At 40.0% G+C, this 144,179-nt stretch overlaps 3 protein-coding genes and 1 pseudogene across 14 annotated transcripts; 3 read left to right on the top strand and 1 right to left on the bottom strand.

Annotated features, from left to right (window-relative positions):
• The first annotated feature begins 2,385 nt into the window (after nt 1-2,385).
• LOC147177037 (uncharacterized) lies at nt 2,386-14,619 on the top strand (annotated as a pseudogene).
• A 5,338-nt stretch (nt 14,620-19,957) lies between these two features.
• Nucleotides 19,958-43,883, top strand: pax6b (paired box 6b). 11 transcript variants are annotated; one of them, XM_086070606.1, is made up of 15 exons: nt 19,958-20,102; nt 25,843-26,061; nt 27,940-28,014; nt 28,226-28,279; nt 28,755-28,778; nt 30,268-30,398; nt 30,644-30,679; nt 30,767-30,982; nt 31,190-31,355; nt 34,541-34,699; nt 35,739-35,821; nt 35,901-36,057; nt 39,845-39,957; nt 40,074-40,215; nt 42,519-43,883. In XM_086070606.1, the coding sequence occupies exons 4-15, from the start codon at nt 28,267-28,269 to the stop codon at nt 42,602-42,604; spliced, it is 1,326 nt and encodes a 441-aa protein (XP_085926732.1). In that variant the 5' UTR covers nt 19,958-20,102; nt 25,843-26,061; nt 27,940-28,014; nt 28,226-28,266; the 3' UTR covers nt 42,605-43,883. The 11 variants fall into 11 exon arrangements, with proteins under 11 accessions (XP_085926732.1, XP_085926727.1, XP_085926725.1 ...); XM_086070601.1 differs by lacking the exon at nt 27,940-28,014 and having other exon boundaries at nt 35,901-36,051; XM_086070599.1 differs by lacking the exon at nt 27,940-28,014.
• A 3,370-nt stretch (nt 43,884-47,253) lies between these two features.
• elp4 (elongator acetyltransferase complex subunit 4) lies at nt 47,254-109,366 on the bottom strand. Its single transcript, XM_086070611.1, has 10 exons — nt 109,171-109,366; nt 108,182-108,217; nt 99,836-99,957; nt 97,499-97,633; nt 95,292-95,428; nt 90,877-90,964; nt 87,790-87,978; nt 83,991-84,099; nt 81,943-82,049; nt 47,254-47,580 (listed from the first exon to the last, which is right to left on the bottom strand). Exons 1-10 carry the CDS (start codon nt 109,346-109,348, stop codon nt 47,461-47,463), a joined length of 1,221 nt encoding a protein of 406 aa, XP_085926737.1. The 5' UTR covers nt 109,349-109,366; the 3' UTR covers nt 47,254-47,460.
• A 52-nt stretch (nt 109,367-109,418) lies between these two features.
• On the top strand, nt 109,419-127,257 carry immp1l (inner mitochondrial membrane peptidase subunit 1). Of its 2 annotated transcripts, none has more exons than XM_086070612.1 (6): nt 109,419-109,515; nt 119,224-119,334; nt 119,429-119,517; nt 120,926-121,052; nt 125,346-125,456; nt 127,125-127,257. In XM_086070612.1, exons 2-6 carry the CDS (start codon nt 119,230-119,232, stop codon nt 127,209-127,211), a joined length of 519 nt encoding a protein of 172 aa, XP_085926738.1. In that variant the 5' UTR covers nt 109,419-109,515; nt 119,224-119,229; the 3' UTR covers nt 127,212-127,257. The 2 variants fall into 2 exon arrangements, with proteins under 2 accessions (XP_085926738.1, XP_085926739.1); XM_086070613.1 differs by having other exon boundaries at nt 109,461-109,539.
• The last annotated feature ends 16,922 nt before the right edge of the window (nt 127,258-144,179 follow it).

The following is a 144,179-nucleotide window of genomic DNA, read 5'->3' as shown; positions in this document are numbered from 1 at the left end:
ACCATGACATTACACACACACTCTGCACAAGGCATTTGGTTAATGTAATTAAGAAAACCCTATGGTGGGAGACACACAGCATTAGTGTCCAGGATGTACACTTCTGTTTTGGCCTTCTCCTGGCCCACGCTCACAACCACATATTGGAGATTCTATTAATTTAATTTACTAATCATTGTTTCCGCTTCACGAGCTGCAGAGTTTGTTTAAACACTGGGGATTTTATCCGAATATGCGATTATTATAGCTGCATTCATAACTGAGCTTTATGGCTGTGGATGTGATTGACGCCACAATACATTGTTCATTTGTGGTACGCAAATGTTTTAATTAGCTGCTTATGTGTTATTTCTTACGTTAATACACCTCTTGATAATTACTTGGAACCAATACAGTGCTGTTTTTAGTATATCATGAAGCCACAATTGTCTAGATTGTTCCCTTTAAAATGGAATTAATCAACTTCATCCCAATTACTATGGTTCATGATTTCATCCATTTGTTTAAAACTTGATAAACCTTCCTTGTTTTTAATCAAGCTATTGCCAATTTTATTAAATTACTAATTACAGTCACTCATTAGCGTTGTAGGACAGAAGAACATATAATGCAGGTACAACTTTTACTGCTAGCTAACATTAGTTAGCATTTTCCTAGCTACTTTAGCAGTTAAGTTATGTAACGGTAACTAAAACAAAATAGCTAAAGAACCAATAAGGATGGACAGAAGATACAATGCATGGACAATTTTGAAGTTTTACTGCTAGCTAACATTAGCGAACATTTTCCTAGCTACTTTAGCAGTTAAGTTATGTAACGGTAACTAAAACAAAATAGCTAAAGAACCAATAATGATGGACAGAAGATACAATGCATGGACAATTTTGAAGTTTTACTGCTAGCTAACATTAGCGAACATTTTCCTAGCTACCTTAGCAGTTAAGTTATGTAACGATAACTAAAACAAAATAGCTAAAGAACCAATAAGGATGGACAGAAGATACAATGCAGAGACAATTTTGAAGCTTTACTGCTAGCTAACATTAGCTAGCATTTTCCTAGCTACTTTAGCAGTTAAGTTATGTAACGATAACTAAAACAAAATAGCTAAAGAACCAATAATGATGGACAGGAGATACAATGCAGGGACAATTTTGAAGTTTTACTGCTAGTTAACGTTAGCTAGCATTTTCCTAGCTACTTTAGCAGTTAAGTTATGCAACGATAACTAAAACAAAATCGCTAAAGAACCAATAATGATGGACAGGAGATACAATGCAGGGACAATTTTGAAGTTTTACTGCTAGTTAACGTTAGCTAGCATTTCCCTAGATACTTTAGTAGTTGAGGTATGTAATTATGACAAAAGCAAGGTGGCTAAACAACCAGCAATGACTACAGCGGAAAGTCTAACAATCTTTTCAAGGACAGATGCTGATCAATCTCAGATTTGTTCGTATTCCAAGTAATAATTTATTCAACCGTTGGATTAAAGTTTAGATAGATGCGTTGAAATTTCATGAAATTTGCTAAGGTATAGCAAACAGATCAATCTCTGGGCTTTTGTGAGTTTTGAGCCCAAACTTTTCAAAACGGAAAATCATGCCATGGCATTCATTTCAGAGGTTCCACTGTACTTTCTATGCCTTTATTTGTGAAGATCTTATTTGCAACAACTGCGTTTTCTTTAGCCACTGTTCTGAGCATTTGGGTTATTTTCCAGCCTTCTCTACAAATTGGCAGTTGTGTTCTTTGGATGCATTCTCTTCCTGCAGGTCAGCCAAAGAATGTTTATTTGACTGAACAATAACAGCGAATATATGTCTCTCATCACACAATTACCCCTCCGCCATTTGCCCCCTCCCCACCGCTGGGACTTTTCACAGTTCTAATAACTCACCACCCCCACTATTCTAGATAGATTAATAAACTTCTCATTGCTGCCACGCAGGAGAAAAGAAACCTTTGCTCTGTTTAATGACAACTGTAAAGTGGAGGCAATCATGGGATGCCTCCCGTGACATTTCCCCCGGTTCCTGTTCGCTCCACTTATCTCAGACAAATGGCCGTGCCAGGCCGCTATCGAGATGAAGCGTTTTCCCCGAGTCATTACGTCTGTCACTGGGGCCATTTCCATATTGAAAAATCTAAAACAATAAATGACACCCAGGCCTTTAATAACTGTGAGGGAATCATATTTGGAAAATTGCATTGAAGCAATAACCTTTTCTCGCTGTAATTAGATGACAGAGGGGTCCTGGTTTTAATTAAGTCAGCAATTTATAGTCGCGCGGCCATACCTCAGTGTGCTGATTAGTATAGGAGGGATCACAGAACAGCGTTGGCTCAATTTGAGAAGATTTGATCAAGTAATTACTGCGTTATATGGCAAAGTCCCGCGCCGGGCCTCCGAGTCCAGGCCGGTGTGTCGACGCGGCGCTCCGTGAAGCGTGGCCCTTGCCGCCGTTACTCACGCTGCAAATACGTGGCCAGCAAGTGTCTGTCTGAATAGGTCTTCAAAGGAGGTCATCAATGGCGACATAATGTTTGAGGAGGTGTATTAAGGTGGAATTGTCATTGTCAGGCCCCCCGTTTGTCAAGCGGTGTGCATGGTTTTACGCCTCCTCTTAATTGATACCCCCCCTCCCCCGGTCAGTGTATTACGCTAACATTTGCACGAGGGGCCAGAACAGTTAAGGATGCTGTTTTAGTGCCGTGTTAATAAACGTGGCCATTTACTGTCAATTTATGTCCTGACAGGTCGTAATGAAGACCATGAAAAGAAGATTAGCTGGAGCTGTTGTGGTGGACCGTCTGGGGACGCGCCGTGATGAGACTGCTGGGACCGGCGCCTGTCGTGTGAGCTGGCAGTCCTCTGGCGGAATTCCGCCGCCGTGATCGACATTGATGTTGCGCTTTTCGGAGAGAACGGTGAATTTGTGCTGCATCTTTTGGGAATATGACATTTAGCACCTTGTGAGGACGCGTATCTGTAGCCGAAGATGACAATGGTGCACGGCAGTCCCCCCTTGACACATGATTACTGACATCAAACAGATGCTTGAGGTCCGTGTTTTCTAATTTCATTTGTTGGTCTTACTAAGCATGATAATGTCTTCACAAAAGTCCCCGTTTCATGCATGCACGGAAGAAAGAATTCCACTTGGAGAAAAGGTTAGGATCGCTATCTTAACTTAAAGTTCCTGAATATTTTGGGGGAAAAAATGGCCTGGAGCTGCCAATGTGGAGTAAATTGCAAAATATGCTCAACCTTATTACGTTTCAATGTACTTATATATATCATAATATGTTTGAACACACATGCTAAAAACTTAGCATTTTTATTATTTTTATGGGAAAAGATGTCGAACGCAAATCATGCACTGCAGACGTCATAAGAAATCATAAAAATTAACTCATTCACTGCCATTGACGGCTATATACGTCAAAAATTAATTTTAACTATTTCTATTAGTTAAACATTTTGTCCCACTTTTGTTAACAAGAGTATGAAAACCTAGAAAACTAATTTGATTGTACATTTAGAACAGATGTAAAATTTGTGATTAATCGTGAGTTAACTAGTGAAGTCATGCGATTAATTCTGATTAAGAAATTTAATCGCCTGATGCCCCTAATTTTTAATAAACTTTTATTTTTTTAAGAATAAGAAAAGATTATTAAAAATAATAATAATAATAATTAAAATTACTTCATTTTTTTTTTAAAGAAGTAGAAGAAAAGATTATTAAAAATTAGGGGTGTCAGGCGATAAAAAAAATTCATCACATGACTTCACTAGTTAACTCACGATTAATCACAAATTTTATATCTGTTCTAAATGTACAATATTTTTTTCCAGGTTTTCATACTCTTGTTAACAAAAGTGGAAAAAAAAATGTTAAAGTAATAGAAATAGTTCAAATGAATTTTTGACGTCTATAGCCGTCAATGGCAGTGAATGAATTAAAGATAAGCAATGTCTACTTATTACGCTGCAACGAATTGACTGTAGAATTTAAAAGAAATAACTGGTAAAAAAAAGTTGCCAGCTAATTCTTGTAAAATCTCATTTAATTACTGTGAAAGTCTATTACAGTATATTACTATATATATATATATATATATATATATATATATATATATATATATATATATATATATATATATTTTACAAGTGTTTACTGTATGTGTAATGTTCATTAAACCTAATATATTCACTTTGGATTAACTTAATTCAATCGTGTGTTACCAATTGAAGCAATTTTTTTAAAAAGTTGGTTCAACAATTCTCTTTATAGATATACCCGCCAAAATCCCACAGTCTTTACAGCAATTACATGTAATCTACATATATACATGGCAAAACATAGTTGCTGTAAAATTTACCGCTAATTGTACAGAAAATGACTATACTTTGTTTTCACCCATAATGCACTTTGCTTACCCATAATGCATTGCGGTATGCAGTTAAATACTGTAAAATAAAAAAACAAGATAATGCTATAATATTTTACTGTAGAGCTAAAAAAAAAACCTGTGTTTTTTATTATTATTATTTTGTATTTATACATGTGCAAGTCAATTGCCAATTCCGAATTTCGGTGAAAACAAACGGCGTATTTGTATTGCCTGTGACTAGCATACGAACCAGGCAGTTTGTTATAGTAGTCAAAATAAATAAAATAATCCTCACAAATCAAATTACAACGATCCAAAGTCCAATGCTTTTCAATGAGCTTCCTTTCACTGAGTCAATGCTGCATTCAAGGAATGTGGGAAGTCGGATTGCCCCACTCCCGACCTCAAAGCGTTCGAGGCAAATGTAAACAAAGATGGCTGATTGCAATAAATTGTTTGTTGTTTTGGTTAACGCAGTCAGTCCAAATTACTTTGAGTTACATGAAGTTGCTTACTTTGAATAACCAGGTTAATGTCATAATAAAAAAAGATAATAAATAATTCTGTAAATTATGATTTGCCATTCACGGTCTGTGTCGCTGTTGTCGACTTCCTTCCTCGTGTCCTTGAATGCAGCATTTGACCGCCATTTTGACTTGTGACGTAAGCTTGTTAATAGAGATGGGAATCTTTGAATGTCACACGATTCAATTCCGATTTTTGGGCCTGCGATTCGATTAAGAATCGATTTTCAATTAAGAAATATTTTTGATTCAAAATGATTTGATTGACAATGATTTTTGCTTCAATTTTAAAGATGTTCAATGAATCGTAATGATCTACTCCAGTCTGACTCGCTAATGCTAATTAGCGTGCTATTCGCGGCACTTTTATCACTCAAAAGAACGGCTCTACGCTGCAAAAAAACTACTTTTATTGGAATAACTTGATCGTGACTTTTTCCTTTTTATCTCTAATGTGGCTACAACTTGACAGTGTATTAGACTGCGTGGAACCACACTGCCCCTAAGTGGCCAAATCAGGTACAACATGAACAGTGCTCCCAATAAAGGCACACACAAACAAAGGGAAGACAGTATAAAATAATTTAAATAAAATCGATTTTGGGACATTTAAAATCGATTTTGAATTGTACTAAATGAGAATCGCGATTCTTATGAGAATCGATTTTTTGGCACACCCCTACTTGTCAATACCCTGTGGCGTTATGGGAAAAGATGCCCAACAAAAATCCGGCATCATAAAAATTAGGAATAAACAATGTTTACTTACTTATTTTTCAAATATATTGGTATAGTGTAGGCCAAATGCTAGGAAAATAGCTTTTTTTTTTTTTTTTTTTACTTGTGCATGCTGTGGCATTATGGGAAAAAAACGTTTTTAGCAATTACCCTCCAAGTAGCACCCTTGTTGTCTGTCCTGTATGAGTAGTCATGGTCAGCAAACTGCCAAACACAATGTCAAATATGTGTTGAAAAGCTTCCACCTGGTTGCGATCAGAGTGGAAACGCATGAAGGCCCCCCCGCAAGACTTCAATCTGAAATGTAAATCCCAGAGGCCTATTGGGAGAATGAGGTTAATTAATCCCAGAGGACAAATGAGTGAGCAAGGGGCTCCTCAGCCCCCAAGATCTCCCCTCCATAAAGGTCACACTTCACAGTAGGAACAGCGCATGTGTTGGCCCTCTGTGAACTTCTCATCTCTCCCCTCAAAACATCCAATTGGATCTCTTCTTTCAAACAGTGGGACCGCCTCGCCCCAGAACAAGCCCTGGGACGTGCTCGGACATTAAGTGCTAATACTAAACGTCGTACCAAAGGATGGGAATCAGGATCAGATTCCGTGACAAGATGCCCTCTGAGGCTAAAGAATCTGGTGCGAAATCTCCGCTGCTGGCTTTTCATCGTTTGTGTTCTGATGCTAGATTCTGTCGGTTTGACTTGTGTGTGCTGTCAAACGATTAAATTTTTTTAACTAACTCATTCGCTGCCATTGACGGCTATTGACGTCAAAAATTCATTTGAACTATTTCTATTAGTTTAACATTTTTTTCCACTTTTGTGAACAAAAGTATGAAAACCTAGATTTTTTATTTTTATTGTACATTTAGAACAGATATCAAATTTATGATTAATCGTGAGTTAACTATTGAAGTCATGCGCTTGATTACAATTACAAATTGGGAGCGTCAGGCAATTAAAATCGTAATTAATTGCATGACTTTACGAGTTAACTCATGATTAATCGCAAATGTTATATCTGTTCTAAATGTAGAATAAAAAATCTAGGTTTTCATACTCTTGTTAACAAAAGTGGAAAAAAATGTTAAACTAATCGAAATAGTTCAAATTAATGTTTGACGTCTTTAACCGTCAATGGCAGTGAATGAGTTAATTGATCTGTAATTAATCGCGATTATTTTTCATTAATTAATTGCAAAACTTTTTAATTAATCACGATGAATCCATTTTTTTAAACTTCTGCTTCTACTTTTGTTTTCAAAGATAGTAACATATATTTATTTATTTACTTTTTTTTTTTTTTAAACTTTATTTCAAACAAATGACAATACAACAAAAGAACATAATTTGACAATTGTGTCAAAAAACAAACAACAAACAGAGACATTTAACCAAGCTATTCCACAAGACAAGTAAGTGAAATATAACTATTTTCGTACTTCCTGAATAATAATAATGACTATACCAAAAAAACTAATTCACAAAAGAAAATAATTACTGTTCGAAATGGAATAGGATGAAGCAACTGCGTATCGAGTCCTATCCCCATTTACTTGAGTAAAATCGTAGAATTAATGTAAAATCATCAAATAGAAAGTATATTTATCATCAAAGACTGTTCTGATAGTTTTCTTTGGTCCTTGAATAGAATACTTCTGTAAAATACAGCTGTTAAAACAAAACGATCAAAGTGGACTCAGCTTCTTTTTTTTTTCTCATTGAAACGATTCTCAGAACTTCTCGCTTACAGGTTTAGTTTTGCTCATGAGCACTGCAAATAAGAAAGTAAAACTAGTCCATGTTCATCTCCTTGCAAATTTGGCTGCACACTGCTTTAACTGAGTTTTTTTCTTAAATCTCTTTATCCCCAGAGTTAACGCTTTCATTTTGACAGCCCTACCTAAAAAGGTGATCATCTTAGCTCTCGAGCTAAGTGTTGCTGAAGCCCTTTTCACACTGCATTTAGCAAACCCATTCATTGTGTATGTGGTGTGGGACAGGGACCACGGAATGGAGCATTGCTGGGCGAGTGCAGTGTGAAAAGGGCCAATTCCGTGACGCATCTGAAACCCCCCGGCTACCTGAGGTCCTTCCACCTCTCAAAGGCAATTTAACATGGAGAGTCTCTACCGAGATGCCATTGAGCAAGGCAGTTAAGCACACTGTAAAGTGGCCCTGTGTGTTACTATTAACTGTGATGCATTTCATAATACTCCTCGTGAAATATTGTTACATAATCATGACTGACAAGCGATGACACACGTTTCAAGATATAAACGTCAGCGTTAAATGCCTCCATGTAACATCTGATGCGCGATTCTGCCTCCATCCCGTAGACGGGACGCAGAGGCGGTTTTGGCTGCCGAGCGAGTTCCTCCCATGGGTTGCCACGCGGCTTCTGTCCGCCCCCCCACCTCCTCCTCTCCCTCTGCAGCTGGAGCTAGCAGGGCCAGATGCTACATGGCTGCACCACCCTCTGTCGCCCCTTCCCTCTTCCAGGAGGACGGCGCCCAGAGAGGAGGATGACAAACGCCTCTGCCTCCTCTTACTGACGGATTTGGACGACCTGACTCCAGCCCCGCTCTGTTCCAACCGCCAGCGCAAGATGTTGACTTAATGGAAAAGGGGTTTGGCTGTTGATGGGCCCATATGCGTTTGTGTTGGGGAAATATGGCAGGCCAGCGTGTCTGTGTATCACTGTGTATCCGGTGCGCCCAATAGCATCGCCAGTGTGTCTTGTGTGTGTTTTCACGTAGCCCCAGACTGCCTCCATCCATCACGCCGTGGCGCACTGGCAGAGAGCGGGACTCAGACAGCTTCACTAACACACGGTCAGTTAAATTGCCTGTTAAATTGTCTGGGTCTGTCGCTATCTTAGGTGTAGGTAAAAAAAAAAAAAACGCTGCACTTAACGGCGGGAATTGACAAGTAAATGTCAGTCAAAGAGGTGAGCGAGGGCAACATTACCATAGAAAATAATGCAAAAGGATGATGCCAAGGCTATTTGGAAGCATAATATTTAGCTTTATTTCATCTTGGTGATTTCGTCCTATTATAATGTCATTCCTCAAAAAGATATACACAAAGCTGAGGGCGAACTGCAGCGTATTCATCACCCGTCACTTTGCTCCCGTAATAATTAAAAAGATGATTTCAGTGCAGCCCGTGTGACATTTCTGCCTATGCAACCAGATGGAAAATTAAGACTCATTCTTTTAACATTACAGTTAATGGCCGGATTCCCCTCGTGTACCAGCGGAACCACGATTTGAAGGACAGTAACCCCTGGAAGGCGGGAAGTTAGTCAGCCTCATCTTATTATTAACACGAGTAATAATAAAAACAATCTTTAAAGAATTTGAGCCAACCTCACAATCAGTTTAATTATTCTAATAATTCTAATTACACTGGATAGAAGCGTTTAAATCCAATCCAAACATATGCAAAATTACCAGAAACAACTTTGAGATTTTTTTTTTCCCTCACACATATTTCTAAAGACAGCAGTCATGCATTATTAATAGTAATTTTTGTATAAATATTCCAAAATGACTTCATCTGGCTCGGTCGTGAATTAAAAACCTGTTCACAAGTTCATGTTTACGTCAAACTGATTAGAATTCACTCAAAGTGCAGAAAATCGAAGGCTGTCATTTATGTATTTATTTCATATTTATTTGTCAGAACATTTGTATGATACACAGCACACATTCACATTTATGCCCTCTCAAAGAGCCCTATTAAGACCTTGAATAAATTCTGCCTGCAACATAAACTCAGTCATCTTTTCCTCCTTTGACATGACAGGCAGCATAAAATTAAAACTTTGTAAATATGAAACCTTTTAACTATTAAATGTGACCTTTGGTCCAGAATGGGTTCGAATTTTTTTTTTCTCCAGATGAGACTTTCTAATGTTGATTTTTTTTTTAGGGTACATTTCCTAATTTCCAGTTCCTTTATAAAGTTAAGATTGTAGCTGTATGTAACAAAAAAAACTTGTAACTAATCCAGTAAAAACATTCAACCTTAATATGTCATCATTTAAATCAATACACATAAAATGCAAGGTAATTTTTCTTCTCCCGTTCATAGTGTTGGAGATATCCAGTTAGCCGCTAGGGGGCAGAAAAGCTCCATTGATCGCAACCGGCGCAGCTTGTGTTTGGACCAGACAATTGCTTTTCTCTCTCCCTAATGTCTGAGGATGATTTAGCAAAATTTAAGTACAGCACTATAAATTAATTCAGTTTTCTGCTTTTAACAACCTGTTAATTAATTAAACATGGCCTTCCAAATTATGATCTTAATTAATTACGTCGTCTTTTTGTTATAATAATTCAAGAAACGCAAATATCTAACACTGTAAAAAACGAACACTACAAATAACAGAAAGCCAGTTGCTCCGCATTATTTTCTCACTGGTTGTCAATTGAACCCGCATAAAATGTTTATTTTCAACATTACTTCATTCAACCTCCGTTTCTGTGCGGTTGTCTGTGACAGATAGTGAATATGTTTGGTGGATCTTTTCATGATGTGTCGAGGTTAAGAAGCCAAAGTGCAACCTCCTTGGTGGCTGAGCAGGAAGGAAACTTTGCGGGGGTTTCTGGCTTAAACGTCCCCCCATCTGCTCAACCATCTGAAGAAAATCTTTCAAAATGTTACAATGGGGCCAATGTTTTGTCACGGCGTTATAGTTTTAATGCATATGCTATTTGCATTTGGTACGCATTAGCACTATAGCATATATGGGGGGTGGGGGGTGGGGGGTCCCAAATATGGTTTGAAGTCATCCTCATGCCTACGGTGGAGTTTGCAACTATTAAGTGTTTCACCAAAGGTAAACAGACATGAAACTTTTCTGCCGCTATGGTCTGACAACGTCCTTATGGGGGCCTCATGTCGGACCAGTGCGCAGGAATTACATTAATGCGGGGTGACCGGGGCCCTTTCATGCGACAATACCCCCCCCCCCCCCAACAGCTGTCCCAAAATCAATACACGTCAGAGAAATATGAAAACAAACAAATCTACACTGCTCCCTTCCTCGACAAATGTACTTGAGGTTGGAAATGAAGGGTTAAGTCATCAACTTGAACTTGGCACCTCATCAATGTGTGGAATTTACGGGGGAGGATTAAGGTCACACTGGAAAGTGAAAGTTGGAATAAAACTTCAAGACAGATTGAAAAGCACAAGGATGAAGTCAAAATATCATGTGAATATGAAAGTTGCAATTTAACAAGGAAAGGGTCCTAAAGGATAAAGTTGTGCAAGTAATGATATAAATAAGATTTAACAACTTAGTTAATAGCATACCTTAATTACAAAAAAAAGTTGTGATTTAATGAGTTAGAAGTCATAATTCTACAATTAAATCATAATTTAACAAGACAAAAGTCGTAATTATTAATGAAGTGGTGAAACAATTGTAATTCTTGCAAGTATATTTGTATTTTATGCAACCAAAATTAAAATTGTATGATATTTAAGTTATAGTGTTCCAACAACAAGTTGTAATTAGTAGGGATATTTGAAATATAAAAATAAAGTGGTCATATGTCAGTAGTCGCAATTCTTACAAGTATGTTACAAAGTCGTAGAGTTATGAGAAAAAATGTTGCTGGATTTCAGCCGCTAACTTTATTCTTGAAGTTTTATCATAAAAACTTGGGAAAACAAAACATGGATAGCACATTATATTAACTATATTCTTGTAAAATTACATGATTTTTTTTTATATTTCAACTTTATTCTTGTAACATTATGACTGAAAACTTTTTTCTCGCTCATAGTTACAACTTTTTCATCACGTTACAATTTTAATCTTGTACCATATATACGACTCAATTATTGTAATATTATGACTTTATTGTCGTAACATTACATATTTTTCGTCGGACTTTACTGCACACTTTACAATTTTATTCTTGTAACATTACGTACAAATCAATTCTTGTAACGTAATGACTTCATTGTCATGACATGATACATTTCTCAGGACATTTTTTCGCTTATAGTTAGGACTTTTTCCTCATGTTACAATTTTATACTTGTAACATTACAACTTTGCCATGACATGACACATTTCTTACGATTTTTTTTCACTCATAGTTACGACTTTTCTGCACACGTTACAATTGTATTCTTGTAACATTACATGACTTTTTCTCGTACATTACAACTTTATTCTTGTAACATTGTGACTTTGCCGTAACATGACACTTTTCTTACGATTTTTTTCACTCATTGTTACAACTTTTCTTTACGTTACGATTTCATTCTTGTAACCTTACAACTTTGTCAAAACATGCCGACTTTCTAATGACTTTTTTTCACTCGCATTTACGAATTTTTCCTCACATGTTGCAATTTTATTCTTGCAAAATTACAACTTTGTTGTAACATTACACTTTTCTTATGACTTTTTTCCATTCGCCTTTTTCGTCATGCGTTAGGCTAGGCATATTACAATTTTAATATTACAAAAAACATGACAACTTTCTTACGACATTTTTCCACTTATAATTACGACTTTTTTCTCTTACGTTACAATTTTATTCTTGTAACATTACAACTTTGCTGTAACATGATGGCATTCTTACAACTTTTATCTACTGGTAATTATTTTATTTTTTGTACCCCTCAGGTTACAATTTTTCTCTTGTAACATTAGGACTTTGTCCTAACATGATTCCTTGCAATCTTTTTTACATTACAACTTTCTTCTTGTAACATTACAACTTTGTAGTAACATGACTTTCTCCTAACTTTTTTTTTTCCTCACCCACAATTTTACTTATTTTCATGGTTAATACAGGAATGAGCCTACTCATGATGCCTTTGTCTCATTTTGCATATGTCTATAAAATAAAACCTCACAGCATCATTATAGAATATTCCCATATGCATAAAAAGAGGATGAAGGGGGTGGGTGTAGGGGGAGGGGGGGGGGGGTTCTGTTCTGCACCGGCACAAGCAAGAGAGAGAAGCTCTGCATCTGTTGGCTCCAATGTTGGTCTTAATTACTGGCCTTCATGTTCTCCGTGGCCCTCAACCGTCTTTAATTAAAACCTTGATTAGGGGGGAGGAGGTCCCGGGCAAGACTATTGCCAGATGGGTTTCCAGCAATCATAATAAAGACTTTATCCGCTGATGCTGCCTGCCTGTGCGCGCCATATCAAAGCGCAGCGTAAAAGGGAAGCTGTTAATTACGACGGCAATTGCTTGTCTAATTAATGTTCGTCTGTGATTAGATTTAGAAGTATATACAGTCTGTGTGCACTTGCTATAGACTTTACGCTGTATATCGGCTGGGTGTGCGCACGGCGGGGTGCAGATCAATAGTGAGGCAATGACCCGGAAATGTATATCTTTTCAAGAAAAGTCCTCCGCACTAAGATCGAGGTGAACTACATCATGTTGGCCAACAGAAATGTGAGTGAGATTTTAGCACCCCCACCCCCAGACCCATTCCCCTTGGGATCGCCGTTTTTAAAGAGGTCAAACTTATGTCACATTTTACGACTAATAGTGTCCGAACCTCCGCAGCTTTCATTTATTCACAAACACAACAAGGCGACGCGCGCAGAAATAATGCGTCATGACGCGAGTCCGGATCGGCCACATTACGAATATGAACGTGGACAAATAGGACTGAGAAACACCGTGAATATTCAAGACATAGAAACTTGCAACTAACAATCAGTTCAATTATCCTCAAGATATTTACTTCACCATCGGCTTTGTCGTCCAATGGGAGGCGACGGGAGAGGGCGGGAGGAATGAGCGATTTCTTGCTGCATGCACTATGTGCGTCCATTTTCCACACGGTTTGTCGTCGTTATTGCCTGATTTAGTGTGGTGCTTTTACGCCGCCCAGTTTTTTTTCCCCCTCCCTGCGCGCGTAGCCGCGCTGCATTTATACGTATCACACAGATGTGTGCTCACGTTGTCACATTCTTTTAAAGACCGCCTGCAAGTAATCATTTGTACTTGTTTGTAGTGTTACGCACGAAAATAATAGCTGGCTGCGACGGCACATAATAAACGCCCCTTTTTGCGGTTTTGTGCGTGAAAATTGGTTTATTTTAACGTGACATAAACACGCACATGATTAAAAAAAAAATACACATCTAATCCTGCATTCCTCTTCTTTCTCTAGTTTATGCTGAAAATGACTGATTTGGCCCGTGCTGGAATTACCCAAACTTTTTTTTATATATATATATATATATATATATATATATATATATATATATATATATATATATATATATATATATATGAAATTGCCTGATAGCTTACAGTATGTCGTCCATATTCTTCAACTTTTGCAGTTTTTCTCACTAAAATGCGATTTTGAGTGACAGTACTCTTATAGAGTGCGCTTTAAGTCACAGAAAAGTGCCCAAGAATGTGCAGGTATACACATTAGTGGAATGATGACTATTTTCACGCCCCATCCAATCAGGGAGGGGGGGGGGGGAGTATAGAGTGAGATCTTTACAAATGCCATCTGGTCACCTGTCGCGCTGTGCTTGTTGAATCGTGTGGAATTGAACTACCATGCCTTTTATTTAACCATAATGCCCATCATAGTGTGCAACATGAAAGCCGCGCTGCAATATCCATATGCTCATAAATTTTCCTTTTGCAATTTGTACAAGATCAAATGCAAATTGTAATATATACATTTCAAGCCAGTATCGTGCAACCTGTGCCCGGGGGATAGTGCATCAGGAGCAACACTACCATAGCGCGTGTTGGCTATATCGCACACCATGAATTACACACAAGAATGAGCACCCTCAGCTTTATTCACTAAAGTCATCCAGCTCGAGTAATAGGGGGAAGCCCCTCCGTGCAGGGCAAGCTCCAAGCTTCTGACAGGTGACTTACACGTGGCTAAAAAAGACGCTAAAGGGGTCAAAACATTAAGTACATCTGTAGGATTTAATGAGATTTAAAAAAAAACAAAAAACAACAACAACAATGTTCTTGTTCGAGTCTCACATGTTTACATTATTTTATAAGAGTATTAAAATCGAAATAATAGAACATATCAGTATATGTCAAATATTATTTAATTGGCATTTTGGACTTGAATTAGTTCATTTGTTCATTGGAAAATTAGCTTGACAAAATTTGACTGGTCAACAGGTACTTGATTAAGAAGTCTGTTGGTATTTTCTGTCCAAATGAAGGTTGTATTTGAGTGCAGTTGTTATAGAGGCTCAATGTGACGGTGCCAACGCCCTTTAGCTGACGCGCAATTTAGCTCGCCGCGCGTAATTAAGCAGAGCGCAGTGCTGCGTAGCACTTTTGTTTTTTGAAAGGCTCAATACGCTTCCATTAAACGTTATTAAAGCGCGTTGAGTGACAAGCTCCCATTTGTCTTGTCAGGACATCTGACAAGCTCGTTAGCTCCCATTTTCCCCTGTCAAGTCACGGCGCAACACGGACACTGACTTCTTCAGCAACGAGTGGCCACCGAGAGTGGGAAAAAAAAGAAGAAAAAACAGGGGGTGGGGTTATCACAATCAGATGCAATCTGACGTGGCAGGTGTCACTCACGCTTTTGTTTAATCCAGATCTGTCAATCTTTAATCTCATTTCAAGGGTCAGGGATTTACTGTTTGAGCTCGTGCGCGCATCAGAGGCGTCGCCCATTTGGAATTGTTACGCATATAGCTTACATGTGAATAAAATAAGGAGATCTTGTTATTTTTAGGGGGTAAAAGAAATGAGGAGGTGGGGGTAACACTTAATGGCATGGCATCTTTCCGCTCGCTGCACTTTCAGATGCAATCGTAGATCGAAGTCAGCCTTGTCACGTTGAGCCAAAGTGAATTCCTAACATCCAGGACGTGGCTGTCGACTCCGGACAAATTGCATCCAATCACCCCGGGGGAATTCGGCTAATGTCTCCATCCAGGGCCGCGGGAGCGGGGAGGGGAAACAAATCAAACCGCACACTGCAGAGCGTGGAGGGGCTTATTAAAACATTTCACACACGGGTGGGGGTGGGGTGTGGGGGGGGGGGGTAGTCATGGTGTGTGTGTGTGTGTGCAGGAGGTAATTAGGTTATACACACTCTGGACACTGTCTTAAATTGAATATATTAGTGGAGCACATTATACTGTTGTTGTGCAGCAACAGGCCTGCAAAGCCAAAGACTACTTTTTATTTATTTATTTATTTTTTAGCGAATAACAGCACTCGAATGCAATTAAATGACCAGTTATATCGTTCACCTGCTAATGTGTTGTCAGTGTGTTCAGTAGAACTTTAAGATTGAATTCCAAGTTGTTCTAATTTCAAAGTCATTCCTAAATAAGAAGTCATTTCATAATTTGTTTCAGGCTCGAATTGTCGAAAACTTTAACTTTATAGGCAAGTTAACATAATTAATTAAAAAGTTAGATGCTCAACAGAAACTTGAGCATCTTAACTTCTGTCTTTTTAAATGGAGAAACAACACTCACTTAAATTAAATATGTTTTATAACCTAATGGGCTATTGTAATAAGTGGCATCTTGTTAAAATCAATATGACAATTGATATTGTGCTTATGGTAGCCAGAAATCTTTCTTGCACGTTCTATTTACATTTGTCATTGCTGCTGCTGCTACTGTGACAAACAAAAAACCCCAAAGAAGAAACAAAACACTCTTATAATCCGTGAGACGTTTGTTAGGCGAAGTCTCGCGAGATTTGCTGACGTTTCGGGGGACCGGGGCTTGTTGTATCACGGGTAAGTTGTCACATTGCAATTTTCTTCTCCACCAGAGGGCGCAAAAAAATGGAATACTAGTTTTCTTCGTATAAATGGTCAGGGGTTGTGTACTGTCTGAGAACATTGTGAGCTGAGATGAGGGCTAGTTATCTGTTTTGCACAACCCAAAGTAAAACATTTAAATTTCATATATTTTGAAACAGGTGTCGTACATTCTAGCAGCAAAACAGGTGGACTTGTTAACAGAGAGATTCAGGCATCTAGTCATGCATCAGTCACTGCTCTGTTTTAAGCTAACTTTAAACTAGAGCAAGTATTAGCCAACATGATAGTTTGGGGCAACTTGTCTCAGTCATTTTGGGGTTTGTTGTCACATACGCAAAGAATGGGCCAATGAAAAATGTTCCTCTGGCAACTCGGTTTAAGTATGCCAGAATTGTTCTCCAAATGATGAGTCTGAAGAGTGAGGAAATTAATTTGCCATGTTCTTTTTCATTCTTTACAAATTTATTTTCCAGTTGTTGGAACTACAGTATGCACACATGTCAGGACTGGTTTAAGTTTCATGATGAAACATCCATCCATTAACCAAAATGCTTTTTTATTTTTATTTTATTTTATTCAATTTAATCTCAAATTTCCAGTTTAAGCAAAACAGGCATTTGAGGATGAGAACTAAGACCTACATGCCAGCAGTTCCTAAAGACTTTATTCTATTTCATAATATTTTATGTTAAAGTTTGCTCAATGAGTGTGGTAAATTTTCAAGATCATTGATTTAAAAAAAATCTGGCTGTAAAAACAAACAAACAAATAAACAAACAAATCAGGAGGATAATGAAATGTTTGTCCTTATTAGTTGCAAAATCCAGTGTGACATCTTACCCATAGAGTGACAACTTACCCATTGTTTGGGCAACATGTCACATGTTCACACCCTCTATTTGATGGCTTATAACTCTGCACTTTCACAAAGTATGAAAATGACATGGATACGAAAAATATACCTAGGACCTTGGTCTTTCAACTGGTATACATTTTGTTTATATATGACGTATTGATTCCAAGAAATATATAGAAATATAAAAAGTGATACAACAAGACTAGCCCCGTCTCCCCTAATCATGCATTATGATTGTTTTAAACTTTTGAGGCTTTGCTTCCTCATGCAGAAAAATATGTTTGAACTCCATCATTTTAATTTGAAACATACGATCCATCGCTCGGCTTTTTTTTTCTTTTTTGAACGGAAGCAAAAATATGAGTCTTTTTTCTTCTTCTTCTTCTTCTTGTAGTTAACTTTTAGCTGATGTTTAAATAAGTTTATCGCCATTCCCACTTGAAGTTAATAAAACAAAGAGATGTCACGTTTACTTAGTGAAATTCAGCTATCTTAATGCTAACACACAATGCAAAATGCAGGATTTTTAAGACAAACATTTAGACAATACAAAAACACTGCAGGCATATATTCAGTATACGCTGTCCAAAAGTCAGCCTCCAAGTGGCCAAGGTGTGCACACCTGGAGCACACGAAATGCATGATGCAAAGTTCAATATACGTATTTTTATCAACTAAAATATGTTTTTTCCTGAATAAAAAAAACATATGTTACAAACATGTGGTTGTGCTTTTTTGATCTGGTACGGATTTCTATCCATTTCAATGGGGAAAGATGATGAGTTTTTACGGAACGGTTTAAACTCGTCAGTCAATCACTATCATATCAAATTAATATTAAATATAATAATAAAAAAACAGTGGTTTAGCGCAATTAATTGTAAGAATCAGCCTGCAGCGTCATGACATCATCTTTTTCAAAGTTGCATTTTTCTTTTAATGTGTTATATTTTGAGCTTTTATCATTACATACAGTGATCTTTTAAACTTGCGATTTTATTTCTTTATTTGAGTTATTAAATGTTCTTATTTGCACTATTGATGTTGCACTTTGGCACGGGGTAAGGGCATCCTAAACAAATCTCATTGTAACTTGTGTACATAAAGCTATTTGATTTGATCCGCCATGCACGCTAATCAAGAACGAGAGCGCGCACAGTCCAAAGTCCCCCCTGGTGCACGCGCGTGTAAGTGGTCACCGTGGAGACGGGGATGGACATGTGCTGTAGCTGTAAAATAGTAACCGTAAAGACCCGTTTCCCATAAAACAATCAGTACACGCGTGTTTTCGGGGAGGGGTGGCGGTGGACAGATTTGCGTTCACGCCTGATCAGCTCGTGGAGAGAGAGAGAGAGGGGGGGGGGTGCAGGGAAAGGCAGCACCTGGCTTCCACCGCTGCAGCCCGTCTCTGTTTATTGACAGCCTGATAAGCAAAGGACGGGGGAGGGGGGGGGGGGGGGGTTGGCCCGTGCGGTTTCCAGCGCGGATGTCGAGCACCCTGCTGCGTTGCACGGTACCGCCGCTCCTAATGGACGTCCCTCCAAATAATAATGGAGCGGCCAGACCAGACCTGACCGGCCCGTACCTGTCTGCGCGACGCCCCCGGTGTGTGTGTGCTTGTCCTCTTCCTGGGAGACGGACGCTCGTCACGGTTGTCCATTTACACGCAGCCTTGTTCAAATTGACACAAAACACATCAGCTTGTGGAAGAGGCACGCGCAAGCTTTTAAGTCTTCCTCGCTAAAAGCCAGAGCCCTGTTATAGGACCGTTTTATGGAGCTGCACGCCTAAAAGGCAAAAAAGAGGGGAAAGAAAACAACTGACTTACCTGTAATTCATGTTTATGATGACCTGACACCTACTGTCCACACCTGTTGCACACTGAGCATGCGCCAAAACATGATAGATAGATAGATAGATAGATAGATAGATAGATAGATAGATAGATAGATAGATAGATAGATAGATAGATAGATAGATAGATAGATAGATAGATAGATAGATAGATGTTTACTCACTTTTGCTGTATGGTTAATGCCTTTATGGGTTTATAAATGGCTGTATTATAGGTTATTGTGAGCAATAAATGTGCATTGTTGCAAGCTGCACACTGACTCTTTTTAATGTGTCAAAGTGCCATTTACTTCAATAATGTCCATGGAAAAAAAATATATCAATTATTATTTTAAACATAATATATATTTTGTGTTTACAATTCCCTTTGTGCCTCAACTTACTATTATTATTATTATTATTATTATTATTATTATTATTATTATTATTATTATTATTATTATTATTATTATCATTATTATTATTATTATTATTACAATCCTTTGCCCGTGTGCTCTGATCACTGATGTGTGCTGTTAAATAAATCCCAAATCCAACCTGCCTTCATTGCTATTTCGAAGGCGTCAACATGTGAGGTCACCGACCCGATCCAAACTTGTTCCATCAGCGTGATTCGCGCCGGGTCCCGCCCACGGACCACGCTCTTTCGGTGGAGCACTTCCCCATTCTATGCGCCCCGGCGTCCCGAACTATAGCCGTGACGTAGACGCGCCGCCGCAGCCAATCACAGGAGAGCTCGGCCTAAAGCTGACGAGAAAGTTGCCGTTCGAAGCGTACTTTTTCCCTCCCACCTCGCCACTCACTCTCATTGACATTTCCACTCGGCTACGGATCTAAAGCTTGGCCACGTTTGTTCTATCGGACGTCCACGCGTGAAACACGCCGGGAGGGTGGAAAAAGAAGACGCGACTTTACACGGACAGATCTGCTGCATGTCATCCGGTGAGTTTAATCTTCAGGTTGTTTTCAGGTTGTTGTTGTTTCACTTATCTCTCTCTCACTTATTTGTGATTTTTTTTCCTTCAACAAACCAAGATGATTGATGTTTTTATGTCTTTATGAACCGGGGTAAAAGGGTGTAATTATTTAAATTTCCCCCAGGAACGAGACACAAGCACGCAGGCGCTCGCCCACTTATAAGAATCTGGAGATGTAAACTTCAACAGCACTGCAGAAGTTTTATTTTATTTATTATTATTATTATTTTTGAAGCCATACTACTAAGTGACTGCAAGCATGTCCAGCCAGTATTAGTGTCAGAGTGTGAGAGTTTGTCAGGTTACTTCAGCGTTTGCTCCTGTCACGCGTGCATGGCGGCCCGGTGCTGTGACAACATTTGCCCCACTGGTGATCCCAATCCCAGACTGCCTTTTGCCACAAGAAGAGTGGAGACACGATATATTTGAATAATAATAATAATAATAATAATAATAATAATAATAATAATAATAATAATAATAATAATAATAATAATAATAATAATAATAATAATAATAATAATCGTTGACGTCTGGCCATGCACGCCAAAATTAATCAACATGAAGAGAAGTCTTCCTAACTAGCAGGTGATTTTGTTGCCATGTTTTTGTTAAAAAGCTAATTAATCCTCGTTAACGAGCAGATCCATAGGATTCACAATTGTATAACAATGCAATGATTGACAAGCCATTGTAGCAAACACATATTAAAATGGACATTTCCGAATTGGTGTTTATGTTGAATTTATTATAGTGTTTCATGGTTAGTAAAATCAATATTCATAATAATGATCATGTATATAAAGAAATGCGTAATTTAAAAATGTCTTCCCACTGAATTTGACCTTTTTTGTCAATTAGGCTACCTCAAAAAGCAACATATGTCATTGAATTGACAACCATAATAACGATACAATTATAATACATTGCACATCTATATTTTAAAATATTAACTTGAAAATAAAATAAAAAATATTGGTGAAATGTCGTTTGCTAGTTCGAATATGGCACATCTAAATAATTTCTCTTTTACAATATAAATTATAAAGTGTTCAAACATTCACTCGACATTACCCATGTTTTCCACTCCAATATTTGCTGTTCTGTTTTTCTTATTCCTTCGTTTTTTATTTTTTATATATATATATGTATATTTTATTATTTTATTTAAATAAAGCTTCCACATGGGGGCACAAAAAGCACATTGCGCGTGGGGGGGGGGGGGGGGGGTAGCGGCCAGATTAGGCTTTCTTTTCAATGCCTGACATTAGTTGCTGCTAATCCGAATTGGGCTAATTGCTTTCCCAACATCAGCCCATGCAAGCCACCCCCCCCCCCACACCTCTATTGGCTGGCCCCCCCTCCCCAATTTACCTCAGTACATGTAGGAAATATTATGCTCCCACTGTGCTAAGCAGGCGGAGGCCCTATTGGCATGCAAGATCTCTGGAGGCGCAGAGAGGAGACAAGGAATTAGCCAGTGGGGTGGATTTGCAGTTTAACCAGGAGAAATCAATAACATGAGCTATTGTTTCCAAAGAAAACTACTTGACACACTCACGTGGAATTGTGTGTGCGTGCGTCTTTGTCAGGGAGGAAGGTTAATAGACGGGTGAGTTTTTTGACAGCTGCAGCATGTGACCACTGAGCCGCAATAACACTTCGCACTGCAAAGGCAGACCGTGAGGATTGTTTTGGGATGACATCAGAAGATGAAATACAACGCGAGCTGGCTAGCGTCTTTAAGTGCATGTACCATCTAATATCATTATTTATCACAACCAATTGTCTTTAATGGTCACTTTTGAATGGGAACGGTTTCTTCTGGGGGTGTTTCTCATATTCAGCTCCTTCAAACACGCAAAAAGATATTGTAGAAATGCTATATGTGATATTAAGCTAGCAACCGTGTATGATGCAGTGCAAATATGTTGTTGAATCAATACCAAACGGTGCTCCAAACATTCCTATAGTGGAAAGAATAACAATATTAGAAACACGTCAATATGTGTTTTGTCACTTTCAACACAACAACAAAACGAAAGCAAAAGCAAAACAAAAACAAAAAAATAAAGAAGAGCAGTACCGATACCAGGTAGCCTATCGTGCCAAATACAAAGTAGCCGTGACTATTTAAGAGTTCAGTATTAAGACTGCAGGTATCTTCTGAAAAAAGTGGTATCGAACATCCATCCATTTTCCGAACCGCTTATTCCTCACAAGGGTGGTATCGAACATCCCAAGTAAAAACAAAACAAGGTTTTAGAATCAAATGTGTGTTGTTGTTGTTGTTGTTGTTTTTATTTGACTTTTTGTTAGTTTTTGTTAGCTTAGAGTCTAAACTAAGTTTCTAAGACTTAGACACGTCGTTCCTTCAGATATTTTTATTGTTCTGCTTTATTTTTATTTTTATTATTATTATTATTATTATTATTATTATTGTTGAAATGAAATACCGCAGACAAGTCTCCATGCACAGAAGCCCTCCCCTGGCAAAATTAGTCAGGCTGGGATCAAGTTTATCATCATCATCATCATCATCATCATCATCATCATCATCATCATTAAGCTCATTAAGGGTGTGTTCATTTGCTGCATAACGTTTTCCAAATTTCAGGGGGGTTTCTTTCTTCTTCTTCTTCTTCTTTTTCTTCTTTATTGTTTTTTTCAAGGTTCCCAGTTGTGATGTATAGTGTTACAGTAGAAGACAGTGGCGTTTCATGTGTGCACAGGTTTACATAATTGTGGTTCCTAATGACTGTATATTGTATGTGTATGTGTTGTGTGTGTGTGTGTGAGGGGGGGGGGGGGGGGTTGCTTGCTATATAATCTGCATGGGCCTAGTAGTCTTGAGCCACCAGTCCAAGTGAGGAGAAACAAGGCAGCAAAAGGAAAAGAAACACCATGAATGTGCTCGTTTAGTTTACGGCTTGTTTGATGAAGGAGAATTGGCCAAAGTGTTGTTCCTCGCTGCGGGACCCTCACAGTGACAGTTTGGAGCCGCTCCTCTCAGCTCATTATCTCGCCGGCCCACTGTGGCCCCATTCAAGCAAAACCTCTCTCTCTCTCTCTCTCTCTCTCTCTCTCTCTCTCTCTCTCTCTCTCTCTCTCTCTCTCTCTCTCTCTCTCTCTCTCTCTCTCTCTCTCTCTCTCTCTCTCTCTCTCTCTCGCTCGGGTCGTTTGTCTCCTCATTGAAGGCCCTGCAGTCCGGAATGTGATGGTTGTTAGGGAGCCCTCTTTCACTTCCAGAGTGTTTTATTGATGAGCTCTGACTTCTCCCACTTTTTCACATGTCAAAGAAAGTCAAGTGTAGGCCTCCATGACTTCATTTCATCATGGCATCCCCCCACCCTTATCCAAAGGAACATTTTCTCCCTTCCCCCAACCCTTTTAACGCATGCGCCCCCTTTTTTGCTGCATGCAACTCTTCCTTTTAGGGTCCCCCCCCCCCTCCCTTCCGCCATTTTGGGCGCAGAGGGGTTGCTTTTGGGGTGCGATGAGGTGTGCCCTAATAAGGCCGCCATTCACCCAGCGCCGTTTTATTATCAGGGAGCGTGTGGCCATGGCTACACACTCATTTGCTCCACTTTTATTTACGCGTGCTATTTGCTGCACGTCAGGCCGCCGGAGTGACGTCGGCCTTTTGCCGCGCAAATGCATCCATAAAAAGCAGCCGAGCTTGCCTAAAGGCTGCGCTCTTTACGCACGGGTCCTCTTGTTGACAGGAGGGGGGTGGGGTGGGATGGAGGTGGGTGGTGGGTGGTGAGAGAGTGTGAGACCCAAAAGAGTCAACAAAAGCACGTGGTTGGATATACATGTTTTGAATGCATTTTTTTGTTGTTGCACTGATAGGAATCTAAAAAATGCATCACATTCCAAGATGTGAGATAAAGAAATTTCCTCCTGCAGACAAAAATAATTCATTTTAGTTGTCTTTTCTTCTTTTTCTTCTTTTTTTTGAATTTGAATTATAACTGTGTTTGGGTATTTGGTATAGGCATGTTAATGAAGGAAGTAGTAAAGTATGTAAAACTGTTAAAAATAATAATAATACATAAATACATTTGTTTGGCGTGTGTTCAATAGCCGATAGCTTTAATACTGAGCATTGACTTTTTTTGTGGTACTATACCACCATTGTCCACTATTTCAGTGTTATGATTCAGTGCAGTAAATGATAGCAGTACCTCTGGACTTTTTTAAGTGTAAACATGAAAGTGTCATGATGTAAATAAAATATAACTAATTAAAATACGTAATACAATAAATTGAAATGTCAAATACATTGAATATATAGGCTATAATATTTATGAAATGATTCAATAAGCCAGTTGTCAAAATAGACTGCAGTAGTATAGCAATTAAGCAGATATTATTATATGACTAATCCAGGTGATTTGTAAAATAAAATAAGATAAAATAAAAAATAAATACCCTATTTCTGTCTTCGTCATATCCGCTCATATGAGTTGACAAGTGGAAAATAAATACTAAAATAGACAATAAAGTTTGAAATTTTAATATGGATTTTTTGCATTTCAACTGTGTTCACTTCTTTGCTGGTTGCTGAACTCACATTTTGCTCAAATAATAATAATAATAATAATAATAATAATAATAATAATAATAATAATAATAATAATAATAATAATAATATAAAGCAGGACTCTTCACCTTCTTCAAAGCAACAGGAAGTAGCGCTCCTAACTTGCAGGTTTACTCTTGAGCAAGGCACGAAACTCCTGCCCTCTAATGTCACTATATAAGTAGCCTATACTGATCGTGTATACGTGATGTTTATACAAAACATTTACAGAAAATGATAATTCATTTAAAAAATAATAACTTTTATTTTAAAAAAGAAATGCAAAAATGTCTCAATTGTTGGACTTAATAATCGATATCAACTTGCTTTGGCGTTATTTCCCGCATTGGTTCTGCATTGATCAACTTCCTTCTATTTAATCAGATCAATACTTTTCCTCAGTCTTATCTTTATAGTACTGCAATTCACATTTGTTATCTTCCTGCACAGGACGATGGTGTGATGCTTTGCCCCCCCCCCTTTCTTTTATTTATTTATTTTTTTGTATGGTAGACTTGTGCCGTGCCCTCTCGTGCACTTCCGGTTCCAAGGTGCACCACTTCCTTTTTTTCTTCTTCTTTTTTACTCCCCCCAAAACTCAGCAAAAGAACGCACGGTTCCATTTGCATGCACGAGTCTGATTAGAGGGGTTTGGGAAGGGGGGGTACCCCCCCCCCCTCTCTCTCTCGCTGTGACTCGGCCCAGTTTCCCGCTTTTGGCTGTGGCAGAGGTGGGGGTAGTGGTGGGGTGTATTTATGTGTGTGTGTGTGTGTGTGTGTATGGGGGGCGGGGGGGGGTAAGGCGAGGGGGGGGGCGATGATGACAGAGGTCGGGTCGCGCTAATGGGCCAGTGAAGAGCGGCGGAGCAGGAGGAAGGAGCACATACATTAATACACTTGTTCTCCCTTCTCCAATCAGCATAGGTGTGTTCATTCTTTCTCTTACCCCCACCTCCTCCTCCTTCCTCCCCCTCCCCTCCCTCTCTCTCTCTCCCTCGCTTCCCCACTCTCTCTCTCTTGCGCACTCGCTCATTCGTTCTCTCCCACGCCAGCGCACATCCACGCCAAACTCGCTGCGTTGTGACATCTGAGTTCACTGTCAATCTCTGTCTCCTTCGCAGGGATATCCCCTCCGTCTCCTTCTCCTCTCCAGCACCCTTTTGGAAACTAATTTTTTTTTTTTTACCCCCACTCGACCCCTCGCTCCTCACTTCCACGAGGGAAGACCGGTCATCATCGTGGGTGTTTTTTTCCCCCTTATTTTTTTTCTTTCTCTGTGTGGGCCGTGGACAATCAGGCTGCATAGTTTGGTTTTGACAGCGACAGGATGCCCCAAAAAGGTGAGACTTTTTTTTTTTTTTTTTAAATATATATATTTTTCTTCCTCACTCCTAAATGCATGGTGATGTTTAATATTAATATGTAGTATTATTTAATAGTCATTTAGTAATTTAGCGGGTGTTTCCTCTTTCTTCAAAAAGTACGTAAAAGAAATCGCCTCTTATCAATTTTTTTTTTTTAACCAATTCAACATGCTCCATTTTGCCGTATTTCTAAAGGAGTAAAAAAGTCACGTTGGGCCAGGCCAGTGATCATCGTGGAGAATTGGGCGCAATGACCCGTTGAGAAAAGGCGTCAGATTGATTCATGCCGACCACTCAGCCAAGAAGCTTCTTGCAGGAAAAAAAAAAAAGAAAGGAAAAGAAACGGGCAACACAGGCCCACTTTTTAAGACTAATTAACAACAACAACAACAAAAACATTCGGAATGTTGTTTTATTTACAATTCATTTAGAAATTATAATTTAATGGCGATTATCATCAAAAATTTGCACCCTATAGTCACTCGGGTCTGATGAAGTCCATGCAATTGTAAATAAATTGTATGTTTATTTAAATAAAAATACCAGCAATTAGTATAATTTATAATTTATAATATAAAATAAAATACCAAAAAAAGACTGCCTTCCCAAGTTGATTTTTTATGGACACCTGCTCGTAAAAAGAGTGTGTCACAACTTGAATCCAAAACAAGTGAGGCCTGCTTGCGAGCCCCTCGCTGTGTGTATGAGCGAGTGTGTGTGAGAAATAAGCACATTGAAATAAGACATTGTTGTTCCGGATTAGCGCAGCAAAAGAAATGCAGATTAGATGGTATAGTTAACCCCGGCGACAACAACGTTTGAGCTTTCGACCTTCAATAAATGATTAACCGCAAGCTCCAAAGATGCACTGTCACCAAAAATAAGATTTTGAAATCTATTTTTAAAACTATTATGTCGTGTTTTTTTTAATGTATGTTTTATACGTGCTTGTGTGTGATGGAATTTTGAATGTGATTAATGGCGGAGCAAGTGCACGCAGCCATTTTATTCGCGACCACAACACAACTCCCGCATAGAAGAAAAAAAACTCTCCCTAACTGCCCCCCCCCTTTTTTTCTTATCTGTCCCCCCCACCCACCCAAATTGAAAAGCTTCTTCTAATGCATTTGTCTTTCCCCAAATTGAGCGTCCTACTGCGCTCTTGTGTGTCCGGACGCGCTTTACAACCACCACCAAATATTGAACAGCGAGAAATAATTCAGTATCTCCTATTTACAAAAAAAAACACAACAAAAAAAAATCAGGAAACAAAAAAAGCATTCACACTGTGGTTGCACCGGGGTCACGGTCGCATGTGTGTGAGAGAATGCGTGTGTGTGTGTGTGTGTGAATGGTCCCGAAGGGGGTGGGATGCGTGCCTCCGGCTCTTTTGTATTAATGTGAACTTGTTGGTGTGTTTAGTTGGGAAGCTGTGCGTGTTTGTGGCGGCCCAGGCCGAGCTGTCGCCCCGGGTTGGAGGGAGCCTGTGAGGGGGTGCATTGTTGATGCCTGCACCTCCCCACTTTTATTTTCTAGCACTGTCACAGCGCACTTTGAGGGTGGAATGAAGTTAGAAAGCAAATACAATTTGAATATAAGCCTATAAAGGGTGTCAAACTCCAGGCCTTTGGGCACATCATTCGTCACATGGCCCGGGAAATATAATGCGCGATAAAACATTACAATCCAATGCTGTTTATTTGACAGATAAAATGACATGAATTCGACTGAGGGTAAATATGAGCCTTCTGCTTTCCCGACGTGAAGGTGCGGCCCCGGGTTTGACACTTAAAGAGGAACTTACATCAGTATAGCTTTGGCTGTGCTAATGTCTTGTTTTGCTCTGTCCTATAGGGAGGCATTAAAGTAGTGAAAACGGCAGATGATTGACTAAATTGTAATACAGTGGACAGTCAACTCTGCTTCCAGGCAAGTTTAATATACAAAAATACAAACATGCAACACAAACCAGGATGCTAAACTGCACTAAATAATTACTATAAACGATTTCAAAAATAAGGAACGAGATGAGATCAAATATGTATCAAAATATGTATTCATATGTGTTTATTTTTAATTATTTTATTTGTTGTTTAAAAATGTGATGCTAAGCTGTTTTTCTGCTCTTCCTGCCGCTTAGAGTACCACAATCAAGCCACGTGGGAGTCTGGCGTAGCCTCAATGATGCAGAACAGTAAGTTTTGTTTTTTTAAATTCCATTTTTGCTATTTTTAATTGTGTTTGCATGTTGTTATGGTGCATACGGTTGAAAAAAAAAAGGGAGGAAAAGGAGGAAATGTACGGCTCAATTTTGCATGACTGACATTATTCTCACTTATTTGACAGCCATTTCATGCTGTTAATTTATTATTTACTTATTTATTTTTGCAATGCAAGTTATTATTGGAGAGAGTGGAGATTGGGTTATTTACTTATCCGCAGCTTTGCATGAAACATGAGCGAGAAGAAATAATGTATTTATGCAAATGATCGCATCATTCACACACAGTCAAACACACACACGCACACACACACACGCACACACACGTGGTCAGACCGGAAGTTGCGCCTTTTTTTAAGTCGTGCGTTGAATGCTGTCTAATTCCTGGTGCCAAACAACAAGCAAAAAAGGTTAAACATGAACGTTTTCTCTCTTGCTGCTGGACAAGAGGTGTATGACATCTGTGATGAAGGTGTGTGCAATAACTTTATTACATTACATCCTCCATATATGCACTCGTGTCTGTGCTGTTAATGTGTGCGCAAATTTGGTTCGGATGCGAGGGGCGTCATGTGCGTAATGACGGTCCGGACCTAAATGGCTCTGGCGCGTGATGTCTGCCGCGAGGGGGGTCTTCCACGGGCCCACGGGTTGTCCAGAGGTCGCGGCGGGCCTCGGTGGTCTTTTGTGCCTAATAACTCCTGGGTGCGTCCAAAATGACACCATATGCTTTGCCGCAATAGACGACAAGGCGCGTATTCAGCGCCAGCGGCCACTTGAGGGAATTGAGCCCTGATTAAGACTCTGACAGCTTTTATCGATCAGGTGTTTCCTTTGGGCTGATTTATGTGAAATATGACATTGGCGAAGGCGCCGTAACGCGGCCTAACAAGTCTATTAATTCCGCCTAATCCTGGAATTAGCAATGAGCAAGAGGGATGATAGCGGATTTAGCATCAATCACATGTGCGGGGCCCTCTTTTGATCCTAAGCGCACAAACATGGCCGCAGTGTGCATTTGTTGTCAAATACAAACAGGGATGCGAAGAGCAAAGGGGGGGGGGGGGCGGGAGGAGGAGGGTGGGGGGTGGGGAGAGAAAAAACACTACATGTCACTTTTAATATGTTAAGAATCCAGGCGCGCCCTCGTTTGTGTGACCGCGCGCAGCCCCCCCACCCCCAGGCCACCTTAAAACCAAAGTCTCCCCTCGGAGGGTAAACGAGTAGCGTCCAATTGGGTCTGAGTGATATCCAAATGCAGACAGAAAGGCTCGTTTTTATCATGCTACTATTTGTCGTGACGATGCGATTTCGGAGCGCGGGAGCCGTGTCACAAAGTGACGTGGCTGCCACAAAGTGCTCCAACTGATCTTTTCAATTAGCCTCCCGTGCATGATCCGAGGCGACTTCCGCCCATTCCCAGAAATTAAGCTCAAACTTGACGTGCGGCGAGCTTTATTTTCAAGACAAATGTCAGCCAGGCTCATCATATTTGCCGCTCCCCCCCCCTCGTCTATATTTGGAGCTTATTTATTGCTAAGGAGCCCTGGCGCGGGGAGTCAATGTAGCGGGAGGCAGCGCAGGGGAAGGCAGCAGGCGCGGACACGGAGCGCGGGGCCGACACTCCCGGGAGTCCACGCTCCCTTTCGGCTGCAGGTTGGCGCGGCGAGCAACGATTTCCACAGACATTTCACCCTTAACGCGACTCTTTTCAAAAATAGTTTTGCATGTTTTGGACCTTTTATTTTTATTTTATTTTTATACCACAGCCTATTTATAACACGATTTTCATTTTTATGTCAGGGATGACAAAGGTAACATGTGCATGTTTGTTTTTTGTTTTTTTTAAAAGGCAGATTTGCGCACTATATTTAGATACCGCAGCATAATTGACAGGATTTCGTTCAATCAATTTGTGTTTTAAACAAAATGTGTGATCGGCCTCTCGTGTGCCCACGCAGGTCACAGCGGCGTCAACCAGCTCGGTGGCGTGTTCGTGAACGGCAGACCGTTGCCGGACTCCACCAGGCAGAAAATCGTCGAACTCGCCCATAGCGGTGCTCGACCCTGCGACATCTCCCGGATACTACAGGTGGGCACTCGCTCTTATTTAATTCCTTTTAGTTCGTTTTATGTATTTATTTAAAAATTTTGTTTTAGCCTCAAAGCAGCTTGTACGCATGCAGGCGATGCGCACACATTCTTTGGACACTGGAGAAAGGAGAAGAAGATTAAAAAAATATACCTGTTTTAAAAAAAAAAAAAAATATTAAAAAAATAGATTTATTGTAGAAAATGCCTAATGTACCATTCAAGGCATATTTTCTGTGTTTATAGACCCATGATGAAGTCCAAGTGGTGGACAGTGAAAAGGTGATAATGACTTGAACGCCCTCACAAGACATTCGCCGGATAGTCCTAAATAATGGATGTGAATTGTGTCTTTTGATCTCCATCCAGGTGTCCAACGGCTGCGTGAGCAAAATCCTGGGCCGCTACTATGAGACGGGCTCCATAAGACCGCGGGCCATCGGCGGCAGCAAACCCCGGGTCGCCACACCGGAAGTGGTCGCCAAGATCGCGCAGTACAAGCGGGAGTGTCCGTCCATCTTCGCGTGGGAGATCCGAGATCGGCTTTTATCGGAGGGCGTCTGCACCAACGACAACATACCCAGTGTAAGGCGCCGCGCGCGTGCGCACACGAGCATAAATTGCGTGCATGATTGCATTAGCTCCATCTGATGACTTTTGTTGTGTTTGTGCGCGGAGTGAGCATCCAAGCATTCACTTGTATATGCGCGTCAGCCAATTAGCAATCACGGCGCTCCCCGTCTCACCCGTGCCTTGTCATGACCCAACCCCCCCCCCCTCCCACCCTTTCAGGTGTCATCGATAAACCGAGTCCTGCGCAACCTGGCGAGTGAGAAGCAACAGATGGGCGCAGATGGCATGTATGACAAGCTAAGGATGCTCAACGGTCAGACAGGAAGTTGGGGGACCCGGCCCGGCTGGTACCCCGGAACATCGGTGCCGGGCCAGCCGAATCAAGGTGAGCGAGCCCCCATCATCAGAGAATGATATCAAACAATGAGGCCTCAATGCCTGCACTGTCTCCGTCGCGGACGTGCGTGACAGCGCCGAGGCGTGCGTGCACAAAGGAATGTCCCGTCCACACGCAATGACGGCTGATGGGAAAAACTCTTCCACGCAACGTGTAATTGCTCATTAGCAGAGGCCTTTGTCTCGCCTTCTCTCTGTCTGTTCCCCCTCCTTCTCTTTCGGTGACGAGCGCGGAGGCGCGAACCGAGGCAAGCCCGACAGCAGCCCCCGCTCGGCCTTCACATGCAAAGCAAAATAAATTGCCATCTCTATAGATTTAGTTGGCCGAAAAGCGGAAGTGGCGCAAGTGAGGCGCGGCAAATAATCATTTGCTTAATTGTTTGAGCGTCATTTGGACACGTGGTGGGGGCTATTAACGAGCATTAAAGCGGAAACGATCACATTAAGCACCATTCATTATCGCTATTATCATTACGATTTGAATGTGGACATATGGCGATTAATTTGTTTCACTTGTTCGATTGATTACATTTCAATAATAATCATAATAATAATAATAATAATTTGAAAAGCTCTACTGAATATGGCCTGTGACCAAAGGGCCTCCTGATGGATTCCTCACACCGGTAAAAAAAGAAAAAAAAGAAAAAAGAAGGATGACGTAATGAATGCGTTGCAGCTCCCCCCCTTCTTCATAGTGCCCTTGAGCACGGCACTCTCACTTTAAATGGAATCAATTTGATGTGTTTAATGTAGAGGAAAATTCGTGATGTCATAAAATGCGGCAATAATTAAATACACCACTCCTACGAATGATGATGATGATGATGATAATATAAATATTAATGGTAATTATAATAAAATAAAACGAAAAAAATATTAATACTGTTGTTAAATAACTAAACTAACGCAAAATAAATCAATAGGCCTAAAACCCACGGCTAGATATAATAAATGTATGGATCTCTTATTTAGGTGTGTCGCTAACAAATGATGTCATCAGGCGGAGCCTAAGTACAGGTTCCCTGAGTTCCCGCCAATTAATGCCCAGGCTTGGTAGAAGGAAATTGTTGCTGTCAACCATGTTTTCTGGTCTACACGGCTCCATTTTGTGAGGCCAGATAAAAGTGTGGTTGTTTCTGCGGTTCAAGTGTGACCACGCGGACCACTTTGCTTGTATCACTTTTGTGAGAATAAACTGCGAGCATAAAAAAATAAATAAATCTTTAGCATATAGTCTTCTCTTCATCAGACTTACCCGAAACGTAACCGTAAACAGTATAATAGTAACAATAACGATAATAATATTAATAGCCTAAATGTGGTTGGGGGCTACAAGTGTCCATAAAAAGACATTTTCAACCCACATAAGAACTTTTAAATCCTTTTCTATAGGATTTAGTGTGACACTTTCTCTTTTCTCAAGAGTGTTTTGATCGGGCCTCAGCGTCTGAAAGGTGCCCCAATTGCTTCGCTATCTTTATTCTCTCCGTTCCCCCCTTTTTTTTTTTTTTTGGTGCTGCTGCTTTTCCGCCTCACTGGCGGAGACCTCGTGATACTAAAGAATGCGTTTATTTCACTTTTTTTTTCTTTCTTCATCGCAAAGAAAACAAATCCCATCTCACAGCGTCGCCCGGTCTGGCCCACGGATAATAGCCCCCCCCCTTTTTTTCTATTTATCCTCATCCACAGTATCAGCGTGTTGACGATTATACTCGAGTCTCTTATTTGATTTGATGTGCAGGAACGTTTGCACACTCACTTTCTCGACGTGATAATGATGTCCAACAAGTGGACAGACATTAGTCGATAAGCCTTTTTGATTGGGGGGGGGGGGGGTAACTTGCCCTCCTCGTGGTGGTGAATAGATTGGCCTTATTTTGGGGTTGTTTGGAGGGGTAAGTGCAAAGGGGGGGCTTGCATGCTCTCTCCTCACTCATTTGTTTCCAATTGAGGACAGAAATCCTGAGTGGCGTGGACGTGATTAATGATGCTAGTGGATAAGGGTTAACACACTGGACTCAAAGCTCTCCCCACGGACACAATGGCAAAAAGACTGCGGCCTGCGCAGCTCCAGTGGGAGAGGATCCTTTTGTCACCTCACATATATTACACCCACTGCGGACTGGCTGCTCGTCCCTGCAGCCTGTGTCCACAGTTTAATGGTTTCCCTTTACTCCTCGAGCCATTGTATCGGCCTGAAAGGCCTCCTCTGCTATTCAAAATAAAGTTGGTGGTCACCTCAATGGAGATACCGACGCCCATATGGGAACCACCATTGAGCCTGTGGGTGGGGGGTGAGAAAGGGGGGGTGTTTTTTTTTTTTTTTTAAACATGTCGCTGAAAAGAGGCCGGCCACGTCTTGACACTTCTCTCTTCCTACTCTCTTAAAGCTGCTGGGTCTGACGCAATTTGGGTCAAATTTCGGACAACCTGCTAAATTGTTTTGTGTGTGTGTGTGTGTGTGTGTGTGCTAATTTTCCGTTCTGTTTTCTTAAAAAATATGTTTTGTACGAAGGTAGCCAATGAACATACAAACAACATAACCCTCCCAACATAATTTAATATAGGCCTATATCGTTGTTTTTATATCTCAACACGTGCCGGTGATTATTTTGGACATAAATGTTGCCAAAAGCCTAAGAAAAAGAAAAACACATCCAGGAAGAGTAAATCCTTTGATGCTCGCTGAACTGCGGTCTCGTGAGTCATCCATGATGGCGGCCTAATGAAATTCAAAATGCAAAATTATACTCGGGAAATTAAAGCCCAAGTCATTCTTTGCATGTTCAACTGAAGTTTCCCAAGATTTGAACCACGTGATGTTTGTTCAATATCCGAATATTTTTGACTATAAAATGAAGAAGCACGTTTTTTTCCTCCTCAGGGGTTTTCAACCTTAAATATGCCATTATAATTTAATAAATATGTAAATGTTTTTTTTTAAACTAAACCATGAGGCATGACACCCTTCATTTACTTCTGATATTTTGTTGCCAGCGTCATTTTTGAACGCTTTCGAAAAACAACAAAATGAACTCGAGATTCCACAATTTTTAACAAACGCATTGATTAGCATAAAAAAAAAACACTGCTATTCTGACAGTATGTTCAAAACGACGCAAATTCTAACGATGTGCCCCCCCCCCACCCCCACCCCTTCCCACCTGACAGACGGCTGCCAGCCGCAAGACGGCGTGGGAGAAAACACAAACTCCATTAGCTCGAACGGCGAAGACTCGGAGGAGACTCAGATGCGTCTGCAGCTCAAGAGGAAGCTGCAGAGAAACCGCACCTCCTTCACGCAGGAGCAGATCGAGGCGCTGGAGAAAGGTGCGAACCACACAATAGCTTGCTTTTGATAACAAACAAAATGCGTTTAGCATTGCAAATATTTCCAATATAATGAACATTCCAAAAAATACAACTCAAGTGAGCATTGTTATCTTTGGAAAGGTGGATTTGTTTTTTTTTAAACAGCTCCTGTAATAATGCAAGTGGAACACACTTAGTTAATAAATAAATAAATAAATTAATAATAAAATGTTGTGTTTTGTTTCTACGATTTTCTCCTAAGATACTATGTAAAAAAAAAATAAAAATAAAAAAAGTGTTATGTATAGGCTATAGCTTTGGAATAAATAGAAGGTTTACTTTCTGAAAATAAATGCTCTTAAATCAGTTTTTCTCAAACATTTTACACCAAATATCATCTAAAAAAAAATACTTATCTCTCCAAATGCTCTACCACCTTCAGGAACAACTTTAAAATACAGCAGCATAATAGTTCATCAAAACAAGACTGTCGTTGCTATTATTGCAATCTACTAAAACATGTATATTTGAAATTGAACACAATGCAGGGCCGAATCTAGGAATTTTTCCCCTTCCAGTAAAAGGGGGGCTGAGAAAAATAATTTCTAAATATATTTTAGAACAGGGGGTCACCAACATACCAGGGAGCCCCAAGGACCACATGAGTAGCCCGCCGGCCACCTAACCAGTGATGAGACATTGGGATTTTCTAGGAATGTTGCACATGTATTCATTTGAAAATGTAAAAAACGGACATTTATAGAAATACATTGTATTGTGAGACACTATTAACATGATCAGTGTCTTTATATAAATGAATATAATTAATTATGAATATGAAGTTAAAAGTAAAATTTAGTTAAAATTAAATACAACTGAACTGCGCTTATGTTGTGATTTTTTTTTGTGTAACACTGTAGTTTGTCTGTAGTTTATAGAATAAAATGTTTATGGCTTTTAAACATTTCAGAAAAACTCATAAATGCTCTCTTAAGGTGAATCTGTAATATTACCTGACGAAGTGCGCATGTACTCACGTCCAACGTCTTCATTTCAGAATTTGAACGAACTCATTACCCAGACGTGTTTGCACGAGAGAGACTAGCGGCCAAAATCGACCTTCCGGAAGCGAGAATACAAGTGAGCGTCCCTTCTGCTTCCTTTCTTCCCGGTCGCCTGAACGAGCCGCGCTAACCAAGACGCCGTGTTGCGTTCGCAGGTGTGGTTCTCCAACAGGAGAGCAAAGTGGAGGCGCGAGGAGAAGCTTCGCAATCAGCGTCGACAGGCCAGCAATTCCTCCAGTCACATTCCCATCAGCAGCAGCTTCAGCACCAGCGTGTACCAGGCCATCCCGCAGCCCACCACGCCCGGTACAGGTGCAAAAAAAAATAAAAAAGAAGTTAACTCATTCACTGCCATTGACGCCTATAAACGTCAAAAATCTTTTTAACTGTTTCTATTAGTTTAATATTTTCCCCAATTTTGTTAACAAGGGTATGAAAACTTAAGACATTTAAAAAAAATAATCTTAAAAAAAAAAGATGATCAAAAATTAGGGGCATCAAGCGATTACATTTTTGAATTGTAATTAATCGCATGACTTCAATAGTTAGTTGTTATCTGTTTTAAATTAAAAAAAAATCCTAGGTTTTTATACTCTTGTTAACAAGTGGAGGAAAAATATTATATATAAAAAAAATCTAGGTTTTCATACTCTTGTTAACAAAAGTGGGAAAAAATGTTAAACTAATAGAAATAGTTCAAATGATTTTTGGACGTCTATAGCCGTCAATGGCAGTGAATGAGTTAATATTATCGTGTAAAAGCAATAAAACACTCAGGTCTCAAGTTGAATGAGGACGGAGTAATGGCTTGTGTCGCAGATGAGTCACACACAAATCCTGAAAAGCCAAGGTTAATATTAAAACGTAAAACATTTGAGTCTTTAATGATGTCAGCGTAATGACTTGCATCCTGCGTGAGTTGCATTCAAATCAATCGCGTTAAAAATGAGAGTCAAATTGTTCAATATTCTTGTCAGACGTGTAAAAACAAGCACAACACTGTTAATTTTACAACTCAAGTCTTAACTTGATAATATTTACAGCTGCAACTCACAATTATTTTAATAACTGATTAATCTGCCAATTAGATTGTCAATTCATCGGATTAAAAACATGTTTTAATTTCCAGTCTTTATTCAAAAAACAGGACAAATTGAACATAAATGCATGATTAATTTCCTGGTTCAGTCTATAACATCTGTCAAAAAATAAGCAAACATTTTGATTCCTTCCCCCCAAATTAAAATACAGATGTTTTATTTTGAAAAAACTCAAATATTATCTGTTTGTTTTCATGGAGGACTCGAGAATTCTGAGAATATTTTCGGTAGCAAGGCAGAAAATCCAAGGATTTGCGCAATTATACAAAATTGATAACGATAAACAATTCATGATCAATTAATTTCAAAATTATTAGATCATCAATTGATTAATCATTGCATGTTTCATAGCATTCTTAACTGTCATTTACCTGAAACTAAAACAAACCAAAACAAATCTTACCGAAACTTGATAGTTTCTTCTTCTCTTTACGCTCGTTTTTTTGTGTGTGGAAGAAGTGTAGCAAAAAAGCCAAAGGGGGGAAAAAAAAATACCATGATGCTCGCTGAACTGAGGTCTCAGCAGTTTTGTTTTTGCGATTTGAGAAGTTCCACTGCAATGTCAAGCCTCAACACTGTAACCAATTCATTACAAAATCAAGTGACTTGACAAATGTGTGGAAATTTAGCTGAGTCTGCATGTCCGACTTTGTTTCAGTTGGTCCACTAACCACATCATGCGTTTATGCCCAGCATTTGAGCTAAACGTAAGAAACCAAAAAAAAAAAAAAAAGGCCACATAAACATACCATGATATCGTCTCATTATATTTTTAGATGTACACAACAAATTGATTCGTTTTGAAATCCAAAGTCAAATAAAACACTTCAGCTATCATACATGTTATTCTAAAAAAGGGCTTTGTCAACAAAGCATGCTTGAAACAGCTGCATTTGCAAATTTGGTACCGTTTTTTAGCAAGAAGGTGACATTTTATTTTTTTACCTGCTAGAAATATTGCCGACTTTGCCGCTACCTGTTTATATCACACAACAGTATATTAATGTGTCTTTTTACTGCCATTTGCGCTGCATAATTTAGTCTTGTTTAATATATTTGTTATTCATATTGTGACAGTATCTTCAAAATGACTTCAGTTATTAATAAGCAAATTAAATCCTACCTCTTCACCGTTCCCTAAAATGAATTATCCGACATCAAAAAATTGTCTTGAAGCCGTCGGATGCCAATCCCATTTGAAGTTTGCTGGCGAAATAAACGTACATTGGAGTGAAATTCTCTATTGTGTATCTAAAAACAAGCACAATCAGTCTGCTAGCTTAATGCTAGCACATGGCAAAGCTATCGGTGGAATGATGGATAGAATCATGAAAAAGTCAGCAGTCTTTTTTCCCCAATTTAAACTCTGGACAGTTTAAGTTGTTTTGATGTTTACAACGTTGTTTGGGGCCACATCAATAAATTGGCTCCTCCCCCCACTGACAGCAAGCAGTAGCCTTTAGCCGGAGGAGGGAGAATTTGGTATATGTAGTAATATTGTTTTTAAGTTGCTTTGAATTTGAATATGTTAGCTGTTCCATGTTTAGAGTTAGTTGTCAAGTTATTGTAAACATGCGCAGCTTCCACAATTGAAACAGATTCGATCATCCACACCAGATTGATCAAGTTCCCGCCTTAGATTTACTCACCTTTCACTTTTGCACAACAAATGAGACCATGACTCTTATTTGATATATATATTTTTTAGTTTAATATTAAATAATGAATGTACCTGAATTGACATATTCTTATTGGCTTTTAACAGGAAATATTTTAGGCAAAAATAGATGATTTAAAATGCATTATAACTACCACCATCCTGAATTTAGAAATTCTTTACACAGCAACTGTAACTCCAAGTACAAACACTGATTTCAAACTATTTTATTTTGCTCCTATTTCGGGTTGTTAAATGTTTGTATTAATTTCAATGTTCTCTCTTTACTTCACTTATAGTATAAACATTCGGCTTTCACAAAAATCAAATCACTCAAAGATTTTAATATTACCGTATGTTTATACTGCATGTCATTGAAAACCCCCAAATTAACTCAGCTATAGACTTTAAAAAAATCATTTTAACTATTTCTATTAGTTTATTTTTTTTCCTTCCATTTTTTTAACAAGAGTATGAAAACCTAGATTTTTTTATTGTACATTTAGAACAGATATATCATTTGTGATCAATCATGACTTAACTAGTGAAGTCATGCGATTAATTACGATTACAAATTTTGATGCCCCTAATTTTTAATAATCTTTTCTTTTAAACAAAAAAAAACATTAAAATCTTTTAATTTTTAATTATATATATATATATATATATATATATATATATATATATATATATATATATATATATATATATATATATAATTTTTTTTTTTTTTTTTTAAAGAAAAGATTCTTAAAAATTAGGGGCGCCAGGCGGTTCCAATTTTTAATCGTAATTAATCGCATGACTTGACTAATTAACTCACGATTAATCAAAATTTTTACATCTGTTCTAAATGTACAATAAAAAAAATCTAGGTTTTCATACTCTTGTTAACAAAAATGAGAAAAAAATGTTAAACTAATAGAAATAGTTCAAATGAATTTTTGACGTCTATAGCCGTCAATGGCAGTGAATGAGTTAATAGGCTGGCTCACTTCCCTGTGTTTTGTAAAGAAAAGTTTGTCCCGCATGTGTCCTGTCTACATCATCGCAAGTGTGCCTTCCCATCACAACAGCTGCGTTTGCAACATCATAGTGTTCAAATATGTCCTCGTTCGTGGAGGACACAAATTCACAGTGTTAACTCTTCACGTGCTTTCAACGAACTGTCGACGGTTCTTGGGGGAAAACGATGTGGTAAAATTTTGAGATTGGTGTTATGGTGGCGAGCTGGGTTGAAATCTTTCAGCTGATATGAAGCCATCTAGTGGTGAACACTGTTATTACAACTTAAATGCTCATCCCTGTTCTAAAGTGCTTTTCTTTTCTCCTGTCGCTCCAGTGTCGTTCACTTCGGGGTCCATGCTGGGCCGAGCCGACTCGGCCCTCGCCAACACCTACAGCGCGCTGCCCCCGATGCCCAGCTTCACCATGGCCAACAATCTACCTATGCAAGTAAGTGGAAATCAACCTCGCTGGCTACGTGCGCGCTCACGGTCCCGACGATCGAGCGCAGTCGGACCCGACTACCGCGCTAACGTCCACATTCTCCCCCTTCCGTCCACTTATAGCCCAGCCAGACCTCCTCCTATTCCTGCATGCTGCCTACCAGTCCGCCTGTGAACGGGCGCAGCTACGAAACATACACGCCCCCGCATATGCAGGCACATATGAACAGCCAATCAATGAGCGCTTCTGGTACCACCTCAACAGGTAGGCAGACAGTTCATTGTTTACCCAGCATGCTCAGGGGCAGGGCGGGGGGGGGAATGAAATTGTGGTCGTGGCGGCGCGCCAGTCAACTGCCACCCTCCCTAATTAGGCGCTACTACATCATGTGTATTTCATTTGCTTTTGGATTGAGACCATAGTTTAGTTCCGGTCCATTAATGGAAGGGGGAAGGGGGGGGGGCAAACCCAGCCATATATATACGACTTATAGTCGTGAGCACTTAATGGCGCAGAAGCACATTTCCTCTGTGCTAAATTGCTAATTAACGTGATTCATCGCGCTTGTACTCGCTTTTTAAATGCCAGCGCGTGCGCGGCCTGCACTTTTACGGCGAGCGCTCGCTCACCTGTTTGCTAACAGCAGCTGACGAAGGGCGAGAGGCAGGAAACAACCTGGGCTCGTCGTCAGGCAAATTTTACAGGGACAATTTTAGAATCTTGAGCAGGGGTCACCAAACTTTTTTTTTTTTTTTTAAACTGAAAGCTACTTCTTTTTAATTCTCTGATATGGTTGACATTTTTAAATGATCAATTGTACAACATTCCTAGAAAATCACAATATCCCATCACTAGCTATTTTTAGGACAGGCCCACGGGCTACTCATGTGGTGGTTGGGGGGTTCCTGAACATTGAAGAGCCACCCATCGCAGCCAATTTAGGAGATTTATAATAATATAATGTCACTATCCAATGAACTCATTCACTGCCATTGACGGTTATGAACGTCAAAAATTCATTTGAGCTATTTCTATTAGTTTAACATTTTTTTCCACTTTTGTTAACAACAGTATGAAAACCTAGATTTTTTTTATTGTACATTAAGAACAGATATGAAATTTGTGATTAATCGCGAGTTCACTAGTGAAGTCATGCGATTAGTTACGATTAAAAACTTTAATTGCCTAACGCCCCGAATTTTTAACAATCTTTTTTTTTTTTTTTTTTTTTAATTCATTCACTGCCATTGACGGCTATGAACGTCAAAAAATCATTTGAACTATTTCTATTAGTTGAACATGTTTTCCCGCTTTTGTTAACAATAGTATGAAAACATAGAATTTTGTTATTGTACGTTTAGAACAGATGTATAATTTGTGATTAATCGTGAGTTAACTAGTGAAGTCATGCGATTAATTACAATTACAAATTTTAATCGCCTCTTGCTCCTAACTTTTAATAATCTTTAATTTTTTTCATATGAATTTATAGCAGTGAATGAGTTAAAAACATGTAAGAATTTTTTTTCTTTTAAAAGCTTGGCTCCATGAGTTAAATTTTAGTTAGTTAGCTTTTTTTTATACTACTATTACAGCATACTCTCAGTGAAACTAACACTACATTATTCATAATTTTGAAGTTTTCACATCAGTACTTTCCAATGAAATGAATAGATAAACTAACAAAAATGGACTTCCTTTACATTACTATTCACAATTTTGAGTTGAATATAATCCATGATTTTGGAAGACACAAATATATATACAGTAAATTATGTAGAGTAAATTTGACTTGCTTTAGAGTGAGACTAAATAGACTCAGTTTTATAGTAACATTTACACTTGGAAGAGAGTAAAATAAAGAATTGGGGAAAAAAATAAAAGTGACTCAAGGGTGAAGGAACAAACTCAGCCAATGTACTCACTGAGCCACGCAGTATATCGCTCGTGTCAGCTGCAGCTGATTCCACGATTCCATTGAACCTCCTGAACTCCAAGAAACCAAAAACAATGTCTTTGGTCTTCTCTTGGATATAAGCAAACAGTAGGAGGGGCATAGCTGAAGGTCTTGAGTTCGTCCCTCAACCCTTGAGTGACTTTAATTTTTTTCAAATTTATATTTTACTCTCTCCCTAGTGTAAATATTACTCTAAAACTGAGTTTATTTGGTCCCGCTCTAAATAGAGTCCAATTTCCTTTACAGAATTGACTGTGTACAGTAGCTAACTGCTAAAGCACTTTCAACGAACTGTCAACGGTTCATGTGAGAAAAAAATTGCAATTGTGTATTTTTGACACTGATGTTGTAGTGGCGACCTTCTTTCATGTCTGATAACATTTCTAAGCTAACTAGGTCGGCTTGTCTTTAAATTTGGTGAACATAAATGAATAAATAATAAATAAAATACACCATTTCCTTGACCTTGAGCGTAGGGTCCAAACTGGCTCATTTGTCACTTTTTGTGGGGGGTTGTAATCTTTATGAAGGGATTATTGATTCACAATTGAATACACTGCATGAAGTTTGTGTCCCCTTGAACTGACTCACGTGCGTCTTTTGTGCGTAGGACTCATCTCTCCTGGAGTGTCTGTCCCAGTGCAAGTCCCAGGGAACGAGCCTGACATGTCTCAGTACTGGTCTCGACTACAGTAGAGAGAAGAGCTACTTCACCTTGTGAGCTTTCAAGGCGGACCTCCTCATACACACGCTCCACACACACATACACAGAAGAGGAGGAGGACGAGGACGAGGACTTGCGTAGCTCCTGGCACATTCAAACGAGGACAGGATTTAAAAAGACTAACGGACCTCTGTAAAAGTGCCCGGTGGTACATTTTTATTGAACAAAAAAACATTTTCTTTTTTTTTTACTATTTTCAGTCATTGTTTCCCATTTTTCTTTCTGGTGTGTTAGTAAATGGCCATTTGTATGTGAATATGAACGATCAAGTGCTGATAGATGGACTGCTAGGAAACCATGTTGTCGACACTCTGCCATGACTATCTTTTAACGTGCTTATATCCAGACGCTCTGTGCATGGACGCTTTTGCATATCATGAATGGAGGGAAGACTCTGAAAAACTATTTATTGTCCCCACGAGGAAGAGGCTGCAGTCGAACACGCGCGCGCACACACACACACGCACACACACACACACACGGCTATCTAAAGCAATCCAAGTGGGACCTCCACCGCACCCCGCGAGGACCGACGCGGAAGCCTGTAGTCTGTAAATGGTAGACTGCGTCTTTGCTCGAATTTCTTTTGTTTCTTGTCCAAATGTAAAGTACTTGTCTTCCCTCAAGAGAGAGAGAAAAAAAAATCTCCAATAAAAGTTGATTTCATTTATAACCCCTCCCCCTCCTTCCCCAACCAAGAATATTCTATAAATGTTCCATGCATCATAAAGTACATTTCTTTAGGGTCAGGTACAATTTGTCTCTTAGCTATAGTTGTAATATAGTGTCCTATGGTCAAAAAATGTGTGCAACTAGAAATATTTAATTCCTATAATTATGATTAAACATTGCTTGACAAGAGTTTTAAACTTAAGTGTTTGGCAGTTGTTTACAAGTACATATCAGATTTAATCATTGTTGATTGTAAAACAGACCAAAGCCTTTGTATTTCATCTAGTACACAATGTTTTTTTTTTAAGATATTAGTCTTGTGTTGCAACATTTTGTAAACACGTCTTGGGTTTCGACGACATCGGCTTCGAGTTTGTACGACTGCGGCGGAGACCCGCGGTCCTTATTTATAATTGAAGACCATGGGAGGTTTTTGTTTGTTGTTTTTTTTTTTCTCGCATCATCTGTCATGCTCTTTTACGTTCGTTGTATTTTATTTTCACGTTGGTGTGTATGTAGAACATGGACACATACGGGGTTTACGTCTGGGCAAATGGAGATAAAAATGTCGACACTGTCTCTTTAAATATTTCAATTTAATTTTATTTAAAATGGAGCTTTCTAAATGTATTTTGTGAAAACTATAAAAAACATTTTGTACAGTAAAATTGTGTCTGAAAAGATTTTTTAGTGTTTTTTTTTTGTTTGTTTTTTAACCCTGCATGCATCACAGAATTTTTCCTTTTGTTTTTGGACACTGAAGTAGAATCAAAGAAGCACGGTGGTTTAATGGTTAACATGTCTGCCTTACAGTTCTATGGTTTGGGGTTTGAATATTGGGTGGATGTTCTCACACAATACATGGGCTATAGAAAACAGACGGATAGATGTTGCAACTTTATACTTGTAAAATTTCGATTTCGTTGTAGTTTTTTATTTTATTTGTCCGTGTCGTCCAGTTTCCTCCCACAGTCCAAAAACATCCCTCTTACGCTAGGTTCAGACCAAACAGAACACAAAGTATGGCATTTCCTCGCGTGTCTTGCAGAGGAGGGGCGCAAATGAGTCCAACAGAAATTTTTATTTTTGAACATCGCAATTCGATCGGGTGTCTGGTGGTTGTGTGTTTGGCTGCTAAATGCTATCTTGGTTCACAGTTCAACATTGCTAAACAAGTCAACGCAGTCACCATTATCAAGCTTTTTGCTTTTTCTTGACACTTACTAGAAGCTGGCTGTGCCATTTACCTCTCGCCGGTCACGCATCGTAACAATGGAAATAAAATATGCCACTGGCGTTGTTTGACCGGCAAGCGACAACTGAAGTGGTAGTAGAACTACATTTCCCATGATTCTTAGGTGCGAAAGCAGCATGCCTACTTCCTGCTACCGATTAGACGCGGAAGTGTATGAGAACGCAAACGTGACTTCAATTTGGAAGTAAATAGATGGTTCAATGTTTCAATCGTATGAATCGCTTTGACAACTGTGTGATGGACAAACACCGGCATGAGACGCGGGACCCACGGATAAAAAAAGTGACTGTCCCGGGACATGTCACGCCACCTCACAGGTGTTCTAATCCATTAATTTGGCCTACATCAACTGCCAGTGCTTATCGAACGTGACTGTGTGTTATGAAAAATGTAGCATGGCAAAGATGGACATACTTCCCGAAATGACTTTTGATTTAGCACGAATGGTCGTCAGATGAGGATGAAGGCATTATTATAAAACAGGAGCGGGGCACTCAGACGACATGCTAATGTGGCTAACAAGTGCACCGGACAACTTTGTATAACTTTAGCTTGACTTTGTAGTGTGAAAAGTACTAAACATCCAACTCACACCGTGAACGTGAAAGAGTAAAGCAATCTTAAATTATTTCATTGTTTTGGGGAAAAGTTGAAACTTCGGCTAGTTAGCATGCAGCACTAATGCCTAATGCATCTATTTTTGGGAACTATTTGTGTTGACTAAATAAATATATTTGATCTACAACCAAATCAGAGCAGTGGTGAGACACAGTACTACACCCCTCCTCTTGAGATACTACTTTCTAAACAACGGTGCCTTTTTTTGTCGTGACATTATTTGCGGAGCTTGAAAAAAAGATAAGGCTATTTTGAAAAAGTAAGGAGTAGTAAGTTGATATGTTTTCAAACATAGGGGTAAAATGAAAAATACTCAAAAATACTTCCCACCACTGTAGGCCAAGAATCTCACGCCTCTCGCTCAAAATCAGCTGAGATAGGCTCCAGCTCACCCGTGACCCCGATGAGCAAAATGGGAGCAAAGATGGATGGCGTAAGCAGAACAAACCGGTCAGAGGAATCAAACCCACACCCTATCCGTATACAGGCCACCACAACATCACCGAACCCACTCTTGCACCTCCCGTTCCTTCAAGATTAAGACAAATGTCAGTGCGACACTTCCACTGTGAATAACAAACGGGTCTTGATGTGAGGCGCGACCAATCTGAGCACACAATGAGGAAAAGGTCAAAGCGATTCGCCGTCTGGCAGAGTACGACAACGCTGCGGTGGAACAATGACGACGGGAAGAGGAAGAGGTGAAATAAAGCGCTCGCTGTGACTTATTTGACACACAGTGTAAAACTGCTTTTGGCATTGTCATTTCATAAAATAAAGAAAACTTTTGCAATATGATGCGGGGAAAAAGGAAGGGTGTAATTTTATATTGTATATATTTTATATTAAGCATGTTAGTAAAAAGGAACAAAAATCCATCATTTGATGAGAATCTTTTAGAATTTTTTTTAGACCTAACATTGTAACCAAAGTTTATTGTCTGTGGGAGAATAAAATGGCATTTCTGTACTATGAAAATAAAAACATGAAATAAAAGTCAGAAATTTCTTTGACAAGACTTGATTTGTACTATTTAAAGGTAAAAATGGAGAGAATAAAGATGCACAATAAGAAGGCATCATCAAATTATAGGGTTAGATGGATAGACTAGTCATATGGTTAACATTAGCAAAAAGTACAATTTGCAAAAAAATTTGTAATTATAAAGTTATACCATTCAAAGGAAAAAATGGTTAGATTTAACATTACAAATAATAGGCTACATTGAAATTTGAAAGTCGTAACAAAAAATCTGAGAGAAAGTTTCCATACAACTTGAGGAATTGTTGGCAAGTAAATAAAAAAATAGGGCAGTAAAATGAACATGCCAAATTAATTACAAAAATGAAGTAAAATTATAAAAAAAAGAAGTTGCAAACAGAAAAAGTTGTATTTTAAAAGAAATAAGTCATAATGCATAATAACTAATGCATAATAAAACATGGTAAGCGTTATGAGAACATTTTACAATAAAGTTGTAAAATGAAAATAAAAATGTAATGTCTGTTTTTTATGTGTTTTTTCCCCCAACTGGAATTTATACTGACACAACTGCCATACATTTAAGAATTAAGTTGTAATATTTAAAATAATAAAAAAACACGAAAAATTGAATACATTTGTAATCTTATGTGAATAAAATAAAATAGTTTGAACAGAGCAAAATTGTGATATTCTAAGAAAATGGTTTACATTTAAAAAAAAAATGTTTCACATGATTCATGGATTTTTTGAGAGCCTGCTACTTGTTGCTGTAAACTGCTCAAACATTTGGTGTTGGAAATGCATCATGCATGACGTCTAAGTTCGTGCGAGATGCCAGCTCAGCATTCGTCGGACTCGATGTTTGGGTAGAGGGAGAGAGAGAGAGAGAGCTGAAGAGAGAGTTAGGCCTTTGTCACATCCATTAAAGTTAACTGTTTTTACATCTTATTATTAACAAAAGTTTCATTATTTTCCGTTTTGATTCAGATTAATTTATAATGTGTAACAAATGACCGTATGTATAGTTTATAAAGGTTTTATGATGGTGACATTTGGACTCTGGGATTATTTATAAGAGATTAGTGAAGGAAGTTGACCTCAATTGTCTTTATTGTCAATAAACACACAAAAATGAAATGAAACAAAACAGCGTCCAATACGAATGAAGTGAATTGGCTGGCTGAAGGACCAATTGGCAGGTCCCAAACAGCTTGGCGGCAGACATCAAACGCGGTGGGCATCCCGTGAGCAGGTCGCCGCAGCATTCCAGGTGTCGCCTGCCCAGTAACCGGTCCAGCTCTAGAAATCCAGGTGCTTGCTGCCAGAGCCGCAGCCTGAAGCCACCGCGCTTGCTCCTGCCAGTTCAGCCCTGCTCACGCGACTCACCGTCTCAGACAAGTCTGGAGGCAAATGGAGGCGCTACGCAAATGAGAGTGGGGGGAGAACAAGGATGAAGGGGAAAGGGTGGGGCAGATTATTAGATCGCATGGCGAACAAAAAAAACCTTCAGTGATGTTTATTCACAGAGAGCCGTCTTGCACTGAAATTGCATTCGATGCTTCAGCACTGCGCAGAGCGGCCAGCGTGGGGTCAACCTGCTAGCGTGTTGCTAAATGCTTCACAGAGCTTCAGGTCTGTTACGACTCCGCGTGTGTGTACATGTGAGAGACCGAGAGAGAGAGAGAAGCCACATTGCTAGCATTGTTCGCTAACATTTTTGGATTCAGGGGCCCCTTGGGTCACATTTGACCCAAATTATAATTTTTTGGGGGGGGGGGGGGGGGAATCTTTTAACCTTAATATTTAAGACCTGTAACAATTATACCAGAGCTTTTACTTGGCTCCAAATCACATTCGTGGGCCAGTTTATTATAACATTGGAGTGTTGCATAATTGAAGTTGAAAATGTAAACGTTTGAAAAACAATCAGAGACATTCATAACAAAATAATGACAACGCAATCGGCAGAATTCTTCATGATGTCGTCAAAAAAGAAGACCGTAGTGCATTTATTTGTCTTTTTAAACCTGAAACCTACTACACAGCTGAGATGCATTTCATACGTTTAAAAGTACAATAAAAACAAAAACAAATGTATGCTGCAGGCAATTTGGTACATCGTGTGATTTCATTATCGTAATCCCTTCATGCTAACTATGTCGAGCAAACAAAAAGAAAGCGGGCAGACGAATATGTGCAATGTGAATCCAAAGGGTTCTATTCCGGAACCTTCGCTGTTTTCATTTTATCTGCTGCCCCTGGGTTCGGTGGGTGTTTTAAAGTGCTCTATAAATATAAAATTGAGTTGAGTGATGAGAGTCAGCATCCAAACTGCATGATTTGGAAGTTGAAAAATTCTCGTATTCAGTACCTCCAGCTGCCCTAAGAGATCAGCTGCAATGTACATAAGAAGTGCATGTGAGCTGATTGTGTCCGTAACACAAATGGCCGCCCGAGTCTTTTAGCTGAGTTACTTGTTTCACAGAAAAGCTTATCTGCGGAGCAGCCCTGTGCCAACTCAAAGCACAAAGACTCTAAGAGGTTAATGAGGGCCACTCGTGCAAAGCTCCCTAAGACCAACACGCTAGCCGCGAGAAAGCTTAAGCGGGGCTACGCTACGCTCCCTTCAGTGGTCTGCCGGAAAAGCCGCCGACGGCTCTCCAATGAACAAAGTCTTGAAGAGGCTCTGAGAGTGGGGGAGGAGGAGGTGAAGTGTCTCCAGAGTCGAGTGCGCTCAGGACAATGTCGGGCAGCGTGTTGCTCGAGCACCTCTGAAGGTATCAGAATGAAGGCATTTTGGGTACAAGAGGCGCTAAAGCCTGTAATTTGCCCCTGAAAGAATCTGCCAGGACATTTGAAACCTCCTGGTCAAAGGCTACACCCCCCCCCCCCCTTGTCTCTCCCCCCCCTAGCGCATGCCTGTAAGGCTTCTCTGCCCACTGCATCCTCATCCCCTCCAGACATGCAGCTTTAGGAGAGCCCTTCCACTCCCACAGATACTTATCTCTTTCCTAACGAGTAGGTGTTTTGGTACAGGCTTTAACGGCGTCATTACTCAAGAGATAATTCGATAGTAGCCAACGCTCGTCACCGCTCTCGGGTAGACCGCTTCCTTCTTTTGCCATGTGTTGTTTTTGCAGGGATCCGGAGAGAGCAGAAAATGTTCAGATCTGGCCCGGTGGACGTTTCCCTCCTGCTACTGTGACCACCAGATCATCGGGGGCGTCCGACTCAAGAGGTCTCCTTTCTGTCAACTTAAGTCCTTTGTGAGATGAAACAAGAGGAGCGGTCTTAATGCTGCACGGCAGATTATCGAGGGCAAGTGAGACACTGCGAAGGACCTATCATTAAATTTTGGATGGTTAGGTACGGTTACATGGGAAGGATGGGAGATTCCTGAGAGATCTTTGCCATGGTAAGGTTTGGAACGGTGTGCGTAGGTGTGAAGGCGAGAGCCGCATTTCTATATCGATGTGTAGGTTGAAATTCTGGAGCGAGGACTTTACGAAGGAAAATAGACATCTATCCAACCATCCCTACGCAAAAACAAATAACATTGTCAATTCTCCGTTGGCCAATTAATGGGCAACGTTGTCTCGAACCCCCACTCTCTTACAACTTTATGTGGTCCTCAGTTTACGAAGAAGTTCCAATCCTTCAGTGGCAACGTAACCAAAATTTGTCAGAACTTGCCACAGTCTTTCACAAACCTTCACTAAAGAGTAAATCATAACAACAGTAAATAAACTTCTAGGCCATAATTAAATAAAGACCCCATGGACGCAAAGTAATTGTACGATACAAATTGGTTATTTTGGTATGCTTGACAACATTTGAAGACCCTGTAAAGCCAATTAATTGGTTAAAGCGTGCACCAGATTTTTTAATTTTTTTGGCCAATGCTAAAACAAGGCTAGGTATCTATTTCTATACCCCAAAAATACACCTTTCCTTCAAATAGCCTCTTTAGAGCGTGTCGTTGTCAACTGTGAGTGCACGCACGCAAGTGGCGAACAAAGTCTGACATGATAGCCAGCGTGTGGACTGAGGTTTCGCGTTGGCGTGGTCGCTTTAGAGCGCCCCGTTGTCACTGTGTGGAAACCTATTTGACCAATTTTTTTTATCATTCAAATTTGGCAGAGCTATTAACACATCTTCTTTGTGGTGCGTAAAATGTAGAAATAACTTACTTTCACTTAACAGGGATTTTCAAATGGATGCCCTAAATATATTTTCAGCGCTGAAAAGCTTTGTGAGAAATGGGTCGAATTGTTCATCTCCCACTGAGATCCGCTCGTTTCTGCGCTCACAGACAAATGCAGTGCAAATTCACATTTCGGACTTGAGGGGGCCTCCAGACGTTCCGCTTCCACCCTTGCCAAACTTCACCTGCGTAACCTTTCGTGTCGTTAGCTCAGTCAAGTGTAATTGAAAAAGAAAAACAATGCATTGATCAAGCCTGGACTCAGTCCTGCTTAGTGCACTGCAGCGGAAACACGCTACTGAGCAGGGAATGGAGGAAAATCAATCACATATACATCATCCTCAGAGGGTGAGTAAAAAAAAAAAAAGGGGGGGGGTGGAGGAGATCACACCGTTGTCTGGCTGTCACGCATCCTCAGCCCCGGCTTGGCGGTGTGTGTTTGGCTCAGGGCTGTGTGGGCGCACTGAGCATGTGCAGAGCGAAGGTCAAAGCAATCCAGAAGTTCAGCTCGGCTCCTCTAACCTCCGAGTTCAGGGGCACATGAGAACAATCAATGGTAACGTCAAAGTCGGAGGGAGGAGCAGACAAAACCAATCAATCTGCTCGCAAAGCTTTGTGGTAGGCTCGTCGCGGTCCGTCAAGGAAAACGCATACAGGCTAATACGCACATAATGTACTTTCCCTTCAGTGAGGTTTCAATAAACGCAATTCTACAGAAGGCGATAGACCAAGTCTGTGCGTCTTGACAGCAAATTTACGGAGGCAAGTGACGGACTTCAGATCAACATCATATGAGAGGCTCAAAGTCTGCTTTCCAATGACCTGCACACTCCATGGTGTAAACAAGGACATCCGGAAAAACCCTCACAGGCATCGCGGGGCGTATGTGTGAGAGAAGTCTTTCCCGGCTGCCTGGCAACCTTCGCGAGGTTGTAGAAAGACGGGAAGAAACAGCAGCGAGAGGGAAGGAGAGGGGCTGGACAAGAGCGGATGGCGGGAAATTAGACCATTGGCTGCGGTGCAGAAGGGGGGGGGGGATGCCGATATGAACGTGAGCCATAGCGCGACTAAGTGTGCGCCAGCGCTTCCTCCGTGGCGGCGAGCGGTGGTTAAGGTCTGCGGCTCAGCTGCGTTCGGCGGCCAGAGGGGCTGGCGACAGGCGAGAGGTGACAAAGCTCCAAACGAGCGCTAAGCACTTGAAATGAGCCCTCGGGGCCAGCCCGCAGACCGGCTTTGCCTAAGAGGGTTACTAATATCACCCCACAATGGGCAATTCCATTCGGCTTACTTATCACCCCAAAGACCCTCTTCTTAAAAGAATATGGCGTTACATGCTGCTTGTTATTCCTCGCCTCCATAAATCGCGGCGGATGTTTGTTGAGATCAAATCATTGTTTAATGGTTCAGAAAAGGCATCAAATCTGTTGTTTTTCCTTGCTTATATCATAATCAACACTTTACTATGCAAGTGTGCATACATTATGTTCCGAGACCTTTTTCTTTCCAGCAGGAGCTTAGCAAGGAACCGGCGACACAAAACAGCGGCATCAAAGGCATTCCACCAGTGGTAACAGCTTGCTAATGACCTGAGTATTAGGTGCTAATTTTTAACGAGTCATTTATTCTATAGTGTTTTAGCCAGACTTTCAAATGGCCCATGTCACTGTACAGCTTAAAACTATGGGAAACCCAACACCTCGCAGGGAACACATGACGAGCGGTCTGGCCGATCAAATCAGATTAGCTCGGCTGGATCATGCTCATGGAAGTGACACGATATTTACCATAAATACCGAGTGAGTGCAGCCATTTTCATCGCCATGTGCTCAGTCTATATATGAGCTCTTCAATCATTATCTCATGATATTTCACTAAAGTCAGTCAGTAAAATGACTGAAATTCTACCTTATATCCTGAAGATGAAGTCAAAAACATGAAAGGAAATGACAACTAAGAAATCAGGTAACAGACTAACCATCAAACTACTTCTCTAACTCTCCACATAAGTACAAATTGGTCGTAGAACATTTCACAGTTGACATTGGGGAAACTTTCCCAGAGTTGCCATCTGCTGACTAAATCACCTCCCAGTGCCATAATCCCTCACAGCGATAAAATTACACCCCATTGTGTGGGAAAATCATTTGCTGGATCTATAGGAACAAGTGTTAACTTTAACCCAGAAAAACCCTCCATAATGAGGTGATGTGCTTTTTAATTTGACAAGCACAGCATCATCCCATTTACGCCGGTCGTTCCACAGAAGACTTCCGCTCTCTTGACAGGAAAAAATGCAGCAAGAGCCCCAGTATAAATCCTGTCACTTGGGTAATTCTAGCCCACCTGCAGCAAACAAAGGCCGACAAGGCGCTTGGCCTTCCTCTTCTTTCGCTATAACAAAGAATGCAACACGATCCCTGGCCTTGCATAAGGAACAACCTGTTGATCCAGTGTGTTCGTCATTTCTGATGGGTCAATCAATTTGTAGAATAAATGTATTATTCTCATTCTTAGGGATTTATATCAATACCTTCTTCGATTCGCTTACGATTGTTCGCCTGGAATGATGATTTTCAATCAGTGCCTGTCGATTGTACAAATCGTCTTGGGGTGTCCGGGATGAATTAAGTAATGGTTTCTTGGCTGACAGACCCGCTCATCTTATTCTACCAGGAGAATCCAAGAGACATTCATAAAAACAGTCAAGACAGAAGACGCGTCTTCTGCTTCGTGGCTAATCTCTCTGACAGAGGGATGAGTAAGCATTTTGAGAGTAATTACATTCCCAAACACCGAAAGAATGCGAAGCCACTAATAACATGAGCAAACAGGAAATTGACTGGTTGACAATAATTCTCATGTTTATTTTAATGGAATGCTTATTGCTGTTCTTTTGGGAAGGTAGCAAGCCCACCGTTTACCCTTCACGCTCCACGGACTGATGTAAAACAGCATTTGATAGCATGTGCCATGTTAGTAAACATGACATGCATGGTAATCAGTTAGCTGTGCAGGGCTTCTGAATAAGCAAACGGACAAACGGGGGCCAAAGTGTAAGTGCGCTGTAACACAACAACTTGACTTGTTATCTCCGTCGTCATCATCTTCAACTGAGGTCTTCTGGGGGCCTCTCCTTGGGCCTGTCAGGGCCTTTGACAGGGAGCGCTGCGTGGGGCCATTTGGTCTCTTTTCAGATCTGTTTTGTTTCTCTTTGCAGGCCTGTGTCGGTATGGACTGGGCGTTGTAGGTTGACGGCGGCGGGGGGCGAGGGCACATTGACCCGAGCAGTGAAGGGTTGCAAGGGGGGGGTTTAGTTGGTGTTATGGACTTGGGCACAGCCAGGGAGTGCTGGTCCACCCCTGGGGTGACATGGTGCCGAGGGAGAAAGGGAGCGGGATAGAGGGCGAAGAGTACAAACATGTCTAAGTGCTGCCTTCACTACGCATAGGCCCATAGCAAAGAGAGCGGCTGCATGGGTTATGACAGCACTATCTGGGGGACCTCTTGCGCCCTCGAACACACATTTCACCCCTCAAACTATGAACGTCCTCAGGTTAAAGCATCACTGACACGTGGTAGGAGCAGGTTTTCTAGTGCCATACAGATGTCCTGCTGTAATAATCACGCTTCCACCAAAAGCTAGCATACCTAATGCTGTCTCCTCAGTGTATTTTTGCTTCAAGTAGCATTTGGACTACAGAAGTAATGAAGTAGTATTTGAGGAACCAGTAAATATAGATAAAAGGCTTTTTGTTTGAAAATGTGTTGCTGACTGTGACTCAGTGGAAGCAGTGGCACGTAATTCATTACTAAACAATTAAGAATTACTCGACACTCACCACTTTCTTTTTGGTATTGAGTAATCTAGTGCGTTCAGGACCAGTAATACGATTAAAGTTAATAATGAAATGCCACTGTATCGTGACGAGGATGAGAATTTTTTATTTATTTTTATTTTTAGCTTCGCTGAAGAGATTTAAGTCCTTTTCACACTGCATTTAGCAGGATGCAGTGCACTGTCATCAAACCCATTCAGGACTTGTGCTGTGATGGCAATGCGCCTCAAATTGGAAAATGCTTTATTTGGGAGCGGCGGCGGTATGACATCAGACGAGGCCCTCCAATTGGAGAGGAGCTAGTGAGTGCAGTGTGAAAAAAGGCTTTACTTCAAAATAGACAAATGTGAAAAATCGCCACTAGCTTGCAGTAGTAAGCAATATGAAGCAGGTCAGTAAACATGACATGATATTCACTCACGGTACATGCAATAAATTATTTACAACTTTAGCCATGGTGCATGCTGGGATGCCGTCAACTTCAACCTTCCAGTCGCCGCATACAAAATCATGACGTTGTTTTTTGTAGTTTTTTCCCCCAGAGGAAATACGTCAACCCCCTACAAAACAAAAAAATCAAGTCTACCACAAATAATAATAATAATGATGATAATATATCTGATAAAAAATGCGCACAACAACTTAATACCTGCAAGACAGTGCACATTTAATATAGAATGCCAGGCTAGCAGATTCTTGTACGACTAGCCTCTTCCCATTAGACCCCCCAAAATATAAGCCAGAGCATAACCATGGACCTCTACTCATGTAATATTGATATTTACTTCTGTGTTCCTCTGACTAAATGAGTACACAGACCAATTGTACAAAAACAGACACCAACACAGCCCTCTTGAGTGTAAATTTCAGAAGCGTCCAATACACATCAACACAGCCAAGTTTGCCGAAAACACAATTTGTCCTTTCTCATCTTCATTGTGATGCAGTTCACAATTTAATTTATAGGATAACATTTGACAAAGCTAAAGGTCATCTCGAGGTTACTGTGCCAGTCTGCACACGTGACTAATCCCATGGGAAGTGTGGAGGTAATCACTCCTGCGGAAGAGTTGTGCCAGCAAAAAAAAAAAAAAAATCAGCAGTGCCACTGAGGAGGTTTGAGAATGACAGTGGCGTGGCATCTTAAATTTAACAGCATGCTATTCGCCATTTGAAATATTTCTGATGTCAGTCATGATGAAAATCACAGTTTAAATGCATTGTAAGGACAAAAGGGAAGACAAAAAATCTGCAAGTTGGTTCTTTTGTCATGTTTAAAGCTCCAGGGTGAGACACGGGACGTCAGGTGGTCGACAGCGGTTGTTTTGTGTTAGGAATGATTATTACGAATATACAAATATCACACCCACTCAGATTTCATGCGTGACAGAAATTTCACTTCCAACCAAGTTGCGCGGCAGTTTCATCTCTCCACGTCACAATTATGTGAAATAATGTGTCAATGTGCTTGTAATACCTTTGGTGTCTTTGTGAGAGCCCGCATGCGTGAGTGTGTGTATGTTTGCGAGCATCCATGTCTGTTAAGTCTGTCCCAATGAATAAAGGGGGGGGGGGGTATAATCCATCACCGGTTGATAGTGCTCACAAAAAAAGGAGCCCTTTTTGCTGAGAGGACAGCCCTTGTGTGGACAAAGACCACCATACTGGGGACTTCATAGGACCCAGCTGAAAAGGTGTTGCCCAGAGTAACCCCATTCACATTAACAGGCATGCTGGCCAAAGCCAGTCATTACTGCTGACTTGGACCAGCCGGGCCACACATAGACCAGCCTAGAGCCTCTAAGGCCATTCACCGCACATCAGTCGACAGGCACGCAGCCTGAACTCTGCCACTGGGAAGCAGCTAGAATTGTTACCATTCTATTGCAGTGTCCGTCTTGAGATTTCTTCTCAAAGGACAAAAAAACCCAAAAGTTAACTAGATGAGAATATTCATAGATGTTCTGGCAATATAAATACATATAAGCATACCCATCTGAAATGAATTCAATGGCCATTCATTTGCCAAGGTTATATGGTATGATAATGATGGTAGGCTACGCATCTGTTTATTCATTTGTGAATTGTGGAGAATTTGTGTTAAACTATTTGTCACCGTTTCAGTTTTCCTCATATTTTAGGCGTGGCAAAAGCAACCTCCAGCAAGAGTCCCCCCCTCCGCCACTATATAAGAACTTGAGCACCTCCGTTGGCATCAAAGGTCAATCGGCACAATTGCGAGTTATTACTACGCTACAACTTGCAACTAGCTAGCTAGCTATGCCTACACCCTGAAAATGCATCTTCCCCGTGTGCCTTAATTTACAGAACAGCTCCATGTCATTGTTTAAATTCCCAAACGATGAAGTGACACTGTGGATGAGACCATTGCCTGTCTGCCGGCTGAGAAAGCCAAAGAAGTGTAAGCTAAGGTTTTTCGTGAGCTAGCTTGTGCGTCTCGTTGGTGCGTGGAAATCCCAGGCAATGGAAGTTTTAAGCGGTTATTTTTTCATGGGATGTGTAAGGCATTAGAAAGATGATAGGAAAAATGGCATCGATTTTTCAGCCAAGCATGGTTTCACGCATTGGACACGCCCACATTTTTTGAGAGCAGAGATAAAGGCTTGATTTTTTTTCTTCTTTTTTACGATTTTGAAGCCTCATCAATATACTATATACTTTACATTTTGATCATCATCATTCAAATTTGGCACAGTTGCTAAAAACACCCTTCATAGTGTATGCAATTCAGTAGACATATATACTTTCACTTTACAGGGACTTCAAAAAGAAACTAACATAATTAATACTGAACATTGGAGGATCCATTACAGGATTTGTAGCTCATTTTTACACTTGAAAATGTGACACTAATAAAATACGCATTCCCAGTCACTAAATGTCCCTTTTTGTGCTACTTTGAAACAACAGCCACCTCGTTCTCAGTGCGGATATGCTCTCTGTGGACGTAGACTGGAATCGCCTGGGGCTGCAATGCTTTGTTCCACTAATCCAGTGAACTTTTAAAGCACTCTGGAAAACCCAAATTTGACCCAGTCGTTGTCTCCTCTCTGATACAGATTTACATCAACATCAAGGAGCATGTCAAAACAGTAATAACGGGAACACAACTCTAACTGTAAGTGCCAATACGTTGAAACATTTTAGCGACTCATCCAGCGAGGTGCTAAATAAAGAAAAAGATTAAAGTCTCCCACTAAACAAAAACAAAAACACATCTTGGGGTGCTATAGGTTGCTATTTATATTCCACGAGGTGCTTCGGCACCATGTTAGGGCTCCCCTGGTGCTGTTCTCGTTTTAGAAGAAAATCATACAAAAAGATGGCACTGTTTGATAAGTTAAAAAACAACAACCCAAAAAGATGATAACATTATTAACAAGTAACTATTTGTCATGTTAAAACATTACAGTCTGACAAATTTATATAATTATTTGTCATATGAAGGAAATCTGTTAAAACGAATTCACTCCCAGCCATTTTCACTGAAGCAACCCCCTTTGCTCCTGGCTGTTTTACTGGATTTTGACTGATTTTGCAAGGCCCACAGAATATTGTGTTTTATTGCTATAAAATATGGAACCTCCCAAAAGAAAGATTAGAGTATCTTTTTTCATCAGAAAAAAAGTATATTTGTTGCTGTTTCCGTTTTGCAGCAATTAGCATTAGAATATAGCTAAGTTTCATCATTATTCACAAACCTGTTGAAAACACTGGCAAAAAGAGTGTGTTGCAACATGGCCCCGGCTGTTTTCTGCTGCCACCTGCTGGCTGTTTTTGTAATAACTACCATTGCTTTAAGCGACCTCTTTAGGTCAGAAACTGCATCAAAGCCTTCTGTATGCTCTATCACAAAAAAAGCATTAAAAACGTAAAAAACTTGTTTTTGGAAGTGAAACTTTTTAGGTTTGAATGAGTTGAGATTTAAAAAAAAAACGGTATTGATAAGGATACATATTAATATGGAAGAACATTGAATTACAATGGTTAAAAAGCTAAAACGTTTATTTTATTATTCTAACATGTCCATGTAAACAGTGGTAAGATTTCAGATAAACAGTTAAAGAAAAATCAGCAAATTCATTCGGAATAACCGTCACAAAAAAGCCACAACAAGCCAAAAACAACTGATTTCCGGCAAACATTTTTGAGGTCATGATGTCTCATGTGACACTGACAGAACTTTAGAGGCGTCTTTCCTGAAAAGCTTGGTCATATTCCAAATTGTCTGGCCTTGTGGCGTGTGTGACTTCCAGGGTTTGTATCTAACCACAAGGAATTTCTACTTCCTTCGAATCTAAATTCTCACAGCAATACTCAGTGACAAACGTACTGCTCTTTGCTCCTCTTTCCTGGCTCTCTTCACCACACCACCACCTCTGCTCTCATCTCCAGTACACTGTCCCTGTGGGCAGGTGGTAATTTTAGCCACAACTAGGTGAGCTGCTTCCTGGGTAGACGGTTGGCCAAGCCACCTTTAGGGGGTTCCGGGTGTCAGAGGCAATGAGACATCACCTCGGTCGCCCTGTCAAAAAATTCACCACCTTCCATTTACTCCACCACCCCAAGCTTCTTGATACACCGGGGGTGACGGGGATTTTTGTTTGGTGTTTTTATTATTATCATTATTCGTATTTTGCCTGAAACGCACCAGCCAGCCGCTAACCTAGAGCACTGGCTGAGTGTTAATTGTTACGCATTATTAAATCCATTACAAAGTGAGCCAGGGCCTGGGGAGCATACAAGCTAAAGTTAAAAATGAAGACAGACAGTGCTAAATACCCTCTCTGGAAAATGACCCCTATAAGAGGTGACACCTCACCTCAGATATTGTTAGCATTTTAAAAACATATACCACTATTAAAAAACAAAAGCAACAACAACAAAAAAATAATCAAATCAATGCGAAAGCGAATTAATATTGCGTTTGTGTGATATGAGTTAAGCAGCAAAATCTACCCGTTTTTATCCATCTCAGGTGGCGGCCATTTTGCCACATGCTTTCGAGTGAAAACGACATAACAGTTGCTCAAGTAACGACCAATCACGGCTCACCTTTTTCTGAAGCTTTTCTAAGGCTGAGCAGTGATTGGTTGGTACCTGACCCCTGAGCAACTGGAGACAGTCCTCCAACAAGAAACGACCACATAGGTTGTTTTGAAATGTGCCAAATTATGACCAAGTGTTACGTATTGTAGTTTAGCGACTTCTATCGGTCATGTTAAATATCGAAAAAATAGTAAACCAGGGTTTGAGTCCCGTTACTATATTTCCGCTATTTAACATGGCTGATAGAACATGTCCGATAGAGGTCGCTAAACTACAATACGTAATACTTGGTCGTATTTTGGTGCATGGTAAAACGACCAACATGGTCGTTATTGTTGGAGGACTTATAAAATCGTGTGGATTTTGCTTCTTACTCATATTCCACAAACACAATGTTATTCAGAATACGAAAATAGAGTTTAGTGGGGTTGCTTTGAACATATTGATGTGAAGAAATATTTTGAGTTGTCTCCCTCTTTAATGAGAAAAGTTTTATTATTTAGTGGTATTAGTTCACTACAAAGTAGGAAAGTATTGAAAACAAAATGTAAAACTGCTCTTTTTCTGAAAAGGAAAAAGGAAAAAACTGTTTTGATGACATTTAAAACAGAACAAAAAATATAATAAGATGTAACAACTTTAATAATTTCCTTTTAGGAGACAGCAACATTTTTGGAGGCTCACTACAATGTGTTTCGTTATGAGATTAAATTAGTCTTGTACATTTTCATCTTTGTTTTTGTTGTACTGCATGTTTACAATAAACATTAAACACATCAATCAATAGCTTGTCATGTCTTTAGGAAATAAACAAAGCAGACAAGTACAACAATAACATTTTGAACAGTCAGAATTATTGTGCTCTAAAAATCCAATGGTATTTATTGCTTTGGCTCAATATAAAGATCCAGGAGAATGAGATTTTTTAAATTGTATTTGATCATTATTTTTTTTTCCATCAACATGTCCACTAGGCTAAGGCAGTTACACTTATTGCCCCTTACTCAGTATGTTCCATGTAGTACTCAGTATACCTCAGTACCATACTGAAAAATATTAATATATGTGCTGACTCGTTATTTACTAACCAATGATACAACAGATTGAATAGAGGGTGTGGGATCGTAGATCTTGAATAATTAAATTGGAAAGTGTTCCAAACGTGGCCACGGGTTTCTTCAGTCTGCCCGAGTTGGGCGTTTTGCTGGGAAATGGGCGGCCTGCCAGATTGGGGCCAAGTCAGAGTGGTCAGGGGATTACAGTTCTGCCGTGCTCACCGCAGGGGGTGCGGAGTGGGCCTCAATTACCCTGGAGCGGCGTGTTTGATTTGGCCCGGCACTTTTGGGGACAGACCAAAAGCTGAATAATGCGCCATTAGCAACTCAAAATCCTCCGCTAAAATGAGTCCACTTACGCGTCACATACAGTAATTGTGTGTCCATCAAAGACTGCAAGGTCAGCAGCAATTACCCTGATAACAACACAGCGACTGATGCGTAACATTAGCTCACAAACACCTTTAAGTACAAACTTGAATTCCCGGTTTCTTGGAGCTGTGGTGTGAGCTGTTTGTATTTACAAATGTAGACGGGGGGAGAGAGAGAGGGAGAGAGAGAGAGAGAGAGAGAGAGAGAGAGAGAGAGAGAGAGAGAGAGAGAGAGAGAGAGAGAGAGAGAGAGAGAGAGAGAGAGAGAGAGAGAGAGAGAGAGAGAGAGAGAGAGAGAGAGAGAGAGAGAGAGAGAGAGAGAGCCCGCTTTCTCTGGCTACAGTTGGTGCTGTGCAATTGAATTTTACAGGATATGAGGCAGCAAATGGCATGTAAAGGCTGAAGCATCAGACGGTTACAGACACACGGGCCAGACAGATAGGGAGGTGTAAGTGAAATCATTAGGTAACTCCGCAGGACATCCGGGCCACTTTTGGAGGTTGGCACTGAGCTGGGAGAGCCAAAGATCCTCTTGCGCTTCATTGAACACACTCAGCCTCACATACATATATACATAAAAAAAAACAAAAAAAAAAACGTACACAAACAACCGATTGAGGTACACCCCAAGCGATTGTGTTTGTCCACCTGGGTATGAAAAAGCCACTCTGGCTTGCGCGGAGGAGACGGTGCAGTTCAAGCCGCAGCCCAGCTCAGCTAAGGAGGGGAAGCAGCCAAGTGTGGATGCACCTCATTACCTCACTCATCCACACACCAATTACCCCTAAATAAATACACCCAGCCCACAGGCGGCAACAATGACATCCGCCCTGAAAAGGAAGAAAGGAAGCCGTTCAGAAAGCATTTGCACGCACAGAAAAGTGCTGCTGGATAATGACGGACAAAAAAGTACAGAGAAAAGAGGCGAAAAGAAGAACATGCAGGGGGGCTCGGAGTCCTTTTGAGGAGCTCAAAGACACGACGGAGGAATAGAAAGAAAGAAAAAGGCACAAAGCGAGTGCGGTGAAGTGATTCAGAAAATGATAATTTCTTGCTAAATTTCACCCGACACATCCGCAAACGATTGTTGTGGCGAGGGAGGCGGCGGAGTTTAATTGTTTTAATGCACGCAGCCATGACACGACTCTGGCAAAAAAATAAAACAAGGTGCTAGGCTAACACAGATAGAAAAAAAAGAAAGAAACACTGCTTGTTGTAAATGGACCACAAGTTCATCCAAAAGCCTAAAACCAAAAAAAAGAAAACAACACAGCTATGAAAGAGCCCAAACAATCTAAACGTGGACTTGAGTGGCTTTGTTAGCAAAGTACGAAGGTGAGCGAAGGATGCACAAAAGGTGTGTGTGGCGGAGAAAGAAGACAGATGTGTTTTCGGGGAAGAGGGAAAGCCAAGAGTTTCTTCCTCGCCCTCCTCTTCCACCTCCCTCCATGTGGGATCCTTCTGCATGACTGACTCGGTCATACCTGGGGGACAAAATGCTCACTCTCTCTCTTTCTCTGACTGTCTCTCGCTCACTGCCCCACTTTTCTTTCTGCAATGCGTGATGAGCCTGTGCCACGACCGACGCGGTCAGGTCTGATCCAATGGTGTGAGCCAACGGTTTTTAAGGAGTGGTAATGAGAAATTGGATAGAAGAGCCAGGGAACTTCCTCCACCAGTCGAGGACTTTAAAAGAGATTTTCTATACTGAGTTGAAATCTTTCTCTCAGACCTGGATGAACCTTGTTTGGTGGCCAAGGCGCACACACCAGGGCTGGAACGGATTAATGACATTTCCATTCATTTAAATGGTGAAAGATAATTTGAGATACAACATTTTTGAGTTGGATTAATTTAATTCAAGTGAATATATTAAGTTCAATAAACTCATATACAGTAATTAAATTTAACATATTCACTTTGGATTATCTTAATTCAATCGTGTGTTACAAATTGAAGCATTTTTTTAAAATAAAGTTGGTCAACAATTACATTTGTAATCTTAAATTGGCTCAACAATTGTCTTTTTAGAGTGCAGTAAGGATCATCTTTGTTGCATGCCATTAGACTTAATTTAGTGTAGACATTAATTAACAGTGTTTAAGGGCTGACACGAATATTCAAATAAGTCAAATAACTTGATCATGAAAAAGGCAACAAAACCATATGAATAAAAATTATACGCTTAACAGAAATCAGATAAATGTTGATTTCACTTCAATGCATCAATTTTGATTGATTATCTAATTAATCGATTGACTAACTGATAGAATAGTCAATTTTAAATACTTGATAGCTGCAGCCGTCCAGTGATTAACTTATTCTTCCACTTGTTTGACTGTTAAGAACACGAATGCTACTTAAACATTTCCTGTACACTTAAGAGGTTTTATGATGTTGACAGAATTTATTTCTATTATTCCATCTGATAACAACTACAGATGGATTGTCAACAACACGGATTTAGGGAGGTGTTAATTTTATTTATCAAAACAATTCAGCAAAATTCGATGAAACATATATAGCAATTTAAAAAAAGAAAGATTAATCGCTAGAGCTGTTTGATTACATTTTAAAATCAGATTAATCACATCTTAGAATTTTGATTGATTGCGATTAATCACATAATTAAAACAACTTTTTTTTATCAACAATCTTTTGCCCGTCAAATTTGTTCAATTTTTTAAAATTCTTTCTACGTTTAATATTATGAGGACGTCTTCAACATTTTTTGATCCACTGCACACTCATCCTCCTCTTTTTGTAATCAGTTAATTACTTTCATAATTAAAAAAAAAAGACTCCAGTAGTTTGACATGAACAAATATTCTGAATGTCACACACAAACATTTATGAAATGCTTTACTTTAAGCATGTACTTATGTTTATTGCTCAAACACAACCTGTGCTACCTTTAACGTAACCAGCCGCTGTCAAGGTAAAGGATCATCTGCGGTCAAAATTAATAGTGTGATTAATCTGCATTAATACATGATTAATGCAATATTTTTTGTGATTAATCAATGAGTTAATGATTTCATTTTGACAGCACTAATAAGAACGAAAATACATTAATGATGTTTTCCCCCCTTATTAACTTATTGCCCCCTCATATATTTTCAATGAATTATTTGAATAAATTGGCCAATTCAGAATAAAAAACGTATGCATGAACAGTCCAGTTCCTCTCAGGTTTTGTACAAAAATTGTACAAGCCTTCAGTCATTAAGAAGAGAGTGCGAGGTGAGTCACTTCCTCCTCAGCCACCTGAGCAGTCAGCTGACAGGTGCAGCTGCTCCGTGCATGGGAGTGGCTGCATTCCGGATAGGCTGTCACGGCATAACCCACACGGCCAACACCGGCTGATTCACCTGACCAGGGGCAGATTCCTCACTCTCCGAAACGACGTCTAGGAACGTGCCAGGTTTCCGCATCGTTGCTTCAATCAACAGAAGGTGATAGATGGAAGTGAAAGGTTTATTGGGACCTGTTGCTAATTGAGCGAGGGCATGACAGGCAAATGTGGTGCCACGGGTGGGTGGAGCAGTATTGACATGCTATGGGAGCATTGGCGGAATTCCTGCTGTTATTCTGAGCTGGACTGCAACATTGGAATTTAAGTCTGTATGGAACGTGGGACCATTTACGTTAAAAAAATATATATTATACACGAGCTCACAAAGTGATCCCTACAGATGAACTTGCACAAAAATGCGCATACAAAGAGAGTGTGAACCAAAGTTATTATAGTTTTGGAATTTTCATTTTAGTTAGTTTTTATTTCGTTTTGAATTTTAGTTATTTAAATTTAGTTAGTTTTAATTAGTTTTCAGGGTGGTTCTATTAGTTTTTATTAGTTTTAGTTATTTAAAAAAATGCTTAGTTTTAGTTTTAGTTAGTTTCAGTATTAGTTTTTTATTTATTTATTATTTTTTTATGTGTATTACTTGTGCGCAGAGGTGGCAAATCCAGGTTCAGAAAGTAAAAACCCTGCCAGTTTGGCTTTAGCCATTGATGCTAGCTAGCTATCTAGCTAGCACCTGGAGTTTTTTTTTTAATAAAATTGGTGTGAACAATTGTGAGAGTTATCAAGGAATCGTGACAGTAAAAACAATGAAGTCCCGAGAGTCTTGTAATGAACGGTTTGCGTGTTTTGAGAGGCGCCACATACCACCTTTGCCTGAGTGGAATTCACAGCAAATATGCTTGTATATGGTACACGCCCACAAGCACACCATGATCAGGCAATTCACACAACAAACCACAACAAGTAAAACACCCTTGCTGCTTTTGTTTGGAGTCATCATGTTCAGTGAGCAAGATGTGACAAGTCAATTAGGTGGTTACACAACAAATGACTTTCCTGATTCACAGACACATGCAGGTATTTATGACTATGTGCGTTTCTTTGGAAATAATGTAATATAGATAATATAATGTTGACAGATGCTACAAGAATACTCACAGATATATATACTTCATTCTCTGCAAAAAAAGATTAAAATTACTGCATTTTACAAAGTCAAATCCAGTAGTTGTGAAATTCTTCTTCATTTATGACTTTTTTTAACCTCCCGGATCCCTCGCCATACACAGCAGAACCCTGGGTGCCATCTGTAACGTGTCTGCTGTACTACTGGCCAGCTAGGGCCAAGCTAACTTAGGACAGTTGGCCTCTTCAGTCCAGCGCCCAAGTTTGCAAACTCTCTTCATTGTAGGACAGCGTTTCTTACATAAAGCAGCTTTAATATAATGCTCACTAGCCGGCTAAACATTCCCATACATGCGCAAACACTTGCGGGTGTCCGCACTCGAAGACCGCACGTCACACGACGCTGTGCACTTCCCACATTTGATGTCATACGCGTTGTCACTCAACAACACCACAATATGTGATGATTCATTGTCATTGGAATCCGCAAATTCTCACTTGGCAGTTGTTCTTAATGGGAAATTTGCCAATTGTAATTATTTAAATGTTTGAAAACGCTGGAGTAAAACTTGTTTTGAATTGACAAGTATTTAAATACATGCCATTAAAAGGTTAAAGCACATACTTCCAGTCAGCGAGTTATAATATTAAAGAGGAAGCCATTTTAGTTTTAAATTTTTTTTTTTTTTAATATTGCGTTAGTGGAATTTGAGTTAGGCAGCAATTTTTTTTTATATCCATCTCAGGGGGCGGCCATTTTGCCACTTGCTGTCGACTGAAGATGACATCACAGTTGCTTAGGTCTCAGGTAACTACCAATCACAGCTCAGCTTCAGAAAACAGGTGAGCTGTAATTGGTCGTTGCCTGAGCCCAGAGCAATTGTGATGTCATCTTCAGTCGACAGCAAGTGGCAAAATGGCCGCCCCCTGAGATAGATAAAAAATGGCTGGATTTTGCTTCATAACTCATATTTCATAAATGTAATATTAATCAAAATGTCATGTTTAGACTAGTGAGGTCACATATAACATATTATTGTCAGGAAACGTTTAAGGTTGACTTCCACTTCAATACCCTAGCATTGGAAAATGATTCACATAAAATGATTGGAATTTTCTTTCATCCATCACTTGTAAACAGACAATGTCTTATATTGTGTCAGTATTGTGTCACTCATACCTCAGCATGGTCGCAAATCGACAAGATGACACGGCCTTTGAATTGCAAAAAGACACACTGGATTGTGGACACAATACATATTGGCAAACACATTTATTTAATCTGCCAAATCCCTAAATTAACACCTTTTTGGTGAGAAAGCTCCATTTGGAGCACGTCAAACCAACACCACAGCTGGCATTCAAGGGTAAAATTAATTACTTCAGATACATGTGCTTCCTCTCAAAGTGGCAGACTTATTTGCATTCGGGAACATTCAGCAGAAGTAATCGATGCACACACAAAATACGGCCAACCAATGACCCGGGCCCCGTCTCAAAGTGCCCCACCCCCCTCGTCCTCGCCCCCTTCCCCAAAGCCCTGGCGGCTCAGCCATGCATGGGGAAACAAACACAGGTAGCGAGAGCAAATCAGACGGCGACAAAACACAGAAACATGAATGGGGAGAATTACAATGATGGGCTGGATGAAGGACAATGGGCCTGGCATTAAACAAACGGCAAATCCCAGGATGGGGCTGCTGGGAGTACGATACAGATTACAGGCACCTCGTCCCCTGCCTGGGGACCAGGGGAGAGGCAGAGAAAAGGACACAATATTGCAAACTGACAGCTGACGTCTTCATATAAATGTATGAATTTACATTCCAATTAGAGGAAATTTACATCTTAATCACAGAGAGTAGTGTGTCACCCTCTCGGTTAGTGCGTTGCTACGGTAATGAGGTGGGATGCCGCTGTGCTCCCTCATCCAGACGGTGATCTGGGAGCAGACGCCACCTCCCAGTTATGAGGGAGCCGCGGCAGGATCCGCAATTCAGTCATATTGGTGGAAAGCTGTCTTAAATACCAACAAGGTGCGAACCGGCACCCGAGGATAATGTGCCAAATATGGAATTTGAAAAACATAAAACATATCTTAAATACAGTGTGATGAACCACAAGTGTCTCAGGCTGTCACTCAAGTGACAAGCCTTCAGGACTCCCAGGCATCCCGGTGCTAATTTCCATACTAATAATGGGTGTATCATCTTTAATGATTTGCACTTTGTTTTATGGAATTTAAAATTAATGGGGAAGTCATCTGTGAAATTAGTCAAACATATCGTGAGATCAGGTGCTAACAAAGGTAAAGTGAATGGCTGCTCTGGGTGGACTGTCAAATCTATCGTCAACATCTGTGTATCAAAACTTTTGGCAGATGACACGTTAGTGTTCACCGGAGGGAAGAAGCAATCTAGGAAGAATGTTTTGTTCAAGTTCGTTAAGCTTACAAACAAGGGAACATGTGGTTTGGTTGTACTTGCAAGAACTTTTGGTTTGAGGTTTCGACGCAAAAGTGGCAAGTCTGAACAGCGTCCTACATGCTTGCAGGAGGATAATAAGAGGGAAATACTATTGATGACAACTCCAGAAAAGTCAACATTTAATGAGAAGCTCATAACACGACACTGAACAATACGGATGTCCTGATCACATTCTTTCGCACCCAAGTCCGAGTCCTAGTCATTTGTTTTTCAATATCTGGCTATCCCGAGTCTTGATTGGATATCTCAGCAATGCAATACGAATAATTCAAAAAAAGGTATTACAACATGCTAACTTTTATAATGGCTGTTAAATCAGCAGTGGTTCAAATTAAGTAAACAATAAAATATTTTATTCTTGGATTTAGAAATTAATCCAATTAAAAAAGCCCATATTTTTTCAGACAATACCAATCAGCTGGAAAAAAAAAACGTGATCATCTTTCCCCATTTAAATAAATGCCATTAATCCATTCCAGTATTATTATATATTATATATATATATATATATATATATTGTAATGATGATGGACATTGCGCTGATCCTTCTGGTGTACGAACCTTGGCCAACTGGAGACAGTTTAATAGAGACATAAGCCTGAGTATTGTTCTATTATCTGTGTTGCTCCACTGTTTGTGTTCAAATGCCCGTTGCTTAAACGGTTATAACACACCACATCACCGATGCTATCCGTTAGCCTGTATATGGCGTTTTGCATTGTTTGTTAGCGTGAAGCTTAACGGACTTATATAATGCAAAGTTTTCTCATTTGAAAAACACATTGTGTAATTTTCTTTCATGCTTCGTTTATGAGTAAACTTCAACTTGGAGTGACAGTAAATCGGGTCACTGGTATCTCGAGACACCACTGTAGTTACTTTTGGATCAGACAACGTGCTAATTATAATTAGATTATCTAACAAAATAGACGGCATTAAAATACATTTGAACAACATTCAACGATGGAGGTTAAGAGGCCTGTTGTTCATCACCAACATTCTATCCGAGCAGGCATCTACTGATGTGAGTATAGACATCTGTAAACATCTCATGACTGGGCACAGATTATAATGTCAGATTACACCAGGCCACAACTTTCTGATGTGATGACTGCCAGGAAGGCAAAAACTCAAATGCATATTTACACAGAGCAAGAGGACAAGTGTGGTAAAAATGGGTAAAACATTGCGTGCCCAGAGTAGGCGTAGCATGCGTCCCCAAACAACACAACAATGTGGTGATATGTGGGGTGTGGCTGAGACTCTACTTTAGCCTGCAGGCTGTTTGGAGAGGATGCTACGATGCTGCACATACCCCCTCTGGCACTTACCGTGCATATTCTAACCTTGCAAATTGATTCCCAGAGCACCACAGCTATGTCTGTGTACAACTGTGCGCCTGGCAAACCACACCTCGTCCACACTTTTTGTGTGTATGTGACAGACAAATGAGATGCAGAAAGTTATTCCAAGAAGGTTGAAATAACAGAAAATTCACTTTTTTTTTTCATGGTTTAAGATATTTATGTTAACAAAATGAAAGATAGTGGGTGTATAACCTTTAAATAACCTTGAAAAAAAAATTCTAGACATTTTTACATCCTGTAAAGTGAATTCGCAAGATAATTGCTGCTATTAGCTAGATGTCTACGAGCCGAAAATGCCTCTTCCCTAGAAGCCACAATTTACGCAATGGCTCGGTGTTGCTATTTAAATTCCCAAGCGATGAGGCCCTGCCGCGGACGAGCCAAAACAGGAGCTCTGGAAGTCTGTTAGCTCACAAGCTAGCTGGTGGCTAGCGCCTGTTCTCATGGTATGAAAAGCCACATGACGACAAGGTGGAACATACTGGAGGCTTTACGTGGCTATATTTTTGTGGCTCAAATGTCAAACGCTGCTTCCCTTTTTTTTCTTCTTTTTTTTTTTTTTTACAGCGTGGTGTGGTTTAACATGTTCAGCGGACACGAGCATTTGAGAATGGAAACAAGGATTTTTTTTTTTTTTACGATTTTGAAGTTTAATTTGATATATTTTGCAAATTTTCTAACCATTCAAATTTGGCAGGGTTGTTAAAAGTCACTGTGGGGTTATCAAATTTAAAGATTTATTTATTTTCACTGTACAGAAACTTTCAATCCCCATTCACATAGACATTCAAACTGCTTTAATACTGTGTAGATGCCAGGCCAATAGTTTTATAAAGACACATTGTTTTGGACTGTGAGGCTGAGTTTGGGGTGTTCGTTTGGATTCTAGGCCCTGTATAAGGACTTCTGATGATTAATTCAATTAAAGTAGGAGGAACGCGCTGTCTGGAAAAAAAAATGGAATGAGAATGAGCAAGATGAGTTTGAGATAGTAAAGCACTTTTATGTGTACACATTGACCTTGCTAACACTCTGCCTACTCCAATATTCACCATGACACATGCTTTTGTGCTCCAGCCGTCGGCCATCTCCACACGCAAACCTTCCCCTCAATACGCACACTTCTCATTCTACAATTTGACTTCGCCAGCTAGCTTAGACTTGCACAGGAATCAACACTCAAAGTTCCACAACGCAGTGTAATGATTTAATTTTAATTTTGTGCATTACGTCTTCATTATTCCTGCAAGACTTGAAAGCGTTCAAAAGATGAACATCAGAAGCTCTTTCTGCCGTGTGCTATGAGATCTGTCTAATGAGGTACGCCAAATGAGATCCTTCCTCTTTTTGATAGTAAGCAGATTACATCTGATATAAATGAAGTCACTCAGCAAGCCAAAATGTTGAAATCTGAATGTGACGTATGGTTATATATATATTCTGATGAATTTGAGCTTTCGTAGGATCTTTTCCATAAAAATCAATTGTGGACACTGTGCAAAACCATTAACCTTAAAGTGGTTTTGGAAGAATAATTTCACATAAGTACATTTGTGCATTCAGTGTTATCATATTATAGGTCAAATATTGCTTGTAAAAGAATAAGCATAGAAGAGTGGGGGTGGTGGGGTTTGGGAGGGTGAGGGGGATAACAATGGCGACGACAAAGCAAAAATAACTGCAACAGTCCAATATGGCCAATCACATAAATTAAAAAAATAAATAATAAAAATAAAAATAAGTAAGACTTGATACATACAAAATGTTCAAGACTTGACAGAATAATGTACATATAAGGAGGAAAAAGTGCGCGTGTGTGTGTGTGTGTGTGGGGGGTTCATAAGAATTCGCAGACTAACATATGGAGTAACCTTTGTGGCCTTCCGGGACTTGGGGGCGTGGTGGCGGGGATACATTGGGGGGGTCTAACGCTCGGAGGACCGTAGGCACGCTAGGGAGAGGTGAGCTGTCACCCCCCATTAAGATCACTGCCTGAGCTATGAAAGGGGGAGGGGAAGGAGGAGAGCAGACAAAAAAAAAACTGGTTCCTTGCTAACCGCCATCGAGAGCCATCCTCGGGCCTTCAGAAGCCTCGGTCTACAGTTGCCTCCTGGGAAACACTTGCACGCAAGTCTTCGTCATCCTGGGCTAGCAGCCGGACTAGAGTGTGTGTGTGTGTCTGTATATCGGGGAGCCAGCAGCTAAGAGGCAGGCTGTGTGTGTAGTTGAGCTGCATTAGCAAAACGTATCGACATTGAGTAACTAAAGTGAAACTGAACATGGGTTTTTTAGGCCCGCCCCTAAATTTTGTCAGTGACTCATATCTGTATACCTGGTGACTGACACTCGCACACATACTAATGGGAAAAAGTGCAACCTCTTGTGTTTTTAACGAGAAACGAGGTTTTGAGGTGCCACAAAGACATAACCTGGGCTGATTGGCAACCGTGGTGGGGGGGCATTTTGCGATTATTTTCACGTGACAGATGCATACTGTATTGCCTACTTCAACCTCTGAAAATATACATAATGATCGCACCAATAATTTGTATCTTAAGGACATTAGATGAATGAATGAATGAATGACGCTTTTGCACCTCCTCGGTCCAATTTTGCTTTGTGATAATTTCATCTTTCTCACAACGGTTATTAAACTGCCGTGCCATGTGTGGTAAATCAGTTGCAAATTTACTTCCAGCTTTCAAACTTTGTGGGCGTGTTTGTGCTGGTATATCATTAGAGCAATATCCTTAGTGAATAGGATGTTAACGGGGAGCAAGCTGCGATAGCAGATGTGGAGCAATTGTTGGCGCAGTAAGCGTACGCAGCGTATTCTTAGCGGATTTGGCCTATAGAGTAGCAGTTGTAGTTGACACACCGTTTTTGTGGAAAAAGGCACTTTCCTTAAAATTCAAAACTTAATACAGAGAGTCCTCGAGTTACGTCGACTTTACGGCGCCCGTGCCTCGTCCGTAGCATCTTCTTTTTCGTTAATTTCTCACAGTAATTACACCATTTTAAAGTTATTTAAAGTTGTGTTGCTGTTACTTTTAGGAATGGACGTCCATCGAGCAGGTCGGCTCATTTGAATTAGCTCCGCTCTGCCGTCCGTCAGCAATGAATGTCCGTGCGGAAACACAAAATATTGGTTCTGGCTCTTGCAGGTCGCGCAAATATATATATATTTTTTTATTACTGTACAAATAATTTTTATTTAAATATCGACTTTAACGGTGAAATCCGACTTAAGTTGAAATCCGGGTTACATTGCCAGCGAAAACTCTTAAAACAGTTGGGTAAAAAATAACCCAACTATGGGTCAAAAATGGACCGATCCTCTACTGGGGTCAATTTGACCCAACTTTGAGTCAAGAAATTGGTCTTTTAGCGTAAAACAACTCATAAATATTGGTCAGATCCTTTACTTGGGTCAAAAAATTGGATCATTTTGTATAAAACAACCCAGAAAGTTGGGTCAAATTGACCCATAAAGTGGATCGGTCCATTTTTGATCTATGATTGGGTTACTTTTGACCCAACTGTTTTTAGAGTGTAGGAACGGAACTCCGCCGAAACTTGAGGACTCCCTGTAAATGTAAAAAAAAAGAAAAAAAGACGACATTGTCAATCCAATCATTTTGAATCAAAAATCTATTCTGAATCAGAATTTAATCGAATCATGAGAAAGTCAGATTCCCACCCCTATTGTATGTGTATATACTTTGTTGGCGGCGTTGGCTTTGTCTGGCTCGAAGTCTCGCTTAAAGAAACGCCTAAATCGTTCGGCCAATCAGATGACAGTGTCGTCACGGCCCTCCTCAGCCAAGTCTAGAACCAGGTTGGAAGAGATTCTGAGGAACGGTTCCATTGGAACCACACAGCCTCAAATATGTGTAAGGGAAACCACACAGGGCGGAACCAGGTTATTTGGGGATATAACTGGCACAAAGGAAAAGAGGCTAACGGTCGTCCATACAGTGTAGACGAAGCTTGCCTCTGATTTGACCTTTAGTGTGAGTTTTGGTGAGCACTGCTTAGGCGCATTCTGCTCCCCAGATCCCACTCCTAACACCCCTGTCACTCATCATCACTCATCATTGTTAGAGACAAAAGAGGAGTTTGGTTAAGCCACACACTGCAGTATTCTCCCACACGGAGACTCCCCCACCTTCACACATAGGAGGAAAAGGTTCGTCAGATAACGTATAAAAAGAAGAATCATGTTCCTATTTTTTTGCTGGCGAAAGACAACGCTCCGATGTCACACACTTGTGGAATGGGTCACAGTTTTCCATACGGTGCCATCATCTTGCCCTCTAACTTACCCTTTGAAGTGCAGACTTGTTTTTTGACTGGCCCAATGACTTCTCGATGGAGTGTAATTAAAGCCTATTCAGGCTTCTATGCATGCCGTAACTATCCTCCATCCTCTGGCCTGGCCTTTCAATAGCCACCTGTGAACTCTGAAGGACAGGGACACTTGCCCTTATAAAATTCATGAGCACCGACCGCTACATTCAGCTGCCACATCGACATCGCTCAGTGGCTGAAACCGCTTTAAACAACTCTGTGTTGACTGTTGTGTGAATCCTTTTTAAATAGAAACATATTCACAGCAGCGGGGGTTAAGTAGGTCCCGTGATTAGCTGAAACAAATGCCTTTATGGTGTGCTTAGAGATAAAGAGAGAATCAAGGGACCCAATTTGTTTTCATTAAGCGAGGCCTCATTCAGAGATTGCTGACAGAGAAGGTAGAAAAAAGCTAAGTGAACACTGAACAAGCATCACAAAGCAGTTTCTGTGGAGCAACTGTCGGATTAAGTCAACACACACAGTAAATTCTATTTGCGTCTCAATTTAACCGAAGCTTCACATCCAGACTCATTATGATAATCGTCAGGCTTCGTAGCACATGAGAAAGTTAAGTTTCTTTCTTTATAAAATCTGACATTTGGCATGTTAACAAATATTTAAAGAAAGAAAGCTAATCCCTGCAGTCTCAGTGACAACATTTACTTTGACGACACAACATCAGGCAGTTCTACAAACGTCGTCAAGCATACTTAAGTTTAAGAAGTCTGGGGGAACTTTTAAGCCCATTTTGCACCAAATGATTCAACCTGTTTCCACATTCCCTTTGTGAGCTTGTAAAGTATATTTCTCAAACGTCATCCTGGTTTTCTTCCCATTCAAAGCAATTCCATTTCACCATAAACACTGAAGTCACAATCCCCCATTATCTAATGAACGTGTTAAACTCTGCCCTACCCTAACCAAGGGAAGTGGCATAATATTGAAACAGAACCCCAAAGAAAGCAGGGTGGTATAGGTTGGTATTTTGGGGAAAAGCGGAAAAGCATGCACACATATACTGTACATATGAAACGTAACGCGTCTGTTTGTTTCTTTTCAGTGATGTCAATTGCACTTTTGTGTTAGATATAGCAAAATATTGCTAAACCCCCACCAGACCATTAAGAGTAATCAAATTCAAAAGAAACACGGCAAATAATGACTCCGCCTCTTGACCCCCCTCCCCTTCCAGGACACCGAGTGTGAGAGTGTGGGAAAGTTATTTTTAGGAGCCAAGCAGAGAGCTTTCCTGAGTTTGATGCTCCTGCTCTGGATCAACATTCCACCTTTGAACCACTCTGACCACAAAACTTTGTGCCCATGATGGCAACTTTCATTTTCTCTGCACGGATGGGGGTATCTTGTTTAATTCACAATAGGGCAACTTTTGTGGTGCGAAATTAATGAATCAGCTATTCCACTGGTAATTTTACTGCTAAGCAGTCATCGTGGCCTTTATGATATAGTGTGTATATGTAAACGACAGCATGTTCTAGGGTTTCAGCTAGGGGTGTGCTAAAAAAAAAAAAAGATAGGTGAATATATCAGTGCGGGCCGCTGCACAATAGACGTATCGATACGGAGGGGTCAGACTCGATATTGCACATTCATTTATAAAGTATCCCGACGTGTCTCTGAACGCTCAACCAGGCATCATATCGTAAGGCTGCTGGCAATATCCAGCCTTAGTTTCAGCACAGTTGAGGGTATCATGCACTTTTCCATTCAGGCAATTATTTCTTTGGACAATTTCACAACTGGAAAGGCATGGTGTTCTTTACGATACAGATATACGTGTGAGTATGTAAACCAGAGCATGTTCTCGGTCTCAAATACAAACCTACAAGGATTAATTTGTGCATGTCTAGTAGTAGGCTTATTCAGCGAGAACGCATTTGAAGACCCAAACAAAAAGAGCAAAGACCTAAGGCAACATTGTTATTTTGTAAAGCCGAAAACAATATTCAGAAGCCTAAAATCTGACGAAGACCTAGTTTACCACTAGGGGATATGATTCCCCAGTCACTACCATTATGCTAATGACAAGCCCCCACTGCACACTCTTAAACATAGCCTATAGTAGTGCGAGACCCCAACGGATGCAGGGTGGCGTGCAAGTTACAGTCTTGCCTCGCCTCGAACTCGCTTTAATGGAAGCTGAAGACAAGTAGGGCTACTTTAATCAGGACTGAGCCCAGTGTGGCCAGTCTGGTCTGATGGGGGCTGAGTGGTGCATGGACCATGTTAAGGGTTCACTGCTCACCGATGAAACAGCTTCACTTCCAGGGCGAGTTGAGGCAGACCACACTCTTACACAGTCTGGCAGGAGCCGCAAATATGCCCACTTTTGTTTTGCTTTAATGCTGTCCCTTTGTGAGACACAATGTTTTGGCTTTGTGTTGATTTATTACAGAAGGCAGCAGATTTGGCAAAGAACCAGATATGTTCTTCGTGTTGACTTAGCTACAGCAACTGCTACAGCAAAATATCAACCAGCCTCTCTGAATAATTCATTTTTGATTTTTTGTTAATCGCTAAAATTAAACACGCTTGTGTTAAATGCATTTTACTACAGTATTCTGATTTCTAACTTCTGTTCTACAAAACTGCAGCCATGAAGTTGGGTATATATAGAATTCAGATAAAAGGCAAGTCAATTGGAGGCTACATAATGTTGATATTACAATGAAACAAACCAAAAGCCAAGTCTTTGTACCCATGATACACCCAACTTAGCAGAGTCCTACCAAGCTGGGCGCTTTCAAACACGCATGCACATTTGCAGAATAGATAAAAAATTCCTCTTAAATAATAGATGCACATCGGATGTATGTTGTGAATATTTTTTCGGCCGAGGCGTCCGATCGCGTGCCACTGGCTGGCCTGCGCAGCGCTCTCTCTCCTCATACATGCACAAACCATAAGCGCACCTCATTCCAAAATGCGGCAGAAGCCGGTGCGCAACCAAGACAGGAGGTATAAATTATTCACAGAGAATATTATTTTAAAGGTCCATTCCCATCTGATTGTCAAAGAGGTAGGCGGAACACTGGTAGATTTCCGCAGAACCAATTTTGTTCTCTACAAGTAGTTTAATGATGTCTAGTAAACTTTAACTTAGTGACCTTCACTCAAACAATACAACATAACATTATTCATATAAAACAATTAATTTAAGTTGATTTTCATCGAGGCCTTTTGACTTTTTAGTAATCTGTGACATGCATATCTGAGCATGCATGGAATACAAACATACAAAAATACAAAAACAAGCCTGGAGGACCGAGTCTCTGTCTAACTTGTTCTGTATATTCCATAATTTCTTCTTTCCATTGCCTTTTCTTTTCCTCTCAATAATGTGGCTTGGTGCCTCTAAGGAAAAACCCTCATGTTAATTAGACCTGACCTGAGAATCACTTAACTGCTCCTCAATGCTTATGCCTCCACCCTCCTTCCCCTCTGCTTCAAGCCTTCACTCTGTTCGCTCTCACATAGGTCCATTAACACCCTTGCCTCTGCACCCACAGGCTGCGATGGGGAGGGGGCACGCACAGCCACCGTCTTAAAAACGTTTTAAGGACATGCCAAGAAACATGAACCTACTCTATAAATTCTAGAACCTGTTTTGTACTTCTCCTGAACAATATCATCATTTCTGGCTCCACTCATAACAAGGTTACCGTTTAACCTGGCAATGGCCAAATTGATAATTGTGATTCACTCAAGGGAGTTCTTCACATTATCAGTCTGGGGCTGCTCCACGGTGATTTGCTTGGGAGAGACGGCACATGCTGTACAATACTTCGAGCTGATTGGACGATGCGGCATCTTGTGCACGTTTGTTTTGACCAATTACGGCAACGGATGAACATGCCGTCTTGGGTCTCGTCCACTGATCTATTACTGGATAGTTGATAGGCCAAGACTTTTGAAGCCACGAGGCCGCCATATTACCATGTATAGGCATACAATCCTATACATTTACACTATAAAAATTGGAGAACATTTGAGACAGTACTTAGTAGAAACAGCATGATTTATGATGTTTTAAATTTGTTAAACAGAAACAAGAGGATTTGCGACATTTTGCAACTTGTCTTAATTACATGTATGAATCAAATGCTTAATGATGTTTACCTGTAATTCAACAAAAGCTGCCTCTGCCAAATCTAATATTGGGGTCTAAGGAATTGAGCGATAAAAACTTGTTCAAAAAAATAGTGACCAATTTACTTATGGTTTTACGGTTAATTGTTTATGGCTATGTGACTGTAAAACATAACTTGTTCGTACACCAATGTAAGTCATGTGAGAACTTAAATTTCTCAAGTTCAACTCTGTCATGCAAGTTGACATTATTTACATGTCAAAACAATGCAATTAGGCCAGGGTAATACACAAGAAATAAATCCATCACTTAAGAAAATACAAGCAAAATCCCATCAATGAAAACCTCAAAGCAAGAGATGAAGCTTGTCAGTGAAACAGACACCTCAAACATAGCCTCAAACAGAAGACTAATTTGACACAAATCCCCATCTTACACTGTATTTGACCCCGCGACCTGCCTCTGGCACCCCAGTACCCAACAGGCAAGTTGCTTGTCAGTTTAAAGGGTCAAACAAAGGTAAGAGCAAATGTAGCTGCATACCACAGCAGAGCTTCATCCTTAAAGCATCTTGTGTTGTGAAACCAGTGACGGAAAAGACAGAAAGTTCTCATACAGACAGTATGCGCGTTCAAGAAAGTGTCAGTCACGTTCATTTTCCTCGCTGGTTTCTCAATCAGCGTGTGACTGAGACCACCCTATGAATGCTCAATATCTATGAAGGCAAGGGGTGAAGAACTGTCTGCATATGCGTGTATGAGAATGTGATAATCTTGTTTAAACACCTAGCACTCCTCTACCTGCTCAGACAGGGCCATGGGTTAATTCTGTCTTCAGGCATCATGGCTAATAATTGCACATCAACCGGAGTTTGAACTCTCTGACACATCAGCAGCTACCATGGTAACCTTATCACACAACCAACAGAACCTCGTGCAGCTTGCGTTTGTCAGAGGAAGCACTAAAACGTGTTCAATTGACAAATAGTCAATTAATTCTACTCATTTAGTAACAGCGTGCGTCATGCCGTCAAATGCAATTCTTTTCCGCGTTCTTAAGGTGCTATGTGATGGACGTGTGAGTCAAAAAGCATTTAGGAAATTAGCATGACTCTATGAGCAGCTGGGGTGACGGGTGTCTGCCTGACCAAACTGGTGAGGAGCTAACAGTGTCAATTGTTGTCAGTCATTTTCAAAATAAACATCAAAAATATGTCTATAATACGATTCCACACAGGGAGCGATTTCAACATCCCAAAAACTTGAGCAGCAGAAGTTTTTGTGAACCATCACCAATTTTATCGACGAGATGTTGCCGCAATGGTGCATTATATGGCCCAAGGCAGAGAAGTCTTGTAGCTTGAGTAAATGAGGTGATTAGCAGGGATGGTGTGGGCTGTCACGCGTCAGACACTGGGCTTAGAATCCAATACATGCGTCAATCAGCAGCCCACCGAGGCAGAAGACCAACAGGTCAAACATATAATAAAAGCTACCGCATAGCCAGAGTGAACAATCACACAAATATATGCCCTCGCTGCGGTAATTTGACAATCTCTGTCTACATCCACAGTACACCTAATCAATGTTTAAACCACTTGAATTCAGTCAAGAGTAGGCTGAAGAAAATGAACTATACATTGCATTCTGTGTTCATATGGACATGGCCTTGACTGGAGGTACAACAAATTGTTCTAAACCTGACTGACTCTAGAGAAAGACCCAACATGCATTTAACATTTGTGTCAAATCCATACAATTTTATTTCAGCCATTTTTTAAGCAGAGTTCACCTTATTTCCAGCAGTTTCAAAGCAGTTGGACTTTTTTTGCTTTCTATAAATTAAATTAATATAGAACATGGTTAGCATTTTGGCATGGCCCTTGACATCCGTTCCTGTTTCTCATGTGGCCCATTTAGAAAAATTTATATCACAACCCTGCTCTCAGCCGTACCCCCCTTGGCTATTACAGAGGCCTAATTGAAAGACCATTGAGGACTATTCATGTGGTCAGAAAAGGGGGTGAATCAATAAAGATTGGAGAAAGGAAAGGATGCGTAGTAAACGCTGGCAGAAAATGAGAACGGTTTTACTGTAAGGATATGGGGAATGTTTAGAGGGGTGAGGATTCCTTTCCTCCACCTTACCTCCTGCATAAAACAAAAGGACTCACTAAGTGCCGGGGACCAGAGGGTGTGATAAGGTAATGATAATGTAATGAGGACCAATCATCGGCCTGAGCTAAGAGCAGGGCTCCTTAATTTGCCTCCAAAGTAGTTCAGTGAAAGATTATGCTCAGTGGAGTGATGTGACAGTAAAATAATTGATGACTCCCTAACAAGAAGAAAAAGATGCAACGAGGATGAGGAAACCAGAAATCAAAATGATAGAAGCACATAAAATATTGTTACCTACTATAATTAAGTGCCTTAGAATGGCCACGCTAATACAAAATATTTATCTAAAATATAAAATGTTTTTGGGCAATAGTGAAGACTGCATGTAAGTAAACTATGTGAACCACCAATGGTTCATTTTTATTCCATTTCATGAAGTGTTGCAAATGGTACAAAAGAAGCAAATCCATGTATCTATTTTCAAATTTTTAGCTGGAAGACGGCAAACAAAAAATATGCTATTTCTTAAAGACCGTACACAACTTAAAGCACATTCTAAGTGTTTGTTCCTTGTTTACTGTATGTCTGCACGTGGCATGTGACTTTCCTCTTTTGGAATCCACAGGGTACACCGTGTCACTTTTTTAAGATGTCATGTTATTTATGAGGCTTATGCAACTATGGCATTATTGTTTACAGACCCTGCTGTCTGATATTTGCTTTTGGGTTAACTCACAGCTGAGTACTAGTTGAATAAAACAGTAAGGCGGCACATACACCTTCTGTTAAATTATTCAACAATTCATTTTTTGTTTTACCTCAAACTGCCACCGATGTTATTGTGCAGTGTAAAATGAAATCCATATACAGTAGATGGGAATCTTTACCACTCTTTTGGAATCAGCTTTGACTATGAATGGCTGCAGCAGTGTGCAATCAATAGCTTCACCTTCATTTTGTCACCCAATAGCGGACAAAAGACTGGTCAGCAGAGCTTGGCTAATTTGAGAGACTCCTCATTAGCTGCATTTAATTTCAGTTTCTGAAGAATACTTATCAATATAGAATTCTTAGTAGCTAAATAATAAGATATACTATTAAGTAATTACATAAAACCTATTTTACATTTAAAAAATGCAAAAAAAAAGAGAAAATTTAAAGAGAAACTGAGGCCACATATTAAAATAAATGCATCGGGGTTGGGTGCACGATTATATTGATAATACAGCAGGGTATACCAGCATTGTGAAACGTAAAACGTAAACTAAAATGTTTAGGTTTTGTTTAGTGCAAGCTGAATATGGATATACTGAAATCAAATTTCAAGATAATTATCACAATGTAAAATTCCATGTTACCATTATTGAAACATACCGAACAAAGTAGAGAGAGTAAAATGGCAAAATCTCAAAACACTATCAATAGGGGGCTGGATTGTTTGAAGTGAATGGTTTTGCAGGAAACTACCGCACTTCTGTTTCTGTTACACATTTGGGATTAGTTCAATCAAAGTGTGAGCAAGACGACCGCAAGCTGATTTACTGGAAACCACATTGCTGATAACTGTCTGAATATCCATTGTCATATTTTTGTCACGCTTCTTGCCAGATTATTAGAACATAATGAGAATAGAATGATATGGTCACTTTTAAGATGTACTTATACTTGTACATATATACTATATATTCAAATATTTAATAAAGCAGTGCAAAAAATTGACCTATGATGAACCTTCCATTTAAACCAATACCTTTAAACTTGGCAAAAGACACATTTTGAACATATTCGAACCCACAAAAACTGTAACAGTAAAATATATAGGCAATAGTACGTAATGGTGTTTGTGTGTGTGTCCTTAAGAGGCGGGGCCTGGTTAATTGGCATATGACGTCGGTGAGTCTGCAAGTGAATGATTGGCCATTACCTGTGACCAACAGCAGCGGAGTGTGCCTTCCAATCATGTGTTTTGATGTTCTCATTGCATTCAACAAATGACTAAACATGAGAGCCACGAGAGGGCAATGCAATCAGTAAGTAAAACTCTGTAAAAACAATAGCCCCAAAAAATCTGTCTGCAAACGATCAACTGCAAAATAATGGGGAACGCTGTATTACTATGCATCTGTTAGTCTTCTAAGAAGGGGCCTTCTGTCACTGTCTGGCTATTATACAGAGAAACTAGCAAACTTAGGGTGACAAATAATGGTTTGAAAGCTAAAGTAAATTGAACAAACAGACTGACTACCTACTGGTGTGTATGGCTGCACGAGCTCTTTAAATAGGTTTACTTCATATTGATATATTTATATAAATAAGTAAATGAGCAAATGCAAAAAGAGTTGCCAGTAGGATACAGCAGCACAAGTGGCCTTGACGACATACCTCAATGCTGAACTGTTTCCTCTTCAGTTTAAAGGCCAAGTCCTTGTGGTCAGGCAGTTGACTTGCAAGACAGTTGAGGTAAGGCACCTGGCGTACGTGGAGCAGGCCTGGGACAGATTGAATCTATAAGCGCAAAGACTTCAAACAAATTGGAACCTCTAAAGTCAAATGCCCCTGAGGTCATACCATTTGAAATATTGTAATTGCAGATCAAGATGATTTTGATTCCAAGCATTGCCTTTTGGGTAAAATGTCAACTAACATCCCAGAATAAAGTGTGCTCCACCTTACAAGTTCCACTGTATCCCCAAACTTTTATGAGTACTTGAAGCATATTTTTAATCAGTTTCTTCAATAATCCTTCTCCTCATTACAAATTCTGAAAATTAGCCGTGATTTCCGCAGTCTTTTGTTAGCAGTTGATCTTGCAATCATCACTTTCCTGTATGTTAGGTTGCCTCCAAAGCTGATGACAATTAAGAATCTATGCTTCAAGTTCACAATAATAACTTTTTCCAACTGTGTACCAACACTTGCCAGCTCGTTCTTTCAGTTTGTGGCGCACAAGTGCCCCAATGAAGCAAATTCTACCTGGCAAAGAGCAAGGTGTGCGATAGAAAACGTAGATAACGTCTAAGTCAGAGGAAGCAGTGCTCGTCATTCTTCCGTTCCTTGACGGCAAAGTTACATTTGGACACAACTGGAAAAGTACTGTACAAGTTGGTTGGTGTAAATGAGCGTGGGAGAAAAGTAGAGGGATCAAGGGAGTAATGGAGAAAGGAACACAAACAGAGAAAGTGGGGGATGGTGAGCTCTCTCCTCTGTGCACTTGGGTGAGTTCCCCTTGCCTGATTTGCGGTGACAGGCTTCCCAGCATGCTTTGAGCAGCCCTGAACTGCTGCCGCAAACACGCGCACACTCACGCACACACACTCGCAGTCATCTCGCACTCATACCAGATGAGTCTGCACCCATGAACACACTTCAAAACAATTGTACACGTTGATGTAACACATTCTTAACACAAGCAGAATTATTCGGGCTGATCAGACAAAATTGTATTCTTTCGAAACAATAAGATGTGCTTATTCTAATAAAAAGGATAAAAAGAAATATGTGCTGCAATGATGAGCAATATATCTCTGTTAATTTCACATCTTCGTTTCAAAGTGAAGGGATGTTATCACTTGAAAAGGTGTTGCCTAAATAAAACATGTTGTTAGACGAAACCAAAATCTGCTACTGAATGTTTTTACTTCTTGTCTCAATCGGGGCTGTCTAACTCCAGGCAAGGGAAGCGGAGAGGGAAGGGGGGGGGTGAGAGGAAAAGCGCAAAGAGTGAGCGGGAGAGTTCGAAAGGCATGGCTAAAAATACCCCAGCCGCTTATTCTGACCTTTATGCGTGGAGAGTGTGATAGAGTGATAGAAAAGAGGAGAAGCAGAAAGGAAAAAGAAGAGATGGTGAAACCTCAGTGCCGAAGTGATGGGGAGGTCCGGGATTGCAAACTCTGGCCCCCTCCCCTTTTCTTCAGTCGTCCATTACCGACGTCTCCTCCCCGACTGGAGGCGAGGAAGACTTGCCCCCATTTATTAGCAGGGCATGCTGGCCACGGAGACATTGAGTGAGGGATAGAGAGATAGAGGCAGAGAGGAAAAGAGAGTGATGGTGAGAATATCGATTCCCCAGTGTTGGCCAGCTCTGCTCCAGAGCCTCAGGGGTATGGGACTGGGGATGGTGAGGGGGCGAGAGAGGAGAGAGAGGAGAGAGAGAGGCTCTGCTGGAGGGAGGGAGGGGAGGCAGTGGACGGAGGGGGTGAGGGTGCGAGGAGGAGGGGGTACAGCGTGGCAGCTGAATCCCCCCCGGCCTGTCTACTGAGGAGCACGTCTGATTGAGCAGCAGCACACTAACGCGCACTGACAGCCTGGCCTGCAAGGGGGCTGCCCTGCCTCTATCCACAGCCCGGCCAGAGCCCTAATGCACTGCCTGTGTGCATGTGTGTATTTGATGGAACCGAGACAGAGAGATAAGAGGGAGTGTGTGTTCTTACCATGGTAATCTTTGTAGAGTGGGCTGGTCTCCCTCTCGGAGCCTTTGAATGATTCCAAGGCGATGGCATTGTCACATAGCCTGGTTATGCTGCCCATTAGAGATGTGTTCTGTAGGATGGGGAGAGGAACACGGGCAGGTAATTAACAGCCTCCTGACGGGCCACCAGTGTTACAATTAAATTAGGTCATCATTCCTGTGGCCAGGTCACTCCAGGCCTTGGGCTCAGGTGAGGGTGATGTGAGATTGAGGGTTTAACAGATGAGGCCAGAGCAGACGAATGCACGTGCACTGACAACACACAGTGACACATGTAGTGATGTAAAAATCTATGAGAAAAATTCCATAATGATTTCACCTCAGTATATAATCCCAAACCTGCTTGCAGCAGGAGAGGAGAGAGGGGAAATGGAAGCAATCATTCAAAGCTTGATGAGGAGAGCTCCCCCTACTGGTTGGGTCAGGGATTTGGAGAGCATGAGAAAGGTGAGCCAGAGAGAGTGAAAGAATGAGTGAGAGAGAACGAAAGAAACAATCTGGGGGTGAATACAGTAGGTAGGAAGGAATATGAACGTGAACTACACAAAAAGGGTGGAGGCAGAGAATAACAGGAGTGGAGGAGGGGAGAGCGAGGGACATTGGGATGGTGGGAGAGAGGGAGTGCTGCATTATTAATCCCTTTGCCTCCTGAATGATTCAAATCCTTCTCTGTGTGTTGGCTGCCACAGCCTAATGCAGTTTTCATGCCTTCATGTCTTTTTCCCCACTCTTTCTTCAGCCTTTTCATTTTTGTCCTACTTTTAAAGAATGCACATCCCACCAGCCAAGGCTGCTAGCACTTACGGGGTATCTGAGGTCACTTGCACGCATGCAATTAAAAGCCTGTGTAAGTCTGGCTACGACAAATTATTTACAACACTAACTGTGGTCAATAATGATGGACTAAAACTTTGTATATTCAGGCCTTGCAAGGGCACAACCAGCGGTGGGTAGAGTAGCCAATTTTTTTTACTCAAGTAAGAGTAGTTACTTTCTATATAACATGACTTAAATTAACCTGCAATTTCTCTGAGGCAGGGGTGGGTAGCTTGTCCAAAATTTGTACTTAAGTTAGAGTACTGTTATTTTAGAATAATATGATTATTTTCAAAAAATGTGGTCTTCCAAACAATTACTTGGCTCAGTAACAAAAATACTCAAGTACCGAGTAAATTCTCTTCTAAATGACAATTTTTTAATAGATATCATAAACGTCAAATAGACAAAAATATCAAATAAAAATGTGCAACTTGCCCAATAATATGACTTCAGATACAACTATTGAATCAAATCATTAAACAAAATGAACAAATTATTATATAGGTTATCGGAAAGTGACTCATTTGGGCGCGGGGTTACACGGAGATTGTATGTACTCATGGGACTTCCTGGTTGTGGCTCAGTTTGACTGGCAAAGACTGGTGAAATGGAGACAATCGTCACTACGTCGTGACACGCGTCTCTCTGACAAATCAAAATCAAAATAAATCAATCAAAATAAAGACCTGTAGAAAAAACACAAGAAGTGAGCAAAATTTGTGTTTGTAAAAAAGTATATTGCCTTAAAACTTGTCTGACAAGTGCCATTTTTCCAAAAAGTTACTTAGGGAATTGTAACAGTAAATTTAAATGTAAACCCACCTCCAGCCACAGCTATTTCTCTTTTTACTGAGGGTGACAGATGAGACTCCTTAGGAGTGACTCAAAAGTCCCCAAAAAGAGAAATAACGTAATAACGCAAGGTTTTATATTTCAACTAACTATAATGCACATTTCTCTAAATTGTCTTTGTACATGCCTTTTCTCTCATAAGCAACCCAAATGTAATAATACATTACACCTTGGATTTCTGCCATTGGTTATTTCAGCCTTAGGAAAAACATAACTATGCATAAAGCACAATAAATAAATAAGCCTCAGTTCTAAGGCTGGGGAATTAAAACAAGTATATGCAATTGTCTTCTCCAAAAATGTGATATTAAATGGGAAAACAGACTGAAAAAAATATAGTATTTGATGAATACAGTAATAGTAATGGTTAGTTCATTAGGTCCTATTAATAATGTTTATATGTACTATACTAAGCTGGGCTTCAACAGTCAAATCCTGACTGTAGGTCAGGTAAGCATATTAAAGTAACATTAATATAATTCGCTCCTTAATATTGCGTTCTTAACCTTACGTCATGTCATACTAATTTATATATTTTTTTAAAAACAACAACTAGCTGGCATTATTAGCCCACCGCTACAGCCTTTAAGATGACCAACACATCATTTCAACACTTCTCTCAAGTTACATTTTGGTATAATTTATCTGGATGTAGCTCATAAATTGGCAAGTGCGTGTCTATGCATGGGTCAGAAAACCACTTAGCCTGACAAGCAGGTGATGTGTATGTGGACAAATTTTAAGGGGAAAAAGTGTGTGTGTTTTTTGTAAGGATGGGTGTGGTAGCAAGCGATAGTAGAATGAAGTACCACCAGGACAAGCCTAATTAATGTTTCAGATGGAGTGAGGCACCGGGCTGCTCGGAGAAGGCTTTCAACGAGTGGCTCAGCTTTCCAAACTGCTCAATAATGAATAGTGGGACCATAGCGGTGTTGGCCAGTTAGACCACTGCTATCGCTCGAGACGGTCTTTTGAGGTCCAGACTTAGCTGACTAAGCTAATTATAAAATCAAAGACCGTTTGGTTTAGAAAACATGAGAAACTCAGTTGACATATAACATCCACTCAAGCTGAACTATAGTCTGGTGATTACAATCAAATTCTAAAGTTACGCCTCAATGTTGGCCTGGTCAGCCAACACCTGATTCAAACCTAAATTTCCCTCCTCCTCTTCTATCTCCAGGGTGGATGAGGAGGAGGACATAGATTAAGGGGGTTTGGAGGCCAGGCCGGATGGGGGACTTGGGGACCGCTCCCACCACAGCTGACATCTGCTAGTTAGCCAGTATACCTTTTTTTGACGAAGCCAAGGCCGTAGAGCACTGAGTACATCGGCGTGGAGCCAGAGCATGTTGTGACAACACAGCTGTTCTCAAAGTTACACTTCTCCACTCATTATTGTCCTGAAAGTTTGATAACGAATATGAACATTACTAATGTTGCTCTACAGAAGAACGATGCAAGAGTTCATGGATGGGCTACAAGTTACAAGATGTTAACGGCAGAAAGTCTCAATTGGCTCCTCTGGTGACTGTGCCTCTTTGGTCTACTGTCCGGGGGAGGTCTGTGCTTTGCCATATGCCTCAGCAGATGACTCCACCTTCACACTGAGAGGCCAGACTGGACACAGATTCATGTTAGCACACTCCCACAACCCCCTTCTAAAACACACATGTACACCCCGAGACACAACTACCCGCAGGGATATTTATAAGACAATAAAACACATGCACACAGTTTTCAATTTGAAATAGCTTGATATAATTAAAAGCAAGCAAGTGAACATGAATTTAGATGGCTCTGCATGGAGTGCTCACTGCAAACAGCCTGTTGAAGAATGATGTGAGAGGAAGAGATCTTTTGCAGGCTTGAGTTGAGCCGCAGTAACACTGATCCACTGAGTCGAGTGGACACCCCCTTACACATGATTTCAAACTATGTGCACTGATTGTAACCCATCCGCACACAAGCAAACAGTCCATAATGGATGCATCAGGTGAAATATATCAATCAGCAATTTTTTATTTTTTTTTATCAAACTATAAGATGTCATCTGATATTATCAGTTTATACTTGATCTGATGTCTTACCTGAATGAGATGTGAAGGCACAGTAACTACTGCAACTGAGAGTGATGACCTCAACAAAGCCCGCAGCCCATAGAGAAAGGTAGTGAGGGCGTGGCTGTGTTTTGGGTTGCCCTGGCAACACAGGTCATCATCCCACAGAGGTGAACCGAGGGAGTGAAGCCCGATACGCAGAATGTTCCGTGACTTTGTCTAAAATAGGCAAAACAAAAATATAGGAAAAAGCACTAATTAATATTAACACATACACATACTACACAAACCTCCAAAGTCAGTGCCTTTATTTTTGCTGTAGACTGGGCATATAAGGCTTGTGTTTTTGTTTTCAGGGTTATTCCTTTCTGTCCCCTCCCCTTTAGCAGGCGAAATGCATGCTCCATAGGGTTTAAGTCTGGAGACTGACTATAAGGCTTAAATGCAGCTAATTTTAATGGAAAATTACAACTATTCACTTTAATCTAGTTTGAGTATCTATTCCAATATTTTTTATCTTGAAAATGAGGTGTTTTGTTACAAATACAGCTTTCTTCAAAGCGGTGTGTCAGATTCAGATGCAAATATCTGGAAATGAAAACTGAAATAAAGATCTTGACTCATATATTCAACTTTTGATTGATGTCAGTCGACAGCAAAAATGAGAGAATCGACTGTTTCAATACTTCTGTAAGCATGTGTACATTCTTTGCTACAAATAAATCAAAACACATTTGGAGCACAGAGTTCCGCCAAGGCTGAATATTCAAAACCTTTGTATAAGCTTACCGATTACATATGCTTGAATTGCAATCAACACTCAGAGTTGAAGCCAATTTTAACTAATACATTCTTCTTTGGCCTATGTTTCATTCTTCCACAAAATTGAATAGAAATCTGTCATATTTGTTTAATTCTACTCATAAATGATGATTAAAACATCACCAAGTCAGCAGATTAACAAAATAACAATATTGATTCAAATGCAAGTTCACAGTATATAAGAAGAGTAACAGCTTGTCGTTTTTAATTATAGGTGCTGTGTTTTGGGTTGTACTCCCAAACTCCATATGAGTCTGGACAGTCGGCTCAGCAGTACAGACGATCGCAAAACAGTGCCCAAACGTGAGTGGACACAACTGCCCAATCACAGAGGCCATCTGACACACGCACAATGGACCTGTCAGACAGGCTTCCAATATGGCCGCCACCCAGAAACCCCAGCACATTCTTGGCACCAAAGCCAGGCTCGACAGCCAAGGGGGCCTTGGTAAGGCTGGAATGACTTCCCTTGAAACACCCCACCCCAAAACAAGGGATCAACGGTATCCCACTCCTATGAAGACGGAGAAAAATAGCAGTGGGAAATATATCACTGAAAGTGAGAGAATGGAGAAGCTTGTCCAAAACTGTGAGAGGGTTTTAACCTTTAGTACAATTGCCTTTTATTTGGGGTTTCTTCGAGATGTCTCCTGATTATTGAGGTGAGAGCCACGAGTGATTTACGAAGCTCGGCTTAAATCTGCTGGCTTTTTCTTTTACGCTTCTCCTTGCCCGCTTCAGCCCTCCTCTCCTATTATGTAGACCCTCCCAAAATTGCCTCCACCCCACTCACCATCACTTCCTCTCCTTACAGTATGACCTAAGATTCGTTAGGAGAACTATCACAGGAATCTAAGGAAAATAAACCTTATTGTTTGAGTTTTTTCACAGTTGGCTCATAGTTTCCCTGCGGAGGGACACTGGGAAACTACACAAAAACAAATAAATACTTCCTGTCTTACCATAAGCTTTATATGTGTATGTGGGTACTTGTCATAATTAGATATACCCTCTCTTTGTTACCAGGCGAACTCAGAGCATCAAATGAGACTCTAATTTGATGAGTGGAGCGCAACAGGGGGGGACTTTGGTAACATGAACGTTGCTGTGGCAACATCAGAAAGAGAGCCCAAGCGTAACTCCTACACTTTAGCCTATAGAAACATTGCAGGAACTATTCCAGTAAAGTACAGCCAAGGGCAAGAGGCTGCCGACCATATAGGACATTAAAATAATACCAGCCAGGCTCACAGTCCCGTTGCTTACGCCCATCCCACTTTTCACAAAAGACCCCTGAAATTATGTTGGAAGAGAATTTACTAGCATAAACGTTGGCCATTGAGTTGGGTGGAGATGGCTACTGTTGGTGAGAAGTATACATAAACTAATGTGAATTTACAATTCAAACACATTTTACTAGCAGGTGTGGTAAGACTTGATCTTTACCAAAAATGAATGCAGGTCAAATGCACACTTGCAACCCATGTCCCAGTTTACTGCATTGTTACATTCCAAATAAAAAAAGAAAGAAAGAAAGAAAGAAGAAAAAAAGTACACAAATGTTAAAGGGGACGTCAACCTTAAACATGTTTTGACAATAATATGGTATATGTGACCTCACTAGTCTAAACATGACATTCTGATTAATATTAAATGAATGAATATGACTTATGAAGTAAAATCCAGTCATTTTTTTATCCCTCTTCACTGGCCCTAAACCTCTTCTGTAAGTATCACGCCTTTTCACGGCCAATCACAGCTCACCTGTGTTCTGAAGCTGAGCTGTGATTGGTTGTTACCTGAGACCTGAGCAACTGTGCTGTCATCTTCATTCAACAGCAAGTGGCAAAATGGCCACCCCCTCATATTGCTAAAAATGGCTGGATTTTGCTTCATAACTCATATTCCACAAATGTACGTACTAATAATCAGACTGTCATGTTTAGACTAGCGAAGTCACATATAACATAACATATAATATATTGTTGTCAAAGATCTTTTGTAAATGGATCAGGATCATTTCATGGATGTGTTACGACAGGAATTATTTAAAAAAAAAAAAGGGGGGGGCTTTGAGTGAAATAAATTATTCAATATATGAATTAGTTTGAATTATGAAAAAAGGGTGATATATTATAAAAAAAAAGAAGCAAGGTGTTTTTTCCCCCGTGTTTTAAATCTAAATGGAATACCCAGAATAACTGAAAAATCTGTTTGCATAAAGCGGATTTCCAATCATCAAAAACACATGATTTAGTGTCATGACGGAAAGTGGCCTTATATTCTGCCTCTTACCATGGGTGCTGCTGCCACATTGAAGCCCTCCCTGCATATGACCTCTTCAATTGATTTCAGCAACGCAGCATAGGATTCAAGCACGGGACTGGAAATAAAAGGCAGAAAGTGAACATATTATAGAGAAATGTGGAGACGAGACAAAACTTGTAAGCTCTTATTAATTGACACAATCTTGATAAAACTGGGCCAGGCCTATCAGCGTGGTGGATTAATCCGCTATGATTGCAGCATGCTCCTCCTGACTGTGCTTTTCTGGAGCCACTATCAAGAGATCCAATTAATTTATTTGCTTGATTAAATTACAACATGACTGGTTCTCTGTCAGCTCCCCTGAGGTTTTGATCGTGCCTAGACAGACAAGACAGACGTATGAGATGTGCTTATGCTGAAATCTAATACTAAGATTGGACAGCATTTTGGTGTTTAATCAAGGGTAACATCTGCACCACTGACAAAGCGCACACACCACTGTTCGTGCCTATTGGGCGGCCAATAGGAATGTTAACCCCATCTTTTTACACAAGGCTCTCCACTTAAGAACGCCCTGCCATTTTAATGACCAGTCTGCACTGAGTCACAGTGGGCTGCAGTGTCACTTATCAATTTGACCCACAGGCTGTGAAGAGCTGATACACGTATATCGGTCACACATCAATAGCCCCGCATTAGGAAAAGTAATACACACTTGTGCCGATTACACTTGTGCCAAGTATATCCATGTACTCCATTTCATTTATTCAGTGCAACAATGGTGCCTCCTGACCCCGCTGGGACTAATGATAGAGCTGGTTTTGGTGAAAGAGGGACACCTACCCTCACAGGCCTCTCTGCCCATGCCCCTGCTCTGAAGAAGGGGTTGGGGGGGATGGCTTGACAAGCACTTGAGTGAAAGGTTGTCTCTGCTTGGCAGCCATTGTGTAGGACGTCTTTGTATGTCAGCTGCCCCTACTGAGCACCCCTCATTCAGGTACCAATAAGGTCTAGGTGCTTAGCTACAGGGGCTAGCGCGTCGGCTAATTAGGATCATACGCGGGGAAGCTTCTTTATCTCGATGTTCCTCTTTCTTTGAGGGGAACGGAGGGGGGGAACAAGGGGGATGCTTAGTCTTAAACAACAGGATCTGTATCACCTAGAGAGCAATTTGCGCCAATTATGCCTTCAAGTGAAACGGAGCAATTTAACAGCTAGGGTAGCGACATGGGGCTGTGGACACGTGCAAGGGGGAGAAGCCTGCTTAGAGTTTGTCGGGCACATGTGTGTGCGTGCAATGCGTGTGTCTATGTGTGTGCAGCAGTCACGGGGCGGAGCTGCAGGCACAATGGTGCTGTGCAGGTGTAGTTTCCTGCTGTTTAAATGTCTTGATGATCAAACCCACAGAGATGCCCCAAAGACAACCACATCAAATGTAATAACGAGAAGACATTTATTTCTGCGGATCATGGCTAATATTTACAGTATGTTTAACCTATGTGGTGCACTTTGGTAGTCGGATCAAATGTGTATCCACGACATTTAATGTATTTGCACTGGTGATGTGTTTGCCAAAATAAAGAGAGACTCTATAAAGCCTCCTCCTCATCCTCTATCTCCAGATTGCTGTATTTACCCAGTGAGTGAGTGTGCCTCTTCGTGTGCCCTTGTGTGCTCAGCAGCACACTCTGAGTAAAGAGTCTGCATGACCTCTGAACCCTAAGTACACTCAACGCAGGCGAAATCAAACAGTTGCTGAGCAAACACGACGCTTATTTGAATAGGCATACACAACTTTTCCGAGAGGCCGAACCTTTTAGGCCAGTGGCAAAGCTACTTAGGGCAGATTTTTATTCATTTGTATCAGCTGCTAAAACGGCAATAATCCTCAGTGCATTAGTAAACAGACCAATGATGCTTACATTTTTTTGCCAATGTAAGTAATAATCCCAATGAGTGTTTCATTTTTATTATTATTATACTTATTAGGGGTGTCAAAATTTGAGTTAATTTAAAGTTCCTTTAATGCCACTCATTTTTTTTAACGCGTGATTAATGACCACCCTTACTTGGAAAGCCTGTACTAAAAGAATTTCAGTCGCAACGCAGCAGACATGTCCATTTCAAAATTTAGCAGTAATAAATTTAATAATAACGCATATATTTGTGGAGACTGGGGTCAAGTTGTATTTTACAATTTTAAAAATACGCAGAATTTCACAAGTTACTTCATGTTAAAGATTAGATAGCTATTAAATTGAAATGAAATATGCACTGAGCTGTCACGTCTTATAAATGCAATTATGCCATCTAGTGGCAGAAAAATTACCAACACAAATCAATATCACATTCTTTTTTTACAGTACATCGTTTTAATTTTAACTAAATTTTATGAATATTATGAAATGACTAATATTTTTTCCACTTTTATATTAACAAAAGTATGACAACTTAACAAAATTGTTTATTGTACATTTTGAACAGATATAGAATTTGCGATTAATTGTGAGTTAACTATTGATGTCATGGAATTAATTACGATTAAAACATTTTATTTGCCTGATAATGAGTCATTATATTCGTCATTATATTCCCTCAACTCTGTTGTACATTTGTGTTGCACACCATACAGTGAGCCCTTTCAGACAGAAAGGCATGCAAGGTGAGCTGACAGCGTGAAAGGGGCGCACAAACAGTGTTGCACCTCTTCAGATGTAGGGGTAGTGGTGTTGCCATGCTCAAGGGCACCCCGGCAGAAGTCAGGGAGCGGAGTAGCATATCTCCAAAAACTCGTTGCCACTTTATTCTGCAGTGGGACTTGAAAGGTAACCCTAGTCCTTATCTGCACCTCAGCTACACTACCTTTCAAGCAATGTTTTTTTGGGGGGATGGGGTAGTTTATACTGAATACTTACTGTAATACCCTCATTTGACGGAAAGGAGAGCCACAGTGACAGATGCACTTTTTTACTTGTTTAAACATATTACTGCGACAAAACAGAGACACTACAACATGTACTGTACTTTCTAGGGATGAGCGAGTACTGATACCAGGTACTCGTGATGGCCCACTTGTGGCCATTTTAGGATCAGGAACTATAAATTTGACCTCAGAAGGATACAAAATTGCTATTAATTTCATGCAATTTTAAAGAAAATGTTATATTGGGATGTATAAGTCTTTTTTTAAAATTGTCTGTCATTTTTTGTATGTGTGTGTAAATTTAATGTATCAAAAGTATTAGTGATATCGGTACTTGGTATATGTATCGTTGACTACTCAAGTTGATTATCGTATTTTCTGGACTATAAGTCGCTCTGGAGTATAAGTCGCACTAGGCCAAAAATGCATGATTAGGTAGGAAAAGACATACATAAGTCACACTGGGGTAGAAGTTAAATTAATAGGTACAGAATGCAGAGGACAGGGTTAGATGGAGGCAACTCCTGAAGGGAAAAGCCGAAAGGAACAGAAGAAGTATATTATGGTTGGTATAAGTCTAGAGTGCCCTCTTGTGGCTGTCTGTGAAATTATATAATTCCCCGGTATACATATATTTTTCATGTACTGTGTAAATCGCAGGAACAGCCAACCTATGAAAAAAAGTGATTTATACTCTTATAGTCTTAGGCTACGTTCACTCTGCAGGGCCAATTCAGATTTTTTGTTGCGACATCTAATGTGAACGCAACGCGCCCGTGATGCGACTCGCATGCGCAAAGAGTACATGTCGAGTCACGTAGTCGTACACCCAAAACAATGCATTGCATACATATCCGATTTATATCCACATACGAAAGAGGCCCAGGAGGTCTGGTGTGAAAAAAAATCGGAATTCTACTGTTCGCACTAAATGGAAAAATCAGATACTTGCGAAATAAATTGAAATTGAACTGCAGTGTGAACGCAGCCTTATAGACTTATAGTCCAGAAAATACTAAACTCGTATTGGTCATCCCTAGTATTTTCTTTGTATTTTATGCATAAAATGTTTTACAGTGTGTTTAAATTATGTTATATGAAAATATGTTATATGAAAATATGTTATATGAAAATATGTTATATGAAAATATGTTATATGAAAATATGTTATATGAAAATACGTTATAGAATTTGAGATGGCTATTGTGGGTGGGTCTATAATGTGTAACCCGCCTTAAAAGGGGTTTTACTGTACCCAAATTAAACTCTTCTAAATCAAGCATGCCTTTTTTTATCTTCTAGGTTTCCAAATGAAAGGTTTTATTACTTTGGTCTGCTGACATACTTGGTTTGCTTATATTGTGCAAACAATGCCATGCTTGCTCACGAGTTCTCTATAGCAATGTCTTTGTTGTATAAATGCATTTTGTCGACAATGCCGGGCGTATTTTGCATGTGTTCTCAGGATGGTGTCTCATTGGTTTGCTAGTGTTCTGCGGATGATGTCGTGTTGCTTTACCTGTGTGTGGCTGATGAGTGGCTGGGATGTTCTGGAAGGTAGAAGTGGTGGCACTTGGCTGCCTGGCGGATTTCTGGCTCCATTGTTTTGGAAACGTCATAATAGTGGCCAAACCGAGATAAGGATGCAAGACCACTCTGAGTTGGGGGGGAAAAAAGTCAAACGCATGTTGAGAAAAAAGAACTCTTTCAAGTTTTAAAAAGTACTTCTTATAATAAAATGTAAAAATGACCACTGTGTCCATATTCATAATTGTATTCAATTATACAAAAAGTGAGAAAGCAAAATTAGAGTGTTGTTACTTATTTTGTGGGAAAGATAGTAAAGTATTTTGTGTGCTCTCAGCCAGGAATCTTCTGCAGAATGATTTAAAGCTCAAGGAACTGGTGTCCTTAAATGTTTTTAAATCTAAATTAAAAGACATGGAATCACCTTCCATACAATGTCAATGTTTTTAGCTCGGTTACTTCAACAATTTTATTGATCATTTAAACAAAAATGTTGAGCTTTGTGAATTTTTTATTTGTTTTACTCTGTAGGCTACTGTATGTCTCTAACTTTGTGTTCTTTTGCTACTGCCTGTCTTGAATAAGAGGTTTTTATTCCCAGCGGGACCAACCTGGCAAAGGAAAGGTTAAATGAAAAGAAATTCAAAAGTAAAGTTTCATTGACGATTGAAAAAAAAAAAAAAGATAGCACTTTGGCCCAAATTGCACTGAAACTCACACATTGGGAAGATGCTGTAAAGTAACATGACTTGTTTTCATCATATTTCCTGCATCGGACACTGCAGACAGAAGACTACAAATCCACCGTAACAATGTGATGTACTGTACACAAATTCCAAAACCGTCAACCAAAGCTGCCTGCGTTCAACTGTTTCGCAACAACAGATTTTCTTTTCTTTTTTTTTCTTTTTTTAATCAAATACGAAATAGGATTAAATGAGAAAATAATAGTCATATTTGTTTTTCTAATATGTTAAATGAGGGTGCGCCACAAAAGCATGGCAATGCAATTGCATTGTTTATGGGTCATTCCTCAACATTCCTGCAACCGAGAAGTTAAACAACCACTACCAACACGCTCTTAATCATTTCTTCACATAAATGTCCACTTCTGGCTTTGAAAGAAAACGTGTCAGGGACGCAGGGGAAGACGGATGTTTTCCTGCAGCTGAAAGAGAGAGTTTGAGCTCCTCTCTCTCAGTGAAACCAGGGATTCCATTGTTGGAGGCACCCTTAATCTACTCCTAATCTGGATTAGGGCCCCCGGTGTGTCCTTCTCCTAGCTGGACGAGGAGGTCAGCGGGGCAGGAGGGGGGCTCAGGGGCTCATCTTCTTTTTGTGAGCTGGGCAACCCGCTTAGCGTTCCTTCCCCGCCCTGACAGCCTCACCTTTGATCTGATGTCTTCATCGGGAACAAGACACAGTGGGCATTGCCGGGAGAGGTGTGTGTAAGGGGAAAGTAAGCGTTGACTCTGGGGGTGAATTTGGGATGCAAATCCTCTGGTGGGGCTTACCAGTGGTTTGTAAAGACGATTTTACAGGGGAAGGGGGAGAGGTGACGAAAGGACACAGATATAAAGAAGTTTCCAGGGTGAGAGAAAGAGGGAGAGGATCCCCAGGGATACATTGCAGTGCTGTTAATCCACATAGCGATATGGATTATAGACCAAAAAAGGGGGGGGGGGGGCAGAGAAATATAAGAGAGAGGGGGGTCACCTCTACTCAAAGCGGAAGAAAGAGTGTAGGCCTGCCGACCCTAGCAGGGGGAAAGGCAGGGATTTGGGAGAAGACAGAGGCGCAGGTCTGGGTCGTAGGGTTGAGCGAGCAGACATGTCAATGCACAGGGCTGCAAAGTACTCTTGTTTCCCAGGCTAAGCAGGGGTGCAGGCGTGTGTGTATGAGGGCTGGGGACTAGTGAAAAGCCTACCTATTGCCAGCTAAGTGTGAGTAATCTGCTCCAGCTCTGAAAAGAGAGGCTGAGGCCTCATTCACTCCACAAAGAAGTTCAGAATACTGATGGATTTTTGTGGTGGAGACAATTGCAAAAAAACAAAACAAAAAAACCCCACCATGTCCAGATTCAGAAACTCTCTGCTGTTCTTTTCTTTCAGAATCAAATAGTATAAATATAACATACATAGTGGAACGAGTAAAATGTACAGGATAAATAATCACAAAAATACACTATTATCAGATTACCTGTACTTTTGGGAGATTCTGATAACGCCAGGCAATCTTCATGGCATCTAAATTGCCCTGAGGCTCACAAGAGAGTCTCGGCTGCTCCGCTGGTTGGTGCATGACAACATCATCTAAAATAGGATCAGGAAGCTCCTGTGCACAACCATGAAGAGTAGATGTTAAATTAATGTTGAAATTTATATATTTTTTTCTGCAATCACATATTCCATGATACACATTCAGGTGCGATATATTGAGTTTTTCATTATTAATACAGTGTAATATTTACCATTCTGTTTGTGCAAAACCCTACCTCTGCAGTTATGATACATCCATCTCCTTTTTATAATGGGTTGGTAATTTATATATACTAACAAAAGAAAATTCCAATATTTTATAATTGCAAAAAATATACAATATTTGAATTGAAAAACTAATATGCAGGATCAGAACTCAGAAGTTAAGATGTCAAACTCAGGGCTGCTGCATACTGAGCGATGCGGAGAAACTCCATTCAACACTAGCGCAGTGTGTGGGGTTGCGTCGCAAAATTTCAGGTTTTGTAGCGATTCAAAATTTGTATAGCAGTTGCACGATGTGGCGATGTTGTGTATTATATAGACCTGGCTTCCTCACTCCTGGTCCTCAAGGGCCAGAGTCTTGCAGGTTTTAGATGTTTCCGTCCTCCTACACAGCTGATTCTTAAGATCAGGATCATTCTGCAGAGCTTGCTGTGTTGGCTGACAGAAATATCTAAAACCTGCAGGACTCCGGCTCTTGAGGACCAGGAATGAAAAAGCCAATCAAACCGTTTCATATAGACAATCAAAATGCGCGGAAGTGATCAAAAATCCATTTCCGATATCCCCATTTTTAAAAATCTTTATTCTTGTCCACGTCCTCATTATGTAGTAGCTTGCATTCCATTTTTATGGATTCAAAAAAAGTCATATGGGGCATCAGGCTTGCACAGTTCACATCGCAAGGATTCCTAATGCTAAATCGTCTATTGTGCGGGAGTGAGAGACCAAATGCCATTTTTTGAGATGGTTGGGTCTTAAATCGGATTCAGAAGCATCGCACAGTGTGTGGCAGCCCTAAGATTCTGATATTGATTGCACATTTGACAGCAATTTAGATTTAACATTGCAAATCCTATTTAACATGCTGCAAAGGCTTATATCTCTGTCAAATCTCCCCAGAGCAGGTGGTAATTTGATAGGCTTATGTACGATCCTATTACAGTTTGTTCCTTTGGATTCATAAAAGATGTCGTATCTGACTGATATTTAGGTCGTTTGAGCCACTAACAGCCACTCACAGTTCATTGGCATTTTCTTTATTTAAAAATAAAATCGCTGTAAAATGTTGTTGGAGAATGAGAGGAGTTAAGAGAGCAATACATGAAGAGAAACATGAAACTCTATTAGCTTGGTTTCTAAACAAATGCAAGTGTATACATATAAGAAAGACAAATATTGCTCTAGCAACAGACAATTATCAATTATAGATAGATATAATAGATATAGATTTAAATCAAACATGGGATAGAATGGAGCAATGTGCACATGAATCAAGACGGTTTTCAAATCACAAATTCTTCATATAATGATTTTGCTTTTAAGTCCACCTCAGCATTGAGAATTGGCTAAGTGTTTATAGCTGTGAAAACACTAAATAATGTGATATATCGTCATTGAGAGTGCCCTTGTCTTAATAAACCTTTGATATGTAAAGAGAGGGTGAGGCTGTGACCCCTCCCACTATCAATCAGTGCGAGAGAGGCCCACCTCCCGTATTTTGGCTGGCAGTTAGCTTCTGGGACTGCAGGCCTCTTCACACAGCAAACATCGGGAAACAGTTCAACAATAGCACAACCATGCCACCCGCGACCTTTGCGATTCCCCCGCTGACCTGCGCACATCTTGAAGACTGTGTTCCTTCATTATTGTTTAAACTGTACACTGACAGATGATGGATTGCCATTAAAATGTGTGTGAATGAATATTACGTTTACTCTTTTTAATATATGATATAGAGTAATTTTGCAAAAGCATTAAAAGCAATATTAAGCAAATTAAGTATATTTGAAGCCATGTCAACTTTACATTTGTTTTGTTTACATCAGGGGTGCTCAAGTTCGGTCCTCGAGAGCCCCTATCCAGCCTGTTTTCCATGTTCCTCTCCACTAACACACCTGATTCATGATCAGGACCGTTATCAGGCTTCTGCAAAGCTTGCTGATAAACGGATCATTAGATGCAGCTGCACTGCAGGAGGGAAACATGGAAAACAGGCTGGATAGGGGCTCTCCGAACTTGAGCACCTCTGGTTTACATGAACTTTCCAGCCTACCTGGAAGATGTCATTCGGGTGATCTTGAGCCGCCGCTAGGAAGAGTTCATGTTGACACACCACTCCTTCTGCCAGGAAGTATTTTAGGATCATACGAGAGTAGCTATCATAACGGTCCTCCTCTGGTGAAAAGAAACAAGGGTTGGCAACATTTCAGAAGTGTGCTTGGTTAGTTTATGTCCAACGGAGGGGAAAAAAAACAAAACAAAAAACAAATATCATATCCCTTTACAATGATACACAAAAAGTTAAAATATCAGGTACATTCGAAAGAGAAGAATAAAGCTAATGCCTGCAGACTCCAAGGAAACAATCACCTTCATGTCATGTAACTTAAACAAGGAGTCCATCATAGCGTATACAGGATCTTGTCTATCTATTCTGACCATTCCTTCATGTCACATCTTTGAGCTCAGCTCTTCATGTCCACATCACAGTGCCTGACTATAATTGGTATAAGGATTTGGCGAACTTCGGAACATCGATGTGGCACAATGACACACTGTAGGTGTTACTGCGTGATGTGACGATCGCAATGTGCATTTTATTTCAACTCTCTTGTCAAGGTTTTGGCAAGGACTCAGCCATATTCACCTTACTGTATTCACCTGACCCTTTCCATAGGTGCCCTAAGTTGGCAGGTAGGTAAACAGGAGGCAGAGGAAGCGTGGTCCCTGGTAATGGCACCTGACATCTAACTCACATGAATCTCATTTGAAGGAATGTGTGTCGCAGAGACTGTACCCTATGAATGACCTAATTTACGTGGTCTATAGAGGCCACAACTTGAGAGGCGGTTCTAAAAGCTGCGTGGATCCTTGTTAAATAGCAGAGTCAATATATTGATGAACCGTTTCAACACTTTTATTTTAAATTGTCTAAATCGTCAGAATTTCAGACTCTTACTAGTAAATATTCTGATTTCTGTAGTCGTCCATGAAAGGAGACTGATTATCTTTGGCCGCAATGAAAATAAGACATTCGCAAACCTCTGCCTTTACGTTGGAAAACGATGATCAACACATCGTCTACTTTCTGACATGCTACAGACCGCATCAGTAACTGAATCTTAACTCCTGTTCGTCAATTTGAAATTATGTCTTGTTTTTTAATATAAGGATGGCAATTAAAGCTTGTGTTTTTTTTTTATTATATCTGATTCACGTGATAATTGAAAAAAATCAACAGATTAATTGATTACTCGACTGGTCTGCATAAAAAAAAAAAGACAAATACTTTCTAGATCCGTTTTAGATATGCATATGCTCCAGTTTTTCTGTTACAGGCTACTTGCTATTATTATTATTATTATTATTATTAGCTAATAGGTATCACACTGGCCCAGCCACACATCATAAAGGGAAAACCACACGCTAACTTTTAAATTAGATACAATCGTGCCAAGGGATTAATAGAACAGACTGTATCTATTAAGAGGAGGATTACGGTAAAGTACGGTAAGAGGAGATTTCAAGTCACTTTGCAAGGATATTTGTAGGTTCCGCTACAAATCCTCTACTGGTTGTATGCTCAATAAGGCTCAGTGTACAATATTTTATATGAATCAGAGACTTTCTGAGAATTAGTTGGTATCTTAAGGCCTTGATGCCCAACCACTGGGCCGCGGACCAGTACCGGGCCGAACAAGAAGTAATTAATCATTTCCGTTTTATGTATTATCTGAGTTGGATCTTTTATTTTGAAAAAACTTTTATTTTGAAAAAGGATCTGATTCTCTGTCACTTTTCTCGGTCACTTGAGCACCAAATTTTTACCCACAAGCTAGCAAAATGAGTAAGAAACAGCTGTCTCTTGAAACTTTCTTTGCGAGGGCTAAAAGACTCAATGAAGAGATGGAAGAAGAGCCTATGATTTCCAAGAAGAAGAAAGGTTTTAACAGACAATACCAGGAGTCGTACATTAAATATGGATTTATCGCGGTCGGTGATTCACATGTACCAAGCCAAGCCCGGTCTGTGTTATACGCGGTGACCGGCTCTCTAATGAGAGAATGAAGCCTCCAAAACTGTTTCACTACTTCGAGACCAAACATGCTGGATTAAAAGACAAGCCAGGTGATTCTAGCATGTCTATGCAAGAAGAAGCTCAACTGCTGGAGATTGCAAGGTGACGGTGGCCTTTAAAGTATGTTCGAGACAATAGCTGTGCCAATTTTTTTTATTAAAATCATGGCAGAATACCCTGAGATTGCCACCATAGCATGGAAAACCCTGTTGCCGTTTCCGACAACCTATCTGTGTGAAGTGGGGTTTTCTGCATTGACAACAACCAAAACAAAACAATGTCAACTGGACATAAACAACACACTTCGGGTGTTATTGTCTCCCATCACTCCCAGATGGGACCGGCTCGTTGCGGAGAAACAAGCTCAGGGCTCCCATTGATTTCACGTTATGGTAAATTAAAATTTTCATGCACTTTACATTCGATTTTGTGGTGTATATTTGTTATTTTGCATGCTTAAACGTTACCATAGCAACAAGAGTCAGATAGCGTTAACACACTGGCAACTTCATACCCTCCGGGCCGCATTAAAATTGTGAAGTGTTGACCGGTCCGCGGTGATAAAAAGGTTGGGGACCACTGTCTTTAGGCATATTTTAGTGGACGAGCATTCTTGGTTTCAATTCCAGTTACTGTCACGCAAAAAAAAATTCTGCTTTGTTTGTGATAATAATCAGGTTTTATATTATATTATCATCATCATCATCATCATGATACTGACCCAGGTTAGTCAAGCCATGGAGATTTCCTGGTATCGTCATGTTTTCCATCATCAGCCTTCAAAGATAGCGTATAAAGAGTGCAACCTCTCGATTTGGATACGCCAATTGAGCATCATTACTATAGAAGTAACAAGTCATCTATGGACTTAAGACTGCACTGTACTGAGGAATCACTCGGTCTACCAAACGAGTCCCATAGGTACACTTGCTTATTAAACACAAAGTGGCCACCAGGCCATTCCACACCACAAACCAAAAAACAAAACAAAGCGAAAATAATCATCACCGTGACACCCCCCAAGCAGGACACATAACTCTGCCCAGCATGCCACAGCTGCTTCCTGTCACAATCAGCATTTTGTAAAGATTTCATAGGGTTCTCCAAACAATGACAACTAGTGGGCAGGCGGACAAAAGGCGGCAGTGACAGTTAAAGGTAACGGGCACACAGCCGACAGCTTGGGAATGACATCCTGATGTGTCATCCTCCAGCATCCGGGGAATTCCGCCTCCCACGTTCCCAGTCTATGTCCTCACCTACGGACCGGGGATGGCCCAGGAAATTCCACGGCTCTTCAATTTGTTGTCGGTGGGGCTCCCTGTTCTCTTATTGATGGCTTTCTAGGTCAGCAGGCCTTTGTGGCTTTCAGCAGGCCCCACAAAGACTCCCAGATGGGCCCTCTCAAGATGGGGCCTATTGTGGCTGTGTTTCTATGGGAGCCTTACAAATGGAACCTCCAGGAGTCATTAGGCTGTAGAGGCGGGGGGTAAAGGGTGGGGCTAGCGGTTCAGGGTATGGAGCAACAGGGGAGTGGGGGGCAAAGTCATATCTTCAAGGTAGATCAGTCACTCTGGATAGTCATGGGATGATTTTGACTTTTTTCCCCTTCTTTTGCTTATGGTGACAAAGGTTTGGTAAAGTGGGGAAGGCCTCCAGCTTATTTGCTTTCAACCAGGGGGAGTGCAAGACTTTTGAATCATATTAGCTGAAGCCGAGGAAGAAGGAGAGAAAATATCTAGGTCATTGTGTTTTCCCACTTCCAATGTGACATTACATTACAAAAAAAAATGGTATACAGTAGTATGGGTTGTAACTCGTAACTAAACGTTTTTTTACATTTTTTTAAAATCATATACAGTCCTAAATAAATCCTCAATTTTTTTGCCAAAATATTGTGAGCATAAATGTACTATATTACAATATATGTATATTACATAGTTTTGAGGATCTTGTCAAGTTAAACTTCATTATAAGCATTTGCTTTTGTGAGCATTTTGACATTGACGCAATAAATGTAGGATTTATATGGAGTAATATGAAAATATAAAAGAAAAGCAATACTTCATCCTCGCATGCTGTCACGAGTCTGTGTGTACACTTCCAATCGCAATCATTTTCAGGTCGCCATCCGGGCAAATGCTACCGTAAATTGAGTTTGTCCGACGCGGTTTTTAGGTGCCATTGGTGAGCTGGCGAACACCAAAGCTCAGCCCTGCTTCACAGTTGCCAAGTAATGTATTCCATGGGGATGGGCGAGTAGTACCAATACCAGTCTTATTTCAAGGTATTGGTACTCACGGCGCATTTTGTGGCCGTTTTACGATCAGGAACTAGAAATTAGAAAAATAGAAAATTATCAATAACTTAATCCAATTTTAAGTGAAAATGCTATATCGGGATATAGGTCTTTCTTTAAAATTATATGTCATTGTTTTGGGCAAATGTTATGTATCAAAAGTACTAGTGGTATCGGTACTTGGTATCGGTGACTACTCGAGTTGAGTACTCACGCTGGTATTGGTATGCTGGTATATATGATTTTTATTTATTTTTATTTTTTTTCAAGATAAAATTATGAAATGTAAAAGTAAGTAATTCAAATAAAAAATAAAAAGTGGCTTAGGGGAGGCAGGCTCTTTATAATTGTGTGTTGACAACATTTGCTGCAGTGTCCTCTTGTGGAATAATCAAGATGTGGAGCTGAGCTGAACAAACAGGCAGCAACAAGAGACACCCTTCAAGCTCTATTGTCCCTGAAGATTCTGCCTTCAAATATATCTACAAATATTTTCAAAGCTTGCCCAAAAATTGTTCAAAGACATGTAAAACAACGTTTAATAACCGTCCTGCTCATAAACAAATCCTCAACAAATACTGATGCAGTAAAAGCACACATAAAAGCTTTGTTCCTCCTCTTACAGAGGCCTGTGAGAGATGCGAGATCCTCAGACAGCAGCCATACTGCACACCCCACGACCCCCCCCTCCCCAGTTGACAAATCTGGACAGACAGCTCAAGACACTTCAAAGGCAGACAAGAGCGGTCTTGATAATTTTATGTCTGACTCTCACAAACAGGCCATCAGAGCTCAAGGGGCAGACTGTAGGAGACGACTGCCTGAAACAAACATAAACAAACACACACTCCAAACTCCCTCTGACCCACCCACACACACAATACACTAAACAAAACAAAACAAAACAGATGCACACACACAGCTCTTTTAGAGACAAACAGAACACGCACACAAACACACACACATTTCACCTTTACTGCGTCTCTCATTACCAGATGAAACCAACCGTGCATTGATTCACAAAATGGAAGGGAAGAACGCATTAGTGTGTAATCATCGACTCCTGCATCGATTGGGGGGATGAATTAAAGGGCAAAGCAATATCATCAGTTTGGTATAGGTCTTGGATACACACATTTGCAGCTTCAAGTGAAAACAAGAATATGGTAACCTTACTGTCTACTAGTGTGCACAGCCTTGTCTATTTTGAATGATAATAATAATAATGATCCACAGGAAGACATTTCCGTTTCAACAGTACACGTGCTTTGATTCTAAAAAGCACATCTGCTTGGGGAGCATATTTATTAAAGGTTAAAGAAGAAGGTGTGCACACCTGGAGTCCAAGTGAAAAATAACCAGTTTATTCATCTTATTCCTGTTCCACAGAAAAAGACAGTAGTTATTTATGTTTAGGCGAGGAAAAGGACCGATGGACCACTAAAAATATAACATATGACAAGGCTCAAAATAAGCAGTTTCGCATCTCTGTTTACGAGGAAAATTCAGTATTTTGTGCCTTATTCAATACATTAAATAACAAAACATCAAGAGGGTACCAAAAAGCTTTGGATCTATTCTTACTCGCACACACTCGAGTCCTAGAACAAACAGTGTAGTAAGATTATGTGATGCGAGAGTTTTCATACACTGCCATTTTTATCATTAATATGAAAGCAGTAACTGTCAAAACGTCATAACAATAGAAAAACAAAACATCAATTATTGGACCTGTTTTCATTATATGAGGCAGTGTGTATAAACATTCAAAGTTCAATTATAAATGGCATCTGATTCCCTGAAAAAACGGTTGAAGCTGATTAAGTATCAAAATTATGACATATTTTTGTGCAGTCCATGTCATCGCTGTCAAGTGTTCATTTTGAACTTTTTTGGTCTAGTGTGCTATAAAAATGCCATATGGTGTCATTGATAGGGTTGGGTATCGTTTGGTTGTATCCGATACCGCTGCCTTCTCTGTACTTTTCAAAATTCTCTGTACTTTTCAAACGGTTCCGATGTTTAAACGGTTCTCAAATCGGCACATAAAAAATACAAAACTGCACTTTTTTTTTTGTCAAAACAATACCCTTTTATTTGCAGGGTTAAATTGAACATACTACTAACTATTACAAATAAAGGCGAAAGGAGTCACTGTGGTAACTTGAAAGCCAGAAATAAAAATATTCCTATCAAAATAGTTTAGAAGATACACCTAACTCTTAAGGTTACTAGTAGCCCATTTTGATCAACAGCTCACAACAACATTTAACAAAAACACAGCCCGAGGCAGGAGGTATATTCAGTTCAAGTAAGTCACCTAGCCAAAAATCTTTAGCTAACCTTTCTGTTGTGTTCCTGTGAAAATTTTACATACAAAATAAACGACTTTGGAGTTTTACATATAGCAGAAAGTGAGCACCAAGTGGAATTTTACAGAGCCACGTACACGTTTGTCACACACATGTTGTTGAATGGCAACAGTGTTTGCTAACAAGTTTGCTAATATGCAGGACTTTCGCCTGGCATTAAATGAGACTTACCGGAAGAAGAGGAGAGGCTACTGTCAGTGCCATCAATGTCATCTGCCATTTCAAACGTACTGGCAGTGGTAGGGCTTTTTTGCTTCGGCATCGCTCTATCATCTCAATGTGCTACATAGCGCGGGTCATGCAAGTTGACACCGGAAGAGCAAAGGGACGTTACAACAGCACCGAAATGAGGCACCGAAATGTTCGTTTCCATTCGGTCTGGTTACTACCGCTTAAGTCAGATGCGGTGCCGTACTAGTACCGACTTTCGATACCCAACCCTAGTCATCGAGTAATGGCATAATTTAGATAGCAATCCAAATTTTGAGTCGTGTGTCGCGTTAAAGACAAAATGACAAAAGCGACTTTTTAGTTATTCCGATTGAAATTATTCCGAATGAAGATCACCTGTTTACATTTGACGTGATCCATTCCGATCTGTCGTTACATGCTCCCTCCCTTTAATCAGATTAGCCTCTCGGCAGCTGTGGGATACACAGACATCGAACACGTGATTCATCAAGATGGAGTTCATTCGTCAATTAGCACAGTAATTGTGATCGTTTTAACACTTTTATTGAAGCAACATCTTGATCAAAACAAGTTCCAAGTACTTTAAAACAAGTTCTGCACTCGCAGACGAGGTTTTGGTAAGACGCTGCCATTTTAATGTGCAAAAACGACAACATCATGACGTATTTAAATCAAGACAGAGCACACGCAGAGCGGACGCAGCCCGGCTATTCCGACTGAACTGTTTACATGACGCTTGTTCGGAATGATTCTGTGAATCTGAATAAAATTCCATTCGGATTCAGCCTTTTTCTTCCGATTGAGGTGTTTACATGAAGCATTTTCATTCCGTTTGGCCGCTCGGATTCATTCTAATCAGAATACATGGCTCCATGTAAACCAGGCTGGCCAATTCTCTGCTAAAAAATTGCTGACACAAAAACATCTCATAAAATTATTTTGTTTTCCAACACTTCACAACAGAGGCATTCCACAAAATATGATGCTTTTTGTTTAAAGTGATAAGGGTTTTGGGGTGGTCCGCAGTCCTGTATCCCATCAGAATACATCCGCCCCTCCACTGTGCAGCAGCTGAATCCCATCTCCACATTCAAAACCAAAGCAAGAGCAATCTACTATACCTCATAACTACTTTTTTTTTTTTTAATAGCATTGTAGGTCATGTAAAAATGTTTTAGTATATGCCGCAGGCCACTAAAAAAATGCATGGTGGGCCACAAATGGTCCTTGGACCATAGCTTGGACACTAATGCTTTACACAGTTACATTGCCATGCTTCCACCCATTTAATTCAGTTCATTTAACAAAAAAAATTAGCACACCACCAAGAAATATGTACTTCTTGACTTCAACTATCCGCCTAAGAAATGTAATTGAACATGTCATAAGTATGGTCAATAATTATGCCAGAACACATTCATCAGCTAAGGAGTTAATAAGATTGACATATGGTCTCACCTATGAGAAGCACCGTTCCAACTGCTAGACCACCACCTGTTAAAAAATAAAAATAAATTAAAAAAATAAGAGCAACACATAATAAAGGCACTTTAATACATTTAGATGATCTTCCTTTCAGGCTCTCATGCATAACAAAACAAAGACATGTATTTCTACTCTTATTTACCCTTCTTGGTTTTGTAATATCACCGCGGTACCCCCTCAAAGTGCACAATCAGTGTCTTCACTTAAACCAATATTACATAATAATAACATTAATAATTACATAATGATTATTAAAGGTCGTTTGAGCAAATTGGGTATTTCAGAAGTGGGTATCAAACTGGTAGCCCTTCCCATGAATCAGTACCCAAGAAGTAGCTCTTAAGTTTCAAAAAGGTTGGTGACATGAGGCATCCAAATTATTGAGGATATGGGGCGCAAAATTAGGTTTGCAGTTGTTATTAAAAAAATATATGTATATAGCTTTAATAGGTCACAATTTGAATAAAATATAAATAACCATTATTTATGATCTCTTATGTTCTTAAAATTGCAGACATTTACACATTCCTCTATTGGAGTTTCTGCTTTGAAGATTTGTTTGTTTTTGTTTTGTTGTTTTTTTTAAGGGGGGGGGGTCTTTATTATCCATTTTTTTAGCATGCTTCTTGAGAATTTTCTTTTTTCACATACCATCAACAGTTGCGGTTCAATTTAGAAAAAAAGTATTAGCTTGCATTTTAGTATTAAATCCCATTTGGTAATAAATTAATCACAAGTAAATGTTTATATTTTAATTTTTAGTCAAGCAAGTCACCATTTACGTATGAAATGCTATCTATGTCCATGTCGTGTCGAAAAACACAAACCGGAAGGTTTACCTATTAAACCTGACATTAAGCAAGTGAATGACTAACATAAAAACCCTACAATAACAAATGCATGCAAGCACTGATTCCTGTGTTGCTGGAGTGCAAGCTCAAATGGCATCTCAGCAGACTGACCGAGGATATAGTCGAGCGACGTGACACCGGTCGAAACCAAAAGCTGTCCGTTTTGCACCGAGAGTCTTGTGCCAGGTATGCTTAATAACTTGTTCCTCGTCTTCTTTTGAAAACTCGTCGTATTCAACGATGTACGTTCGACAGAGGGTTTACACGCACTGCTGACGGAGGCTGCCATACTGCTCTGAAGAGCGATGACGGCTTCCGTGTTTTGGAGCGCGCTGTCCAATCACAGAAGACATTGGTACTCGCGACAAATGAGAGTAGCTCTTGTTGCGATGTGACAATTGAAGCGCCATGATCACAAATGCCGGGACTGAGCATTGAAGCTCTCCGTTTATTCAGGTGAGCGAAGCTACATTCAATAAGGTACATTCAATTGTGAATTTTCTTTTCTCCCTCTAATTTACCTGCAGCCTACAAATATCAAACTCTTTATTAAGTACCCTGTCGTATTTCTATGAGTATGACCTTGTTGGCTCAATCAATGTATGTCTTCAGGGCTTGACAGGTCCAGAATCATAACATTGGATTTGTAGAATTGATTCCAGCTGAAGTGAGGATTTGGTGTGAGTGTTTAACAATCAAGTGTCATAAGTATGTGTAGTCTATGATCGGGTACACTACCATCTTGTGTGTCGATATGTGGGCAGAGTATATAACATCTAAATGATTTGCATTGTATGAGTGTCTGAAATTAAATTAAGAACATTAATATAGCATAAGCAGTTACTTATGTAGGCAGTATATGCACATTCTAATAAGATTCCAAACACATGCGGTATCAAAAAGTAAATATTTACAAAAAATAATGCTTTATAATGCAGCCTTGCCAGTGAAAGCAACGAGTTATCTATTTCAAGCAAAACTATTTCTTAACTTATTTAGGGGAAGGAAGGTCAAAATATTAGGAACACTGTAATGTCTCCTAGTACAACACTATAAACTACTACATCGAATGTCTTGTTAAATGATTATGTTTAGCTATGGTAATAATGTTAATGAACAATAAATTTGACAGAATACACGCGTATGCATCAGATGAAATCTATGAGGCTGCACAGTGTGGCGAGCAACACATCTGGATGGTAGTGCTTGGAGCAGGTCAATGCTGACTTAGTTGCCACTGATAATTTGTTTGTAAAGGACTGTTTATTGGTGTAGCTTTTGCATTGGATCTTATTAGATGCTCTTGGTGTGCCTAATAATGGGTTCAATTATAGTGCGGTTTTAATTTGTAAATATAGGTAAAATCTTTATTGGAGATAGGGAAGTGTTGCACATCTTTAAGAACTTGGAGTGTCATACAAGCCAATACCAATCATTTCTGTGGGTGTTAAGGTGGGTTTCCTTGGTTTAATGACCACTTTTAACACTGATTAAGTGACAAGTGATGAGTGTATTCCTTAAGACAGCTGGAGAATAGCTTTGTGTGTCAAATAGAGGCCAGAGGCAGCACAAGATCACAGGATACTGTTAAGGCTCCAGAGGAAACTATTGCCCAACTGCTCACTTTACAAACGCTCTCAGCAAAGGCAGCCCCGCTGTTTTGACAGCGACACTGAGATTTATATGTCCTGACAGAGGACCAAGGGAATATATCATGACTGACGACACTAGCCCCATTTGAGACGAATAAGATGCTTTGACTGACCTGCTTCTCAGCAGGAGGAAGTCCCGCTTGTAGTTCAACATGCAGGAATCTGAATTTAAAATTGCAGGATTCCCTCAAGCATCAATCAGTTGGTGAAAGACCAAATGTTAGAATGCCCAATTCAGATACAGCTACGGTACAGTAAACCGACTCAGGGCTGAAGCTCTCAGTACAATATTGGCCGATGTTAACAAAATAAGAACATTTACACTGGAAAGTGAGCTGTGTTTAGTCCCTGTAAAGTTAAAATAAATATGTTGTGTAAATTTGACACACCCAAAAGAGTGTTTTTTAACAACCCTGCTAATTTTCGTGAAGTGTATAAATGAGACTTCAAAATCATGAAAAACTCAAGCAGAGATCTTAGCTTTCTTTTTTCACCTGTTACGAATAGATAAGGGCTTGAAAAAAACATACCGTATAAAAACTAGCGCCATCACAGAGACATGTATAGTTAGTAAATTATCATAAACTAAACTAAACAACACTGTGCAGCCCTTATTATCGATCTCAGGCTTTTCAAAGCATTTGATACTGTGGAACACTTCTAATGCAAAGCTTATCTCGATAAGGTCTGTTTTCAGAAATTGCTTACTGGTTTGACAACTACACAACAGACAGAACACAGTGTGTGCAGGCACAAAGATGTTCCCTTGTCTCTTACAGTAACAAAGGGAGTGCTTCAGGCCAGTCCTGGAGGTTGGGACCACTAATTTTTTTGTCCTTTACAGCAATAACATTGACCAAAAATTATGTTGTGTATCATGGGTTTCTAAGGTTCATCTCCAGCTTTAAATCTCTGTTCGTTATATGAGCTTTTTGGATAGTCCTTCTTGTCCATATATCGACTAAAACATTGGTATACTCTATTTATAAAGCAATTCTTGGTCTTTTGACCAACCTTCTAACTAGGTGTGTTAAAAAAAAAACGATTCGGCAATAGATCGCGATATTACAGCGCACAATTCTCGAATCGATTCGATATGCTGCAGAATGGTTAGGGTTTACACGTTAAGCATTGAAGAATGTTATGCCTTAATATTTTATTTCAATGCTGTTCAAACATGACACTGATTGCAACAGATTGTTTGTTAAATACAGTGGCTCACAGTTATAAATAAGCCTGAAGTTTCAGATCAATACATTTTCATACAAATCTTACAGTGTACACGTACAAGTTTACTGATTAGTATTTTCTAAATTCAGGTCAAAAAAATTGCAATAATCAACGTATAGATTTGTATCGGGATGAATCGGTATCGAATCGAATCGTGACCTATGAATCGTGATGTGAATCGAATCGCCAGGTACTAGGCAATTCACACCCTTAGTCAGAACCTTAACCTTTTTTTTTGGGGGGGGGGGGATGTGCAACATCTAAATGTTGATTGTCCAACTACTGTAAATGTTACTGTACTTACTGTCTGCCTTGATCTGCCGAAGCTGCATTGACAACATTCTCAGCAGTGTTTATTGAACTGTGTAGGATAATTACTATTAAGTTAAAGTGGGAATCCTATAGACTTTAAGCACAGATCATACCGTAGGTCAGATCAGTTAGTGGCTCTTATTTTGGAATGACATCTCAAGAAATATAACAAAACTAGCATCATGTAATGTTTTATTTAATAGAATAATTATTTTTAACACATTGTTGCCTGCTACATGCTTATTGTGCAATTTGTTTGATAGGCCAAGGGATGCATCAGATTTTTTCCCCCCTTTGTCCACTTTTTCTATGACGTCTGTAACCGAATTTTCCCAATTCTCTTGAATCTCATTCCAATCACCGTGGGTGTGGTGGTGAAAGCGCTGCAGTTTAATTGTGCAAAAATAACAGCATTTTTCCATGTGTCTTTGGTACATGTGTGTGTATTTGTGTTTTTGTTAGGGTTATCCTGGGGCTGTATCTGATTGTACTATATAATAGTAGTAGTCATAACATGTCAGACCTTTCCTGGTTCTACTGTTTTGGTTTCTTCACTATATCTTTGCCATTTGCCAGAGGTTTTTGTGTTTGAGGAATGCAAGATTATCATCAACATGCACCATATTTGTGTTGGTAACCATGGAAGGAAACTAATATTCTAAGCACAAAAGAACAGTAAGTACAGGATGGTACTTTCTAATTTAGTTTTTAAGAGTTGACCTCTTCATATCATCTGAATGGCTTGAACCCTCTATAGATATTTAATTAACTGCGGAAACCACATTTATTTTCTTACATTTAGGGGGAAAAAGGAAATCCTCTTTGGAAACTCCATGATTTGTGTTGTGGTTGCGTTCTCTGTCAGTCACTAGTGTTAAAATATAGTAGTCTTTGTCAGGAGCAGGTCAAAGCAAAACACAAACGCCTTTGTCACTGTGATCCAACATCAGATAAGATCTATCCGCTCTCTCAGCACTAGGCCACCACCGCATATATGCTTGCGGTCAATACAATAAGGCTTAGTGGCTACTTTTTCCATTCAGTGTAATTGGCTGGGGACTCTGTCAAACCACACTTCCTTTCAGTTCATAGCAGTTGTATTCATATGACTTGGCTATTATTTGCTCTGGCTTGACCCATTGATTGTAGGTTTAAACCCTCGCCTCCTCAAATAGTAGCCTCGCTCAGCTGTTTCACGGCTGTGTTGCTGTTAGCAACAATGAAAAGAGCAATATGGAGATCAGTGGTTTCAATTAAGCCTTGAATACAAGGCATATCTAGAAGAGATGGGGGTTAGACGTACAACTCTGACTGACTTTCGCATCTGCCACTCTCCATCCAGCCAGGTGTCTGTGTCCAAATCAGCAGGATTAAGTCCGATTGCGCTGATAGTTGAAACAGACCCCCCTCATTGCCAAACCACCTCCCTTTTATTGTTCACATTAAGATCAAATTAAGCTTTGCGCAACAGGACTAAAGCCCCGCCCTCTTCTGCCTTCTGCTGCTCAGAGGAAGACATCAGAGGTGCGATTGGTCGCCTCTCTGATGCTGCCTGCTCCTCCAGACTCCCTTCCATCTGGGATCCTCAGGGAGAAGAATATCTGACAAGGGGCTTGTAAGCCTCTTAGCCCCCCTGTTGCCTGGCTCTCTCTCAGCCCATGTTTTCCTAATTTAGTTGTGTAAGGAGTCCAGCGCTAGGCCCTTGTGTGCTGTTTGGATTGAGATTGTCTTTGTGGCTCTAATAGACTGGCCATGTATATCAATTAACACTACTCAGCCAATGGCGGTTTCCATTCCCCGGAGATCAGTAGCTGTAATTCCAATTGGAATATTTCCTCATGGCCCCAATAATGGCTAAATTAAATAACCATTTTAATATGGTGTTTTGTATAAAGGGGTGTTAGGGTCACACTAAAAAGAAAAAAAGTAACGCTACAAGAATGAAGTAATGGAAATCCAATAATACGTTTGTAACTACCGGAATCAAGTTTAAATATTACTTGGGAGTTTGTTTGTTTTTAAATGTTATTATAACGTGTCATAGTTCCATTAGAATAAATCAGTACACATACAGTACCTGTGTCAAGATGAGGATTATCAACGATCTTGTCAAGTTAAATTTAAGCAGTGAGTAGGGAATTAATGATATTCAAATGTCACAATATATTATCACAATATGAACCTCATGATGCAATAATTATCACCGCATTATGGGGAATGAGTGTGGCGATATTATAAAAAAAAGCTCATGATGTGATACGATATGACTTTGCATGTTGATCGTGTTCCTCGATGTGTTTTGTACTGTTGTAGCATGGCAGTACTTGCATACTGCTAATTGTCTGTCCGTGACGTTTTCCCCTTTATTGTTTGCACGGACAGAGAAATCAAAGTGCTTACACTCATCAGATTTAAAAGTTGGAAAGGCATTTATTTGCCATTTCAACCTCGGAATTTTCTGCTAAATCCATGCCAGTAGTTTGCCACACTCCACCATCTTGAATTACACTGTTAACAGCTCGCAGCGTGTGTTCCTATAGTGGTTCATCGGCGCAAATGGTCTTTGTGATGATGCGAGCGAAAAGTCATATTTTCTGACGAAGATGTGCTGCTTTAAAAATGATGATGGCGATAGGATGCAATTTTGATATCGCAGTTATCGTTACGTCAATACCTAGTAGTACATTTCTTTAACATGAAATCAAGATAATCAATATGAGCAGTTTAATGTGATTGTGCAAACGTTTGCAGAACATATAAGGACATTAATCCTTGTCGAATGTGTGTTTGTGTTACCAGTAGTTGAATATGTGTCATATTTAACATATTTATACTTGATTTATGTTGCACTGTAATGTTGTTCTTTTAAAGAGACTCAATTTCCTGCACATCTTGCATTTCTCACCAAAGTATTGCTTGTACAAATTAGAATGGCTTCATCAATACATTTCCTTATCCATAAACATGTTTATGGTATGGATTTCAGTGTAATAAATAATAAGACCAATGCTTGGAAAAACAATCAGCAAACATCCATTTGGCCGATGATTTTGGCTGAAAATCAGCCAATTTTTATCAGCCGGCCGATTAATCGGTCGAGCCCTGAATTGTCATTTGACATGTCAATGTGTATCACTTCCGCTTTGTTGTCACTTATGTCATAGATAGTGACATTCAAAATGTCAACCCAGGTGACAGGTACAGCTGATTTTCTACTGTTCTCACTTTTGACAGCCGGATTTGCATTTTCTTCACATGATTATGTGTCATTTGTCTTCCTTGAGTCACTTGTGCGTCTTTGCTAAGAGGATCACAGAGTTAAACACACAATGAGGTGTTGTCACCAGCTGCTGTTCAGCTATTCATTTGGGATCCCCCTCTTTTCTGCACTGTAGCAGTCAGTGTAGCACTCTGCCATGACTGTGGGAGGCCAGTGGCCACAGATGGTTCTGCAGCGAGGGCTGCGTTGACTTTCTTTGTTTTCCCATGAACGTGTTTAGCGTGTAATCCTGGATTAGCGGGGAGACTTTGTGTTAATTTACAGCTGTAAATCAGTATTCGATTAATGTCGGCGCTGACACATATGTGCTGGGCATTAGGGGGCAAGACATAGTGTGGCTTTGCTGACTCTGGGGAATCAGAGGTAATAGAGATCCAGTCACGTCTCTGTGGATGTCCACCTTGTGCTGCATCCCAAAGGAGTCACTGCAGCTCTTATATACACATTATATGAGCCAAATAGGTAATGTTATTGTGTGTGCACGTTCACACCACATGCGCGCACACACGGCACACACTATCAATGACAAAGGGTACCTCCAAAAACCAGGCGACTGCGTATGGACTCTCTTGATATCAACCACTGGCCGTGTGATCTTGTTATGCAAAGTCTCTTAATCCCCACCTTTGCTGAATGCACACTGAAATGGAGGAGTGGTGGTAGTGAGGGGGGGTCACGCACTGATATGAAGGCAGCTGTACAGGAGGCTGTCCACTGCAGCAAACATTTTTGATCCTCAACCTAGCAGCAGAAAGATCTCATGTGGGATCATGTCTGAGTGTGCGTTATGCAAGTGCCACGAGGCGGCGAGTTGACAAAGATGGAGGCAAATAGAGTTGAACATGAGGCCTTATTGCCGACTTGTGATTCACATTAACCTTTGGAGCGTCTTTCAAAGGAAGGAGGAATTATAAAGAGAACTGTTGTTCTACAGTCGAGAACCCAACACTCCTCAGGCATGAACAACAGCAAAACAATTTTGCGAGAAACTTTATAGCGTGGGTTCCAAGCTATACATCATCGATTAGCGTATCAGGAAGAGTGAGTCAGCATGGCGCTGTTGTAGTCTGGAAAACACGTTCTGTTAGGTGACAACAATTCCTACTTTTGTGAGAGTCTTACGAATGATTTGGGTTTCATAAATTCCAGAAGAACTTTGTACCAAACTGGTGTATGAATGGGAGAATGGGAGCTTCTGTCAAACGCTTTGGACATCGTGATGGTGTAGAATAAGTGCAATATAAGTGCACTCAATTTACCATTTAAACTCCTTTAATGGAGTAATCTTATTTCTGACATTCATAATTTGGTCACAGGCTCTGGAGTCCAAACTGTAGGATCGGGAGCGGTCGATCCACTTTTGTCCCCCAGGCCGTTCTCCTCCTTGAACTCTCAGAAGTCTGACCTCCATTACCCCACATTTTTACATCCTTATTTATTAATTTGTTATTTATGGTGTGGACTTGGGTCAATAACTGTGCCTCACTTTTGACTTTGTTGGAACAGTTTAGGAAAATCCCCTCTCTGATCAAGCCTGGCACTGCCACATCCAGCAAGATACAGTGCAGGTTTAGTGTGGAACAACTTGATTGGCCCTGAGACTTGGGGCCAGGACCTTTCATCAATCATAAAGACCTCTGACCTCACAAATATTCTTCTTAATAAATGGACAGCAAGTCCAACAGACCAAAATCGTGTCAAAAGTCATTCCAGGCACAAAGGGGAGAACATTTCCTGGTCATTTATAATGTATAGGTAGTCTAATGGTTTTGTATATTTGGCCCCTTTTCACGATTTCGCTACACATTTGCAAAGAGCACATTGCTAAGGACGTTGAGAAATTTCAGGCAGAAATGCAGTCCAGATTCATGAGGAGTTTTTGAGGATGGACATTTTGGTTCAGAATAGTCAGCAAATGGACCCCAGCTATGGCAGGGATAAAATAATAGGCTGAAGGCTTAATAGGTGGAATGAAGTTGGCATGAACGAGACAGCAATGTGTGTATGTTTTTGTGTGTGTGTTCGAATATTTGACTGGGGGTAATGGGATTACGGGTAACACCTTTGGCAGGGTTGGGAGAGCCACCTGACGCTCTGTCTGTTGGGAGCATGGGGCGAGAGTGGGGCGGCGGTGGCCGGGCAAAGGAGAAACTGGGGGTCTAATCCGTGTCCATCTTTGGGAAGTCATCCCCTGAGCTCTGAGGATTTGGGGCTTTGGTTTCCGCTCTGCTTGCTTTGGTTAATAATACCCTGGGAGGGGACGAAGGCATTGGGGAATGAGACAGAAGGAGCCAGGGTGATGGTGGAAAAAAGATTTTCTTTACCCTGTGGTGTACTGGCGGGACAGCGGCCTATGCTGAAATTGTTTGAAGAGTAGACAAAGGTTCAAGCCAAGCTGTGGCCATGCTTCTCTTTTTTATCTGTCGAGTGTATATGCACTGTGCATGACTTGTGTACAAATGGTCTTTGCCCTCTGTCCATGCAGCAGCTTGAGTAAAAGTCAATACGCTAAGTGTGACTGAGGTGTTTGCTCACAAGCCGCATATATCTTGTGCGTGTTCATGTCAGTGTTTTTCAGGGCGAACTGATGGCTCCTTGTGTTCTCTTGTGTTCCTGAGAGAAGCTGATAACGGCTCGAAACATTGCTTGTGCGAGTGATGGTGTCACGGCCACGGTGCAGAGGTGCCTTGTGTGCAAGTGTCACAGCTTCTGTGTTTTGTCCATCACCTGAGCTCAAGGTGTTGATTGGTCTGTCATACACTGGGTCAAGGTTCGGGGCAGTTTTGTGGTGTGAACCGGCTTCTGAGAATGAAACACCAGGGAACGTGCCATCTTAGCCAACTGTGACAACCTTGTCTACACCCTTAAGAAATTAAGCCCCAAATGGCTTGTGGCTTTTGAAAGTCGACATAAGCCGGTCGTAAATGCTACACTGACTTCGGGCTGTTCGGACTTACACCATCTTTTACTGGTAAAAATGGTTTTGTAATTTACACAAGTTTTAAAAGCTAAAAATTGGAAAAAAATTATACTGACACCATTTTTTCCAGTTTAGTTAAAAAGAGAGCATGTTAGGTGCTAAGGCTTATTCTAGTCCATACCATAACCACCAAAACAACACGAGAACCTTTTAAGCGTTTACTTGGTTGTCTTGTAGGGGTGTTAGGAAAAATCGATTCGGCAATATATCGTGATATTACAGCACGCAATTCTCGAATCGATTCAATATGCGGCGAATCGATTTTTAAACATACAATTTTTATGGGAATATTCAACAAAATGTCTTACTTAGGGTTAGGATTTACACATTAAGCATGGAAGAATGTTATATTAGTGGAACATTCAGTGCTGTTCAAACATGAAACAGACTGCAACCTGTTTGTTAAATGCGGTGGTTCAGTTATAAGCCTGAATTTTCAGATAAATAAATAAATGTTCATACAAATCTTACAGTGTACGTGTACAAGTTTACTGATTAGTATTTTCTAAATGTGAGTAAAAAGAAATCGCAATAATCAATTTAAAGATTCGCATCGGGATTAATCGAATCGTGATACGAATCGAATCGCCAGGTACTCGGCAATTCACACCCCTATTGTCTTGTATATGTAACCTTTCCATACATCTATGTTTTTGTAACTTATAGCGGCTAATGAATTCCATACTGATGTCTCGCATTTTGTTCTGTAGGTGGAGATGTTCCGCCGTGTGCTCGGTAAGACCTTGGGGTTTGTAGGCTACACCATCCAGTATGGCTGCATTGCACATTGCACCTTCGAGTACATCGGAGAGATTGTGGTGGTTTGTATGATTACAATCATGATGGCATTTTACATTTTCTCTCAAATTTCAGTCAGTCATGTGTGCAGGCATGTTTACTGTTGTTGTTTTTCAGTGTTCCGGCCCATCAATGGAGCCTACCATTGTCAACAAAGATGTTGTTTTCTCTGAGCGAATGACTCGGCATCTTTGCAAAATACAAAAGTGGGTAGCTGTCATTTTCTATGCATGTTCATTTTGAGATAACGAGGTGTTAACGGTTAGCTATATCAGAAACTTAATCAAATAAACAAATTGATGTAATCTGGACATGTCATATTTGATCTCCATCCATCTACTTTCTTCCACTTATCCGGGGTCATCGAGCTTCAACGGGAAATAACACGCTTCCCTCTTCTAAGCCACTTCATCCAGCTCTTACAGGTGGGTTCCTGAGGCGTTTCCAGGCAAACTGAGAGATATAGTCTCCCTAACATGTCCTGGGTCATTATCCTTGGGGTCTTCTACCAGTGGGACGTACAGGAAACAGCCCTAATCAGGGTGTTTGGTACCCCATTTTTTCCGGAAGCACCCCCACATGAGGGACAAGTAGCGAATGCCTACTCCTAGTCTACAAAACACATGTAGACTGGTTGAGCAAACTCTCTTGAGGACCCTGCCAAGGGTCTAGAGCTGGGCCACAGTTCCACGGCTAGGACAAAAACCCCACTGCTCCTCATAAATCTGAAATTCAACTTTCCGAGGGAGCCTCGGGAGTCCTACAGGCCAAAAAAGCCCTATGGGACTACTTCTTTAGATTGACGGCATATCTCACCACTGGTGTCCACACACGGGTTCAGGAGTTGCTACCTCAACAGGCACCGGCCAACTTACGGCCACAGTTCTGGTCGACCACCTCAACGATGGAGGCACGCACCATGGTCCACTCATACTCAATGTCTCCAGTCATCCCCTGGAGCAGGGGGGAAGTTTTCCTAGAGGTGTGAGTCTTTCTGATCAGACTTTGCAAGCAGAACCTCACAATGTCTTGGGCCCCAAATTTCTAAGAAATTCGGCCACAAGTTCGATGACACAACCACAAAGTCGATCATTGAAGGGGAATGGAGACCCGCGGTGCCTTTTCAGGCTGGGCCCGGCCACCATGCACTCGTCATCGAGCCCAACCTAATAAACTGGCTGCAGAGTGCGTACCTGGTGACCTGTGTCTGGGCAAGGGAATATCATACCATTGATTGTAATAAGGGATTTTTTTTTTTGGGACGTACTTTGTCTGGTCCCTTGCATGGGACCTGTTTTCCATGGGTGACCATGCCAGGGGCATAAAGCCCCACACAACTTAGCTTCTATCATCATTGGGACACACAAAACCCTCCACCACTATAAAGTGACGGCTCAAGGAGGGGTTATATTTTGTCTGCATAGAAAATGTAAAAACAAAGTCCAAAAAGTTTAGCTTAAGTTAATACATACTGCATAATACATCTTTTTTTTCTTCTTTTTTTTAAACAGTCTTCAACATGACATGCCTTTGTTTCTGAAAAGAAAAGTCAAGATGACATCTAACAATTGAAATATGAATGGGTACTAAATGAGTGTGTGTATTTTCTTTCAGGGGTGATATTGTGATCGCGAAAAGCCTATTTGACCCCAATATGAATATTTGTAAAAGGGTAATTGGGTTGGAAGGTGACAAAGTCTCCACGAGTGGTCCCTCGAACCTTTTCAAAACCCACACATATGTGAGTATATCTACATTATTTATACACAATTTAATGAACTAGTGAAAATGTGGTTCTTCTTGTAATTATACCAAAACGATCTCTACATGATGAAAAACTTCACCTTTTCTTTGTGTACTCCGACCTCTTTAATTGTTCACGTTTTAGACGTCACAGACCAATTTTGTGTTATTGGTCAAAGTATCCGCTTTTGACAACAGCCATGTTTTGTCAGTGAGAATCCCAGAAAATGAGCAGGGGCACTGCTGGTGAAACGACTGTCATTGCTTTTCTATTACTGATCTCCCCAACGCCCACAACCCGGGCCTGCAATCTCTCTGAAGCCTGTTGGAGTTAGTGCCAGCTGAATGGTCAGACTGATGGGTGGGCGGAGGTGTGTGTGCATGTTTGTGTATATACAGTACGTGTGTGTACATTGTTCTGTAAACCAAATATTGCATTTATGTTGCATTTCTTTGAATTGATTGTGTTCTATGGACAAAGAGCGGTCTGTTGAATGCTTCTGGCCAGGGCCAAGTATTGTTTAGTATGTCTTGCTGTTCCTTTCGCTTCACGGAAACATTCAAAGAATTTAAATTGTATTAGGTGTCATTTTATTTTATGTTCTCCGAATGAAGCAGCATGCTCGGTCGCGTTCGGGTTTTAGTGCTCTTTAACATCTGCCGGATAGCTATACTATAGTGTGGCTGTCAAATTTTAGCATCCGGCCTCATTATTTTCCTTTTGGATGCATTCATTTTAAGTACTTCATCTAAACTCACTATACAGTTTCACTCGAGTAGAGCTGTCAAATTAATCGATTAATCGACAAGTAATCGATCATCAAATTCATCGACAACTATTTTAATAATCGAGTAATTGTTTGACACTTTTTTTTTATTGTCCAAATACTGTGATTTCAGCTTATCAACAGTAATAATGATTGATTATCTTCTGTGTTTAATCAAAATAAGACATTTGCAAACATCTGTTTTTACTTTGTAAAACAATGACTGAAACAGTAACATAGTACAACAACAATCCCCCTGTTTTTTAATCACTATACAAATAGGAAGTACGGAATACACACCGATCACTAGTTAATAAACAGTAATCAGGGGGGAAAAATGCTTTTCTAAATACACTTCAGTGCAAAATTGAAATGAATCAGATTAATAGATAGATTAATCGATTCTAGAAATATTCGATTGTGATAGCGCCACACACGAGTTAATGTGTTAACTCATCAACCACATGATAATATTTCCTTTGATTTCTATCCTAAAGCTCAACAAGTCTTTAGTTTGGCTTCTGTTGAACTCATAATATTGCCGCTCCTGTTGAGATGTTCTGTCTTTTTGTCTTAGATGTCCAATTTGAGAGACCAGCGCAAGAGTTAATGTAAAGTTTTCAAATTTGGGAGTAAAACTAGCTTTGTGCGAGTTGACGTAACTGAGAAAATGCCTATTGTTCAAATTAAAGTTTGGCCTCCTTCAGGGTGACACAAAAGATAATGTGCACGTGTGCGTGCGCGACAATGTTAGGCATTATGGGACCTGTAAAGATGAGTTTGGCAAGGCGGTCGCTGTCATCGCCCTGTTTTTGCACAGACAGGCTGGCATGTTGTCTCCACCCTGAGAGAACCAACTGCAGGCTAATTGCACTGTCACCTTTTTAGGAATCATCTCTGTGTCTGAGCTATTGTGTCAAAACAATGACACTTGATCCCTAATATTACTGCGCACAGGGGGAGAGAGAGCGAGAGTGCGGAGGATAGGCTGGTAAAGTGACAGAGAGATGAACCCCCCCCCTGTCTCTACCCTCACAATGCTTTCTATACACTATAGATCAACAGAGCAAGATAGTGAAAGATGAACTCTGACTGCTTGCATGTATTTAATTTGACACCTCAATCATGTTAACATAATGAGCACGGTAATAATGTGGACATTTAACCACACACCCCGTCATTGAGAAGAGCTCCACTTTCAGTCCTCGACAGGTACACAAATGCTACCCATCAACTCAGCCCGTATGACAGCAGGCTGGATGCAGCTGTCCATCATGGCACACATGCCAGCATAGTAAAGTGACACACTCCAGTACATATTATGTACTCATTATTACGAGTCAGGTTATTCCATTGTCACTGTAAAGCACAACAAAGTGCCTCTTTTCATGGCTTGAAATTAGGCCTCCATTTTTTTCCCGTAGTGAAATGAGAGAAGAATGAATCAAAGAACATTATGATGCCACAAACTAAAGGTGATTTTTTTTGGGGGGTTGGGACTTGGGACAAAGCTCACATATTGGCATGCACTTTGGTAGCTGTAGAAGCCGAAACTCAATGAAAACGGCGTGTCTCAATTAGAGCTGTCACTATCGAATATTTTTAGAATCGATTAATCTATCGATTATTCCATGGATTTATCGACTAATTTGATTCATTTTAATTTTGCATTAATTGATTATTAACCAGTCATTGAGTTTATTCTCTACTTCGTATTTGTATTGTGATTTAAAAAAAAAAGGGGGGGGGGGATTTATGTTTTACTATGTTACCGTTCGGTCATTGTTTTTCAAAGTAAAAAATGTTTTTTTTATTAAACACAGAAGATTATTTCATAAATGTCTACAGAAATAAGTGAACAATTACTGTTGATATGCTGATATAAAAAAGTTTGACAATTTAAAAAAAAAAAAGGCTCCAAACGATTACACGATTATTAATATAGTTGTCGATTATTTTTGACAGCTCTAGTTTCAATTTTGCTGCTAAAAGGCAAGTGGACAGTGAAAATCAGTCTTGGTCAAGTAAGTGTAGCCTCTGAATAACCAGACAGAAAAACTACTACTAATATATTTGTTTAGAAATCATGATAGGGGCCAATATTTTGTTGAATGGGCTCTTTGCACAGCTGGACTACTTCCTGAATGTAACACCATTCCTTTGTTTCCTGTCTTTCGTGATTGGACAAACTGATTAATCCAGGTGTGTCTGGCCATTGTCGTCGTGGTTACTGAGGTCACTCACACCTGGATTCATCAGCTTGTGCTTTTGTAAAAGACAGGAAATGAAGGAGTGCTATTTGTGCAAAGAGCCCATTGGCCACAGGTAGAAATACTTTCTGTATGTTAGAATCCGTCATAACTTTGTTGTTTTCTGCTTCCTTGTGTTTCAATGGCTCGGATTGTTCCAGTAATAGAACATAATGCCAATGCTTTCGAAACGTTTCCTCCTCCTCTCCTGGGTGAGTTTTAGTTTTATAGACCCCAGAAGTTGAGTGGAAAGAAGGTTGTGGCTCGTCCGATGACAAACGGCGGTGCGTCTTTTGCCTTTGCTTGGGAGCCAGCATATGTTACCATGTTAATGAGGTGTAATGGTGGGAATCCAGCATGCTGACATATGGTTCTCCGGTGACTCCTTTAATGATATTCATTTGCGTCGTCGTTATTCACCGAGTTGTTTACCCCATGTTAGGTCAACATGTCAGTGGCTCGAGATGATGTCACATCATCTGTCTCAATTATGGAAAATGAAACAAAACATCGGATGGACAATCAAGAGGGCTGAGTGGTGCGGATCAAGTAAAGAATTAATGCAGGCACGATATCTGCATTTCTTTACCCATGCTATGATTCCAGAGCACTCTTGCCGTTAGAAAGTTAGGCAACACTAAAATAGACTTGCGGATTGTGATGCCCATTATGACAATATAATGTGTTGTTGATCCTGTCTGCACATATAGGGGGGACAGCACACTTAATTAGGGCCTTGACAAGCCTACTCTCCTAAAGTGATGAGATTAATCATAATTGGTGTCATTGTGAATTAGAGCTTGCTTGGATGACCGCCCCACTGGCAGGTCGGACCGCGGTGGAGACCCTTGGACACTGCTGCTAGCCGCAGCTTAGCACACACTCTCTCTCTCTCTCTCTCTCTCTCTCTTGCTCTCTCTCTCTCTCTCTCTCTGTGCCCAAGCTAACTCAAGCCACTCTCTTGCTTTGAGGGGTGCAGATCTCAGCCAACAGACTAATGACCCCCGTTTGAAGTTTTCCTAAATCCCACTCTGACCCTGCCCGTTACCCATGACCTCTCTCCTAATACCGTATGGGGTTAAAGAGGGACAGGCAGGTTGACGTTAAGATGAGGGGCTGTTCGCTGAAGCAATGGGGTAGTGGAGCGGGTGTGTCTAGAGGCCAGGGGGATGATTGGTGATTGGCAAAATATTAAATGGTACATTATCCCATAAAATTCTACTGTATAACGTTGTCCGTTTTGTCTTCTGCTTATGCGCCTGGTGTGTCTTTTAGGTGCCAAAAGGCCATGTATGGCTCGAGGGCGATAACCTTACGAACTCGACTGACTCAAGGAGCTATGGCCCAGTTCCCTACGCGCTCATCCGAGGGCGAGTTTGCTTGAAGGTAGCACAGGATCATGGTGTCACATACAGTGTGGTGTATATTTAAATGTCATATACCGACCGGTTCTACTGTACTGACAAATTATCATTTCATGCCAACAAATCATTGACTTAATAACATAATTACTTTTTTTAATGTGTTCACAAAACAAGAAAAAAACAAACCCACAAAAATTGCCCCAATTGGACCTTTGCAGCTTGCCACGCTCTAAAAACAGTTGGGTCAAAAATAACCCAAATATGGGTCAAAAATGGGCCGATCCTCTACTTGGGTCAATTTGACCCAACTTTGAGTCAAGAAATGTGTCCTTTAGTGTAACTCATAAATATTGGTAAGATCCTTTACTTGGGTCAAAAAATTGGGTCATTTGGTATAAAACAACCCAGAAAGTGGGGTCAAATTGGCCTACAAAGTGGATTGGTCCATTTTTTTATCCACAATTGGGTTACTTTTGACTGAACTGTTTTTAGAGTGTAAAAGCAGTTGGGTTAAAAATAACCCAACTATGGGTCAAAAATGGGCCGATCCTCTACTTGTGTCAATTTGTCCCAACTTTGAGTCAAGAAATTGTTATTTTAGCGTAAACAACTCATAAATATTGGTCAGATCCTTTACTTGGGTCAAAAAATTGGGTCATTTTGTATAAAACAACCCAGAAAGTTGGGTCAAATTGACCCATAAAGTGGACCGGTCCATTTTTGATCCATAATTGGGTTACTTTTGACCCAACAGTTTTTTGAGCGCACGATTCGGATGATTAAGAGTTTAGACCAGAGGTGGGCATCGAGGGCCGGAGTCCTGCAGGTTTTGCATGTTGCCCTTCTCCAACACAGCTGATATATGATCAGCTCATCTGCATAAGCCTGATAACGATCCTGTTGATTGGAATCGGCTTGTGTTGGAAGTGAGAAACGTCCAAAACCTGCAGGACTCCGGCCCTCGAGGACCGAGATTGCCCACCTCTGGTTTAGACAGATGTAAAGAAAAAACGAACATTTTTAGCAAGCACCTTGGATTTTTTTTATATATATGCTAGCAGGTTCAGAAATTTGATGTTGAGATTCAATGAAACTGACATTTTGTCTCTGACTGTGACACAAGCCCAGCAATCAGCATTTGCCCAAAGTCCCCCCTTGAATTTCAAGTCACCTAAAAAAAAGTTTAATCATGCAGTAGTCTCTAATTTACTGACCTGAGTTATATTATGAAATTAAATTACGGTGCACAGCTTTTTTTTTTTACTTCAGGTGGTAAGTCCGCCAATATTTCTATAAATTTTATTGTATTATTTTTTTCAAGCCACAATGGCCATTTTAAGCCCCTTTAAAAGACATGAGTCAGTTGGAAGTTCAAAGCAAGTGTGTCCGATTGACTAAAGCCTGGATAACATATTGTCTAGCTTTCCATTCTGCTATGTTGTCATGTCACTGGATGTCATAGCAACCACGACCCTGGAAAGGGGTCAGCCAACCTTCTGTCCATCTGATTGGACAGCGGCACTCCACTGGAGGGCCTACTGCGACAGCTGATGAAATAACAAGATCTTGTTTAAAGTCTCACACGTCATTAAGTGCCATATTAGCAAATGTGTCGGGCAAATTGTCGGAGTTGTAATGATAAGAAGTCTCGCGTTGAATGTTTTTTTTCTCTTCTCTTCGCCCTAAACAGCTCTGGCCCCCAGATAGTTTTGGGACCCTCAGTGAAAGTCCGACCAGACGGATCATTAAAGATCGGGATGATTGTGGTTCAGACTGACATGATTTTCTCTCATTTTAAATAAAGCTAATATTTTAAAAACAAACATTGTGTATTAAGTAATTTATGCACATTTTACTGGACTGGCTACTTAACCAGGTAATTCAATTTATTATTATTTTTTTTTTTTTTACTTGTGTAGCAGCAAATCCAACCTTAAGAGTGTTGAACGTTTACTTAATATCCAAACTATTAAAGCTTTATATGAAGGCAATGAACAAAACTCATCAGGGAATTTATGAACTCTGATTGACTTAAGGTGTTTATGTAAAACAGTTTTTTAAATGCATCGTGACCATATTTTCCAATCATTTTATATGCTATTATCCCGGAAAATAAACTATTAATTTTATGTTTACCCTTTCTTAGAGTGGCCAAACAAAAGCACCATTGTTTAATTATTTGTTAGGCTACCGAGGCAATTGGAAATATGTTAACATTTGCCATTCAAGCATACAATATTAATAAGCACTTAGTAAGGACTTCACTGAAAGGAACGGTGTTAAAAAAATAAAAAACTCTGAGGTTCACCGAGTACATTACCATTAATTGTCTTGTTTTTAAATATATGGTAATTTTTTTAATTATTATTTTTTATAGTTTATGTTCCATAGCCTTTTGGGATTATTTAAAGAGGAAGTCAACCCCAAAATATTCTTTACAATATTTTTCAATGCAGCCCCTCTAACCTAAACACGGTATTCTGATTAACATTGCATTTATGGAATATTAGTTAAGCAACAAAATCCACCTTTTTTTTTTATCCATCTAAGAGCGGCCATTTTTCCACTTTCTTTTGACTGAAAATGACATCACAGTTGCTCAGGGCTTTGCTAACAGCCAATCATGCCTCACCTGTTCTGAGTTTGGTCATGTGACATTCACAGGTTGAACCCTGATTGGTCGTTGAGAAACTGATGTCTTGAAGGCAAGTGGCAAAATGGCCGCCCCCTGAGATGGATAACAACAGGTGGATTTTGTTGCTTAATTCATATTCTAAAAACGCAATATTAATCAGAATGTCATGTTTACAATGCATACAACTTATTGTAAAGAAAATTTGTGGGTTGACTTCCCTTTTAACGTTTCATTGTGTTTTCTTTGACATTTCTAGAAGTGATGTAATTGTACTATGACTCACGAATTCAGCTTCAACTTTCAGCAGTAGCTGACTTAGGAGTTTCTGAGCAGTGGCAAAAAAAATAAATAAAAAAATGCAGGTTTTGGTTTGATCATGCTTTCATCAGCCTGCTGACTGCTGCAAAAAGTGCTGCTGTTACTGCTGCTGTCATTTCTTAAAGGCCCACTGCTCTTCTTGGACACGGGGCATAAGAGTACATTCACATAGTGAGCTGTTGAAGCTCAGCTGGTCATTCTCCGAGGCAGAGAGGGACACTTCTTCGTCCCAGCTCCCTAAGGGAAGTGTGTTGCAGGCAGCCGTGGGTCCCTGTCCAGCTGCTTCCTCTGTCTGGAGGGGGGCCAGAGGGTCAGCGACAAGGCTCCGTGTGACACTGAATTATCTGCCTGAGTGTGATTGTGCCTGCTGGGAGGGATGCTCAAGATTGTGAGAGAGCGTGCGCGTGTGTTTGTAGCTCAGCTGGGGGAAAAAAAATAAAAAATCTTCATGTGGGCTTTTTTTTGCTTCAAGCATATCTTTGTTTCTCAAGGTTTAATATTCATCTGCTGCGTGTCAACACGGTGCCAGTGTTCGGCTGAAACGCTGACACAAGTAGTCGTGGTGTGCCCGCTTGCCCTATTGCTGGCACTCTTTATTCCAATCTGTGGATAAACACCATTTTTATGGTTGAAGGAATTATGACATTTGGGAATAGTATATAATTTCAGTTGAGAGAAGTACCTATAAAATAGAATGATGCCGGGTCTTTATGGTAACAATATTAAATTGGCACCAAGTACACACACACACACACACACACACACACACACATTAGAATGACAGCAGTGCATCAGTCAGTACAAGGGTTGCAAAATTCCTGGAATTTTGGAAACATTCCATTTGAATTAATGGGAAATTAATTTAGGAATTTACAAAATTGAAGGTCGACTCTTAAAAGGGAATTTAGATATAGTTGGGGGGGGGGGGTCTTATTTAGCATACCTAGGCTGTAAATATGTGGAATGATCACATTTCGATTGCACTCCAATGAGAGCAATTTCTTTTTGCATGGATGCCTGCTGAATATAATATCTTTCCATTATATTACTCTCAGTTCCCAAATTTCCCAGCCTAACGTCCCATAGATTTGAGCATATATGTTCTAATAAAAATAATAAGTATACAGCATATTCAATATATACTGGCTTCCATTCACCGCCTCTAATTGGTTCCTTTCTCACTTTCTCTGTTTCATTTTCTGAGTGGTTCTTTTCTCCTCCCCACGTAAGATTCCTTCTTCTGATTGGATTTCGTCACTGTGTTTTTTCATTTAGTCTTGTTTGTTGACCAGATTGTCATGCAATTTAGTTATTGCTAGTGTATGAATGAATGACTTTTTAGTTTTTGTCTGAAATATTTTTTTTTTTTGATGAAATAAATTACAAAAATTTCCATCAATGAAATTAACACTGGCAGAAAAATTAAAAGAAGTATCGACTTCATTCAAATCGGTGTGGGTTAATTTCGTGCTCACTGTTAGGTACAATGGCGAGGGACTGCAAACTCTTGACAGAAATTTTTACCATGTTCAAGGGTTGTTTAAAACATGTCCTGCACTTTGAAGGAAACAATCCTTTTTTTTTTTTTAAGAGCTCAGTATTGTTCATTCGGTAATTTTACCGATTTGACATGTCATCATCGTTGCTCTCTTTTTAATTTTTTATTTTTTTTAAAAATTATTTTATTATTATTTTGTATGTGGGTGAGTATGTGTATGTGCGTGCGTGGGGGTGTGTGATTGTGTGTGTATTCACCAAAAACCTATTAAAAAATCCCATACCGTTCACCTCAACCGAACACCGCCGTCAGGAGACCCGAGGAAGGACCAAAGAAAAGAAAGGAAAGTGAAATCCAGCACCGACCAGACACCACCCACCGGGCCACCAACCAGAGTCCTTCACCAACCCCAGAAACATCTAAATTCCAACAAATCAGGGAGACCTCAAGAGACCAGTGTTTGTATCCTGATATAACGCTTGCTAGACACGACAATCAAACAACATAAAAATGTAACACGTGTCTATTGAGAATGCTTCAGAGCACAAATATAACCAATACAGTTTTTTCAACCCTTTTCTACAGTCAAACACATTTTGATAGAAAACTCTAAATTGTCCATAGGTGTGAATTTTAGTGTGAGTGGTGCACTCCGGTCTGTCTCATAAGCAACGCTCATGAGGACAAGTAGAAAATTAATGGATGGGCGGGATTCCAGCCAAGAAACATTGTAATTAGTCAGAACTAGGGTGTTAGAAAAAATCGATTCGGCAATATATCGCGATATTCCAGCGCACAATTCTCGAATCGATTCGATATGCGGCCGAATCGATTTTTAAACATCAATTTTTTATGGGAATATTCAACAAAACGTCTTACTTAGGGTTCGGATTCACACATTAAGCATGAAATAATGTTATATTAGTGGAACATTAAGCCTTAATATTTTATTTCAGTGTTGTTCAAACATGAAACAGACTGCAACCTGTTTGTTAAATGCGGTGGCTCAGTTATAAGCCTGAATTCCTAGATAAATCAATACATTTTCATACAAATCTTACAGTGTACATGTACAAGTTTACTGATTCGTATTTTCTAAATTTGAGTTTTAAAAAATCGCATTAATCAATTGATAGATTCGCATCAGGATTAATCGGTATCGAATTGAATCGTGACCTATGAATCGTGATGTGAATCGAATTGCCAGGTACTAGGCAATTCACACCCTTAGTCAGAACCTTAAACATTGCAACTACGGTAACTATGCTGAGTAATGCAGCTATTCTTTCCCACTACTTGAAATTCTGCAAGCTGTTCCAAAGGACTTAAGCAACAGAGACACCAAATGGGACAATTGGGGTGGAAAAATGTTGGACACAGAATCCAAATCCTTCAGAAGTGCAGACGTGAAATAAAAGAGCATATGGGTAAAGAGCCACTCGCCTTTGGCAACGGTCTGCTTTGTTTGTTTTTGTATCCACGATGCGGAACATAAAAGCTTAGAAAAAGTTGTGGCTGTATTTCAACCAACTCTTCAGCCACCCTGTTAAGTGCAGTGTGCAAAATAACGATACAGTGAATTTGTCTTTTTTATATTTTTTTTAAGTGATCATTCCAAATTGTGTACCACCAAATCTTTGACTTGAAATTAATTGCATGCATCTCCCATCGCCGCCTAAATCCAATCACCCTTTGAGCGCTCTCCCCCCGCTGTCTGTATTGATGCACTCATCTGTTTACATCCTTTGCGATGCTTCTGATCATTCTCTCCTTTTAATCAAGCCCCATAGTACTTTTTAATTAAGACATCACAGTTGTTGTTTGATCACTCTTGCTTTTCTGAGAGAAAGCGAGGAGCTATTCGGGGGGGAGAAAGAGGCACTCCGGGCTCTTAGACGGCGTGTGAAGATGACTGAGCAGCTTCAATTGGGCCAGCAACGCATTCTCCAACTCTGCTGTGTGAGGTTTGAGGCGAGTACTTCTCTCCTGATCCAACATGCATCCTCCTCCAGAGATCCATACGAGGCAAATTGTATTGGAGGCCTATTGAGCTCCCTTTTTGTCAATATGCTCTGATCAACATACACACTCAGTAAAAGACTGACAAAACTGAACTTGACGCAATGAGCAAATGTTTTATAGCTTTAATTGCCTTGTGCGCGTCTTATTACAAATTGGTGTGCCTTGGTTGAATTTAAAGTGGAAGTCAACCCCCTCAAATGTCTTGATATTATGTTCTTTGCAGCCCCACTAGTCTAACTAAGGTATTCTGGTTAATATTGTGTTAGTGGAATACGAATTAAGCAGCAAAATCCAGCAGTTTTATCAACATCAGAAGGCGGCCATTTTGCTACTTGCTGTTGAATGAAAATGACATCACAGTTGCTCAGGTCGAAGGTAACAACCAATCACTGCTCATTTTCAGAAAACAGGTGAGCTGTGATTAGTCATTGCCAGAGCCCTGATCAACTGTGATGTCATCTTCAATCGACAGCAAGTGGCAAAATGGCCGCTCCCTGAGGTGGATAAAAACGGCTGGATTTTGCTGCATAACTCTTATTCCACAAATGTAATATTAATCAGAATGTCATGTTGGGACTAGTGAGGTCATGTATAACATATTATTGTCAAGAAATGTTTAATAAGTAAATTGAGGAATAACTTTTCAGCTTTTAATTTTTTTTCCCTCTTTCTCACTATCAGGCCTTTTTCCGTGTTTAGTAAAAGCACTTAAAGGGCCATACTAAATTCATGGAAATAATAAGTTAAATAATGCTTGGTGTTTATTATTATTTATTCTGAGTATTAGTGGGATAAGATGTGAGGTCAGTTAAAACGCTTTACGGGCCCCATTCTTGACTTTTAGCATAAAAACTACACTTAGTAAAATTCATGTCTTCATCATTCTATACTTTTATCCTGTAACTAATAATGCAGTGAGTTATTTAATTCAAGTGTTGATCCTGCTTCTTAACTAGGTAGGGACGAGCGAGTACCAATACTGGTATCAGTATCTGACATCTGTACAGTGTAAAGTATCATACTACTTTATGATCAGAAACTAGAAATGAGCAATTAGAAGAATATAAAGTTGACATTAATTTCATGCAGTTTTAATGAAGTATGTTATATTGGGATATATAGCTGTTTCCTTAAAATATATATATTTTTTCGGGTGGGGGGAATTTTTATGTATCAAAAGTAGGCCAACCAGTGGTATCGGTACTTGGTATCAGTGATTCCTCAGGAATTGAACCCTCGTCATACTGGTATCAAACATTCAAAACTGCTTCCTTTTTAGAATACACAGGATAACTTACTGACTATATCTGACTGAAATTTTATCTTATTAGCTGGAGAACACAAACACAAAGTTAAATATGAGCATAAACCTGTACATTACATTTATGATTTCCTTTTTAACTCATTCACTGCCATTGACGGCTATAGATGTCAAAAATGCATTTGAACTATTTCTGTTAGTTTTTTCCACTTTTGTTAACAAGAGTATGAAAACCTAAAAAAATGTATTGTTCATTTAGATCAGATATAAAATTAGTGATTAATCATGAGTTAACTAGTGAAGTCATGCGATTAATTATGAAAATGTTTAATCGCCTGATGCCCCTAATTTTTTATAATCTTTTGTTCTTTTTTTTCCCAAAGGAATTTTATTTATTTTTTAAATTATCTTTTCTTTAAAAAAAAAAAAAAAAGGAAAATAAAAAAGATTATTAAAAATTAGGGGTGGCAGGCAATAAAAAAAAAATCATAATCGCATGGCTTCACTAGTTAACACACGATTAATCCCCCAAAAAATGAGTAAAATCTAGGTTTTCATACTCTTGTTAACAAAAGTGGGAAAAATGTTAAACTAATAGAAATAGTTCAAATGAATTTTTGACGCCTATAGCCGTCAATGGCAGTAAATGAGTTAATTACTCTCCAAAAGTAAAATAATGAAGCATTTTTTGTAGCTATATAGGGATTTAGATGTAATAATTACCATCGCTGTAGGGTGCTGGAAAAGCATGATAACTCATTTTGGATGTGTTTGAAAAAAAAATTATTCTAGAAGGAGTGAAAGTTATTTCTTTTACATAAATACTGGCCTATCTTCAGTGTTATTCTTGCCAAAGGCACTAAACAACTAATACTTTTTCCCGCTAATGGTGTGGGTGGATGGAATAATGTGTATATGCAGGGTGGTGATGGTGTAGGGGGTTGGGGGCTTTGCTGTATAGACTCATTGAGGGTCCTAATGGAAAGCTATGGGACCTGTGTCCTCAGGCAAAGACTGATTCACAGGATGACAGCGGCCCCAGTCCGACAGGCCTGACCTATATCCCCATTTGCATAATAGCGAGCTGGGAAGAAGAATTGGCAGATACAAATGTTTTCTTTCAAGTGTTCAGTCTATGTTTTTTGGTATCTTTGCATAAAGTGTTTTGTGTGCTTTATCGTGGAAAGCAACACGGCGCTAATGTGTATGTTTGTCGTTGTGTACTGTGTTTGGCCAATTAGTTTGTTGGTGTATGTGAGTCAGGAGGAAGAAGGTACTGTGTGTGGCCGTATGTGTGCCGTCCCCCTGGCATGTCCTGGGTCCTGTGGCGGGATACCGAGGCCTTTCTGCTTGGTTTACTGATGAGGCCTGTTCTGCTTCCAGACAATTTAGCAAAGGAAACTGCACAACAAACATAAACAGACAGTGAGCGAGCCAGGCAATAAAAGAGAGCGCACACACAATCACAACAAAACAAAAGGTGCATGCCTGCAGATTTTTTGTGTTCTCATCATTTAAAGACATGAATGCCAATCATTGTACTAAATGAGGATTTTCTGATTTGATGTTCTTGAAGTTGACTTATTGAAGTTGTTAAACCCGGGACGTCTGGTAACGCTATGATGGAGGACCAAGCTTTTCTTTGTAAAATTAATTAATCAAGCATCCATAATCAAATTTGTCACCGCCAACTCGTTCATAACATCCTCCATGAACCTGGATGCAGAGATGGGAAGTAACAAAGTACAAATACTTCTTTATTGTGTAAAAAAAAATAATAATCATTGTACTTTCCTGAGTGTTATTTTTTAGACTAGCCTACTTCTTTACTTTTATCCGTTACATTTTAACATGAGTATCTGTATTTTTTGCTTGTTACATTTTCAAAACAAGGTCCATACTTCTTTACTGTACTTGAGTAATTTTTCTTCAGCACTTTGTACTTTCCCGAGTATTATTTTTTAGATTAGCCTACTTCTTTACTTTTATCCGTTACATTTTAACATGAGTATCTGTATTTTTTACATTTTCAAAACAAGGTCCTTACTTTTGTTTTCGTTTTTCTTTTCTTTTTTTTCTTCTTTTTTTTTCTTGAGAGAGAGAGTTACTTTTGTTTTTAAATGCATGGAATCGATTAAAATACTTGACGTGGAAGAAAAAGCAGCGTCAATGTCTCCTGGCTCCGCCAATCATATGAAGCGTTACACACGTCGCGCTGCCACTTTGTGATTGGCTTTACAGCACGCAATAAGATCACGTGCAATTGGCTAGATTAGAACAACCCGGAAAATGAGGAGGGCAAAGAGCGTCGCCAGTGCCACTACAGTACAGAAGCTCATTTGAACTTGACAAGAAGAATGCTGCTATCAAAGAAGGTTCAATCATGTCAGGGAGGAGTGGACCAGCAACATGAGCGTGTGACACTCAACACTGTGGGCAAGTCAGACTGTCAGAGATTCATGTATACCTATTTTTGCTCCAAAAGCTAATATAAATATAAAAATATTTTTTCAGATCCTGTTTTTTTTCTTTTTCTTTTTACTTGTAATTGAGTAATTATATACTTTTACTAAAGTTTTTTTTTTTTTTTTACACAAGTACTTGTACTTTTACTCAAGTAGAGAATGTCAGTACCTTTCCCATCTCTGCCTGGATGTAGTCAACAAACTGACGGGCAAATTGATCACTTTCTCTTCGACAATTTGGCCTTGATGGAGGTTTGCGCACAACTGAACGCCATTCTACTTTTTCTGTCATCACAACCCGATCGAGTCCAATTGACTTGTCTATGTGCCGCTCGGGTGAAGAGGTCTGGGTCACTAAAAGGATGTTGAGGAGGAGCGAGGGAAAAGGGACAAGGAACAAGTTGGAACCTTGGACCAGGCCCAGTGGTTGATGGCGAGCTGGCATGGGCAAGCAGAGCATTGCGTGCATGTTTGTTTGTGTTCCTCTTTGGTCAGTGTAGTTCAAAAGCTGAACCGCACCCAAGCTTTGGTAATGATGAAGCCTGCCACAAAAGACTACAATAACCAACAGTCTGCGGCCAGCCAATTACTGTCCCCTGCAATTATATTTCCAATTCACAAGTAACTGAGGGAAAGTGGCCCAACTCAACTAATCATTTCGAGCAATTACTTTTAAAACTAATTAGAAGATTGTTGTTTTTTTGCTGTGCGTGTCTGAGTTTGGGAAAGGATTTTGTTTGTGTTTATGTTGCCGTTTCACTTTGTCAACCAACTTGAATAGAAAGAGCAGGGGGGGGGGGGGTGGGGGGGGGGGGTAATGCAGCATCGAGGCAAGCAAAACATCGAGCGCAGCCGTGGATTTGAGAAACTTGGTCATTATGGATGTTGGGTGAGTTTTGAGTGAGTCCTTTGTGTAAGAGAGAATGCTGTTTTCATCCCGCGGTAGTCTGAAACTCTGGCTCAACTGATAAAATAGATTCTTGGGATGTCAGCGTGACCGCCGTGAGAGCTTGTGAACTTGTGGAGAGGGCGGGATGTGACTGGATTGCAGAATTTGGGGATGGTGGATACTTTTCATGGGAAGAAGAACCAACTAAAAGTTTGCAAAATCCTTGAGCCATCCATCCATTTTCTGTACCGCTTTAAGGTCATGGGTAAGGCCAAAGTCTGTAACATCAAACTTAGACCTGTTGGAAGGATCATAGAGATTTGGTTTATCCTCATTTGTATTTTTTATTATTCATTGAAATAACCAAATTAAAGTACTACAATTAATGTAAACAAACGGAAAAATCCTTCCAAAAATAGTGCAGGTTTCGTGTGTGCAGCCAGCTGCATGTGGAGTATTTTTGTGTGTGACAATGTTTCCAATCGTAAAATCAGCAAGATGGGCTGTTTTATATTTCATGAGTCTTGGGGTTTCTTTTTATACCATACCACCCTCAGACACGCAAATACCTGCTATACATACAGCTGGTTAAGACACGCACGCATGTATGGTGACTCGCAAATGTAAAAAGCTTGCTGTAAAGACATGTGGGCGGCGGTCTCTCTCTGAGACTTAATATCACCTAATAATGTGCAGCGGCGTCAGTGGGATTTGCATAAATCTTGTTGACACGCTTCGCTAGAACACATGCAAATAAAGTGTGCTTTGTCTTAACAATTAATTTGATGCGGAAAAAAATGGAATGAAATAACATAGCAGTCTGAGTCTTTTTTATTTATTATTATATTTATTTATATTTTCTTTTCCTTGATTGTTACCAAAATTTAACAATTCACTTTGCATTTCTGTATTCAATTTATTATATTCCGGCCCTGCGGTGTCCCTCATGGCTCCTTACTGGGTCCATTTTTTTTTTCAACCACTAGCTTAATATTAAATGAATTATATGTATAAACAAAAAATAAATTTCCCCCAATGTTTGCTCATGATAAAAAGAACTACTAGATCATTTAATCCTGAAAAATATTTTCATTTTAGACACAATAGAGCAACCGTATTTCTTTCTAGATAATGTAAAACGGTGAGTCTCAACTGGTGGGTCAGGACTCAAAAGTAGGTCGCGGACAGCTAGTAAGGAAAATTCCGAATAGTACCGAAGAGTATCAAACTCTCGCATAGAACATACAATATTGGCTTAGCGTCAGAAAATGTTCCTCACTTGTTCTGTTATTCATCCAGTGTAGCTCAACCTTTGGCTAACTGACTTCATAGCTAGCGCTACGCTCTTTTTCGGTTCGTCACACTTATTTGACTGTGTTTAAAAATGTAACATACTGAGCATTTATTTTCAGAGACCATTTTAACCCCCATTGTTCCCGTCTTCTATAAAATAGGTCGTGAATTTGCAACACTATGAAGTTGCGGGTACCCAGGGGGACAGCAATTGACTGCCAATGGTATACATGATACATTTCTTGTGCAGGGATCTTTGGTAAAATGTATTCTTTATTATGGTATATGTGTATATATATATATATATTGAGGGTTTGATATAGCTGATGTATTACGAACATCAAATTTGATTGTACTGGTGTACCTATTAATGTGGATGGTGAATGAACACATGAAATTGACATATTGCCTCTCCTTTCGAATTAATCTTAGCAACATCGTGAAAAATGCTGTACATAAAAAAAAATAAAAAAAAGGCAAAAAGTTCCTGCATTACATCCACGCTCCAAACACGTGTATGTGCACACAAACAAGCAAACCCTGTAACATCTCTCTGGTAGTTATCATTCCAGACCACTCCTGATGTAGCAATGCCTCATTAATAGACAGTTTACAGCAAAAAGCATGGCACGACCTCTTCCACTTTGCAAGGCTGTGGTGACAACTGCTTTTATCAAAAATATTTCCTAGCTGCACCATCACTCAGACATCACTGCAGGTGGCACGTTTCAATATGTCTCAGTATTATGAGGTATTTAAAAATGTTTGTCTAGAGAAAACTCAACTTGTTTTCTTATTTATTTATTCATAACTATGACATTTTAAAATAATAAAATAAATAAAATATCTTTACTGAAATAATCTTCATGTGACACAATGGGTTGTTATGTTTTCTTAAATACAGATATCGGGGAAATTTGCGTATAGCCTAAACCAACGCATTGACGCAGCGTATCAACCCACTGAAAGGTTTTCTTTTTTGGTTGAAAATAACTTACTTTAATCACTAGAACCCCGCCCTGTAATTTACCAACGACAGAAACCAGGGATGTTTTTTGTTGTTTTTCAGCTAAGTATTCCCATACACTACTTTCAGGCTTGCACTGGAACGTGACATGTAGCCTACATACCGTTCGCTTTCACGCATGTGCACTCCCCACATAAAAAATGTGAAAATTCAGATTCAGTGTTCATTTTTAGCGGCCATATCACAACTCAAATCGAGTTACCGTCGATTTGTGCACAGCACTACTGTTCTGAAAATCACGAAAAAAGCCAATGAAAAAACTAAACAAAATGATTGCCGCCCGGTGAGTTCTGGATGATATGCGATACTTCGGTGTCCAACATTTGTTAAAATTTAGTACAAATACACAATGACAAAATAATAACAAGTGATGTTTTGGAACTTACCTTTAAAAGTGCAGAAGTACGATTATAAATACAACTTCAAATATTCTCATCTAAAAATAGATATACGGTAAACATTTTGAAATATTTTTATTTTATTTTTGTCTTCAAGACAAGTAATGTGCTAGCCACCATCAGTGGTGCAGTGGCATCCTTCTATTAACCAACCGCCACTGCCGGTACAGATATATGGAACAATTATCATTACACAAGCCTTGTCTGCATGGATCAGTTTACAATGCTGAAACAGAAGCTCATTCCAGTCAAAAGAGATTTCAAACGCACCATTTTCGGGTTATATGATTTTATTTTATGTCGTCGATGAAATTATCATTGCAACAGGTAAAGTGGTGAATGTGTTACTGAGCTTTGTATTCAGTCTTTATTACTATGCTGATTGTTTTTGTTTTTTTCGTAAGCACTGATGCATGGGTGCTTGAGACTCAAAGCAATAAATTAAAATTAGAGAACACACCTCACTCTCACAGCAATTACTTTTATACCGTTGCTCAGCCATAAAGGATTATTATTATCATCGTACTGGTAATTGCTAATTATGTACCCAAAAAAAAAGGAATCCACAAATTGTGATTGTTCCGATCTAATGTGCTAATGGGAATGAATATTTCAAATCTGTGTGCATCTATTTTTAATAGGATTGAAGTTGCTTCACAAGCACACTTCTGTATTTGATGTTTGTTTTCATCTGTGCCCTGACCCGTCCTTGTCGGAGCCCCATGGCCATTATGTTCACTGCGAGGGTCTCTGAGCTGGAGATTTCTCTCTCGTGTGCAAACTGTAAAGGAAAGGAAATCTAAGAAAGGGAGAGGCATGGGGAGAGGAGGTTGAAGGGGCATGGCTACAAAAAAATGGGACATAGAGGAGTGGTAGTTTGATTGAAAGTTGTCTGGCCCGCTGCCCACTGAGGTTGTTCCCCCCGTGGACTGTTATTATCAGCAGAGGGACTTCCCCATCGCCTTGGCAGGGAGTGTCTCGGTTCTCTCCCCTGGAGGATGCGATCCCATTTGGGAGGCCTTGAATAGGGGTCCCCGCATCCCGAGTGAGTTCTTTTCAGAGGGGAACTCGGTGGCGTAAACAGGCTTCATGTCAACATCAGCATCTCAGACTTCTCAGTACCGAATTCATAGGCGCCTGACCCCCCCCCCCCCCCCCACACACACACACCTCAAAGAAACATTGCTTTGGGCAGGAATTTGATGTGAATAGCCTTTTGAAATTATAATCTCTATTCAGTGGAACGTTTAAGGTCAAACACAATCAGTCGATCTCCACTCTTACAATTTTTAGACTATAATGACAGTAATAAGCCTTTATTTACTGTATACAGGCAACATTTCAGAGTACTTTTTTTCTTTATAGGTCATGTGTAATAAAATAGCCATTGTTGAGGCATTAAGAATTAAAAATTATTATTATTATTTTTAATAAAATAATAATAATAATTTATACAATTGTTCATGCTTTAGTTTAAATACAACGTCGTGTAAAGGAATCACAATCAATGTGAACAAGATATGTATTTGTGGGGAGTCCACGAGTTGCTTTATGGTCCAAATACCAATTGACAAAATTTGTGTTCCTGTTACCAACATCCAACATGAAACACTAATTCCACCTAGTGGCAAAAAAAAAAAAAAAAAAATCATCACAAATCTATGACTCAATGTTTCATACTCGTTTTAACCGTAACTGTAATTTAATAAATTACTTACTATAAAATTACTGTATCTATAAACTAAAAGATACAATCACATTTGTGTTTGGTAACCATGTTTGTCCAGTTTTATGTTAATGATCAATAATAAGAAAAACTTGAAAAATAAATATTGTTGTACATTTAGAACAGCTATAACATAAGCACAAGTTAACGATCATGCTGCCGTCGGGTCAAAACCTCATAAGTACATTTTTCAGAAATGTATACTTTTGGTCAGTCTACACATGTAGGTGTAATTTTTACAAATTATTGACCAATCTAAAGTTTTCAAGATGGCTTTCTCATTTCTCTCTTTGATGATGCAATGTTAATGGTTGAACGAACATGCTGAAAAGTGACGATTTCTTAGTTTTAACAATTGCATAAAAAAAAAAAAATACATAAAAAAACAACAACATTAGATTACATTTGGTGATCCCTGCACAAACTGATAAAATTATCACTGGTGGCATATAATCTTGATTATTTTCTAAAAATGACTAACATACTATACAGTCAGATAAACGTTGTGTGTCTTTATGTCTATATCATGCTGCTTTACACTTGGCCAAGGTGTGCAAACCAAAAGGAGTAGCACAATTTAAAGGAAACAAAAAATGTGGCCAAATTGGTTTAATTCTTACTGTATGTCATTACTGCATGTTTTTTCTCAGTACAACATTATGATTTACAGGACCGCAAGTGTAGATGTTAGCAATAACAATTAAAGAGAGTGTGATTTTTAACATGCAGCTCAAGCTTCAGCTTTTTAATATTATTTATACCCACTTCACCGTTACGGTACTTGTGTTTCAGGTGTGCGATTAATTTTGAAAGGAATGCAGGCGGTTGCCGTGTCGGGTGATTGGCATGTTCAATGTGCTGTGCGTAATGCGAGTAAATCCACTTTAGTGTGTGTGCGTGTGCGAGGTGTGCGTTCGAGACCAAACAGGAGATGTAAAGCGCGTGCAGGTGTTATGAAGGGTTTATTAAATTTTGGGTTCTTTTGACAACAACCGTGCGGTGTTGGCTGCAGATATAGCCTCTTGACTTCTTCTGGAGTATACAAGTGCAGATCTGGTTTATACTGGTTAATTTAAGGGCACGTGTTCAAACTTTAGCCATGTTTTCAACAAAGAGCTGTGTTCCGTTTAGTACAATTTTTACCATTTACATTGTTATATATCAGCCAATTTATTATTATTATTATTATTATTATTATTATTATTGTCCATTTGGTGGAAGTCTGCACTGTCCTACCCGATATTCTATTTTTGGCACCCTCTTGTTATGTCATTGAGTGCTATAGTAAAGTGTGGGGCTACAACTCCGATTACAAGTACCGTACTTACCTTTGAGTATTCGCCAATACAGAGTACATAGATTGATAATGTCACTTGCGATTGCAGTCTTGCAAAAGTTGTTGATTTTTTTTTTTTTTTTTTTTTTTTTTTTTTTACTTTTAGAGTGACAACTTGTCATTAGTGGCATCCAACTAACCGGTTATTTCTAGCAGTCTTGCTCCACATTTCACTTAAAGGGATACTTGACTTTTTTCATTTTTAGCAGTAAAAAGTTCATTTTGTCCAGAATTAATTTGATTATTTTTTCTGTACAAATAATACCTTTAAAAACTATTTTTTTTCACTTGCTGTCGATTGAAGATGACCTCACCTGTGCTGAGGAAGTAGGTAATGACCAATCGTGGCTCACCTGTTTTCTGTGTTTGGTCAGCAAACTGAGCCATGATTGGTCGTTACCTACTTCCTCAGCACAGGTGATGTCTTCTTCAGTCGACAGCAAGTGGAAAAATGTATTTTTAAATATATTAATTTCACATGAAACACAATTAAGTTATCAAATTAATTCTGGACAAAATATGAACTTTTTACTGCTGGAAACGGCTCAATGAGTCAAGTATCCTTTAATATGTAGCACAAGGTATTTTAGTTGTATGGTGTTTCAGTCTGAACACTAGAGGGCACTGTGTAGAATGATTACATACAGCAAATAAGAGATGAAAAAGAACGTCAAGTCTGGTGGATAATCAAGTAGGAACAAGGAGGCAGTGTTTCCTCTGATTTAAAATCAGTACACATTACTGCTTGATTAAAATTTATTTTTATTTTTTTGCCAAATCGGGCCCCTGTAGTTTGCACATAACTGCAATAGAAAATGCATGTCTGGATTTATATTTGAAACATATGTGAAGAAAACTGAAACTTAATCAAAAGATAGGGATCTTCCTATACCAAATCAGGATTTCTGAGCTGTACACTTCCAAGCTGAACATGGTCACACACCTGGAACCCGAGGTCCCACCTATGCAGCCATCTGGGTAAATAGTAGCTTTTGTAAGTGCTGCATTGTGTCTTAATGTGGTAAGTGAGTGGGATAAACACAGTGCACAGCTTCCCCTGGTGAGGAGCTGTAGTCGTGTACTGTATTGTAGGCCTGGTGTTTACCGCCCATCTTGTAGTTCCTGTAACCAATAGTTGGCCATGAGTGGATCATGCAGCAGCCATTACCCCTTCACACACACACATCCACACACCCAAACACACGCACACAGTTCACTTCTTCACTCTCAATTTAACCCTGGTGTGTGATGGGGCCCACACTTAGGCTCCTTGCGGGTGTTAATGGCCAATGGAGCAGATATCGTAATGAGTGATCAATCTAGTTGCTCGCCGTCACGGCTACACATTAGCCATTCATACACATTCAGTCCACTCGCCCAAGCAGAAGATCTGGATGCATATTTTATGTTTATCTATTACCCATCTCGTCTAAGCGGACCCGCTCATAAAGCAAAGAAGTTGAAAAGGTGGCAAAGTTGCCTTGGCAAAGGCGATGTTATCTATGAATGATAACGAAGTGATTATTGGAATCTTTTGAAACTTCCTTACGATTAAGTCGCATTGTAAAATCTCACCTTTTGGAATGAAACGTGTGGCGAGAGATGAAAGTGAGCATATAATGTGCAAGGGAGGGGGGGGGGGGAGACAGCAGCAACCCTGGGAGATGAGCAGAGTGTCTGCTTTTAAGTAGCTCAATCATGCACCTGTCACCCCGCTTCCTCATGTCCACATCCGTGTTTACCAAAATGAGCTCTGACAGAAGACATCAGCGCTGGTTTGTGTGCAAACAGCTTACGTGGACGGCCTCATGGAGCCCGCCACGTCTTGCACTCTAATGCATTTTTTAGCTTTCGCCATCATGCGAGATCTCATTTGA

The sequence above is a fragment of the Leptonotus elevatus genome, chromosome 3 (assembly GCF_054856555.1).
Source record: "Leptonotus elevatus isolate MCC_2025b chromosome 3, RoL_Lele_1.0, whole genome shotgun sequence".
Taxonomy (NCBI): domain Eukaryota; kingdom Metazoa; phylum Chordata; class Actinopteri; order Syngnathiformes; family Syngnathidae; genus Leptonotus; species Leptonotus elevatus.
This window is presented reverse-complemented; position numbering and strand designations above follow the sequence as displayed.

What these genes read in the sequence shown, in the direction of transcription:
- pax6b (XM_086070599.1), top strand. An exon ending in GCCGGGCCAGCCGAATCAAG is followed by an intron (nt 31,356 to 34,540) that starts GTGAGCGAGCCC and finishes CCCACCTGACAG; the next exon opens with ACGGCTGCCAGCCGCAAGAC. An exon ending in CCAACAATCTACCTATGCAA is followed by an intron (nt 39,958 to 40,073) that starts GTAAGTGGAAAT and finishes GTCCACTTATAG; the next exon opens with CCCAGCCAGACCTCCTCCTA.
- elp4 (XM_086070611.1), bottom strand. Translation starts at nt 109,348, where the DNA reads ATGGCAGCCTCCGTCAGCAGTGCGTGTAAACCCTCTGTCGAACGTACA. An exon ending in ATGTGGCAGCAGCACCCATG is followed by an intron (nt 87,979 to 90,876) that starts GTAAGAGGCAGA and finishes TGCCTATTTTAG; the next exon opens with ACAAAGTCACGGAACATTCT. An exon ending in TGCCTTCACATCTCATTCAG is followed by an intron (nt 84,100 to 87,789) that starts GTAAGACATCAG and finishes CCCATCCTACAG; the next exon opens with AACACATCTCTAATGGGCAG.
- immp1l (XM_086070612.1), top strand. Translation starts at nt 119,230, where the DNA reads ATGTTCCGCCGTGTGCTCGGTAAGACCTTGGGGTTTGTAGGCTACACC. An exon ending in CATCTTTGCAAAATACAAAA is followed by an intron (nt 119,518 to 120,925) that starts GTGGGTAGCTGT and finishes ATTTTCTTTCAG; the next exon opens with GGGTGATATTGTGATCGCGA. An exon ending in TTTTCAAAACCCACACATAT is followed by an intron (nt 121,053 to 125,345) that starts GTGAGTATATCT and finishes TGTGTCTTTTAG; the next exon opens with GTGCCAAAAGGCCATGTATG.